Source organism: Argiope bruennichi, chromosome 11, assembly GCF_947563725.1.
Source record: "Argiope bruennichi chromosome 11, qqArgBrue1.1, whole genome shotgun sequence".
NCBI classification, from domain to species: domain Eukaryota; kingdom Metazoa; phylum Arthropoda; class Arachnida; order Araneae; family Araneidae; genus Argiope; species Argiope bruennichi.
This window is the reverse complement of record NC_079161.1, coordinates 19,923,538-20,036,478: the sequence shown is the minus strand read 5'-3', so window position 1 is coordinate 20,036,478 and position 112,941 is coordinate 19,923,538. Positions and strand designations below refer to the sequence as shown.

Genomic DNA, 112,941 nt, shown 5'->3' with positions numbered 1-112,941 from the left:
AGAGCAGTTTTTTTATTTTTGTTTTTTTGCCTCGATTTTTATATCAATAATAGAATCGAAATAGCAAATTTTCGTTAAAAGATGGCATAGAGCTTTAACAAGTATTGAAAGCTTTCGTTGCAAAGCTGGAATGAATTTTTTTTTTTATTTTTATATTCTTTTCTTTAATTTGATATATTTTATGTTAGTCAAAGATGGAATTTTTTAATCGATTTCTTACTTAATTTCTGCCTTACTAGAGCTCTAAAATATCGCACATTTGTATGTTCTCCATGATAATTCACTATTATCAATATTTAATTATTACTTAATCGATCATTATTAAATTTTGATTCCATATACTTATTTTGAGAAATGGCTGATTTGTATATTCCACCATATTTATTAGATTGAATTACAAACTGAAAATTAAAAAGAAGAAAATAATTAAAATAAAAAATTTTACTTTTTAGTACAATTATAAAAAAAAAATCTAAAAACTTTTTTATTAAATCTTTTATAGAAAAATTATAAATTCTTTTATAATGGATGGCTTCCTCTTTTTTCTTTTTTGTTGATATCTATAACTCGACTATATACAATACATTATTATAATGAGTAAAAATACATTCCGTATAATATGTAAAAAATTTATCTCAAATCTCACCAAATGATGCTCTTGAGAAATTTTATTTCTCATGAAATTTTGGTTTTCAGACAACTGGATATTGTTCATGTTGGATACATAAAAATAGCTAATAGTAGAGATATAAATTTTTATATTATTATTTGAATATCCTTCATAAAGTACAAGATTTCAAGTTAAAAAGAAAAGTTATATAACCAACAAGCTAATTTTAACAGAAATTAAAACAATATTTCTGCAAAGACAAAATAAAATTGTTATTTAAAAGTTTTAAACAATAAATTTTCCTGCAGATTGATGTTTGTAGCTGCCATTATAAAAAAAAAAAAAAAAAAAAAAAAAACGTCTTATACGAAAAATAAAACACTGGGTAATTAAAGCATTCAAACTCGCAAAAAATTAACAAAATTAAGGAATAACCATCACTATCACAGCGATCTAATCGACGTGAAATCTTCATCAACTGTACAACCGCCACCCATTGTCCTATATCCGTCTGAGTTTGACGTACTAATAGTGAAACTGAGTACTAATAGTGAAACAATCATTTATCTGATCATAAATATACTTAATAAAATTAAAAATAAAAATCAGTTTTATTGTTATTATTAGCCGCCATTGATAATCAATTGGTTAGCCGGGGATTTTGAGTATGCTTACTTACAATTAAATCTTCAATACAGAATTTAAGATAATGATTCCTTCAAAAAATTATTCTTTTTAACATCAAATTGTGACAATCGCCTTATGACATTAGCGCTCAAAAACGTAAATATCACGTTCACTTACCTTTTTACTTTCACAGTACTATAACGTCACTTTCTAATTTGTCAAGAAAACTATACAAATATTACAGAGAGTCCTTAGCTTTCAACAACGAAAAAGTTTCAATCGATTTATATTTGATGAAATAATGAAAACTGTTTGAATTTGAACAATGAAAACAGTTTGAATCGGTGCAACAATGTAATTATCGTACAAAATTAAGCAATTAAAAAAATTAAAATAATTGTCAAAATTTGGAGGGAACTTGCTATTAAACCACAATCACTAAAGGTATCATTACAAAAAAATAATTGCTTGAATTTTAAGATGCTACTTTAAAATTGCTTATTTTTTAATTTAATTAAAAATTTTAAAAGTCTCTTTGGGAGTCAAATTTCAGTTTTGAAATACTTTAGAAAAATAGAATTTTCGCTATATTTTTAGAAGTATATCTGTGCTAAATTTGATAGTTGTAGGTTTAATGATGATAGCTGTAGAAAGACAACATAAAAACTCATATGTTATTCTTTATTAGTAGCAACGATTTAGAACTGTGATTGGTTAAAATGCAACGCCAAATGCCACTATTCTAGGCCATGAATATGCAAAACAAAGAAAGAAGAAATAACGCAATGAATAAAATATCATGCTTGCTTTTATATACTGTATGCTAGTATGAATTTGAGAACTAAAAAAAAAAATACTTTTCTTTCATCTGATTCTAAAGAAAGCCGTTGTAAAATTTGGAATATCTGTTTCCTTTCATTGAATTGATTTCTCGAGCGTTTTTGCAATGTTTTATGCTTAAAAATATATTAGTGAAAAAAATAATATTATTATTATGAATATAAATAAATAAAAAAGCTGAAGGAGACTCTCACCAAAATATTATAACTTGATAAAACTTTAATTATTTTATAATTTAAAAAAATAAAATTTAAATGAAGAAAAAATGATGTTTTAACATGATAAAATTTTATTTTATTTCTATAATTTACTCTTAAATGCATATTATGACAACATGCACAAAAAAAAATACTCCAAGAAATTTATAAAAATTACAAAAAATTCTTCAAAAATTAAACTGCTGTCACTAAATAGTTTTTTCTTTAAATTAGAAAATAGCGTAAAAATTGTTTTATGCAAAATATGTTCTGAAGTCATCAGGAAAAGCTTTTAATTTTGAATTTTTTTTAATTTAGAAATCAACAAATCGATTTTCTTTCAAACAAAAAAAAAATATATAAATTTTGTAATTCCCATTATATTTAGTGATAAGAATCAAAATAATGAATTATTAAAACAAAAAAAAGTAAGATTCAGAATCTTCGTTTTAGAATGTAAATTTTGAAAAGTAAAAAAAAAAAATGTGCAATAATATAAACTAATGCGTCATTCGAGGATATTATTTTAAAAAATGAGCTAATTAGGAATTTGGAAGTGAGAAAGAAGAAAATGGAATTCCGGTAGAACGAAATCACAATATAGAATTATATTTCTTAATGTGGAATATAAATAAAATGAAACAAACTATAGGTAAATCATTAAACAAATAATCCAAAAACTTACATTTTTAAACTCAGTTTTCAGTATTATATATTTTAAATCTTGAAACAAATTTTATAAATATTTTACATTTTTAAATGCATTTTAATAAATATATAAATACTTTAATTCTTGATCAAATTTTTCATTATTGATTAAAGTCGCAGTACATATTCATGTACACATTAAAGAAAACGAAAAATGATGTATTTTTCTCTGAAGTTGCCACATAATTTTAAGAAATTCATATATTAATTCAAAGGGAAAATCAAAAGATAGGAAAAATTGCTTTAGTTATATAGATATTTTTAAAGCATTTCAAATATGTATATTATATTTTTGTCATTAAAATTTAGAATTTAGCATATTTTGTTGGGGGTTTTTTATTGAATCATCTCATTTAATTACACACAATTATATAATCAAGAATAATCATGATTATATTCACCTCTTCTGGATAATTATGTATAAATTATTTGAATATTTATAAAACACTTCATAAAAATTCTAGGAAAAATTCGAAAAATTGCCATTGGGAAAAAATGAAATAGGTTGTTTTCAATTTTTTAGTCTTCATAGATTTCTTGAATTTACTAAAAAATAATGCTAAAATGTGAAACAAATTCTACTAACTGAATTTCAAAGCCAAAATTTGTCTCATAAAATCTCAGATACATGCTATAAATTATGTTTGTTTTGCCATTTACGAATTTTACTAATGATTTGTTTAAATTCTCAACTGTAATGCAAAAATTCTTCATTGCTTCATGAAATCGTTTGCTTAAGAATTAAAATTCATGAATTGTTTGTTTTGACAAATAATAAGGTTCGTATTTATATTCGATAAAAGCTTGGATGGTTGAAAAATTTCATTTCTGTGCCATTTCACATTTCTTAAATTTTTGTCATGCATGAATTAAAAACTTTGCATAGCTAATTTTTCCGTTACTGATAACGCGAAATCCATATTTGTGTGAGCTTGACTATTGTCGTCACAAGGAAGTGACATCAATCCAATCCAACGTACTTCTGCTTCGCTGATTTACTGTGTTTCTATTTCTGGGTGTCCATTCATGACAGTTTGTTTAAAAAGAAGGGGTAAGTCGTCAAGTCAATGCAAAATTCTATTGGACATAATTCATGTTCGCGTGATATGGGTGAAAAGTGCGGCATCGATTTAATACGGAAATTATAACGGATCACAAGAAAGAAAAAGGTCACAGTCAGATGTAAAACATATATATTTGCTTAAAAGACATGTGTAGTTTCTTTTCTCATGTAACTTTTGCATCAAATAAATTGTGCTTGTCTCAATTTTTAAAAAGGATTAGTCGTTTTTCGCTCGTTAAAAGAATTAAGTTTCAACATTTCTTATATATTGTTTTCATACTCAAGATTTTCAAAAAAGAAATAAATATTTTTTAACATGTTTGATGCATAGTTGTTAATTTAATAATTTATCAATTAATAAATTAATTATTTGTTAAAATTAATTGACTCAAATTTAAAAAAAATATTAAATATAATTTAATTAAAACTTATTAAGTTAAAAGAGATTGACTATTAAAATCAATTGAACTAATTTAATTAAGTTAAGATAATTTTTATGTTAATTAATTTATTCTTAATATTAATTAATAATTAAAAACTTGTTTACATTATAATTACTTAACTATTAAAATTAGTTAACTAATTACTTAAATATCACTATTATTGCTATTAATTGGTTTTTTAAATTAATATTCAATTGCATTAACTTCTGTAAATAACTTGTGTTAATTTTAATTGCATTATAAATATCGGCGAAAAATTTTGGAATAGTCAGAAATTTTCTTTGCCATTTTACTGATTCAAAACAGAAACTAGGTATAAGATTAAATAATAATTTTAATTTTAATTGAAACATTTACGATAATAATAATAATTTAATCTTTTGATGCTGACAGAATCTACTTATGAAATAAGCTACGAATTTCTGAACAGTTTTATGGTGAACTTTTAAATAAAAAAAATGAATATTATTTATTACCGAGGAATTAGAATGCCACTTTTTATACATTTTTTAAACGAGCTCAATGCCGTTTAATTAATGTTTAAAGTGTAAAACTTATTTTTTAAATGTTTGTTCTTATAGCCTTTTTTATAGATTATAAATTTGCATAATGTTTTGTTTTTTTTCTATAATAGAAGGACTTTCTTAATATTTTCAAGAGCATCAATTTTAATTATTCCACTATTTTCTAGAGTAGTTGATCGTTTTCGCTTAAAAAAAAAAAAAAAAAAAAAAAAAAAACCTTTTTCTAACAGATTAAAGACATTACAGTTCATAGCTAAAACGTCATAGGAATATGTTGAAAATGTATAAATACAATATCTGTATTAAATATGTCTTGATGAAGTTTCACTCTTTGAAAATCACAGGGATAAAAAAATTGAATTATTTCTGTAAAAGCCGAATGTAAAACTTTCTTTTGGTTGATTTTAACATTTTTCTCCTACGCTGTTCTTATTTTTAATTTCTTATTGTGGAAAGAACTGTGATAATCAATGAACTCCTGCTGAAATTTTTTTTGTGTGTTGACAGATTTATGTATTTTTTTTTCTTTTCTTTTTTGATAATAAGTTGCCTTATTTTTGTTGCAGTCATTTAGATGACCCCATGCTTCATCAAGGGTCACAATATATATCAATTTATTTCCTGTTAAATAGTTTCCATACACGGTTCTATAAATTGTTCTACTTTGAGCTCCATGTCAAGACAAAACATTTAATCTGGTAAACTATTTTAAATTTTTTAAAGCTTTTAAGTAAATTTAAGCTTTTTAAATTTTGAAACATGGTTTATTATTTTATTGACTGTTATGACAGATGAATTTAAAGACTTCACAAGCGTTTTCTGCGTCGAAGTACTGTTTTTTGTTTCCAGCGATTTCAGTTTAGAAATATTTAAAGCATTGCGTATCTTTTTCGGATACATGTTTGGAGTCATATTTTCATGTAGAAATATTGATTGACAGTGTTAATATTATTAATTGATTTTCCAATTAATAATATTAGATAGTTTGCGCTTAAAAATTTTAATACAATGCATTTCCTTTTGTTTTGAAATAAATTAGGAATATTTCTCTTCGGAAAACGAAAAAAAAAATAGTTTTCAATCTTATTTACATATGAGATTCTGAAAGAGAAAGAAGCAAATAGTATTTTTCATTTCAAGTAATAAACTGTTGTCAAAAATTTTTTATTCCAAAACATTTCTTTGCTTAAAATTCTTAATCAAAATCGCTCTAAAAATCTACAAATATCCATTGCATACCACTTATTGATTTTAAAGAAAAGTATTATGGAATTTATTTTTTGGCTTTCAGCTTCAGATAACTTCTCCTGCTGTGTTTTGGACCTTTATATATCTTGATTTATGCTTGTCAAAATGGAATTTTCTATCGATTTTGCACTCATTAATCGATATGCTAATGTTTCCATATTTTGCTTATTTATTGTCAAGTGCTTTGCCATTAAGATAATAGTGTATTATTTTGATGCATTATAATAATAGTGTAATATTAATATTATTACAATATTTTAAGATGTTAATTAGCGAATTATCGATTAATTCAATAAAATTTTGATTCTATACACCACTTTATAATGAAATTGAGAAAAAAAATTCTATTATATTTGTGACATCGAATTATAAATTAAGGATCAAAATTTAGAAATTATACACTAGAATTTTACACACACGCAAAAAAAAAAAAAAAAAAAGAAAAAAAAAAAAAAAGAAATTTATTTATCTTTTAGGGTATTAATAAAAAATATTTTTAAAAAAATTATTTTCCCCACATTTGTTAAAAAGTAGTAACAGAAGTAAAATTATATCAATAATAATTAAATTTTCAAATCATCTACTTTTAAAAATTTCCAATAAGTTCACAATTCTAAAACTTAAATAAGAGAATTCGAAAATTGGAAATTTTTAATATTCTTATCTTAATTAAGATTTGGTAACCTGTCTGAAGCAAACAAATCTAATCATGCAAAATATTTAATTTAAATATTATTTTTATAAAAAATGACAATTTTTTGTAAGTTAAGAAATAAATAAATAATCATTTTGTATATGTCTTTCCTTTAAATTTTAAAATAAAATCCTTATTTAAGATTAAACTGATGTGTCGGGAATAACTTAACTGAATAAGATAAATTAATCATTAGATTTGAGTTAAAGCTCATATAAGGATAAATAAAAAAGAATACAGAACTTGGAACAGAACAAGACCGTTAAGAGTGGCTGCCTATCCGCACATGCGTATTCCTAACAGCTCTTACTTCCCATTTTCACCGTGAGGTTGAATGGGGTTGCACTTCGTGGTGGAACGGGCGATTCGAGTACGCTCTGCGTTGTTCTAATTGTTTTCTGGTGCAGGTAAATTATTTGGCAGTTGACTGGTTGCTACTAGATGTTGGGGGTGGAGGGAGGAAAAAATATACCTTTTATATAAAGATCTGTAATGTATAAAATCATTTTATTTTTTATATGAATTTGAATATTCGGGAACCGGTTTTCACCGGTTTCACGCTATTATTGTACCCAAAATGGGCCTCCTGCTCCTAAAGGTCAACATAACTGAAAACAGACGCACAACAGAAACAAATATATATATAAATAAATCAGAATATTGTATTTGCTGTCTCACTTTCCCTCTTTTGAGAAATGTGGCAATAGAACATATATTTTAAACAATTAAAGCTGTGAAAGCCAAAGGTTGAATTAAATTTGCAGTTAAACCTTAGCTAAAATTACAACTATACTAATTCATATAAAATATGAGCATCTTTTGAAGCAAGAATTTTTCTTCTTTCGTTTAGATAGCTTCACAATTTAATGGATTAAATAATTGAAAGTAAGAAGAGTATTTATAGAAATTTTAAAATCCCACACAGAAAATAAAATAAAACTCATAGCACTATTTGTATGGAAAAAAAATTACAATGAAAATGTATGGAAAACCGAACTATTTGTATAAAAGAAACATTCCAAATGCCATGTTACGTCAAAGTAAATATGAATGAAAATATAAAGATCATTTGTTTTATGAAAATATGATGCAAAATGCAAAGGAGATTCGGACCTTCATTCCTAACATGGTGGTAAAATAAGGTTTAGGTTTAATTCATTTATCTTATATATATTTAGAAAAAGGAAGAAAGATATTGAATGGTAATAAAATCGGTACCAACAAAAAGCTAAATTTTACTTTCTCATACAAGAGATATATAAAGAGAAAATATTGTAATCGTCATAAAAAAAAAAAAAAATTACACCTCGAGTTTTAGACAACTCTGTACATTTAAAACGAAAGACACGTTTTAACAGATATGTCTGCTAATCCGTGAGTATGATATTTCAAAACTATAAATCTTATATCAAATTTATGATCATATTTTTTATAACCACGATTATATCAAATTTTGAATGAAATCCACTCACAAGAAGTCAAGTGTTGTGTTGTTGTGACTTATGGCAGTTTACAAGTCCGCTGACAGTAATCTATCGGCGATTTAAGCCGAGTGAGCGTCTCTTGTTTTTTCAGTAGCGTCAACTAGGGCCAAGCGTACGACTTAGCTATTTCATGCGTCACATTCGCTTGCACAACCCCTTTTTTACAGGGGGCACATTCACACACTTCACAGATAGAACCCAGAAGAAGAACAACCATGCCCGAACCGGGACGCCTAGATCACAGGGAAGACGCGCTACCCCTATTCCAGGACGCCGGCGTAAACGAACACGATGACTAGGAAAAGTAGACAGCTAGATGGATGAAATTTGGCAAACAGATTTTGCATCGAAAGAGTACAACCATGTCAAATTTTGAATCAAATCTATCTTCAGATTGACTGCCTGTCGGTCCGTGCATTCGAATACATGCAAACGAGCTAATTCAAAAATGCAATAATCTAGATAAATGAATTTTAGTATATGATCGGGTTACTGTTCAAGTCAAATTTTCATTTCGGACTGTCAAAAAAAGAAAAGGCACTCAAAACGAGTATTCAGGTTTCTTCACAGTACTACGAAGCACAAAATGCTTAAGTGTGTGACTCTGAAAATAAAAATCTGAATACTTGTGACGTTCACGGCTTTGTAAGAAATTATTATATTTTTTTAAAAATGTTTATATGTTTTTATTTAAATTCATGCGTATATATATATATATATATATATATATATATATATATATATTGAAACACACAAAAAAATTCTGAAAAATGCATTAATTTTGACAGTGAAGCTTTTTAAAGAATTACTGCAAGTCTTAGAGCTAATTTCATAGCATGTTTTATAAAGCATATACTTTAGAACAATCCCCAAAAATTTCACACCACTGCTTTACTTTTTTTTAAACAGTCTTAGCTTTTCGAAAAATAGTATATAAGCAAAAACACAACATAAAGAAAAATGAGTTTAAAGTTTTCATTCATCGCCATGATATAAAATCCATCCAATTTGTCTGTAACTTTTACAAAATGTTAAATAATTTATTCTAAATTGTTTAAAATAAAAAAAAATGCAAATAATTTATTGAAATAAAATATTTTGCTTTAATGAACGCATAAAGAGAAAACCTAAGAATGATCAATATTTCAACCGTAACAACCTAAAAAAAGTTAATACATATTCCAGAATTGATTAAATGAGTGCTTCTGCTATAAACAGAAATTAACAAATACGTAAAAATATTAACACCTTTATTTTCAAGCCTTAGTTTGTCGAAAATTAACTGTAAATGAAAAAAAGAAAAATCTCTAATTTAAAACTTTTATTCTTATAAGGAAAATCGTCCATAGACCAAACTGAGTGATTTATTTCATTTCAATTTAACTATATAAGTTTGCGAGTGATAGAAAGATATAATAATTCATCATTTATCGGGCTTTGGTTTAGCAGATATTCAGAAAAGTGGGGTTGGCAATACTGTTTTCTTCCCTGTCATGCATCAAAAATTTTTCAATAACTTAACAAAAAAAAAATGGAAATATAGCTCTCATTTTTTACAGACGCATTTAGAACGATTCAATTTATCACATAAGGCTATAAAAGATTTTTCGATTTTTTTTTTTTTTATGATGATGTTTTCGGTACTGTGTCGCCTTAACGCGGATTATTTGAAAATAAGGAAATTTATATGTATTCCTTGGCTGGACAATATTAAGACTTTGAACTATTATTACTTTTTTAAATGTCGCTTTTATTTCAATACATATGTCCTTAAAATCGTTTCGAGTATTATAATATTTTTTTATAAAAGTAATTTCTATGTTAAAAATATTAATATGAAAGGGTCTTAATACCAGGGAACGCCGAGTGCATCAACTATCGTAAATAAAACTGGCACGTTACAAAAATTCGTCTGAAAATTTTGGAATAGGCGTCAATTTTCAAGTAATTGTATCTTTTGCACTCCTCTAGGTACTAGTTAACCTTATTATTTTAGTTACGGAGTTTTTTTTTTTTTTTTTGTCTCCCTCTTTTTGCGTGATTCTATGTTTCCTTAGTTGGTGAAAGAAGGAAGTGACAATGAGTTGGCCGTCTTCCCCCAAGATCATGGGACCTTCGATTTTGGTTAGGGGGAAAAAAATAACGAAGGAAAACCTCGGAATCTGACAGTAGAACTTACAAACCCGCCAACCGTGAATCAGCTGGAATGACTTCTCGGTTAGAAAGTTAAAAAATAAAACAATAAACATTAGGGTTTTTTTTTTTTCCTTAAGAAAACCTTGCAATTTACTTATATAATTTTTGCAATTGTGAACTGGATGATGTAATTGGTTTTCTGGGTGCTCAAACACATTCTGCAAATGAGCAACAACAGAAAAATGAACAAGTTTAAAGAAAAATTCAGAATACCGAGATTGAAAAAGGAAAGCGAGTGTTTTCTCCTATACTTTCTCATATATTTCTCAACTCATAATAAAAATGAATGGGTGTATAAACGTGAACGCGCATGCGTTGGCTCTCTATAGGATGAACCGTTAGGTTTAGACACGACCTTCGTTGTGTTACGAAGGTCGTGGTTTAGAGCCATCAGACATGATACTTAAGAGGGTGGAAATGTGTGCCTCGGAACGATTTTTTTTTTTAAATTTTAACTACAACTTTAATTTATGAAAAATTGTGCTAAATTTTGGCCATTTTTTTCTCGCATTATTTTTCGAAAGTATTATAGCCAAAAAATAATTTTTACGTCATTCTTAAACCACTCACACAAAAAAATTTATCTTTTCAATAATATCTATTATTTTGCAATATAATTTTTTTTCTACTTTTAAGCAATTTTTTCAAATATTTTTAGCATAATTTCCCCAACAATATATTTCACACAAAATAAAAATAAAATTCAGCCTTCACGAAAACGTTGCACATGTAGAAAAATTAGCATTTATCAACGTGTTGCCATTGCGTTGAAAAAAGCTGAAATAAAAATAATTACATTAATTACAAACATAGGAAACTATAAAATTTGTTTGCACATGTCGTTATGAAGTGAAATAAATATGAAATATCTTCCAAGAAAAATATTGCAAAAAAAAAATGCGATTTCTATGGGCTTTTAAAATATCTATAATATTGATTCAATAATTCAGTATTATTTAAGATAAACAGGATTTAGCATACTCAGGATATCCACTTTAACCAGGGCCCAGCAGCTTTTTTTTTAAATCGTTAATATTAGACGTAAACTTCTGAGAGAAAAAATGCTCTAAATAGAGTAATGAATATGACTTTATGTAGTTCGAGTCAACAATTCTCTGATGAAATACGAATTTTAAATTTTTATCCAGACCTTCTGCCTTAAGAATCAAAATTTGGTAAACTGTTGTTAAGACACTAACATTTTAAATTTAAAATAAAAAAGTTCCACTCTTCTGCAATAAATACTGATAGAATTATGAAAATTTGAATGTCACCATTTTATAAAGACACTCGATTTCAAGAAGATACGCCAACCAGCTAGCTCCCAAAGTTTCCCCAAAGCTGATTGGTTTTACATAATGGAATAGTTTATTGTCCCAAAATATAAGATACTCCATAAAAAGGTGAGATTTCGAAGCAGAAGCTTGAAATACTCTTCGATTTAAAAATTATTAACAATATTTTACAAAATGTGATTCACAAGACCAAAGAACTGTACAAAATTTAAACTTCAAATCTTTTCAGAAATACATTTATTGACTAAAACAAAGTAAAATATTATTTTTTACAGCTATTTAGAGCATTTCCTGAACTGAAAGTATACGCCTTTCTCTACTAATAATGAGGAAAGTACGTGTGTAATCTACATACAGCCCAGACCTTTAGACCGAGAACTACCAAATTTGTTACATATATAATTTGGAAGATAAGAATATGCATTTCGGCACTATTGTCTCTGAAATTATAATTAAGAATTAGATGAAATTGTGACGTTTTTTCACATAACTTAATGTTAACTTTTAATGTTATTATATATTTATATCCAAAGTCCTCCACAAATAATATATTTTTTATATATATTACATTTAAATACTGTACAAGAGATTTCATATTACAACATTCGTTAATGAATCTGTGACGATCTGATACGAGATATCATTAACAAGATAATAGTCTGCCTAGATGGGTGTATCACGTAGTATTGAAGAAAATAGTGTATGCTTATTGAATGGCTTCTTTCGGAAGAATTCAAATATAAATTTCATAAAATTAATTTGAAAACCATTTTAGCAATAAGATTATATATTAAATTTCCTTTTCCATGTCATCAAGCTTTCAATTATTGATTTTACATGCACTCCAATATGCAGCTCCACAAACGGTAAATCCATTGAAGAATTTCGTTCAAAATTTGATACATATTTGCACTTAAAATAATAAAACTGTTATCAATTTTTACCCATATTGCTTTTCATATTTGTTAACTATTATGTTCCCTTCTACACCAACAGGCATACAGACAATTTTCCTGTGGTTAGATTTCGTTCAAAACTCGACCAAAATCTTTGATTCGGTGTAAAGATTTGACATCCAATTTTGTCGTCTAACTCGAAGCATTTTTTGAGTCCTCCTGTTCACATATTGACAGACATCATTCAAATCAGCGAGAGTAGTCTTCCCGAAACTTTCTCGCATATTCTCTACTAAATGTGTATTGCAGCCATAAGCGGACACTGGTTGCAAAAGAACACATTAGCTTGCGATTAATCGCTGAGATTGCGGTTATTACATAAGTATCGGAAAACCAACTGTGTATTTTGGACACCGTTTATTCCAACGGATTAAAATCAAAATTTGAACTCAGAACTACAACTGTAATCACACGATCACTTACCGAATTTCATATATTTGAGTCATTGTATTTTTAAGTTGTCATATTCACATACTTGTGGAAGTACAGACAGAACCCCATGACGGACTTGGTTGTAAATTTGATAGATATCTACACTTTAGATGTTAAATCGGCTTACCAAATTTTATCCATCTAGCTCTCTGAGTTTTGTTGTTATCGAGTTAACTTATTACCGGACAGCTAGAAATAAACTTCCTTTGAATGAATTTCGTTCAAAATTTGATAGAAATATAAAAATTTGTAATAGATTTCATCTGACAAGTTCAAAGCATTTTTGAGTTATTTTTGTTACAGACAGACAGACAGACGGACATTTTTTAAAGATTATTTTTCAAATTCAGGGTGGTCTAAAACGTTCAAGACTGACAGACATAATAGTAATTATTTTTTTTTTTTTAACTCAGGGAGATCTGAAAAGTGGAGATTTTTCCCAAATCTCGAGGTCAAATTTTTCGGCGATTACAATGTTTTCTTTTACACAAACGCACGCAATAAAGTTAAAAAAAGAAAAGCATTTACGTCAATAGGTTTTGCAATGTAATTAATTTGTGCAATAACTAACATGGGAAATTATAAAAGAAAAAAAAACTTTCATTGATATTGACAAATACTTCAACTGACTCATAAATCTCTTTTACTTCTTTATGTTTTTTTAAGAACACAGTTTTGTTTGCGATTAAATTTTTATATAAATTGATCACGTTTTCTTCCACATTTATCTCTGAAAACTTCTAAGGAAAATTATGGCCTTATATAAATTTTTTTGTTTCTTACGAATTCAAGAATCTTCTTTTCTGATAATGCTTGTTTGACTTTTGCAACATGTATCTATCTAATTTGAGCAAATTATCAAAAATGTTTAGATTAGCATTTTCTGCCGAAACTCTTTGGTTAGAAAATATCTGCTTTGGTTTTCATAGTTTCATCATGTATGACGTCACTGATTGCTAAAGCCTATTGACTGATGGTCTGGTAATTCCTCAGTAATAAGTTTCGTAATTGAAATGGTATATGACTAACAACGTGTTCTTGCTCTATTTGTCAAAGAAAATCTATTAGTTGTGATTCTAAGAATTTATGAAGGAAGGGAAATAGATTACCTATGTATTTAAAACAACATAATTTGAATGATATCTGCAAATTTAGTTTAAAGACATGTACTAAAATTGATACATTTAGCTGAAAGCATTTTTCATCATCCACAAACAGACAAAATTCGGGGTGGGCATTGTCATCTTGGAAAACAATTTTCACATGTCTTTCGACATATTCTGAATATTTCTCCTTCAATTCTATGTTCAAAATGATCTGTTGTTGCTTCTATTGTTCCCTATTTTAAGTTTCAATGGGTAATGCTTCCAAATCTTCATCTTGATTATTTTTCTAGCTTTATCGTGCTTTTTAACATGTGTATTGACATTTACGTTTTTAAATTGCCACAACCACTCTTTGCAAGTTGCATTCAATAGCATACAGGACCGGTTTAAGTGCAGTAGGGGCCCATAGATAAGTCACTCTTCTTGGCCCCTTCTTTCTACACTCTCAGACATATTTTTGACTGTAATTTTCTTTTTATTTATTAATTTTTTAGTAAAAATGCATATTATAACTAATTACATTATCATTATTATTATCTTACTTAAACTAATAAATAATTAATTCATTTTAAACAAAAGTTTATTATTATTTGAATTTGTTAATATTAAAAATAATAATTTAAAATGCATTATTTAATTAATCATTTAAAATTATTGATTTACTTGCATATTTTTCAACAGAGAATCTTTTCAACATAGATGTCGAGCAACCGATATGTTTTTTAATGTAACATAATTTATATATAATATACTAGCTTTTACCCGCGACTTCGTTCGCGGGGAAATAGATTGGAATTTATAGCATCAATGGCTTTATCTTTTGTTACTCCTGCGCATCCGTGAATTTTCAAAGCCAAATGAGGCAACACAAATGTATGAATTTTCTACACCAGTTGGGGTAACGCAATATAGATTATAAATTTTTAATTTCCTTTATTCTGTTTTATTTTAATTCAAAAGTACTTCAGAATGAATCCGAAAGATCGATTAATTAACAATGTTTCATTTTAAATGTATCGAACACTAAGAAATTAAACAGAATTGTTTGAAATAATAGTCAAAATCATGTTAAGCCTAATATCATTGGCGTGGGGAAAAAAACCCTGAAGCTTTACTCATTTGGCGATTTTTGGCGGGAAAGTTAGTTTCTAATTAATAAACAATTAACCACTCAATTAAACGGAATAAATAGTAGCCTATGTCCTATTCCAGACTATAATCTACCTCTGTGTTAAATTTCATCTAATTCCGTTCAGCCGTTCTGGCGTGATTGACTAACAAACATCTATCCATCCAAACTTTCACATTTATAATAGTAGTATAGATGTATATATATGTGTGTGTGTGTGTGAGAGAGAGAGAGAGAGAGTAAATATATTTTAACAGTTGCGTGCCGAAAAGAAGAAACTTTGAAATTTCAGTTTCGATTTAGTTCACCACGGGAGGCATTTTATGTAAAGTAAGACGTCTCTTTATATCGCGATACAATAGCAAAGTGGTCGAAATTTTTCCCTTCAATTATTTTACAAAAATATTCTGTCAGGGATTTCTTTGCCACGCATCAATTTAGGCAAAGGAATCTTAGATATCTTTGAAAGAATGTCGTAAGTATCAGGGATTTTTTATCTCTTCTCTTGGAGCGTGTGAAAATGAGCAGTCATCAGTTTTCTAGAACATATTAATAATTAATTGAAAAGTGGAAACTGGATGAAGAAATAAGGGAACATCCTACATGAAGTTAACATGAACCAATTTAAGATAAAAATTAGAGAGTTAATTAGGATTTAAATCAGATTTAGAACGCCATTACATATGTACATTACATATGTAATGGCGTTGTTACATATGTAATGGTTGTTGTCAAACATTTTAACCTTTTAGTAAGAACTTTCCGATATGTTTTTATTTATAGCAAGCAGTACTATTAATTCTACTTATTAAAAATGGGAGGAGTTATATATATATATATATATATATATATATATATATATATATATATATATATATATATATATATATATATATATATACTAAAGTATTAGAATCAAGTGCATCAAACAACCTCCTTAAAAATTTAATTAAAAATGAATTTCCTAGAAATTACTGTAATGTCAATTTTTTAATTAAAGAAGGTATGGTTTGGGATTAATTCTTTGGCTTAAATAAAAATAGAACTTTCCTTCCATATTAGATCACTCAATAGATGGCGCTAGGAGCCTACATTTGTTTACATAATTTACTGTTAATGTTTTTAAAAAGTGGGAATCCCAATCGATAGCTTAAAATTTCCTTGACTGTTAATGGTATGTGCTGGCCTTTTCGTTTTTTCCTTTAGTGCTATTTTTTGTTTTTATTGTTATTTTTGTTATTGTATTTTTACTTTGTAGTGGTTATTTTCTTCTAATTTGTTGTTTGGTATTTTCCTTTCTGTTAAAATGGTATATCTCTTGGGCATAATTTCAGGGGATTTTCGGGTCACGAGAAATCATTATTAGACAAATGTCTGCATTTCCTCACAGAAAAAATCTCTTTCTTTGAATCCCTGCCTGAGGGTGACCCTTGAAAAAGTCTTCAGGCCGGATTCTTTTTTATATTTTTTATAATTTTTTTGGTTAAATTTTTATTTGATTTTTTTATTTTCCTATTAACTTGATTCTAATACTTTTGTATCAATTTATCTGTGCTTTAGAAGTAGCTGCAATTGCGCTCTCTAAATACTATGAAGTTCTTTTTTGCTTCCTAATATATATATATATATATATATATATATATATATATATATATATATATATATATATATATATATATATATATATATATATTTAATAACTCAGAGCATCCTAGATGTTTAAACATTGTTTTGAACAACAAAAGCTGTAATATGTTTCCTTTATCATGGACCCTTGATTCATACACTTGTTTAGATGCACTACAAAGCACAGCAAATCACAGATTTTCAGTTTAATGAATGAACCTAAAGTTCTTTTTTTATTATTATTACCCTTGCACTCAGTACAGTGGCAGAATTAGGCATTTTGAGACCCGTACAGCCTCCACGTTTATACAAAATGTCCTTTAAGTAGAAGTTTGGTACTTATGAATACTGCAATAAGTAAGGAAATGTTATCCTATTTTTTTATAATTAACATAATTTTTATTTCTTTTACAAATTTGTTAATTTAACCACTCAGAAAATAAAATTTTTTAATCGATCTGGCTGTGGTCCCTTCTCAGCGCAGCTGCTTTCCTGCTGTGTCGAAAATCTTCCACTATTGGCCTTGACAATGAATCCATGTTTGGCACTTGGATTTATTATGAGACAAATTTAGTACTTTTCAAATAAACTAAAAGTTTTACATTATTTCAAGAATGAATAAAATTTTCCTTCTTACGAGAAATCACAAAATAAACGATTTCGAGTGAAGGTATGTTCTTTCTTTTTTTTTTTTTTTTTTTCCCTGAAAGAACAGGAATAGCTCGAGAAGTAATCAACAAAACGGTAACTTGGCGGAAACAAACCGAATAAATCCGGTTTCGAAGAGTGAAGAAAAGAAGACTAATAAAGAATAAAGAAACGCCAAGAATAAATCTCTTGGTATAAAAAGAAGACTGCGACATCCTGACACGAATGAATGGTTAAAAGCGAATTTTAATTATGTTGTTAAAGCGACAGAAGAAAGAAGTTGTTTGCAAAGCTGGTTAAACAAGACTAAGATTGATGTATTAGTTTCGAAATTTCTCACCTTTCAAAACATGAATATTTGGCGAATGTCCAAAATAGTCAGTCGTTGTCAAAAGTATATAAATATTGCTCTAAATCTGTATAGACCACAGTTAAAATTAAAATGCATCTTTTTCTTGTGGAAAGTTGTGATAATAATTAAATATGATAATAGAGAAGTTCTAAAAAAAATTTTAGAAAAAATTGAAATCTGCTATTGCAAATTTCAAGCTATCATATGAGAACTTTTTATTTTTTGAAATCATTCTTTGTTTTAATTAATTTCAGTCGTTAACCAGTTTAAACCGGTTTGAAACAATCACGTGACTGTCAGATTACGCATATGTCAATATTTTGAAAAACGATAATTTTTTTTCGTCTCAAAATCGGTTGAACTCCAAAACTTTTTCCCTCGGATTTTTTTTTTTTTTTTTTTTTTTTTTTTTTTTTTTTGCGCAAATTTGGTTTAAACTGGAGTGGCATGATTACATGATTATTGTATTGCGTAATTTTTAGGAACGCTATGGGATTTTTTTTTTCATCTCAAAATCTTTCGAGCTCCAATTTTTTTTCCAGCTAGAAAAATTGTAAATGAAAGTAAAAAAAAAAATTATATTATAATTATCAGTATAATATATAGATAAATAGATCGATACATGCATTTTTCGATACCTCCCTTCGCTCTTTCGTATTGATTCCCATTTTCTTCTTTGTGCTTCGGGCGATAACTTCTTATAAAATCCCAAACCAAAACAACATCATGTTCTCACATGATAAAAATAGACACATAAGATTCAAGCACAGAATTTGCTTACCTTAGTGACTGTTACGTCAGATCTGTCTGGTTGTAGGTCGGTCTGTTTGTATTTAAGAACTTAAAAATGTAATAAACTAGACATATGAAATTTTGTATGTCGTCTGTAAACCAAATATATAAATATGTATAAAGTTTAGATAAAGTTATTCATGGGAAATTTGTCTGTCTGTCCATCTGAATGCGTATGATAGTAACAGCTAAAAATTGCGAAAAATTAATGGAATATAGCTTATAAATTCTTTACTAGAAGTGCATATGAGTGTCACAGTTGGGATCACATCCGTCTAATGATTGACCGTCTCCTTGTCTATTCTTGTGAGTGCGAATTAAAATAGCTATGACTTGAATAAATGAAATTAGACAAGTGGTAAAAAAACAAGCAAACAAACAAACCTGCGCTGTGCTGTGTCGAGACTCTCCCGTTTATGTTCATACGATACCGACACATAAATTTCTTACGATGTTTGGCAGCCTCCCCCCCCACCCTTCTCATATATCTGAATGAACACTTATATGGTGCTATTTCTATGTATACTATTAATAATGCTGAATTTGTGTGTGTGTTGACGTTCTACAGGCCAGACCTTTTGACCTACGACTACCAAATTCTGCCCATTTATATTTTGGATTTCGTAAATATGCACCTAGGAGCAATTTTTTTTAAATTTTAATTAAATAAAAATTCAGTTGAATTTTTGGAGTTTTTCCGCTATAACTTCTAAAATATTCACGCACAAAATTGAATTTTACATCGTTTCAAAATTTAACCAGCGGGAGTAAATTCTCCAAAAAACTTTCATATACTGTCGGATAATGGAGAACGCCTTGCGTGACATTTTAATAGTTACGAAATATTCACCTTTGGCGTGAATTTCGCCTTTTTTCTGAATCCGTCTTCTCAGCCTTGGCAATGTTTTGGCGATTAATCTCAGCATGCGGAAATAATATGCGAAAATAGAATTTGTGTTTTAATCCCGTTTTCTTCCAACCGAATTAAATCAAAATTTCACACAAAACTACACTTGTAGTCACAAAATTAATTACCAAATTCGATATAATTAAATCAGTCTGTTTTTGAGCAATGTCATTTGTATGCTTCTGAAAATTCAGATCGATAGACGGTCAGCTCCTAGTTGGATTTAGCGAAAAAATTGTTGTTTCTAATGGTACTTGTCATAGACAAGCCCACTGACTTTAGAAGTCAGTGATTTTAAGCCAAGGGCGCGTCTCTTATTTTTCAGTAGTGTCATCTAGGGCTAAAAGCATGACTTAGCTACACACACGTCACAACCCTTTTTACGGGGCGGACTTCATTCATACATCCACAGATCGTAATTTAGACCTGAATCGGAGAGCGATTACTTCTGATCCAGTACCCCCCGTGGTATTGCACTCACCATGGAGAACTTTGTGACCACAACAGAATTATACGTGCGCCAGCCACCACACATACGGATAGTCTTCGGCCAGCGGGGTTCGAACTCGCAACCGAAGAGACGCGAATACAACGCCCTACCAACCAGGCTATCCCAGCTTAGAGCAATATTTAATAAGTGTCTATGTAATATATTCTAAATTTGTGTACCGAATTTTATCAATCTAGCTCTCTTCATTTTTGTTATTGTCGTGTTAATGTATATTCGAATAGCCGGACAGACAGACTTTCTCTAAACGGTTTTTGTTCAAATGTTAATAGAAATCTACAAATTTGATGCAAAGATCATAAATCTAATTCATCTTTTTAGCTCAAAGCGTTTTTGAGTTATCTTTGTCACAGACAGACATTTTCCAAAAAATACGTCTTTCAAATTCAGGGAGATCTAAAATGTGGGCCAAAATAACTAGTATTGAATAAATATAAGAAGAAGTAGAGGCGAGAAGACTATGGCAGGTTATAATTCGATCTATATGTCTGTGAATATGATTGTTGTTATTTCGTATGGCACTTGCCATGGACAAGTCCGCTGTTACGAAGACAGCGATTTATGCCGGTGGGGGATCGTTTCTTGTTTTTATAGTACTGCCAACTATGGCCAAGAGTACGCCTTTGTTACTCACGCATCACTCATTCGCTTGCACAACCCCTTTTTACTGGAGGGCACATTCACACATCTCACAGATAGAACAACGAAAGCACAACCATGCCCAAACCGGGACTCGAACCCAGGATGCCCAGATCACGAGGAAGACGCTCTACCCCTATGCCAGTACGCCGGCGGGTACATAATGACTCACAAAATAGGTCAATGAAATCAGACATATTGTCTTCGAAAGCTGCCGTGGTGGTAACTTCATAAGCTAGATAACAACTTCCGGACACGAGTGTACACGTTTGTCTAGTGGCTTTGTTAATCGGCTATCAACCCTAAAGGTGCTAGTTCGAACCTCAAATAAGCGCCCTATCAAAGTATCTTTCTGAAGCTAACATCCATGTAATGTGAACGTAATGATTCAGTATCGTAATGGCCTAAAAAAAGGGAAAATTAATATATTGCATTATTATTACAATCGTAGATTTATATCAAATTTTGGACCTATTCCGTCGATTGGACGACTTTCTGACTTCCTCTCTATCTGTGTCTATGCGGACACGATAATTCAGAAACCTAGAAGAACAACCAAAGAATACCCTAGATGTATGAAATTTATCACGTGTTCTGATATCAATATTTTATATTTGATTCAAAAGTTGAACCCATCAGGTTAAAAGAAGGATATCCAAAATGCATTTTAGATACCCTGTCGTGGAAAAAGATAAAACCATCTTCTTTAATCTAATCTTACTGTCGCAATATGAATTTAAAAAAACTGTTATTTTTACGAATCTTCAATAAAAAAAAAGTGAAAATAAAATCTATGAATAAATACTTCAGTTGCTCGGATACAGCTCCAAATCATGAGCAAAATCGCCTTTGCGCAAGGAGAATTAACATATAAATAAGGAGTGATATTTTCTGGTTTGCAAAATTGATGGAGACTAAACAGAATGAATTAGTAAGAATTTTTCTCACTATATATACCAAACAAGATATTTGCATTTCTCATTTTATCGCATTTAAACAGGAAGCACAATCATTTAATTCCACACCTAGATTCATTTTCCAACGGGACAACAACCCCAAACAGAATGCACGTAACTTCAAAATGTGGTGTCTTTTTCTTTGTAAACAGCAGTTACACACACTGCCACAGTACCTCGACATCAATTCCATTGAATATCTGTGGGCCACACTCGAAATAGTGGATCAAAAACACAAAATAAGAAACAAGTTCCATTTAAAACAAGTGTTGCAAGAAGAATGGGGTAAAATATCTTCGGATACCACCAAAAATTAGACGATGTTTTTAAAAAATCGATGTTTAAAGGTCATTATAAAAGCCAAAAGACATCAAAGGACATGCAGCTAAATATTGACACTTTTTCTATGCGAAATATTACAAAAATTTCATTGGTGTATTTTGAGTTTTTTGAGACAAAAATCTGCAAATGTTTATTTTAAATTCTTCTGAAACTTTTCAATTTAGAAATTTTTCATTGATTGTTCTTTATTTTTACTTTAAATTAAACCATTTGTTATGTGTAAAAATAAAAACATGTCTGCACTTCTCGTTAAAGTGTTATGTATATTGAAAGTCGGATTTATCAAGTAAAAGTAAGGTATACTCTCAATTGTTTGAGCCACTGTACATGAATTTTAACTCATCACGAACAAGAATAGAGACAGTTGCCAGAATACATTACAAATGCTGAAAGAATTAATTCTAAATGAAAAATTTTAAAAGCAGACGAATTACATGGAATGGAATTACAATGATAGTTGAATGTCAAAAATGAAATTACAGACTTATTCGACACGAAAAGAATTCATTTTTCGGAAATATTATGGAAATTATTATTATTTTGCAAACGATTTATTTATTTTGTCAGAATCGTTTGATTGTTTCATTTTTCAAACGTGACGTGGAAAAAAAAAAAAAAAAAAAAAAGCGGGAATTGCATAATTACGGAATTACAACGCTAGTTGAATGTCAAAAGTTAAATTCGAATTTCAAATTTTTTTTCTGAAGTTACCGGTAATGTTTATTGATATTCCAATTAATGTCCGTAATTTTTAATCCTTAATTTAATTTTGACATAAATATTTAAGTTATTTTAAGAATTTTCAGTTAAAAAGTAACTTTATGTATACATAAAGTATGGGACTGATTAACTGTTTTTTTGAAATGGTTAGTTTATTTTTTGAAAAGTAAGAAAATCGTTGCCTTTTTGTGTGTGTGTGTGATTTATTGGGTGTCTAATAAAGAAGTATAAATTATATTTTAAATTTTTATGTAAACTAATGATGAAATTCATTTTATTCGAAATGCGATTTCTACATTCACTGTTTCCAATTTTAAGTTTTCCTAATTTCCAAATAGAAATGTCATGAAGTTATAATAATTTTCTGAGAACCATTTCAAATATCAAGATTTTAAATTTAAATTTCAAAATTTTAAAAAGTTTTTTAAAAGTTAGCATTTTTTTAAATATTTGCTTAGTAAATGGTATCTAATAATTACGGATAGATGCATAACTTTTAAAATGTTCATCTTTTTAGAAATATTATTTGATTCTATTCTGAGAAGTCTAGATTTATTGATCTATTTATTTACGACAGTCGATAATTAAAGCACAATAACACCAGAATATTATTAAAATTCAGTGACTGATTTAAAAACTAATAGTGATTTATGTTTTATTAACAAAAAAAAAATTAAATTCTAGAATCTAATTTCATTGATATCATTAACTGAAAATAGAATTAAAGCAGACCTACAAGTTTGATTTATTTGTGAGGTTAAAGTTTCCCTTTTTAAATATACGTGAATTATTAAAACGGATTTTGTTTGGTTTATTTATATTAACGTCCTGTTTGAAGCAACACTTGGGCTATTTTGGGACGGACCTCGTCATTTTGAACCCCGGTCAGATGACGAGGATGACACCTGAGCTGGCACTCCCCCTCTCCACAACACACCACACCAGCGGGAGGACGTTTGGGACGTTTTAACGTGCAATTGACCCCCTTACAGAACGGTTCTTCGGTGGAATCGGGTCTCGAACCTGAAACCCTGAAGCCGAGACCTTACCAGCAGACCACCGCGGCCCTATTAAAACGGAAATCAATGTAATTAGCTACTAATGATAGCACCCCACTCTCCAAACTTTCAACATTATTTGGTTTGATTTCCTTCTCTGAATTCTCTACGATGAAACAGTCTAGAATTATGCCCCTAATTCACGAGCTACCGACTTCATAATCGAGGAAGGTTCGATTATTGTGGACAAGTTCGGATTATTAAAAAACTGACAAACTGTTTTAAGACAGGAAACTCCAGAAAAATTTGTGAGGCATTTTCAAGATAATATGACTTCATAATTTTATTTGATTTACGATGATCATTTACTTGAACGAGATATGATGGTCATGTGCTGATGTTAAAATTAATGTCTAGTATTGTAATTTAAATATTCAAATTAAAATATTATTTTAAAGATATGTTCCTTTGTCTTTGATAATTTTGAGTCATGATACTTGACGTTAATTTGCAGGTCTTGTACTTGATATTCAATTTAATTTTAAGTATTGTAAAGCAAACATTCAAAATAAAATCAAATATCATATTATTTTTAAATTTCTCCTGCTTGTCTTAACCCTTTAAAGGGCCATTTTTTGTCTAGTCATAGTATGTTAAAATATTTTTAGCCTTGAAATTATAATAAGGAAAGGGATTCATTTAGCTTATTAGATAAATTTAATTTGATTAATTAATTAATTTGGTTAATTAATAATTAAGTAACAAATCAAGATACATCATTTTGTGTAAGATAAAGAACTGAAGCATCTAAATTTCTGTCTTTCTAAAATTTTTTGTCAGAACTTATGCCAACCTACATAAATTCATACAAAGATGAATAAATTTGGTGGGAAGCATACTTCCCACGGCCTTAGAAAGGGTTAACTAAAATTAAAGATAAATGTGTGTGTGTTTGTGTATGTGCGTATGCTGTGCGATGGCGTTCTATAGAGTAAACTGCTTTACTTAGAGTTATCAAATAAGGTACATATACACTTTGAAAGGTGGGAAAGTGCACTTCGGATCGATTTTTTTTTTTTTTTTTTTTTGAAATTTTGATAAGCTAAGGATTATAAAAATATTATTATTTTTTTTTTTTTGCATTAAAATCCGAAAATATTAAAGCATAAAAGTAATTTTTATGTCACCTTAAAACTTATTGAAAAATCAAATGATATCAATTTTTTGTAGTATAACGTTTTTCTATTTTTAATCAATTTTAATGAGTTAAAAGCAATATAAGGTAGCTTTTGATTTTTTTAAATTGAAATTTTGTTATATTTACAAATAAGATTTAACTTTAGAAAAAAAGTAACATTGATATTTTTTTAAGTACAGCTACTTTTTCTTTCTACTTGTGATATAATAGGCTGAATAAAGATAAAGACAGAAAATTAGGGAAGTGCACAATGTAATGAATAGATGGGTTCAAGACTTTTAAAATAGCGTGAATCGTATGTCTATCAGATTTCTATATAAATTAAATATTCTAAAAAAATCTATATAAATTATTTAATATTGAAAGTCTTTGCAACTATTAATCATAGCGAATTAGTTGATCACCAAAGGCGGCTAGTCTCTAATCAATTGGACTTCTAAAATAATGTGATTGGTATGTCTATCGAAATTGGAATATATTTTTCTGATGAAGTTAAATAATTATGCAAAATATTTAATTAAGATTTTTAGCAACCACACTCTGACGAATCAGATGGTGCCAGAGACGCCAATCCCACTAATTTAGACACATAATAATAATAACTTGAATATGATATATTTTGATATTTTAATTAATGTTAATTATTCTAAATCAAGTTCTCAAAATAGATTGAATATTGTATTATGTTTAGGGTTAAGGTGGACCCCCCCCTCCCCTTTGTGTTATTGACCAACTTACAGAACAAGTAAACAATTCTTGAAGTCTTTCCAAATTTATTTTTGGGTATTTAGAAAGAGTTAATTTTTTTAAATAATTAACTCCTTACCTTCTAACTATTCTTTGAGTTATTCTTAAATCTTTTAACTATTATGTAAAATATTTGTAAATTAAAATTTTTAATCTATTTATATTTAAATTAAATTTCCTGAAAGTCAACAACAATAACGCATTTTGTTATTTCAATTTGTTATAATGCATGTTATTTATAAACTGCTTATATAAATAACTTTAAAAACTTACATAAATGAAGTTAAAATAAATGTATGTTAGTATGAATGTGAGACCCTTAAACTAGAATTGCCCATCTCCAACAAATTTTGTTCCAAATTCTTTGTTGGGAAAAACACATTATTCTAAACTTCGGAAGCAAGCATTAATCACATTCAGTTGGTGCTTTTTGGAAGTTCACACAGGTAGATAATCGAAATTGGCGTCTAACATTGGCGTCGTATTTTAGATTACTTAAATTTACCGAATTTACAACTACATATTTACTACTATTCTGTTTAAAATTATTACTTAATATATTTTTAGCATCCAAAGCGAAATTTTTTTAACAAGTATTTCATGTGACTGATAAACATTTAAGGATAGGAGATTTTGTTTCTTATAGATAGTTTTGCAGAATACGAGATAATTTTAGTGACAAATTAAATGAATATGTTTTTAAATAGATAAAAAAAAAGAAATTATGAAGTAAATCTAATTAATAAACAATTTATAAATCTCTTTTTTGTTAGAACTTATTATCACTTCAAGGACTGTTAAATGTTGAATCGAAAAGTTCGCTTTAGAAAAACGAACATGCGCTTTGGCGCCATAAATTATGCAATAGCAGCTATCGTAAGCCACACACCTCGTGCGCCAATTACGGATTAGAACACACACCTCATGCGCGAATTGCGGATTAGAAATATTTCCTGTCTATAACGATACAAATGTTTTTATTGTTGTTGTTGTCATGGTGCTAAATAAACATTTTTTTTTACCAGATAACCAAAAGAAAAAATATAATGACGAAGTGCTTTTAATTACTGAAGAGCTTAACACTAAAGCTTAACAGCATGACTTCTGAAATAAATGAATTAGAAACTAATTTGCGCTTGATTTTACTTTCTAGTGCTTGTCCGAACATTCAGTTTTTATTAAAAAGTATCCAGAAAAATGTTAAAAGAGTTATATATACTTTTGAAAGCAGCTCTTTGGATGACATTTTATGTGAGAACATATTTTCATTCGATTGTCAATTTATATTCTTAATTCGATTGTAAAATATTTTTAATGAAAGATAACAGTTCTGTAAATTGATGGAATGCTATTTTTGCATTTTTAAAAATTAATTATTTATATGTGCAAGATATCACACTGAATGGCTTTTATTTGTTTATTCATTGTTATAATCAAATTTTAAATTTTTATAAATATACCTGTATAGTTTTTATATAATGCTTAAATAAGTTTAAAAAAACTGTTGGTATAAAATAAAAACTTTTTTCCAGTACAATGAGTTTCAAAATATAATTTGATTGTTAACATTGTCCCTTTTTCTTCGTAGTATTTTTTATTTATGGAAACTGCACCCTAATATAACTGGAAGATAATTACAGGCTATTTTAAATTGTTTGAAATAGAATTTTTTCAAAAAAATAAATATATATATTGGAAAACCAGTATTTATTTTATTCTGCTCTTAATTCTATTTTCTTTAAAACTACACTAATAATTTTTATAGTTATGTTTCTTTAAAATTTTCTTTAATCCATGTATGTGTAATCAAAGCTAAATTCTGAAGTATGGCAAACTAGTTTCTTTTTGTGAATTTTCATTTTAGATACATTTATGACATTTTTTTAGATATAAGTTTATTCTAAAGAGAAAAGGAAATTTAAACCATAAATTAAATTCAATCTTTAGTCAGATTTTTGTTCCATATTTCATTAATTGTATTTGATTTATATTGTTTGAAAGCAAAGTTTTTTAAAAAAACATTATTTTTTAAACTTATCTTATAAATTCTAGTAATTCTTATCTTATAAATTCTTTCATCTTATAAATTCTAGTAATTTCACTGAGTTTCATTTTTGACCATCGTTAACTTTCAGCATAATGCAAAAAAGAATAATATTCTTTTATTTTATACTGCATTTTCCAACAGAAGTAATGTTTTACCTATGATTACATGATTGTTTATTTGAACATTCCTGATTGTGAAGTATTGCTATAGATACATTGTATCAAATTATATAAGAAATAATAATAAAAAAATCTCCTTATATATATATATATTTCAATTTCTTTATGGCTCTGATTTTGTATTAAAAAATAATAAAAACTTCAACAAGTTAAGCACTATAGGTTACATTCTTGGAAATGATTATTATTTAACTCATTTTTAATTAATGATTCATTTGTAATTAATTGCTAATCTAATTTTTTTTTACAGCATTTGTTATTGCTGAACTTGGTGGTAGAAAAGTTCAAAGTATAGCATTTGTTCTGCATGGAAATGGTAAAGAGATATATTTAGCTGGTGTTGGCAACATGGTATGGGAATATATTTTATTTTGTTTTTATCCATACTTAAAATTTTTTCTGAATGAAATTAGAATTTTTAATTCTTTGATTATTTTATTGAGTTTTATTTGAAGAAAGTAAAGGCAAATATTAATTTTAGTGGTGCAGGTTAGAATTAATGCGGAAAAATCTTGATAATAAATAATCTAACTTACAAGAAATTTATATTTGATTAATTTAAACAACAGTATTAATTTTTGTTGAATAACAATGTGACCTTTATATATTTATTTTAATTTAATTATTTTTTTATGTCTGAGGATTTTCACATTTTTTGTTTTTTAAAAACTGTTTCTTCATCACAATAATATAATATCTGTTTCTAAAAACATATATTTTATTATTGAGAATATATTTAATTTGTTGATTAAAAATGTTCTGTCACCTTTTTTTACACATATTGTAATTATTCTTTTGGTACAACTTGATTTCAACAGCAATAAATCACCAAATCATGTAAAAAAACAGCCAGAAATAGCCAAATTAAGAGTTGTAGAAGCCAGAAACTAAATACGAGTAATTCTAGCTTGGAGTTATTCTTAGCATTGTTTTAATAGTGAAAATCAGGATGTACCATTCTTTTTTTATGCTTTATAATAATTATATTAAAAAGTCAAGAATTTCAGTGCTATTAATGTCAAATTAAGGATTAACATTTTTATTCTTATATTTGTACTCTAAACAGTTATCTAAACATTTAAAACAATTATCATGCTTTTCTTGTAATATTTTCATAAGTTTGCTGAAGGACATATTATATCTCATTCTTCAATAAATTTGAATTGCCCCATTATAATTTTTTAAATATTTAACTCAATGGATTCACTGTATTTTACTGCGACATTTGTTCTAAAAATTTAAAAACCTAAATTAATGCTTGTGTGTGCAGTATCAAATAGAAGTCAAACATACAATCAATGCAGAATACTACTTTATTGTATGGTGTTATGTTTTCTCTGAAAAAATAATTTTCTTGTCTTATCTGTCTTTCAGAAAATGTCAATCTTATTAGTTCCAAAAATATTTTTATCATATTTGTATTTAATATTACACTTTAGATTATGATCTGTTTATAAAATCTATTATGACAGTTATGAATCTCAATTTATCAGGATGACATATTTTATAAATTACCAAATTTTCATACTTCAGTATCAAAATATTATTCAGAATTTTAATATATTTTTAAGATTTCTTTCAAAATATATTTATTTGCATCAAAAAGTTCCAGATCTAGCTTTGTAAAATACCAATAATTTATAGTATTAGATTAATATGCTTACTATGATATTGACTTGCAGACTTGATAAGGTACTGCCAAAGTGACTTCACCATGTTTATATGAAAGATAATATAATAAGATTGTAATTTTGTAGTTGTATAAATTAATTGGTTTTCAATTATGTTGCTGATTGAAAATTTCTGGGACTGCATTGTTATTGCACTAGCTAAGTACAGCATATGACTATCTAAAATCCTGAAAAAGTAGTGTATATAGTGAAATTACTTTTCTAACACCAAGAACTTATTTCATCATAAGATTCATCAGAAAAATACCTGTTTCAACTTTCATCTGACACAGTTGCGACAGAGTTGGAAAATCAAGAATATCAGGGAAAGGCCAGGAAATTTGATCAATCTGGAAAAATCAGGGAAATTTTTAAAATATATAAAAATAAGAGAAAACTGCTGAGTTGTACATTTTATGCTAAATATATGTGCAATTGGCAATTTTAAGCTATCATTTCTGATCATCCGAAGTCTAATGTCGCCAAAATAATCATAGCAACAGCAATTTGGGACAACTTTCTTTCATTGATATGGCAATTTTTAAAATTTCATTACCATAAGATGATGAACGTTGTTAACAGCTACTTTAATAAAACTTTTGGGAAGATCGGTTTTCTCTTTTCAAAAAAGAAAGAGTGAATGAATTTGAGTTAGACCTTTTTGAAGTAGATTTTCAATCAATAAAGATGGTTAGAGAGAGAATGTGAAGAAACAAACACTCACTAAAAGAAGAATTATTTAAAACAGCAGTTTAGCAAATAGTGGAATAAATAATTTTTAATTGTCAAAACAATTGATTTTAAGTATAAGGAATTCACTAGCCAAATCTGAGTAGTTTAAAGAGAAGAAACAAGTTCAAAACGGAATTAAGTGAAAATTTGATGAGAAAAAAGGGAAGCAGAGCATCAGCTCAAAGTACTAAAAGCAAATAAAATAATAATAATAATTGAGGCAACTTAAAAAGAACATTTAAAAATTGAGAAAGAAATTGCAAACCTCAAAATTTTGCAAAAAGAGCTTTTAAACCTTTTTAATTCACTTAAGTTTTAAGTTCTCTAGTTATTTTAAACCCTGTATTTTTTATTTGTTTTCTAATAATTGATGTTTGAATTTAGTTATCAATTATTATTTGTCTTTTTTTCATGTAACTGTAATGGTTAAATATTTATTACTTGAGATTATTATTTTACCTCTAACGTTATTTGCAATAATAAAAATCTATTATTTATTTATAAAACACATGTTTTTTACTTGAGCAAATAATGTCCTATGATTTGTTTAAGATTTATACAAAGTAATATTTTGACAGATTTTTTTTATTTGTTTGCTGATATATATATATTATTAGGTGCTATAATCATACTATTTTTATATTTATGATGCAACATGTATTTCTGGTACTTATGAAAGAATACTAATTAATTATTGAGCACTTTTAAAATTTTCATCAAAAACCTTAATGATGTTTGCTGTTAAAATAATTGAACTTGTGTTGCAGTGCATTGTATTTATTGTATTTTTTTTTAAGTGTCCAGGAACACATTGTATTGAATGAATATGCTTTAATTTTCAGGTGCTGTCACAGAATACGCTGCAGCATGAAAGCATAAAAGATTTCTTTATTTGTCTATCATCTACTTTTTTAATCAAACACAAGGGCAATGCAAGAATAGATTTTTTAAATACCTCTTTGAAAAATGAAAATGAATGTTTGAAGTTAAGTGAAGAGCTACAAAAAATTGTTAATGTAAGACTTTATTTTAATATTCATTATTTCTATTAGAAACTACTATTTGTCTTTTTTTTAAATGTTTTTTTTTTTTTTTATGTTTAAAAATGTTTTTGTTAGAAATCTTGTTTTACTTTCAAACAAAAGCATTAACAATATAATTTTTTGAAAGAATTATTTTATAAGAAAATATAAACAAAACTAGTCTGTCTAGTCAAAATTCTTATTTTAAATTCATGTTTTTCTGCTTAAAGCACTTTGTCACACTGCAAATTGTCAAATATTATCATTTTAATAATTCTGCAACATTTTGATCTGTTTTACTACTTTCATGATAAAAATTAATAAGTTTTTGAATGTCTTGAATGAATGTATGCTTTAAAGCCTTTTGAAACGATCATAAATAGATTATTTTGAAAAATAAACCAATAAATGTAAAAGTAAAATAATTTTTTAACTTTATCATAATAGAAAAGAAAAGAAATTACTGGTAAGAATTTTATCGATAAATTTTTCCATTAATATTTTGGTATTTGAACATATTTTTATGATGTATTCTTCCTCTGCATTACATTTTATGTTTTATTAAAAAAGTTATCTGATATTTGAAAGATAAATTAACTGAAGTTCTATTCACATTTGCTGAATTTTTTTTAATTCCGTTCCTATTTACAATGTATTTTCTTTAAACTTCTAGTATCCTAATATTTTTGGGAATCATTATCATTATTATGTAATGATTTATTTACTCTCAACATTTTTATTACATATAATACTGAAGCAAACACTGAAAAACATAATATCTGGTGTGATTTAATTCATTTGTATTATTTCATTGTGGTAAGAAAATTTTATCTGTGCTATTAATATATATTTCTTTACCTTTTAGTGCACAGTAGGTATTTGTGGAGATTTCAGTCAGTGTGATGTTAAAGTTACAGCTGAGTATAAAGGAGAGCTCAGGCAAATGTAAGCATTCATTTTTTTTTAAGTTGAATTGTTAAGATTTTAATGTACTGAATATTATGGAAATAATTTTTTTAAGTAACAGTTTCTTTTACTTTTTATTGAAAATCATATATCATATTAAAGTCTTTTAAATTATTTTTTTTATTAAAATATAAATAATGATAAAGAAAATCAAAAATATTAATAAGAAAATATTGTAAAAAAATTGAATTTCATATTTTGGACTAAATTTTGTTTTGTTTTAGTCAACTTTCTGAAAATGCATTAAAAAAAATCCTTATATATATAAACATTCAAGTGGGGCTCTTGAAGCCTTTCTTTGTTTACAAGATTTATTGAATATAACATTGTACATTTTTTACTGTGGAATAATTATGCCCTCAATTTTTTTTTTTAGTATTGCATACAGCACAACTAATGCAAAAAGAAAGATTTTACATTTGATTGTTTACCAAATGGCATTAATGATTAGGAAAACATTCAATGTTTTCTTTGACTCTATGAATTCAAAATAGCCATTATTGTTCAATGTCAATTTTATAAAGGACTGAGTGTTTGTAATACATAGGAAGATACTGATACACTCAAAGTTAGGATCACATATGTTGTGTTTATTTTAACTGTCGACATGTTGGACAATACTTAACAAGAAATGATATGCTGTCACAATTTTCTTCAAACTATTTGGGGTATACATTGAATTTAACTGATGCGAGTGGTTTTATAAAAAAGTTTTATAAGCATTTTTACAATATTTTGAAACAACCATATGTCAGATTATTTTTTTAAATATTTTTTTATAATCAGAGAAAAACTTTCTGATCACCCTGTATTCCATCAGCAAAGCTAAAAATTAAAAATTCTTATATTATTCTTTTAGACCCATCACTGAATTATATTTCATTCCTGAGAAACTTGAAGAATTTTTGAATTCTTCAATGCAAAGTCATATGCAAAATCTTTCTGGATATGAAAAAATACGTACTGTTGGTAAAGGTAAGTATTTATGCATCTTTAATTCTTAAATCTTTAATATGTACCACAGCAACTATATTACTCATGAGATGGTCATAGAAACAACTTTTGTGTTAGACAGGGTACTAATATAACTGTTGATTTTAAAACAATTATAAATTTTGACCAGGCCAATTTAGGAAAAGAAAAATTTCTAAGTAATTTCACGGGCAGTAATGTTAGTACAAATTTCTTGGTTTTTCAGCATATTTACGATATGCAAGAAATTTGAACTGTCTTATGGTTAATCAACTTCATGAAAATTAATTGAGAGAGGGAAAGTGAACCTTATAATTTCTAAGTTCATTAGAATTCAGGTATCTAAGAATACAAAATGCTTGAGTCATCTTTCAAAGATAAGGAAATTCCTTAACATTCTCTCAAAAATTGAATTTTTTGATATATAAAAGAGGTCTTTATTTAGTAGTTACTTTTAATTAATTCTATGCTGCAGCATTCTTTGAGAATTCTCAAAAAATCTCACTGTCTTCTAAACCCATTTGGGGAGCATCTCTAAGGAGCAAAACACACACTAAAGGTGTTTTATCAATCACAGTTAATGAAAGAGGGGGGGGGGGATTTCACAATGATTCTAGGTTTGTGTCAAGGCCCTTGAATGGGCATATAGTCTTTTCAGAATTGATAGAATTACAGGGGTGTTTGTGCTCCGGGGAAACCCCGGAATTCCGGGGATTTTGAACTTCGATACCCGGAAATTCCGGGGATCGTCGTTCAAAAGGAAGTAGGAATAATAATGAATTATTTCTTTTGATCTGGGTAATTTTGTTTGCTTTGAAAGCAGAAAACGCAAGGTCAGTGTGTGTGGTGAAAACTTTTCCTTTCTTTCTCCAAAGGCAGTGATAATGCGTGAAAAGGGGGAAAAATCTTCTTTTTTGTTCTTTCCTTATTGCGAGTTATGACTCATTCCCCCGCTTCTCGGACATTCTCTTCTGGATTCTTTTCGGCAAGTAGGCGCGGCAGAAAAAAAAGGGAGAGACTTCGTTCGACCAGATGTGCGATCACGTGACTCTGGGTTCAAAGGTCTTATCTCTCCTGGCGTGGGGCCAATAAATAGAGAAGGGGGATTTTTCGCCGTATTAGCTATTTGTCATTGATCGCTTCGCAACTTTTTTTTCTCCGCTGTGTAAAATTTTCGTTTCATTTATTGATGCATGTGTAAATTTTTCGTTTCGTTTATTGAAATATTTTTTTATTTATGTACGCAAGAGAATTTCACTATGAAATTTCTCGATATAAATAGTGATATTATACAATTAGAAGAAGGTGTCCGGAATGCAAATGGTGCAAGAAAATAAATGTTGCTGGACAAGCATATTGTGTTTTTTGTAACTCACTGCTGAAGTATGGTGGGGAAGGATTCAAGTCTTTCACAAATCATTCTAAAACTGTGACGCACATAAAATATTCAAAGTGCATTAGACATTCAATGACTTTAAGTAATTATGCTAATTCAAAAAATACCGATGACTTACTGGAGACTGATGCTCGGCCATTGTATATAGTGACAAGAAAAGCACGCCAAGAGGTATTAATAACTTCGTTTATCGCCGAGAATTCTCTCTTTCAATGTAGCTCCCAATTTAATTGAACTCTGCAAACAGTTGAGCCGCGATCAGACGGCACTAAACTCGTTGGAAATGTCCAGGACTACTACATGTTATAAGATGAAATATGGGCTCGCAAAAACTATTAAAGAAAATATCATTAAAACTTTAAAGGAGACTCCATTTTCTCTAAATTTGGATGAAAGTACTAGCAATGCTCAAGAAAGTATACTGGCAATATTGGTGCAGTTTTATGATAACAATCAAAATGAAGTTGTACTTCATCATTTTGCATCTCTAAAGATGGAATCTTGCAATTCAGAAGCTGTTTTTAAAGCAGTTGTTAATACTATTGAAGATAATAATATTCCATGGGCAAACTTAATTAGTGTATTAATGGACTCATGTAACACCATGCGTGGAAAAAAAAAGGGTGTTGAAACCAGACTACGATCAAACAAAGCACCCCACTTATTAGATATTGATGGTGACACATGTCACACAGCTAATAACTGCAAAAAAATTTGCTTCATGTTTTGATAGATACTTAGAAGATTTGTTTGATGACATCTATTTTGATATGAAAAGCTGCAGTAAAAGAGAAATTTTTTTCAAAATCTGTGAATCCCTTGCCATTAAAAAACTTAAGCCCTTGAAGAGACCAGACCATAGGTGGGTGTACATTTTATGTGTTTTAGAAAGAATCAAAGATCTGTGGGATGCTCTTATTGCATTTTATTTTCACTACTTGGATAAAACTGATAAAGGGGATTATTTTTCTTATGTTGAAACTGTATACAATGAAAGAAATATTTCTGCAGCTCAGAAAAAAATTGTTGAATTGGTGTATTCTTGCTTGCATTCCCAACAACTCACAAAGGATACTTTAGCTCGGAAAAAAAGAATACTAAATGGGTTATTTGTTATGCAGAACAAAACTTTATTGCATATGGCATTATATTCAGCAGTATTACCAGAGCTCAACACATATATTAAATTATTTGAAACAAAAAAACCAATGCTTCATTTAATACATTCCAGTATTTATAAATTGATGGCAAAATTTTTCTCTTTTTTTTATGAAGCCAGAAAATATAGAGTGCACATCTTATAATGATTTATTAAAGGTTGATGTCACAAATCCAGAATTCCATCTACCTAGCAAAGTAATATTTACTGGTGCAGAAGCTTCCACTCTCCTGAAGAAATTATCAAAAAATCATCCAATAGCAAAAGAATTCCAAACTTCTCTGATGAAAGTTTATACTAATACAGCACAGCATATGAAACAGAAATTACCCCTTAAAAATTCATATCTAATTAGTTTTACAGCATTAGATCCAGAGCTAAGAGGTAAAACCATTACAATATTAGCTTTTGAAAAATTATCATCTTTTATGTCCATATTTTTAGTGATAATGAAAAGTCAAAAGTAGAAGCTGAAATAAGGTTATACCAGAGTGATATTGATATCACCAAAGAAATGCTCTACACGTCTGATGAAAGTGGAAATCAAGTCAAGTGTACAATTGATAAATATTGGTCTAAAGTTTTTAATTTAAAAGATGATTTCACAAATGATTGTAAGTATCCTACATTGGCTAAATTGGTCAAAGCCTGCCTTAGCTGCTTCCATGGCCCATTAGTGGAAAGTGCATTCAACTTAATGGATACACTTGTCACTGACTATAGAACCTCTCTTAAGATTGATTCCCTAGATGCAGTGCAGACTATTAAATATGATTTAATGGCTTCTAAAGAAACCTCATGTGAAAAATATGGCTCAAAAAATCCAATGACTGAGCCAATTCACAAAGATCTCTTACTGAATATGAACAGAAGTTGGAAAACATATCAAGAGGACTTAAAAACATGTATTTCAGATGAGTCACCTATAAAAGTCTCTGAAAAACCTTCTACATTAGCAGAAAAGCAAACTGCTTCTACCTCTGCATGTGCAGTTCTCGAGGAAATTTCTTCAACTGTAAATGAGGAAAATAAAAGTCAACCTTCCTGCAATTATGAAGTTCACCACAAAAGAAAGACAAGCCCACAAACATCAGAAAATAAAAAAAAAAGCAGCAGAAATTAGATAATTTTTTTTAAAGAATTAATTCAGGTAATTTAAAATATTTACATAAAATGTAGTAGTTTATATGTTTGAAAATTTATGATTATTAATTTTGCAAAAAAAAAAAAAAAAAAATTCATTGAACTTTTATAATTAGGTCATTCAATACTTCATAATTGTAATTTTTCATTTCTCTCCCCCCCCCCCCCTTCTCGAAACTCCAAAATGTCGGTAGTAAGTCCGTAAAAGTTTCAGGGGATTTTTTGGGGTCCCACAAACACCCCTGGAATTAATAAAGTTTAGATTATGATATTTTGTTTTTATTGAAATTAGATAATGGTTGGAAAAGAATTATATATTAAAAAAATTAAGTTATCTTAAACAAATTGTGGAAAGAATGATTTTTATTCTAATCCTTTATATAGAGATTTATTTGCTCATACTTGTAATTTGTAACATTTATTGAATATAGAATATGAATTAGGGAATTGAAATTTATTTTTATTTTAAATATATTGATAAATAAAAATATGTTTTATAACAAGTATTAATTGATATTTTAGGGGCCTTTGGAACTGCAGTTCTGTACAGGAAAAAATATGATGATTCTTTAGTTATTGTGAAGGAAATAAATATGCATGATTTAACAGCAAGTGAGCGACAACTAGCCATCAATGAGGTTACATTTTTCATGCAATTACAAATTGATAATTTAAATTTCAAACAAATAAATGTGTAAATTTACTTTCTTTAATAATAATAAAAATAATTTTTTTAAATCTTGCAAACTTCAGTTTAAACAATAAACTATAATCCTTAATTTTTTTAAGTAATAATGTGAATGCTGAATTTTGCTTTTGTTTGCTGTCAAAACTTTTTGTCTGAATTATTTTATGTATTTGTTTATTTGCAGATCAGTTCAAAGTCACCAATATTTTTTTTCTTAAAAGCTTATGTTTTGCTTTGCACCTGTATATCAAGTAATTTGTCACCATCACCATCTGTTCTTTCATGTTACTTCACCCTTCTGTTTTGTCTGTAAGCATTCGTCTGTTTCGTCAAATAATTTACTTTATTTTTAAATGATGTCTTGCTCCAATCTAATTGGTGTCTCGTGCTCAAAATTAAAGAAATTGTTATTATGAGTTATACTGTTAGGATTTATTACTATTATGATTCATATTTTTCAGTTGAACAAAGCAGTTAATTTATATTAAAAGTAAACTGGTTTAATTTAATTTCTCAGAAACTATAGTTGCTTATGCTGTACACAATATATAGCTAGATTTAAAAGATAAAAATAATAATAAAATGTAGAGTTCAAACAAAATTGGTAAGTGTTAATATAAATGTTGCAAGTTTATATTCAATAGTAATGTAAGTTTTTGGCATAATTACTTTAAAATATTAGATTTAAATATTGACAAATTTATTAATTATATTTTCCTTTAAAATTTATGTTTTCAATTATTTAATTTTTTTTATTTGCTGGATTTGAGCCACTTAAATATTTTCCACTCATAATTCCTTATCCTTTTTTACCAAGGAAAAAAAAAAAAAAATTCTCATTTCATCAAAATGATTATGCTATCTGAAAAATTGACAGTAAATTAGAAAAGAAACCAGTAATATACAATTGTTGCTTACTTCCCCCTGTTTTTTCCATGATAAAAATTAAGGGGTATTTTTATTGTAAAATATTACTGCATGAGTGCTATTCACATGTTTCTTCTTATACTGCATATACAGACAGGGAATTTTTTTCCCCCGGATTTGAGTGGCAGCCCTGTAAAACTAATGAGACACCATTTATCCTTTTGTTTGTTCTGTCTTAATTTCATGTGTAAAATAGTGTGTTTGGATATTAATGTGAACTAATTATAATAATTATTGAAATTACTGATTATAGAAATTATTAATTAATTATAGTTCTGGAAGTTGTTTTATTGCATTTCTATTTTGGTAATAGAATAGAACAGGAATTTTCTTTCTTTTTTTTAAAATTAAGAATAATAATTTACTGCTTTTTAATATTTAACTTTATCTATAATTTCTTTAATAATTATATTATGTATTTTTTTATAATTTCCAGATTAGTGTTTTATCATTACTTAATCATGAAAATATTGTGAGCTATTATGATAGTTTTGAAGAAGATGGTGTTTTGATGATTGAGATGGAATATGCCGATGGCGGGTATGTGTGTTTGCAGAATGTCTTTAAAGACCTTATATTAATGTAAAATCTTGCTTTTATAGAATCATGCTTTGTGAATTTATCAAAATTGAGAGAAATGAGATGTTTTTATTTTTAAAATTTTTTAATAAATTTGAAAATGCCAGGACACAAATGCATTAACAAAAAATATTTCTGTGGACATAGATATTCACATACATAAACAATATTCAAGTAAATGAGTATAATCACACACAAAGAAACTTTTATTCTTGCATCCAAATTAAACTGTGATATAATGTGCACAAATAACCATCCTTTGTCTTTTGATTTAAATTCCTCTACTGAAAATAAATATTTATTTTTCATGTAAAAGGCTATAACTTATCAATGGCTTAAAATATTTGAAATGTTGCTGAAATATTTTATTTTTGATCCAAAATTTGTCTTATCTGATTCTATGTTTTATGAAAGATTCTGTTTGTGACATGAATCAGCTCAAACCTTATAATCACCATTTATCGATGCCATGCAATGATTTCTAATCTAAAAGTAGAATTAAATCTGAATTATATGATGAAATTATATTTTTAAAATCATGATTTCTTTTGAAATAATTTTTACAAAAGTTTATTGCTTTTTAAAGAGCGAGACATGGAGATATTTTAATTGTTTCTCATACTGATTTTTTCTCTTTTAATTCTAAATTATGTTTTACATTTCAATTAATTTAGCCCCTTGAAAAATTTTAAATACTGTTTCTTTTCAACATCCTTGATAAAAATAAAAAAAAAGTTCTTGTCTGAAATTCTGAAATTGAATTTCTCTTCAAAATGTTATTATTTAACAAATTACTATATTTAATAAAAAACAATACATGATTTGCAGCTCTGTAGAGTTAGTTTATAATTTTATACTTGGAAATTAAAATAAATTAATGTATGTTTGAATTAATATTGAAGGAAACATTAATCCCCAGATACATTTAATTGAAACAATTTTTAAATTTATTTTAAAATGTCTGTACTTTGAGAAAAACTTTTTAAATTTTAAAAAATTAAATTTTTTTTTAATTTTTTAACTCAAATCCAAATGATTTTATGGGTTTTTTTTTCAGTTAATTTAAGATATTATTGCTATGTTAATAAATTTTATTACTGAATCATAGTAAGATAATTTAAATAAATTTATATATTTATCTACAGTAGTAATTTTTGTAAAATAGATTTTATTTTCATATTTAAAATTTCTGAACATTTTTTTTTCTCTTTTAGGAATTTGGCTCAATACTTGGCACAGATGAAAAATTTGATGGAGGAAAAAGATATTCTTTTGCTTTTTAAACAAATTGTTTCGGCTATAAAGCACATGCATGATCACAACATCTTACACAGGTCTTTAAATTTCATTTTTATTCATGCTTGTTATTTTTTGAAATACCCTCGATTAATGTGCTGTAAATTTTAAAAGTTTTCTAGGATAATTTTTTATTTTTATTTTTGTGTCTAATTTAGAATATAATTCTTAAATGTGAGAGAACTTTCATATTTTTTTCAATTTTAAGTTATTTACAATTTCTGAGATTTGGAGAAACTCTTAAATCTATCTCCTAATCTATTTATACTAAACTGATACTTTTAAATAATTAACGAACTAAAAACTTAATATAGAGAAACCTTGTTTAGTATATAAGTACATAATATATTCAAAATTATTTTTGTCATTTGCAATTAATTAATTAATTTAAAGAATTTCTGCATATCATGATTATAAATTCTAATACATAATGTTTTAAAATTGAACTGTAATTTTTATAGGTTCTTTTACATAAAAGAAGGTAGAAAAAGTAAAATAGCACTTTACATTTCATAGTACTATTATTTTATAAATTTCATAATCAGTATTTAAAGAAAAATCTTTGGTGATTTTAATTGTTGATATTTTGCTTTTCTCAAATTTTAAGTTATAGAGGGCGTGAAGAGTTTGATCTATTCTCAAATTAGCTTGGTTATTAGTCTGTGTTATTTTGATTCTTTTAACAAACATGCTAGTCATTGACTTTTTTAACTTAATTTATTTTTTACTTCTTCATATATAAATTGTAAAGAGAAATGTATTGCAATCAGTAAAAAATTCAGCTTCAAGATCGTGATAGCTCTTCATATTTAGACTTCTCTGAGTCAGAAAAACTCAAGGATAATTTTTCTTGATCTGTTTATTTATCTGTATGCACCCTCTGGTTATTATTAGTATTATTTTTATATTTGTTTTCTATGCAAATTTAGAAATTCTATGATATTAACCACATTCATGGAAATCTTATAATTTTTTTTTCATTTAATGCTAAAATTGGTAAGTAATTTAATCAAAAATATCAATAAAGATTATTCAGTACTATAATATTATTATGGTTTAACTGGGAAAATAATTGCCTAAGCTGATATGAAGTCGTATTGTTCACTTGAATGCAGCTAAAATTAAAGTTGATTCAGAATCATCTTTTTTGATAGAATTCATCATATATTGATGATTTTTATAAAAATATTGTGTTTGAAATAAGAATATTCTTATATTGTGTGTGTTTGTTATTAGGAGTGCTTATTTTCCTTTTATTTAATGAACTTATACAGCATAATAAGTTTTTTTTTAAAAACTGGACAAGTGGACTGGCAATAAGATGATAAATTTAAATGAAAGAAAGACTTCAGTTGTGTGCAAATTAGAAGAAATTTATGATAAAAAATTAACCAAAGTGATAAATTTTCCAAAATTTTAAATTAAAAAAAAACATTCAGTTTCTAAAAAAAAAAAAAAAAAAAAAAGGATGGAAATAGGAAAAGGTGTAAAATAATAAGTGATGATAGAATAATTGAGAAAAAGTTTTCTAGATGTATAAAAGATAAAACAAAGCAATGTAATGTAAAGAATGAGTGTAAAATCGTTTGGTTCTCATCGCAAAAATTTCATTTAAATTCCAGAATTTCACAATACAAATTTTTTATCTCTCAAATAAAGGTGAAAAAGATTTTAATGTGTTAAAACGCAACTAAAACAATCAAGTTTATAATGATAAAACAATAAAACAATCAAGTAGTAATATTTAGGTTAAAAGATCAAATCTGTCTGTTTGACAATAATAACAATAAATATAAAAGGCACATAATTTGCTTAAAAATCATATTTACCTTTAAACTTACAATACAATTATGATCAGGGTTGGGTAACATTTAAAATTCTTGGGGTAATTTATTGAGATTAATTCTTAATGGGCTGTATTAATCCCCTCAAATGTATCAAGGGTATATTGGAAACTATGTTAAAGCTTTCCAATAATAATCTTTTGTAAAATAATGAAAAATATTTGCTTCATCAGAAGTAAGATTCATTATATGTTGCAAATGTGTATAAATATGATTTCTAAATTGTCAAATTATAGTGCTTGAAAGATATGATAAAATATCCCAGTCCTTAATCTAATTAAAAATCTGTGGAATTGACTAAATGAATGTCTTTTTAAGAAACAACCATACATCCATAGGAATATATATTTCAGTCTTAACATTATATTATTTGCTGAGTCAAACATGATTAAATTTGTGTGGAATTGTTGTGATGCCTTAATTAATATTTGAGATTTCCTTACTATTAACTAATGTGAGATTGTGAATTTCATTTTATCTGTATATTTTTTCTTACTCTTTATACAAAGGCATGTTTGTAAAAGTTATTGCACTACAGTTTTAAGAAATTTTATTTACTATTTGGGTGCTAAACAGTTTTTTGTTATTTACCAAAAATACAAAATTAATTGCATATGCATGGGAAAAAAATTGAAAGAAAAAAAAATAATAATCCATTCTAAATACTGTGTTGTTAAGAAAAAAGTTGCTAGTACTAAGGGATGAGATAGCACTCAAATGGCTAATATCTAAGTTTATGGTGTAACATCAAAAGAAGTGAATTTATGAACCACCAGATGTCTGTTTTTTCTGAAAGATGCCCATAATGGAATGAATTCATAGCTTTATAGATTCATAATATTTTGATATATTTATCATTATAAATTGCATTTTGATAGGCATTATGAATCCCTAATGAATTACATTTTGTTTCAGAGATCTTAAAACTGCTAATATATTTTTGACTAAAGATGGTACTGTAAAAGTTGGAGATTTTGGAATATCAAAAATGTTGACTACAAAACAAGGTGGTGCTATAACTGTGGTTGGAACACCTTATTACATTAGCCCAGAAATGGTAATTGAGTTATGCTAATAAAAGACTTATTTCCTTTTCATCTTTATTTAAAATAATTTTGCTAGAATTTTTATTAATTATTTTTGTTAAAACTTTTCTCTCTTTAAATAGTGTGAAGGAAAATTCTACAATCAAAAGTCAGATATCTGGGCTCTTGGATGCATTTTGTATGAAATGGCATGTCAACAAAAAACATTTGAAGGATCAAATTTGCCAGCTCTTGTTAATAAAATTGTTAAGGTTTGAAATTTTATGTGTAATTTTTTTTTTGTATCTATAATGAATGAAATTTTAATTTAAGTGCTACACTGTATGCTTGCCAGAATTTTGCTTTATCCTTTTTTTTTTATTGTAAATAGGGTCAATTTGCTCCTGTTAAAGGTAACTACTCACCTGGTTTTAAACAGCTTATCAGAGATCTTTTGCAACGAGATCCAGATCTGCGTCCTACAGCTGCTGAAATTCTTCATAATCGTTTACCTCCTGTAAATATATTGTTTCATTTCATATTTAATAAGCATTTTTCATTTAAAAATTTACATATTCTAATAATGATAACTTAAATAAAGATAGTTTAATAATTTATTTAAATTTGTTGTAAATTTAGATTATCAGTTTTATTCTAAGCAAAAGTTGCATGTTTTTTTTTATATAAATTTGTTTATTTGGAAAGTTGCTTTGATTGCATTTTGTAATTTTTTTTACTTAATTCTTCTATTATCTTTTTATTGTTTTATTATCCTAACTGCTAATTGTTTCCAAATATCTTATTCTTTATATATATCAAGATTTAGAAATCCTTTATGCATTTTTTTAATTTAAATATTTAGCATTGTTAAAAATTACTTATATTATTAATCTTTATAAATTTCTTAGATTCTCAAGTTAGATGATGATTTTTATAATTCTTAATTTTACAACGCAGAATGAACTATGTTGTTATGCTTAGCTTTGGTTGTTTGACAGGTAATTGTTTGTATGCCAAAATTGATTCCTGACAAAAAAAAAAAAAAAAAAAAAAATGTTTTTGTTGAATTTTTCATTTTTTTAAAGATTTGCCTGGTGTTATTATGATATATATATTGAACATTTGATTTTATCATATGAAAATATATTTTTTGGTTAAAAATAAAAGTTACAGGTATCGTTTGCATTTTTATTTGGAAATAATTTTTTTCATTGATTTGCTTTTATTAGTTATTGAGTGTTTATGAAGATAACAGCATGAAAGAATATGATGAAGCTGAGATTTCCATGGATTTCAATTACCAAGGGCAACCAGCAACAACTAAAAGGTTTGCTTTATTTAAAATTTCATTACTGATTTTATATTCTAATATTTAATATAAACTTAAATGGCTAATATTCAAAATTCTTTACAATAAGACTTCTTAAACTATTAGTCCCAACCCTAACTAATGTATTTAAATATAGAAGTCTATACTTAGAACTTGTACTATTATTAAAGATTTATAATATTATCAGTCAAAATTCATTATAAAACCCATTTTAATATAAAAAATTTTATTAAATGCATTTTTATATAATAAATTTATTCTTCAAGTTTATTTTGTTTTCTTTCTTTTACATATACTTGATATCAAGAAAAAAAATTTCACAGTGTAAATGATTCTGGTTTTTTTCTGTGCAAATAATGTTATATTGATTATAAAAGTTTAAGAAGATCTTGTATTATAAAATTACTTCTTGTTTTAATTACTTGTCTGACTATACAACTCCATTTTGTTGCTTAATTTTAAAAAACAAGTAAGTTGAATATTTTCCATGAAATAAAATTTAAAACTTCAGAATTATTTTTAAGGTATTTAAATTTTACATTTGAACTCATCCATGCTTCATTTAAATTTCTTTTATTTCATCGATTGCTCACTTTACTCATTTAATTCTTTTCCTTTACAGTTCCAGTGCTGAACTAAGGTAAGACCAACAATTTAATTTGAATTTCTTTTTAAAACAACTTTATAAGTTAGCTTATTTATTGTATAAGTAATGATAGCAATTAATTTGTAGAATGATACACTTTTTTTATGTGCATGCACTTGTACAGTGCATAAAAATTACAATTATGTTTCCTATTTTGTTTTAATCTATTTTTTTTTTTGTCTAAATTGTGTAAGGCAAACTTTTTTTATTTTTTTTATTTACAGATCTGTTTTATATGATGTGAAAATGTATCAGGCAGATATATCTTTAGCACCAATACCTTTACCACCAAGAACCAAAATAAAAGAGGTATTTTGAAATATTTTTTCATCCATTCACACTTGTAATTCATAAAAAAATTTTCAGACTGTAATTTAATGTTTTTGATACACTTTTTTTTTGTTGATATTTTATATTTGAAAAACTATTTTTTGATGGGTAGAATCAGATTAAAAAAGTATTTTAGAAGACAGTTTAAATTTTGGTATCTTTAATTGTAAATAATAATAATAATTTCAATTACATAGTTGTTCCTTTTTACATACAACCAAAAATTTACTCTGTTCTACTTCCCCTCTAATATATTAAACTTTTATATTATAATGCTTTTTGTGAAATTTATTTTCTAAATTAAATGTGTCTTATTATATTTGTTTTATAAATTAATTGTATCTTGTTTTATTTAAATAATCTCTTTCATGTCTGAATGATGTAATTTTTGTCATTTTAAATTTTCAAATAGGTTGCTTTAAGCTCTACCCATATGATTGTTCTTACTGCTGAACTTTTAGTATATACTTGGGGTGATGGTCGCAAGGGTCAACTTGGACATGGAAAACTGGAAACTTGGAGAGAAAAGCCATTCTGTGTAGATGCTTTAAAAGGAAAGAATATCACAAGGTTTGTTTCTAATTAATAAATTTCTTTAACTTTTGCTTGTAATTGCCACTATGATGATAATATTATGCTATTAATTATATAGAGAATAAAATCTTGTGAATGAGAGAATTAAAAATTATTTATTTCAAACTATTCTTTTGTTATTTGTACATCATAATTTTCTTTAGGGTTAATTGTGCTAATAAGATTTTATTGTGTATTATTTCCCATCTATTTATAACAGTCTTAGTCAGTTATTTATAATACAATCTTGATTAATGGAATTGTCATGGACCAAAGTTGATTTGTATATGTAAAAAACTGATAATATAATAACTTGGAGAGTGATAAATTTTAAGTTTATCAACTAATATATGAACTATTGGTTTTTTATAATACAATTTAATTACATATGCTGACATATATATAAAATCTCCATTATATGTGTGCTTCAAGAACTGATCCATTGTTTGCTACAATTGTAAATGAATATTAAATTCTTAATATATATATTTATTTGAAGTATCTTGCTTCATTATATGAAAATATACTAAATTAGTTATATGTTTTGTTGTTTAAAACTCATTTTTCAACAGTTTTCTTAGTGTTATTCTGTAAGAGGAAAATTATAACTTTATTTTAATATTCATGGGAAAAAAAAGGAATTAGAAAAATATATTATGGTGTAAATGGAGTTGTATAGCTGTCAGTGGTTATAAAGGAACTAAGAGTAATGGTTCAGTTCAAAATGGTTTTTAATGATGTAAACCACTCTTTATTACATACTTTCTATAAATAGTAAGTAATTTTACTTTTACAACATTTTTTTTTTTAAATTCTGGTTTATAAGCAAAAAATTTGCATTGTTTTCTTAGATTGTTCTCAATTGTTAAATATTTTCACAGGATTTGTGCTGGTGAAGGTTTTAGCATTTTTTCCAGTGATAATGGAATTTTGATGACTTGCGGAAATGGTTCGCAAGGCTGTCTTGGCCATGGTGACTGGAATATGTGTGTTAAGCCTAAACTCATTGAAAAACTGTTAAGGTATGCTTTTTTAAAACTTACTGCAGCATATTTTAAAAAAATGTCAATATGTTGATAGATTTGATTAGTACCCTTATTTGAAACAAAATGAGGTTGTATTTATACCAGAAGATAAAAGATTAAAATAGTTCTTGTGCTACTTTAGAATCGAATACTTGAAAGAAAAAATTCTTTGTCATAATAAGTTAATAGTTTTTCATAAGGCATTAGAAAATGATTTAATAGAAATTGAAAGAAATAATATAAAAATATTATTGAACATTTCTCATGCTGTTATGAATTATGATCATGTAATTTGAACAATTTGGAATTACAGTTATCTCTGGCAATAAATATTGTATTGCACAGTAGAATTCCAAATATCCAGATTAATTGGTATCAGGAAGATTATCAGACGTAAATAATGAAATATCAGGATAATTGATGAAAGCAAAGGTTATTTCATAGAGAATGAAAAAGAAAATTTGTTTATAGTATATAAACATAATGATTATGTAAATGATATTCACTCTGCATATTCTTACATGTTATATTAAAATATCAGTGCATAAACTTTTCAATCACAATCAGTTGCTTCTCTGCTTAACTTATTTTTATCTGGAAACAATTTATTTGTGAAGGTTGTCTTTCTTTTTTCTCTCAAAATGATTGTAATAACTGTTGATCAGATAAAAATGCTTTTGTACTTGTTTTTCCTTCAAAAAAAATTGGGGGTGGGGGGAGGCTGAAACTTAACTACAAACTGTAAACATAAATTTTTAATATTGACACATGAGGTTGTTGATATCAATATTGCTGTTTCCAATACCTTCAAGTAAAATGCAAAAATATTTTTTAAACAAAAATAGGTTGGATCATAAATATGCTGTTTAGTTTTAAGCAATGCCATTTATGGTTTCTTATGATCTTTCTTAATTTTTTTAAAACAATTTATTTTCACAGTGTTGATATATCAGATGTTAGTTGTGGCCCTCATCATGTTGTTGTTGTTGGAAGAGAAGGTGATGCTTATGCATGGGGTTGTGGATCTGGAGGTAGACTTGGAACAGGTAGAGAAAACGACTGGTGAGATTTAAGGCCAAAATATCATACATTTCTTTTATTGTTGCCATTTTTATTATTAAATTTTGTTTAATTTTAAATATATATCATACAGTTGCTCACCAATGGAAATACTTCTTCCAAATGATGTTCATGTTGTGAAGTCCTTTTGTGGATATGATGGAACAATTTTTTTAACTGAACGAGGAACATTACTTGCTTGTGGTCAGAATGATTATAATAAGCTTGGTATGAATGAACAGAAAGGATTTCTCTTGCAAATGAAGCAATTTATAGCCAAAGTAGGTATACATTATAAAATTTTGTTTATGTATCTACTGTATATATGTTCCTAGAAGACACTGATTTTGTAATTGTAGATCTTATTTTCTTATATATTTTTATTATATATACTATAAAAGGACAGCAATATAAACAATACAAAAAGAAATATGATAAAATGCTAATTATGTTTCACTGAAATCCCTCTTATTTTATATATATTGTCGAAAGATAATAGTTAAATGTAAACATATTCGCTGTACTAACATATCAGACTATCTTATTGAAAAATTTTTTATAGCTGCAGATAATTCAGTGCTTTGCTAATTAAGGAAACTGTCAAATATTATTAGAAATATTCTGGATAAGACACAAAAAATTCTGTTCATTCATAGAATAAACGATGTAAAAGAAATCAAGAGATCATCAAACAAAATTTAATTAGTGGTGAAAATGGGCTTAACCCTTAGAATTTTCATATTTCGTAATTTTTGAAAAATTATAGACAGTTAAAAAGGATTTTTATAAACTACAGAAAGAACTTTTTTTAAATAAGTGATTAGTAATTTTTAAAAAATGATACAACATTTGTTTAAACATTCAGAGTGGTAACTTAATATATGAAACTTAGAATTAATTATTAATTCAGATTATTAAAGTAACCGCTTTCAACTGTGAAATTCAACTTCTACCAATGTTAAGAACAAATAATAAAATTTTGAATATGTGTGTAATAAAAGAGGTATTTTTGTCATTATATGTCAGTATCAATGAGGTAAAAAATGAATCTTATTAGATTTCTTTTTTAATGAAGTGCCAAAACACAGAAATAGTTCCCATGTTTTTGTTATTTAAATTCGTATAAACAAAATTAAATCATTTTCAATATATATATATATATATATATATATAACCAATCTAAAGTAAGAAATAGTTTGAAAACGAAACAAAACAGTTTCGAAATTGCAGCTAAAAATTATTACCTATTCAAACTAAAACTAAAAAAGGAAAAGGAAGAAACTTCATAGTATTTAGAGAGCGCAACTGCAGCTACTTCTAAAACACAGATGAATTGATACAAAAGTATTAAAATCAAGTTAAAAGGAAAATCAAATAAACCAAATAAAATTAAACTAAATAAAAAAGAATCCGGCCTGAAGACTTTTTCAAGGGTCACCCTCAGGCAGGGATTCAAAGAAAGGGATTTTTTCTGTGAGGAAATCCAGACAAAGGTCTAATAATGATTCCTCGTGACCTGAAAATCCCCTGAAATTAGGCCCAAGAGATATACCATTTTAACAGAAAGGAAAATACAAAACAACAAATTGGAAGAAAATAACCATCACAAAGTAAAAATACAATAACAAAATTAACAAATTAACAATTATTGTTAATTTTGTTATTGTATTTTTACTTTGTGATAGTTATTTTCTTCCAATTTGTTGTTTTGTATTTTCCTTTCTGTTAAAATGGTATATCTCTTGGGCCTAATTTCAAAGGATTTTCGGGTCACGAGGAATCATTATTAGACCTTTGTCTGGATTTCCTCACAGAAAAAATCCCTTTCTTTGAATCCCTGCCTGAGGGTGACCCTTGAAAAAGTCTTCAGGCCGGATTCTTTTTTATTTAGTTTAATTTTATTTGGTTTATTTGATTTTCCTTTTAACTTGATTTTAATACTTTTTTATATATATATATATATATATATATATGTATAATATTCTTTTTTAAACTACATATTTATTATTTTGATGTTCATTAAAATGTAAAAGAAGTCCTTTTTTTTTTTTTTTTTTTTTAGTGAATGCTTTGATTTTATGTGATTTCTTTTCATTTTATAAGAAAAGATATATTTCTTAGCAGAAAGTTTTATAAATATTCATTCTTTTTTTCAACTTTTTAAAAAATAATGTGTCACATTATATATTATGGATTTCTCTCATTTACTGATATAAAATGTGTCATATTTAAATTATTGTTATAAATATTTTATGTTACTTTTTCATAATTGTAGTGAAACTGTACTTCATTTATATAATGAAAACATTTCAGACTGATGTTGAAAAGCAAAACACTCCAATTAAATTGAGTTGGTTGCGGCAAAAGGTTATATCAGTTTCCATGGCTGCCATGCATACTGCTGTCTTAGTTGAACCTGGAAAAGTGATAACATTTGGATGCAATAAGAGTGGCCAACTTGGGAGAGGCAATTTGCGAAATCATTCATCCCCAGCAGTTGTTAAATCTATGGGTGACAGAACTGTAACTGTACGTAAATCTTATGTTATAGGCTACTTATTAAGTATAAATTTATTAAAAATATAAATTAATGTGGCTTTTAAACTAATGCAAAGGCTACTTAGTTAGAAATTGGTAGTGTATTTGTTATGATATTTTGTCTATCTTAGAAATTACTGTCTTAACATTTTCTTCCCTTTTTTAATATTTTAACTCCTTATTATCCTGCAAATATTATTCAAAGCATGGATGCCTTCATTGTATTTTTTAGGCAGTTAATGTTCCTTTTTTGAATTTTTTTTTTTTTATTGAAATCAATACTGTCTTACAAAATATTTAATCTGAATATTTTTTTACACTCTTGAAAGAAAAATGCTATTGGCAAAAGTTGAAATGATATTAATCTTTTATAACTCTAAACAACTGTGTTTATTTGGTTAAAATGCTAAATTTAAATTGGATTAAATTTAATAATAATATAGTTTTAAAATTTAAAAATGTTATTTTCTTAATATGACAGTAAACACATTATCCAGAAAAATTTATATTTTTTTGCAAATTTTTTCTCAACAATAATTGTTCTCTGCTTGCATTTCCCTAAAAGTTATTTTTATACTGTTCTTCATAGATGGTCCAGTGTGGTGATACGTTTACCATAGCTGGTACATCAGAGAATGCTGTGTATTTCTGGGGAAGCCGACAAGTTTTATCTCAGCAGCCATTGGAGCAATCTTTAACAAATGGCAATAGTTTGAAACCATCAAAATCCAAAATTAACACTAGAAGACTCAGTGATTCAGAATACTTATCAGAAGTCAGTGATACATCTGTGTCTGAAATCATCAAAATTGGTGAGAATGTATTAAATATTTAAATTATCTTGAATATATTTCATTAAAATTTTTAATATGCCTTAATTTAAAAAAAGATATGTGTCTTTTTTTTGTCTTAATTCTTTGAAATAACAATATTGAAACTGAATTTACGATTGAAGTAAGAGACTATGACAATAACTCTTCATAATCATGATAAATATTGCTGATGTAGCAGACTTCTTGTATCAAACAAATCATAATAGAGTAAAATACAAAATTAAGAGAATCTTCACTTTTAGTTGATTATTTCTAGAAGAATTGGATTAGTATTAAGGAAATTTGGCTATGCATAAGTTAATAAAAAGTCATTCTATTTATAATAAAAGAAGATTTAAAGATCATACTTTGTAACAGGATTCTTATTATAAACCATACTCACCTGTTGGACTTGCACTATTTTTATAAAAAATATCGGCTGCCCAGAGATTTAAAAATTCATCCCATTAAATTTCTATGAAGTGAAAGCTGAAGAACTAGACTGTTATACTTTGTTAATAATTAAGTATACATTTTGTTTTAAAAGCAGTAAAAAATTGTAAGCAAGAATTGAATTTGCATAACTAATATGTAAGTATTTTAAAGAAAATTATAGTTACGATATGATAATGAAAAAAAAATTTGTGTTATTTTTATTGCATGAATATTTTTAAAAATATATGTAGATTCCTGTTGATATTATTTCTTCTGTATTTATTTTTAAAGATAGCAGCTGAACTGTTTTTCTTTTCCATGAAATTTTTTTAAATGGATATGATTTTAATCAATTCTCAGAAATATGATTTCCTATCTGGATTAAGGTTGAATGATATTATAGATCGATCTTAATCTTAGTTTATTCATATTTTTACTGCTAAGAGCATATTGATGAATGTATTGTATTTTAATGATTCGTTAGATAATTAGAAGCAAAAGTATAAAAGTATTGTTTCCTATTTCTCCACTCCCTCATCATGTTAATGATGTTTTGAACAAGTTGATGATAGTTAATATTTCTTTAATGCACTTGTCAAAAAGTTTTTCTTCATAGGTGTTAGCAATAGTCCGTTAATGTCTGAAATTGAAAGAGTTGGGCCTGATTCTCCAATAATTCAAGTAAAAACTCCGGATGTTCTTTCTGGATCTCCAACATCATCCATTTCAAGCCGAAAGTCAACAACAACATCATATGATGGTAAATAAATATTAAAAAAAAATCTTTTTTGTAATTGATTTTATTTATGAAAAATGATCGATAAAGATACATTAAAAAGAATGTTATCCTATAAAATGCAAATAAACTTTTTTCCCCTTATTTTACTATTCTTGTTAAGTCTGTATTTTAATTAATAAAATGTTAATATAATATTGTATATAGATTTTCTATATTATTAAAAAAATATGTAATTAATTTCAAACATTTTTGGATGTTTATTCATATAGATATTTTTCATCATTTTAGAGGATCGGGACAACTTTGTAGACTCATGTAGTGGAAGGAGAGATGTAATTTTAAATCCAAAAGAAATTTTAGCGTGAGTATATTGTATTGATTTAATTATTTAATCCATTAAAATACATTTCACCGTTACATGCATATATTGCATTAGAAATACATACTGTATATTTATTATTATTTAAATTATTATGCAGTAAATGATTTGTTATTGTACACCTTCTAAAGATGGTATTTGTTATCTAATATCCAGTTTACCATAGATCTACATCATTTTAGAAATCCTGAAAAATAAATTTAAAAAATTATAACTTCTTACTTTGTTTATTGGCATATAATTACAAAAGTTTAACACAAGTTTATTGACATGTAATAACACAATTCTTGCAAAATTCTAGACTCACCATTCTTTTCAGGTCTCACATTATTATTATTTTGTTCAGAATTGCAATAAGAAAAGATAAATTATTTATATAATACCAAAAATGTTTATGTATGCACTTTTTAAATTCTTATTATGGATAGCATTTATAGGTGTATTGAAATGTATTCTTCTCACTTTTATTTTGATTTCTGTTTGCTTTGTGAGTGTACTACAAAGCACTTAATTAACTTAATTATCTATTACTTAAAACTTTATTAGTTTTAAGTAATAGATGACAGTAAGGTGCAATATAACAAATTTTATATGCAACGTCCTCTTCTTTAATTATAAGTGGATTTGTTTTGAGAATGAGGTAACATTGAAAAAATTAGTTATAAATATAAAGACCAGGGGTCATTGAAGGTTATCACATACAAAAATTGGCTTTAAATCAGGACAATAACAAGCTTAAAATATCAGAAAGCAAACTAAATTCAAAACATTTGAGTGTAGATTCTGAATTAGCACCATCTAAGAAATAACACTGAAAATATTTCTTTAAAAAATTATAATAGGAAGTTCAATGTACTTTTTTTTTTTTTTTTTCAAAATATATCAGATGATTCAATTTATCAATCTTTTTGTGTGATTAGCTATTGTTTAAAAATCAAACTCTATGCTATCAAAATTTGTATTGCAAAATAAAAATGTTCTCACATGATAATTGAAATTTGCAAAAGCAGGTTTCATTTTTTTAGTTTTGTAGTATATGTATTTGTTTTGTGAGATGACTGATTTATTTATAATTCTCCTAATAAATTTGTTTGTAAATGTCTGTTAATTACTTTTTTTTTCACTACCCTCCATTTAGGAAGTATATTGTTTAAACTTTTGTCTGCTTTTTCAAATTTAAGTAAATAATTTTTAATATTTTATTATTATTATGAAAGTAATAATATTATTTATTTGTACATTTAAAGGCTTTAATTAAGCACTAGTATTTGATAATGTTATTTAAGTAAAAAATAATCATAATTTTTTTTAGTAAAATGTGAAAAAAATATTTTTTGTAAATAGATTATTTTTCATATGATTTAAAAAGTACTTATTTGATACATCTCAATGTTTTTAGACATTTTAAAAAAAATTATTACATGCATAATGTATGTGATTTTATATTGCTTAGTTTTTCTTTTTATAAAATTTGTAATTTTAATATTTTAATAATATATATATATATATATATATATATATATATATATATATATATATATATATATATGCTCCTTTTATTGCTGATATTTAATTATAAATTATTTAAAAAAATTTTATTTACTAAGAGCCATCATAATCCAATATTGAAAATAAGAAATTGTTTCCAATACTATTCTTATTGATACTAATGACTTGTAACTCATTCAGAAGAAAGAAAAAGTTATTTATTTCTTTTCAAAAACTAATTTGGTATTCTTCAAAATTTGAAATTAAAATCTATGTATTTATTTGACAAATGCAAGATTTTTGGGTCAAATCTCAATGTTGTGTATTTCAGAACATAGTGAAACAAATGGGAAAAAAGAAAAGATGTAATTAAAATTCTATTATTATTATTATTATTTTAATTTTAGATTTTTGTCATTTCCAATAACTTCTATGCTGTAATTGCAATTGCTAGTATCTTCTGTATCTGATATATATCTGTTATTATATTATTATAATTAAATTTTGTTTATACCGAAGATAGTTTGCTTATTCCTCTTTTATGCATCATGTGTTTTTCTTGTTCTAACATGCATAATGTATGTGATTTGCTTACTCTTTACTCTTTAATGCTTTGAATCTGATTATTATAAAATTATAATCATATGGTATGTCAAAATCAAGCCAAAACTTTGTTTTTTTATCTACCATTAATTTAAAGAAATTGTTCATGATTACATACCTAAAATCTTTAATTTTTTTTATTTTTTTTTACCTCTTAGTTTATATGCATCCCCTGCTCAGATTGCTAAAGGTGAAATGGTAAGCTTAGCTAATCTATATTGCTTTGGCATGCAAGTGTATCTTGTAGTCGATACAACTGCACCCCTACCTCAAAAGTGCAACAGAAAAAACACTGTACCTGAAAGAAGAAGCCCTATTTCAGTTCCTGCACCTGTGGTTGCACCTGTTTCTGTTAAATCTCCTGCAAACTCTGAGCCAAAATCTTCATTTCCAGAAGAAGACAGTTTAGGACCTGTAATTATTATTATTATTTATTTTACTTTTTTAAGAAGGCATTGTAAATTGCTAAATAATTTGACTTCCATATTTTAATTTGTGATGATGAACTAGCACATTTAGCTCCTCCTCCCTCCCCTCTTCTTTGTTTTAGAAACACGTTTTTGAAATTAGCTCTGAAATTTGGCATGTTGTATTTGCATTAAAATTGTAAATTTGTTTTGAGTTTTGATTTGAATCCACCAATAAAAAAAAATTTTTTTTTTTCATACCCCATTTATACATTATACATTATTGTTTCCCCCATTGAGTGAAAATGTAATATCCATTTTTAATCATTGCATTTATTTGTCTGTCTTCTGTCAATCTGGTCAAGGAAAACTGGTTGAAATCAAGAATCATGTACACTAAATTTTCCATGCAATATCAAGTTACCTCATTACTAGTGCAATTACATTAGGAACCATTTTGTCTGGCTATATAATTTTTTTTTTATTTCAGATGGAAAAATGTTACAAACTTATTTAATTATTACATTAATTCATTTGAAATTTGATACTGTAATTTGGCTTGGAAAAATATCAAATAAATTTTTGCAAATTATAGGGAAAATGTGGAAATCAAACAGTTGTAGTTTGTATACATGGCATGATGCAATATTGAAATGTAAATGACTTCATTTACATTTGAATATTGCATCTGAAAGAATAAAATAGTCATAGACAGAGACACCTGACTTCCTCTTGAATTATTATATTAAGATTATTTTTGAAATTAAAAAATAATTGTATAAAAATTATAAGCTAATATGAAAAAAAGAGTAAATGCAAACAGTTGTTACAAATTATTAGCTGTCTCTGTGAAAAAATATTTGTTAGCAAATGCATGTCTTACTGACAAAGCTGCTTTGTTTAAATCAGATCCCAGAATGGCTCAAAATGGAATTGGCAAATGCTGTTTCATCCAACACTATTAGTAAAAATATAACAACTACTGGCATTGGGAATGGCAATGTTCAAGGTAAGTCTTTTGCATGCTGAAAATTTTTGATCAATAATTTATGGCTTATAAATTAAAAAATATATATTAAATTTATTTCAGAAACGAATCAAAATTCATCACAACAAGACATATCGAATCATCAGGCACCACAGCACATTAAAGTTAAGTAAGTTCAATTCTAATGACTTTCTATTCTTGACTATCATTTTAAAATGTTAAACTAATAATTATTTACAAGAATTCATACATTTTAAGATTTTAGAGTACAATATTTTATAAAATTAATATTTTCTCCTAAATTTAAATAAAGTTAAATTTATAATTTTAATTTTTTATGTTTTTAAAGCAAAAATTTTGTAATGTTTTATTTTAACCGTGTTCTATAAATTTGATCTTCATATTGATGTATAAATAAATTCAAGATATCAATACAATTATTTGATAAATACAATTTGTCAAATAAAAGAATATAAGACAGATTTATTAAAAAATTGCTCTTTTTTTTAAAAAATGTATTAGTATAACTTTTTACATCTTTTTTTTTTAATTAAATTTTATACATTTATTTCTTTGTTCAGACCATTTCCTTCTGTTGTGAAAATTGATGGAACTGCTGATGACAGGAATTTTAATAACACAAATGGGGATAATTATGCTAAATCAGAACATATTGTTGAAAGTAATAGAAATCAAGTTAAAAAGCTTGTGAGTAATATTTCATTAAACTTTGTAATTCAGTTTGAAGAGTAGTATTTGTTTATGTTTCAAAAATAATTTACTTTGAGAAGAACTAAATACTTTTTAGAATTTTAATTACATGTTACACATGCAAATGCTGCCATTAAAGCATTAGTCCATTATTTCAGGAAATACTCTTATGCTCTATAAATTTTTTTCATAAAATATTATCCTACATTCTATTTGAGATAATGATTAATTATAGCTTTTTAAATTAAGTTAGTTATGTTTTACAAATACCTTCCTTACATTAACTTAAGGAACATATTACTAATAAAATGCCCTGAATTTTATTATGAAAATTTCCATATTAATATTGAATAACTATACATATAGCATAAATTTCACAATTGTATTTAATTTTTTATGTTAATTGCAAAGTATTTAAAATATTCTGTTGTCTTATATAACCAAATTTGTATTTAAAAAAATGTTTTACTTATTTTTTTATTTTACTCTTTTATTGTTTGTCATAAATTGTTTCATAGAATTGTTAGCAAATGTATGGAGTTATTAATTTTATCAAACATTTTAATTCAATTAAATACTCCCAGGAAATTAGTGGTGCAACAACAAGCAGTGGGCAAAGGAAGGGGGGGGGGGTGTTACAGATACCCCAGACACTAGTTTTAGGGAGGCATTAAGGAGATGAAGCATCAGTGTATTAACATAGTTTTAGAGAAATTTGTGAAATTGAAAAACTAATAATATGTCCCAGTGTCCCTGCACTTGGAGAATTACTGAATATAACTAGGGATGGAAAAAAAATCATATTGTGCCCTGGAAATTACTTAACCATGTTATGCCATTGTTTAGATTAAAAATATTATTACAATAAAAGAAAATATAAATTAAAGTATAATTTGTTAGTGATGTGCTAAAATAATGTATTTCTTTGTAATCAATTTCCAATTTTTTTTAAATGCTTTACATTTCTGAAAGAAATATATTTAATGTATTTGTCTACCTGAAATCATATGCAGATAGTCTACCCAAAAGAGAAATAAAATTTTGTAATATAAATTAATAATTGTTAAATATATCTTTTACTGTAACTTGTTTAATTTAAAATACTTTCCTCTTGTATTTATATAGAGCTCCTTTTGCTAAAATAAAACAGCTCTTGGGAATTTTTAGGAAGGGTAAGGGCAGTGTACAAGTTTCATAATAAAATCCATCTGTTTTAATTGTTAATTTCAGTTGTGGAAACAAACATAGGGATTAATGTAGGAGTATGCTTTGTTTTTGTTGTATGTTCTCTTCAAGTTGAAACATCTGTAATATTCAATAATTATGGGATTAGTTAAACAGTATCTCAGTAAGCTTGTTGCAGCTTCTAAAATATTTCAATAAAGGTAAAAATTTAATACAAACGATGCTTTCCCAGTTTCAACTTGTAAGTAATTGCCAAATACACAAAACCGTGACTTATTCTATCACACACAGGATAGTGATAATATGATGTTACTTTTTTGAAAAATGGTTCAGATACAAACTCAGAAGTTAACCCTACCCAACATTATTATCAACTATTGGTTGATAGATGCATTAATCTCCCCTTTTTGACATATCTTTTGTATTAATGCAGTAATTTTTTTTTTTTTTGTTAATCCAAAGAAATATAGCTTTATTTATAAAATGTCATTTGGTTTTGCTTCAGATTTTAATTAATACAAGAATTTTTTTTTTGTTTTGTTTTGTTTTCAGGGACGAACAGCTGAGTTAGAAAATGAAATTTTAAAACTAAAAGAAGAATTGAAAAGATATCAAGAATCGAAAAATAACCAACTAAATGAGGATCTTGAAGTAAGTATATGTGAACATGTTACATAAAGTATCATACAAATTTCACTCTTGGAAAATACTAGTTAATTTTCCAGAAATTTTAAAAGCACTGTAAAATTAAAATTGAATTGCAAACCTTAGTAAATATTTTACAGCTTTCAAAATTTTTTTACTTTTTGTAAGTTTTTTCAGACTAATAAAAGAGTTAATGATTTTTTTTTCTGAACTAACCAAAATGATTGGTTACTTAAAAAATATATTATTAATTAGTTGCCTTTATTAACCAATTGTTTGTAAATAAATTAATAGTATTGATTTAGTCACCAACTTTGATGAACAATTTCTTATCTCAAGAAAAAGAAAGTTTTAGTTTAAATTAAACTTTCACTATAAACAGAGAGCATTAACTGCAAAGTAGGAAAATTTTTTAACTGATTGAAGCTGGGACTCTGCCAAATTTCTATTTTGAAATATCTCTTGTAACTTGAGAATAGTGAAATAGGTGATATACCTAAGAATCATAAACTTTCTAAAGGAATAAAAAATTGAAATTGAAAAAAATAAAAATTGAATTTATTTTAAAAATATATAAGATGCCTTTATTTTTTACTGAACTTATTTGTTCATATGTAGTAGAAAATAGATGTTTTTATTTGATGATAGAATTTCATTTTCAAATGAAAAATATTAGTTTCCTCATTGTCATGTAATGTAGTAGTATTTAAAATATATGTACATCATGTAGATGTATTAAGTGAAAATTTCAGCATAATGGTTGTATAGCAAAAAAACTTTAGAAAACTAAAAAAATACCGGATATACCCTCTTCTCGAATACTTACTCACAACAATTCTACTAATAAAAGAAATTTTAGTATGGTTCTGAAAAAAAAAAAAAAAAAAATGGAATCTTGTTCCAGCATGAATACAAAAACACTGCAGTCATTCTTCATAATAAAAATGTATATGGGAATTTCTTTTGTTTTTAAACTGAGCAATGAGGGAAAAAAAGCAAATGTTTTTGCTGTTTAATGGAAAAAAATTTTAATGTCTTAACAAGTAATATTAATTTGCTTGATCAACAAAATTGTATCGTGTGATTTAAAAAAAAATTATTCTACTTATTATTTAGTCAATAATAAACGTGTGTTAAAATAATTTTGAATAATATTTGTTTCAATTAATTAACATTCTTTAGAAAAATCTATTCTTCAATAATTTGTTGATGCAATGTTTTATGTAATATATTGGTAAGAAGTGCTACTGATGATTGGGTGACCACTGTTGGAGGGTTTTTGTAGAGTATATTTATGAATTTATTGAAAATGAAATTTATGATTTATATTTGGTAGTTCAATAAATAAAGAAAACTTTTGACTTAATAGAAATTTATATTGAATTATATATATCTATTATTAGATATATTATAAAAAAAAAGAATTATTTTTAATCTTAAAATTATTCTTTTTTTTAATTATATATATTCAACACATTATTATTTTAATTTTGCAATTAAAACATGTGAGACTTCTGACCAGGTTATTAGCTACTGCATTTTTAAATCATATCCAGAAATGATTATTAATTGTACAAATTGGAGTTTTTTTCAAAAAAATTATTATTATTATTTTAGATTATGGCCTAAAAAAATTTTGCGAGCTTTTCTCTATAAAACTTTCAGAGCAAATATTCAAAATATATCTGAAGGCCATGATAATTTTCAAAAGTTGTATAATAATTTAATATAGTGATTAAGGCCTTTTGAAATAAACCATCATACAACATGACTCCTTTTTGAAATGGTTGAAGAATTTGAGAGCCTTGATACAAAATACTATTTAAGAACATGATTTCTTTTAAAAGAAATGTAATAAAAGAAATTTATGGTATAAATTTAATGTAAAGAACACATGGAAAACATTACTCGGAGAGTAATAATACTGATAAAAATGAAAAAAACAATATATTTTAAAAAGCTTAATAAAAGGGTTAGATATAGTTGTATAGTTTAATCTATATTTATTAGATGCAGAGTATTCCATTAAAGATCTCTAAAGTGTGTAGCATCACATAATAAGATTTGTATGGTGATCTCTCAAATGAAAGCAAATAAAATAAAAATAAGACTTCCTTTTAGTAGAATGATTGAGTTGAAGTGAAGACAATGGTGATAAAACTTCAAATTAGAATTTATAAGATAATAATGCAAGTATATGCCAATTTTCATTATCAAATTATTGAAATAAAAATATATCTTTATTTATAAAGATATAATCATTTTTTTTTTAATGTTTAAAAAATTATTTCTTGTTTTCACCCTTTTTCCACATTACATGGTTTCAAATAAATCAGCATGTTTCGATGCCTAAGAATCATGTTGTATAAGGGTTATCTTACTAGTTTCAAATTTTTTCTTCTTTTGTATAATGTAATTTCCAAATTATATTGTTGCTTTCATTCTTAAATTCTTTTTAGTTGATCCCCTTAACCTTAGTATTGCACTAATATCCACTAACATATTATCATGGAGTTTATACTAGGAATTTTTTTATCTTGGAGCCGATTTTTGTGTGTATATATAATCACTATTTCTACAAAAAATTAAAGTTTGTTAGCAAGGAAATTAATTTTTGTTCTATTTACAACAAAAAAGTGCCTCTGTTTGTATTATATAACTTCTAAACACGTTTGACATTAAGATAATGTGGGGGAGGGGAGACAGATGGAGACTTTATTTTCAGTATTAAGTAGGATTTTATGAAATACTTTTCAGATATCAAGGTCAATGACTATATATAATAACTTTTCTTATTCTGATTGTAAAGAAACTTATGAAAAAAACATTTAAATGACATTCCAAGCTGTTTTAAAATATTTTATTCTCTTTTGCAGTTTTTAGAAGAAGATTATGAAGAAAGGCCTGTCTCCAAAAAAAGTTTTTGGTCAAGAAGAGGTAGTCAGGCATCAAAGTCAAAACAACGAAGCAGAATCTGTAGCATACAATGACATATTTTGTATTTTTATATATCAAACTGTATATATTTGTTAATGAATAAATTATTTTATTTTAAACTATAGAATTTTTTTTTCATTCGTTATTACTAGGCATACAAATACTTGTATATAATATTCTGATTTTCTTTTAATTACAAAATGCTTTTTTAAAATTAGACAATCATAGAAACTAGAGTTATTACTAAATAATTTTGATTAATATTTTTGCTTATTTATTTCATTTTTAAGCTCTTTATGGATAATGACTTTCAGCTATATTAACTGAAAAGCAAACTTTGTTAATATGTACTTTTTCTTTTTATAAAATGCAAACATATGTCTATATGTATGGGTCAAAAACTACTATAAAACATTGGACATTATCAATGCAAAAGGAGAAGTTTTCAGTAACATTAATAACAATATCATAACCACTGCAGAGTAACCAGAGTTAACCAAAATAATTTTCCGAAGTTCAAAACTTTTTAAAAAATGGGAACTTAGATCCAAAATAAAATTATCCAGCATATTATTCCTTTTCATTGCATGAGAAATAAAAAGTAAGGGACAAACTTATTAAAATTAAATCATAAAAAATAAAGTTATATTAATTTTCTCTTTTGCATTAATGTGTCATACAATAGCTGCCACATAACGTGATCACTTCAGAATTTTGATAATATCAACTGATTGCAATAACTAAATTTAGTAAACAATATTTTTATCATATAAAGGGATAAGAAAAAGTATTTACTTTGTGATTTATTTCAAAAATACCAATTAAAAAAAAGGTAATTTTTTTTCGACAATTATTCCTTCAGGTTTCACTTACATGTTGTTCGTACTTGTATTGTTCTTTTTTGAACAATTAGCTGAATGATGGTGCAGAGTTTCAAAATGTTAAATACTTGATACAATTCATGGTTGGTTGGAGGATTTTTTCAAAATATCCATTCCTGTTGGAATTATATTATAAACGCTTATTACGTTGTCTTCTCACAATATAAACTTGTAATTTTTTAAAAATTTTACAAAAAAGAGTTTATGAAATTTTATGAAGTGTGCTGTAATATTAACTAATTTTTAGCAAACCTTCGTAGACAAATTAAAATTTTCAATTTTGTCTTCAACGTTTTAAATAGTTATTTTTTAATTCATTTTCTTTCATCATCTTATCACAGGCAATAATTGTATATAACCATTCAAAAGATTTCAAGCCAAACCTAGCAGCATACAGTCGGTTTAAGTCAATACTGATCATTCTACAATAGACAAAAAAATATAACATTCTATTGTATTGGAAAAGTGACTCAAAGATGTTTCCTTGCATGCAATGCGAGAAATCTCCAAACAAATCACTTACGCTGGCTGAAAATGAAGTATTAGTGAATTCTCTACCTTAAAACTGATAACACTAAATGATGTAGAGATAAGAGAAAATGATTATTTTATGTATATTTGAATATCTCAGTTGAAAAACAGAGAATTTTGATAATATAAAGTGAAACATAACATTAAGTAACATCCACTGTGTGAATTATTTTTAGATATGAATAAATGTTGTACATATTTCTTGCATTCAAAAATAAAAATGTATTTATGCACAAGTCTTAAAATCTAATATTAGCACTGAATTAAATAGAGAAATATAACTTTCCTAATTTCCAAAGAGAAAGATTACAAGACCAATGTTAAAGGTTCCAATTTATAACATAAAACAAATACATATAATTGATAAGTGTTCCTTTGACATTTGCTGCCATAGTAGCTTTAAGTATTTCATGCAAATAAAAATTTTGTAGCATGATTGTATCAAAAATACTGAATAATTATAAGTTAGCAAAGGACTGTTTCAAGTTAATGCCAAAATAACTTTAAGTATTTTATGCAAATAAAAATTTTGTAGCATCATTGTATCAAAAATACTGAATAATTATAAGTTAGCAATGGACTGTTTCAAGTTAACGAAAAATTAAATTCTTTTGTATGGTTATTTCTAAGTGATTTAGACAATATTAATAAAATAAAGAAATTTTAAGTTTTGAATAAATTTCTTATTATTAACAAATAATTTAAAATGTCTACAGTTATTTTTATGGGAACATTTTTTTTAAAGTAAATATCATCCAAAAATATAAAATGTGTCTACAATACAAAAATCTGAATCCAAAATAACACATAAATCATCCATTACGTGTAGCTAATCTCTTAAAATAACGAGCTTGTGCAGCAGCAAACAGTTCCCCAACAGTTCGTTTTTCAAGCCAATTTTTTTTAGGTTTTGGTTTTTCAGTTTCATTAGCATCTTCAACTTTTTCAGTCTGAGGTGCTTGTTGGCCATTCAATGAAGTTTCATTCACAGGTGAATCATGCTTTTCTTCATTTTCTTTTGAAGATTCAGATGAATCAGAAAAGTCATCATTTGTTCTTTTACGAATGTTTTTAATACTCTTTTTATGTCTTGAATTGTCTTTCTCATTATCAATGCTAGCTTCAGAATTATTAGCTGAAATCTTATCTTTTAATATTTTTTCACTTGATTTCGAATGGTTACTTTCTTCCTCTTCTTCACAGGAAGAAACTATATCAGAATCTACATCTAAGTTCGGATCTGGTAGATTAGTAGCTTCATTAGAAGGGTTATGCGTTTCCTCGTCATCAGAATCACTACGACCTTTCTTAAACATTTTTGGACGATTGTAAGAAGTTTTTGAAGTACTTTTAGCTGTTTCATTATCTTCTTTCTTTCTTCTGGATGATACATCATTGTTCTTTTCTTCATCTGAATGAAGAGTTTTTCTTTTCTTTCCTTTAATAGAATCTGTTTTTTCCTTATCATCGTCATCACTTTTAGGTTCTTTTTTAATTGCACGCTTTTCACCAAATACAGGAATTTTTTCCTCTCCCACAGATTGCTTCAAAAAGTGCCGATAAAATCCACTCAAATCATTTTGTTTAGTTACATCCATCATGTCATTCAACATATTTTCACGACATTCTCTTTCTTCAGCTTCTTCCATTTCCTGCATTTTCTTTTTGTAAGATGATGTGACAAATGCCTCTTTATCTTGGAATTTGTCGCCTTCTTTTTCGCGTTCTACTTGTACTTTTCGTTCGATACGTCTTTCATATTCTTTTTTACGTTTATCGGCAGCTTTTAAAAGTGTATCGATATATCGAGATGGCTTGTTGTCTTTTGGACCAGCTATCTTTGCAACTTCTTGAGCTTTCATGTCATCATAAATGCTGTCATATTCGTAGATCGAAGGATCTTCGCATAATTCTTTTTGTTCTAGCTTTTTAGAAAGAGGTTTTGCCTGTGGTATAGGAGTAGGTTTTTTACTCGCGGGCTCATCATCGCTATCTGATTCAAATATGGAAGTTTTCTTAGCTTGAAATGCTTTATTTTTCTTTGGTATTACCAAACCAAATGGTTTACTTTTATCCATTACGAAGTAAATATCTAAAGTTATGCTGCAAGGTCAATATTAAATTAACAGCCAGCTTAAATTACTCAAGATGTAAACAAACCAGCATTTCTTCTGTTCATTTCACTTCATATTTGTAGCTCGATCACTTGTAAAACTAAGATACTGACGTAATGAAAATCACTTATTTCTAAATTTTCCATAAACTTAGTCAAAATTCTTTTATCAGCATCGCTATAGAATTCTGTAATTAAAAAATTTGGAATCAAATGAGTAAATATTATTCCATTACGGGGTGTGTGTCAAAAGAACTGAACTGATATGAGTTATTATTATAATGAATGTTGTCATTTTTTTGATGTCCACGCGTTTTTCTTAATTGTTTTCTTGTGTTCCGAAGATATTTCTTTTCAAAAATTTTTATTTTTTAAAAAAATTACCTGTGTTTAAAGTCTTGCTGAGTTTTTTTTTTTTTTTTTTTTTTGAAGGACATTATATAAGAAATGCTCTTGTCCTGAGATAAAATGTATATTTACTCATGCGAAACATCATATTTTCGTCTAAGCAGTATTTTTTCGTTTGCCATGCATTCTCATCAGAATGTTTCATCGGTAATCTTTGAATTTTCCTGACGTATAAAATCTTCATATCCATGTATGAATACCAAGCTGTTTGATCATTAATGCCAAGGAAGGAAAATGCTACATTTTGGAAAAAATGTGCTAATGACCTCATCTAATGTATGAAATTATTACAAAGGAAATGAATCGTATAATTTGTGGTGCCTTGTGAAGAATCAAATGTGCAAAATGAGTTCCAGTGAACCAGACGAAAATTCTTTGAAATCAACTGATATATATAATCCATACGGAGCTACTCCAGAAAAACCACATGCTTGTAATACGTGTGGCAGAGGATTCAAGCTGAAGTCCGATTTAATGAGGCATTATCTCACCCACACAAATTTACGACCTTTTGCATGTGATTTATGTAACCAAGCCTTTAATCGTAAATCTCATTTGACTCAGCATTATCTTGGTCACCAAAATGCAAAATCCTTTGTGTGTTCTGAATGCAACAAAGGTTTCAATCGTAAATCTCATTTACGTCAGCATTATCTTACCCATAGCCAAGTGAGATCCCATGTATGTGATCTGTGTAACAGAGCTTTTGCCCGTAAACCTGATTTGGTTAAGCATTATCTAATTCATACTCATGAGAAGCCTTTCATTTGTGAAGTTTGTAGTAAAGCATTCAATCAAAAATCACACTTGAGCCAACATTATTTAATTCACACTAATGAAAAGCCTCATGTGTGTGATATATGTAATAAAGCATTTAATCGGAAGTCACGTTTAACCAAACATTATCTCGTCCATACAAATATAAAGCCTTATATATGCAGTATTTGTAATAAAGGATTTGATGAAAGATATAGTTTAAATAAACACTGTGTAGTTCATACAAGTGAACGACCCCATGTTTGTGATATATGTAACAAATCATTTGCTCGGAAATCAAATTTGAATCAGCATTATAAAATCCATCTGAATCAAAGACTTCATGTTTGTAATTTTTGCAGCAAAGCATTTAATCATAAGTGTAGTTTGACCAAGCACTATCTGACCCACAGTGATGAGAAACCATTCAAATGTAATATGTGTGATAAAGCATTTAATCAAAAACATCACTTGATCCGACACTGTTTAATCCATAGCAGAGAAAAACCTTTATCAGAATTTGATGATTCAATAGAAAATGATATAAAATCAATACTACCAAATTTATAATAAAGAGATAAAGTATTTCTATTTTCTGTGTACTTAAAAATTTGTAACATTTTCTTTCTAGCCAGTGTGCATTTACATTAATTTATCTGCAATAGGACAGTGATAATCAATACTAATTACATTTTGAGAAAATTTAAATTATTATGAGCTATTTATGAATGCTTATTTGTATCATAACTGTCCTTTATTTAATTTATTATGATGTATAGAAATATAAGTTCTTTCTATCATTTTTAAAGCAACATTTGTACACTAATTTTCAATAATTTTTATTTCACATTTGATTTCCCCCCCCCCTTCAAGTTGATTATTGAATCTGCATTTTTATGATTTATTTCATACTTTTCTTTTGAAGTTAACAAAGAGGTGCATCAGATACAGACATTTTATTATAATTACATTAGATCTCTGTAAGCGGTTTCACTTATGAGCTATTTCACTGCTACCAAACTAATGGAATAATAGTCCATTTATTTTAAATTTCATTCATGGTCATGAGAATAATTGTTCTGCTTTTTTTAATTAATGAAAATTTTCAATTTTTTTTATTAGTTAATATAGTTTGTCCATCATGAGAAGATGGTTGCTAAGTAAGTATAGTATATCATATGAGCCCATTTTGATAAGTTAGGAGAAATCAACATAGTCATATTTATTTCATCTCTTATTATTTCTCCATAATTAGTACTCTGTTTTGTACTTTTGTCTCCCTCATCAAATGTACTCCTCTGTATAAGGTTTTAGCCTTCTCATACTATATGCACTCCATTACTGACAGAAAATAAGATGCCACGGTGCTAATGGAATGATATGTTCTTAATCAATTTTTGATTCAGAGAAATCAAATAGATTTTCTGTAGATTGTTTGGTATACTCACTTTGTGGAAATTCTTTTTAAAGCAATTTTTCAAAATTGATTTTGCCTTTTTTGAGAAAATTTCAAAATGAAAGATTTATGTTGTCAACAATTAAATAGAACATTTTTTTATTATTATTGAGTTAAAAATGAGTTATTTGTTTCATTATTATTGTTGATACAAGAATAGGATGCAGTGGTGCTAATGAAATAAAGCAGTTTTTGATTCAAAGAAATCAAATAGATTTTCTGTTGATTGTTCGACTTACTCACTTTATGAAAATTCTTTTTATAGCAATTTTCAAAATTGATTTTGCCACTTTTTAGAAGATTTCAAAATAAAAGATTAATTCTGTCTACACTGAAATAAAACGTTCTTACTTATTGAGTTAAAAATAAGAATTTTTTATTGGCGCAACCATTTGCTAGTCTTAAAATTATTTCTAAAGTCGTAGATTTTTTAGCTTTCTTCCTGCAAACAGTCTATTTTCTACTACGTCGATTTGTTATGTTTGGAATCTGTTTGATTTTCACAATCTTAACTTTTCCTATTTTGTGTGATTGTAAACAATGTGTTAGAGAAAAATTGTGTAGCAAAGTGTTATTTTTTTCAAATGTGTATGGGTCTTCATTTTAATGTAGTTTTAAAAAAAATTGTTAATCGATGATGAATTTTGTTGTAAGTCAATAAAATTTACGAAATTGGTACTTCCTACATTAACTGCTTGTCAATGATCTGCATGGTTAATAGACTAACATTATATATTTGGCAATTAATTATTGGTATACAGTTAATACACAAATACCATAAGAATTTACAATTAAAATCATTTTTATTTAAGGTTAAAGTATATTAATAGATTGTTTGAAAGTAATATTTTTAATAGTATTCCTTTAGTTTTACAGCAGCTGTTCCTAATCATAAATATTGACATGATATGTTATATTTCAAAGGGTTTGGTGGGTATTGTATCTTTATGCCTTGAAGTTGTAATAAAAAATGACATGTTCTGTGATATAAGGTGGCTGTAATGGTAGTGAATATGCTTGATAGTTTGGCTATTGTTTATTTAACCCCTTGAACTGCAATTTATATTTAGTCAATTTTATTCTGACAGACATGGTTGGCCTGTTTTCTATTATATTATTTGAAATTCTAAAAGGAGAAATGATAGAGGAGTTTAGTTTTTTTCATAGAAAAACAATAGGCATAGGTTTTCTGAAAAAAACTTTTTTGTGAATGAAACTCTTTATGAAGAGCATCAACCCTCAATTTCTGGCAAATACAAATCACCACTGTCAGCTTGCTCAAGAACATCCATGAGGAACTGGACTTGTCGTTTCAATTCAAGGGGTTATTTAAAGATACTGTATTTTCCTGTTATAGATCAAAAATAATGTATTTGTTTATTTTAGTGGTTCTTGAAACCACTGAATGTTCAGATTATTTAACCAAGTTTTCAAGTTTCTCTGTTTATTAAGATTTGGATTGAGTTGCCACAAAATAATATTGTTCCTAAAATGTCCATATAAAATAATGTGACTATTTTTCATAAAATAAATACAATATATTCCTTGTCAGAATATTACAGTGAACAATTTACAGAACAGTATATTTTTAATGCAGTTTATTTCAACTCCATTTAACTTTTTGTGAAAGGAATTCTTTTTAAGCACATATGTGTTATTAAAATTCTAATAAAGAAAGTAGTGAGTTAGTCTTTCATTTTTATACTGAGTTTAATATAGACTACGATTCTATATTCATTATGGAGTTAGAAACTTAAATGAATTTAGTTTAAGTTTCTAGTTCTATTGCGAATATAGAATCGTGAATTTAGTTTGTCAATGTTATTTAAGTCCAGTAAGTTTGTCAATGTTATTTAAGTCCAGTAAATTCAAAGTATATTTGAAATAGAAATAATTTGTTTAGATCTTTTAAGTTAACTTTTTGTATGATATTGTTTAACATACACAAATGTTGATTGGTCTGTTTTCTATTATATGTAAATACATACATTTCTATATTATTTATTTGAATATTTATTAAGTGTGTTACTAGTTAAATATGAAGATAACTATGAAGTTGAATGCTTATGTCTGAATATTTACTCTGTTCATTGAAAGTTCCAAAATGTTAGCGAATTTTTCTGTAAAAAAAATGTCAATATTCATTGGATACAAAAATTTAGGAGCTTTATTTGTATTGAAAGATTATTTTAATCCTTTATTGTTATAAGATTATAAAATGTTGGTCAGTAATTATTAGTATAACTATACTTAAGAAATTTTAACTGCTGTTATACAGAACATATCATGATATTGTATTTTTCTATATCTTTTGTAATTAATATTTAAATGAAGGCTAATAAAAAAATTTAATATTTAATTGCAATGGTTTGTCTTCTTTAAATTCAAGTAAAAGAATATTTTTTTTTTTTTACAGTCATGTACCTTGGACTAATGATAAACTATTATAACTAAACAATAAATTTAAAATTCAGTTGTTAGTGTAAATCTGTAATTACGTTCAAAGATGTACTTTCACATTTAAAAGTTGATACCGCAGATTATATTATTAATAGAATTTTTATTTTGGTATTGTTATGCACAATTTTTATATTCAGAAGTTGATCATTTGAAGAAAATTTAAGGAAAGAAAATAATGATTTTTTTTCCTAGTTTTTGGAATCTTAAATGTTTTGTCTAGGTTTTGGAATATTTTGGATATAAATCTATGTGTAATTTTTTTAAATTTAACTTGGAGTTGATGATGAATTTTTTCATGTCATTATTTTGTTTTAAAATAATTTGATTACAAATACAATGACAACCATTTAAAAAATATTGTAATATTTTGTTAATTATCAAATAGAATCTTATTTTTATTTCAAAATTTACTAAAACTAGATGCCTATGGCGACTAGTTATTTAGCAACCATATTAATGGCATTAATTGAATAATATTAATCAGTTTTAATGAAGTGCATCTTATCGTACCTTAAATTGTATTTGTGCTATAAATATAGAATATTATGGTTGCTATCTATGCATGTAACTATAATTGATGAATAAAATTTAGAAATTGGTCAACTGATTGGGTTAGGATTTGTGCTCTTTTTTTTTTTTAATTTCTGATATTTTTATAATTGGAGGTGAGCAATAGATCACTGGTGCAATTATTAGGGCTGATTGATTTTTCTAATTAATTTGAGCATGGATTGTGAATAACATTGTCAAAATCAGACCAATTATTAAGCCTTGGGGGCTCTACCAAAGTTTTATTTTGGGATATTTCTCATAAGTTAAGGAAGTGAGATGATGCTGTAGAAAAACATTGATGATATATATCTCAATGTACTTATACCTACTATCTTTCATACAAAATTAAAAAAATTTCAACTGTAACTGTAGTTGTAACTGGCCAATATAACCACGATGTTTCTGAAATTTCTCTTTGATCTTTAAAATGGCGTTTGAACAACTTATGATGGCATCTCTAGAGGTCATGAACTTTTTTCCATAAAAATTGTAGAAATTGAATTAGGGATTGAAACTAGGTAACTGGTTCTTTGATTTCCCTTATTATTTTAAATGTATGCTATGTTCAAATGATTAATTGATTTATTACATTGATTCACTTATACTGACATTAATTATTGTTATTAATTAATAACAGATTAATCATATTGGCTGTGACATATAAATATTAAAATTCCAAATTTATGATTGATGGACAATCATAAAAATTTTATTAAGACAGGTAGGATATTGTATAGGTTGTGTGATTGCCGTAGAAAAAAATGTAGTGATGAAAACGTGATTTATACTTCTGTTGGACATTTTAAATTCAAATGTAAATATTTGTTTTTGAAAATTTAATGATGTGATTAGTTTTATTTTTTGCTTGATTAAGAAAAGTCAACTCCAATTTTGTCAAAATATTGCTGGATATTCATATATGAATAAAAATAATTCTTCAGATCCTTTCTATTACATATATAAAAAGATTGAGTTAAAACAACATGTATAAGCTTTTACTTTTTATTGTTGTACAAACTAGAGGTATAATATTCTATGCGAAACAGAAGAATTATATTGTTGCAAATAATTCCAGCTAGTCTATTTTGTCTAAACTAAATCCATTAAACCAATGACTCATTGTGACAAAGGAAAAGTGGCAGATATTGTTGGTCAAAGCTATCTAGTTATCATCTGATGTGGAAGTCTGATTTTAATTCCAGTATATGATAGAATGAAATTTCCTTCTTGGAGAACTTTTAGAAGAAACTGACTCACATTTTGTTTTGCCTTGAGAAGCATCCTGGAGCCAGCCTGACCATGCCGAGTAACATATTTAGAAAGGAATGTACACTTAATTTGTTCTTCAATTGAGGACGAAATATACTTCCTGAAGAACTATTAGGAGAAACTGACCTATATTTTTGCTTTGCATGGAGGGAAACATCCAGGAACCAACCTGAAGAAGCTGAATTTAAATTTAAACAAGAATGTATATTTAACTTATTCTACAATTGTGGACGAATTATGGTATACAAATCTTATTAATATACATAATAATTCTTATTCTTAATAAATAAGAATAAGAAGATTACCATCTAAACTTTAGATGTGTATCAAATTTCGAATTAATCTGTCTAGGGATTGATCATCTGTAAGTCACAAACATGTAAACACGATAATTCAAAAATATAATGATTTAAATTTGATATATGATTTCTTGACTACAACTGTAGTTTTGTGTCAAAAAAAACATTTAAAATACTCATTCGATTTTCCTGTACATGTATATAAATCGTATCCCAGCGATTAATCGTTAACAAAATCGCCAACGATGGCAGGTTGTGGTGCAACGAAGAAGCAAAAACATTTTATTATTGAACTTAGAAGTTGTGTGACAATTCAACTCTACCTTGATTATTGACTTGTGTTCTAAAGATTTGAAGTACGCATTAACGTTACCTCGTTTAAAATGTAAATACAGTAGACTCCCGATTATCCGTGCCTGCCGCACAAAGTTTTTTTTTTTTTTTTTTTACTGATTTTTTTCAAAAAGGTGTAGTTTTACTGTTATGCTTTTGTAATTACATAATACATTACAGTATTAAAACAGTACATATGTATTCATTTTTCTGTGTATCCTTGATGCCTCTCGTAAATACAAAGCACTTTTCTGTTTTCATCAACAAAATGCATTTTAGATTAGTTTTGAGTGATATACTAAAATATTAAGCGTTAGTTAAACATTTCCTGCTGTTTATTTTACGTTTTATTGTACATAAAACGATTTTTCAAAGTTGGAATGACTGTTTTCTTTTTTGCAATACCGGGTTTTAGCTTTTTTCGGATTATCCGCGATTTTTGTTATCCGCGGCGGCCGCGCCACCCAATTCCGCGGATAATCGGGAGTGTACTGTATTAAATGTTTATGTCGTCTTACTTCAGATTGAATTATATTAACAAGAACACACCTAATGTATGACAGCACGACTTTTTCAGTCGTAACATATCTGGTGACCCGGACGTGATTTGAACACGCTACCTTATGATCTGGAGTCAGAACAGAACAGACTCTTATGTAACCATAATCCATCAATGGCACGCGGTTGATTAATTACCGAGTATGTGAGATAGTTTTCCTCCGTTAGTTTTTGACTGATGTTATTTTTCTATGTATTTTTGCACGCCATCTGATTATCCTTTTTACAGTTTTTTGCTAAATATTTAAACTTATAGAAAATGACACATTTTTTTTATTCCTTTCAAATACCTCACTTATTCGAAATTGATAATTTTTTTGAAATAAACATGTATACGGCCCCCTTTTACTTTTAACTTTATATTTCACGATCATTTTAAATCATAAAACAATAGAACCTTTTTACTTTCTCGTATTCCTAGTAAAGAGAAAGAATTGTAACCATCAAAAATTCCGAACTCGAGATTTTGAAAAAAATCTTCGCATTTCAAAACTCCAACTTTCCAAAAAAAAAAAAAAAAAAAAAAACCATTTTTGAAAAATGTCCGTTTGTCTCTTTGCTTGTGACAATGATAGTTAAAACATGCTTTGATCTAGTCGGATGAAATTTGGTAAGCGGTCTTTATACCAAATTTGTTTATTTCTATCAAATCTGCACAAAGGAAGTCTGTCTGTCTGTTCGAATATAATTTAACCCGATAACTAAAAAACGAAGAGAGCTAGATAGATAAAATTATGTACGCAGATTTACCTTCTGTAGTGTTGACACTTCGCAATTTTCAGTCCAGTTCAACAAAGGATTGACCATCTGTCGGTCTGTAGTTTCATAAATATGTAAACATGAAAACTCACAGACGGAATAACTTAATATATCAAATTTTGTTTGGTATTCTGTAACTACAACTGTAGTTCTATGCCAAATTTTTGTTTCAGTATATTGGGAAAAACATATCTGAAACACAAATTCGATTTTCGGATACTATTAACATCATGCGAAGAATTACTCGCCAAAGATTAAACGATCGATTCGATAAAAATGCTATATTTACGTCAAAGGTTAATATTTCGTAACTGCTGTACGCCAATGCCATGCAAGCAGTTTTATGGGATAACACCTTTATTAAAAAGCATTCGAAAAAGTTTGGGAGAGACTATTCATTCTAATTATTGTATATTGTAGAATCTGATGACTTTTTAACTAAATATGTCTAATAAGGCTGGGATATTGTATGAAAAATTGATACTTATCGGTTTTAACGGAGGCCAAAAAGCGCCAAGAAAAAATGTCGCCAATTTGGCGATTTCAGTCATCAAACTATATAGGCTTGTGATTCTGTCATTCAAAACTTTTCCTAACAAATTATAATAAACTTGAGTATATTTTATAAAATTTGACGGAATTTTTTCTTGGCGCTTTTTGGTCGCTCTTAAAACCGAATTGTACCAAAAATTAAGAGTTCGTAATTTTTCAACTTTGCTTTTACTGTCTCAAACTACATTAAGTATGCCACTTTTGAAGCATTTTTGCGATTGGAAATGTTTGGTTATCTTTAATAGTAGAAAGTAATTATTTGGTCTTGAATAAATTAGACGACCTGTAGTTCCAAAAGATAGACTATAAGATAAACAAAAGGTTTGTCAATTAATCATCCATAAAATACGCAAAATTGGTTCTCCCTGCTAGCGTGTGATTGTACGATTATCCATCTTATCAGGTTGCCAGCGATTATCCGCCTAAACAGGTTGCAGAGTTAAACTCTGATGGCATGATTAATTAATTCGCTTCACTTGCCTTTCTTTACAATTATACGCTTATCCCTTGAGGACCTAGTATCGTAAAATTTTAATTGACTGTCCCGTGACTTTAAACTTTTATTAGAATTTTACTGTTACCATAGCAACCGTGAAAACCACGCGTTTGGTTATTAGTTTGTAAGTGCGAAAAGGAGGGGTGGCCGACCCCAAGTGTAAACAATATTCCATCAAAAGCTTAATTACTGCCGACGCAGCTCTTAAGTGACATTTTCGGACCACAGAATCTAAATTTAGATTTTTTTCAAACCATGGTTTTGTATTCTAAAGGCATTCTATAATGCTGTTATCCCGTTGCACTCTGTTGCACGATATTTTAAAATTTTAACACGCAGAGTATGTTAAGCGATAACGCAGTGAATTTTAAATTGTTTACCTGAGGTCTTTTTTGGTAATGTTTATTCGTAGTACAATGAGTGAAAATATGTGCGCGTGCGACTTATAATTCGTATTTATATATTCAGATTTTATGTTATCCGTTATGTGTTTCATTTACATGATAATCTAATCAACCAATATTTATCAGGGACCAGACCAACTTAAACGTCTAGAGCAGCAATGCTTTTTAAAATGCAGAGCATTATGAAATCGAAATGAAACATGGTGTGTTATCATACTATGGTTCGTGAGCCATGTGGGTGGTTAAAAGGCTGGTACAACCGGAGTTTAACCTTCTGCTTGGCGCAATTTTCAAAAATCGCCAACTCGCCAACAACGGTCTTGCGTCGTGTTTTGCGAAATGTTCAAAAATGAGGGAGCAGATGTCCAATCATAACGCATAATAAAGGCGAAAGATAATACGTTTGCTAATCTAGAGAAAACGACGGTTTCCAGCTTTGGCGCGTTATCGCAACTTGGCGAAGAAGGGGGTTAAACTCCGGTTCACCCAAAAGGTTTGCTGCAAAGAAGGAGGTAGCTCTAATTATTCAAATTTTTGAAAAACCGTAAAAAATGCTTGAAATTTCAAATTTCTAGGTACTTTTCCGTTAGCCGGCTGCAAATAATGTAGAATTCCGCCAAATTTCTTACCACAAATTCGTGTTTGGTTCACAATCCGTTAGCCGGGCGCAAGCGAAAAATCGCCAAATGATGTAGAATTCCGCCAAATTTCTTACGCTAAATTTGCATTTGGTTCACAATCAGTTAGCCGGGCGCAAGTAAAAAATCGCCAAATAATGTAGAATTTCGCCAAATTCGCGTTTGGTTCACAATCCGTTCACTAGGAGCAAGCGAAAAATCGCCAAATAATGTAGAATTTCGCCAAATTTTTATGCCAAATTGGCATTTGGTTCACAATTGGCGACATATCCACCTGGCTAACGGAAAAGTACCAATTTCTAAGTTATATGGAAATATTCTTTTTGATTATCATTAAAGAGTGTAGGAATTTTTTGACCCTAAGAAATGCAAATTATGAGGCCCTTATTTAATAATTCTAGATAATGCTCAATTTAATTTCACACGTCATTCTTTATTATTTTAGTAATTTTAGTATTTTTATTTTATTTCAGTAATTTTGTGAAAATGTATTTGTTTTTATTTATTTATTTCTAAACGCCTTTGGCGACCAGCTGGTTCGCCGGGAATATTGCTTGCATTTATTTTATTTAAATCGTATAGACATAATTTCATGATTATGCTACAGCGAAATTTCAGTAAAAAAAACCGTGTTATTTAAGTTATATTACATATACTTTGTTTATTAAGTACATGAACCTTTAGAATGGAGATCGATCCCATGACATCATAGTACTATTAAAAAACGTAAATATCCTATTCATCTGTTTTCTAAATTTCGTTGTATAGTACCTTCAGTTTTTTTTTATCCGTCTCGTAAATTACACAGATATTATACAAAATCCCCCTTTTTACTTTTTCGTATATACAGTATAGAGAAAGTATTGTAATCGTTAAAAAAAATTCGAACTCGAAGTTTTGACAAATCTCCACATTTTAGACCTGCATGAGATCAAAAAATACATTTTTGTAGAATAATCGTTTCTCTGTCTGTGACAAATACGCTTTGAACTTGTGGTGAAAGCTTATAAGTCAGTTAACAGCTACGCTACAAGAGCAATTGCTCCTTTGTATCGTGGTCATGTTACTGGGCTGCTAACCATAAGGTTCCAGGTTCTATCCTCGCCCATTCCAATCAGCTACAAACTATGTGGATGAAATTGGGTGTATGATCTTTACACCAAATTTGTAGATTTATATTAAATTCTGAGCAAAATCCGTTGAGAGGAAGTCTGCCTGTCCGACTGTTCGAATATAAGTGAAAAAATAGTAACTACAAAATGAAGAGAACTAGATAGATAAAACTCTGCATACAGATTTAACATCTATAAAGTAGACATTTATCAAACTTTGATTCATATCTAACAAAAAGTTAATCTTTTATCGGTTTGTACTTCTAGAAACATGTAAACGCGATAATGCAAAAACGCAGAGACTTAAACGTATTCAAATTTAGAGCGAGATTTTGGCGACTACGAGTGTATTTTTGTGTCTAATTTTGGTTACAGTCGGTTGGGATAAACGCATCTAAAAGACAAATTTGATTTTTGAATACTATTAACCACATCTCTACCACTTCTTTTTTTGGCGATTATCCCTCGGGATTAATCGCCAACAAACTCGCCAAAGATAACAAGATAGATTCAGTTAAAAGCCAAATTCAGATCACGGATTTTTTTTTTCGTAAATATTGTGCACCAGTGCCATGGAAAGGGTTCTCTGAAATGACATTTTTATTAGAGGCTATATGAGAACTTTTTTTGGATACCATTCCCACTTGTTTAACTTTTAACAAAGGAAGAAAATCAGACAATTCTGTAGTTGATGAAACAATGAAAAAGGTTTGCATTTCAGGGCAGCAATGTTGGAAATTAAGGAGAAAAAAAAAAACACTTTAAAAAATTCTCAAAGTTTCAAAAAAAATTTGTATAATTATGAAATTAGTATCATTAAAAAGATAATGCTTTCAATATTGAAAATGTGTAAAAGTTATTTTTGAGTGATAATATTTGCGGAAGTAAACGCGGAAAGAATGCCAAAACTCAGCTTAATTTTTAATTCCTTAAAATTCTAATTAAAATTTCAAAAATCAGTGGAAGGTGCAGATTTATACTCTCCAGGATTTACATATGATAAATGTGGTAGCTATAGGCCAAACTCTATGGCCTGCACAGCGCCAACACACTCATTCATCTTTTTTATTATAATCGTTGTTTGATTTTAATTCATATAGATTTTGAATACACGTATTTGCAGGTAAGTTTCATTACATATTTATATTTCGCATGTAAATATTTACATTACATATATGTAAATATATTCATTACATATTATATTTCGCATGTGGTGTATAAATGGCAAAATACAGAAATGTTCTTTTTGAAGGTTGTTTAACATTAAAAGGGTATTAAGATGGAGGTAACTTCTGAAATTACCTCTGTCATGCAACAAATTAATGAGACACGCAACCCCATTTCAACAACACGAAAACTGGCGATTGAAGACCTTTTTGTTATTTAAAAATTTAAAGACACGTTTTTAAATAACAAAAATAATACATATAACCGAAAACTGCCACCCGATAGAGCAATCTTCCTTTCGTACCAAACCTTCATTTGATTGATGATCAGAATAAAAGGTTTGAAAAAAAAATTGTCATATTTAGCTAAATTTATGTTATAAAACTTTTATAGGTAATTAAGTTTTTTTCTTGTTTATAAATAAACTTTATGAAGCATTTTCATTCGTCTCTTGAGCCGCGGTTGCTGGTGGTAAGGTTCCGGCTTCGGAACCGAAGGGTTTCAGATTCATAACCCGATTTCACCGAGAACTGTAATGTAAGCGGGTCTGGTGCACTTTAAATCTGTCCGAGCCAAACGGAGAAGCGTCTAGGGGCTGCTCCGAAATTTCTGCTCCGAGGGAAAAAGAAGGGGAAAATTTGCGCGGGGAAAATCTTCAGAATATTAGCTTATTATGCCTATCTTCAATGGTCGATATGGTTGTGTCCGTTATTTATCGATAGGTATTAAGGCTAAGTATGCATGTACTCAAAACTGTAATATTATTTTACTGCAAAACAATAATATTGTTACAAAAATTTTTCTACAACAAAATACCGTCGATCAATCATAATAACTCAGCGCATTTAATCGCTAGTTTAGCAGCTCGCTTGCTGTCTAATACTCAAAAAAACTGTTATTTGTCGGCGACTCCGACTCCTCTCACACACAACTTCTGACGATCCATACATCTTCTTCCCAGCTTGATGGTTGGGTTGACGGGGCGCCTGGCTCCGGCAGGGGCTTATCCCCGGTAAGGAGAGACTTCACAGTGCTTTGCTGTCTATACTTTGCCGTGGCCGTCTTCGACGAAATTTGGAGATGACGAGTGTCAGGACTCATTGTGATGGTCTGATATTAGGGTGAGGGTGGGGGGGGGGGGAGGGGTACGTTGCCGTTGGGCTTAGTAAGTTTTTACTGCTTGTGAGCTAGAATTGGCTATTGAGATACTGTTTAATTTGAGTTTGAAAAAATAAAAGTTAGGAAGAAAAACTAAGGGGCTGAGATAAATTAAAGTAGTATATTACGGGGTCTTCTAGAGTTTGTAGATGGTTTATATTTAGGGATTTTAGCTATTGCTTCATTTTCATTCTTATCCATGTTTTTAAAGAAGTTAGTGGCTAGATTTTTAATGAATTTTTTAAGAGGGGCATAGTCTAGGCATAAGTACATATTTGTATTGGGCATGTAGTATTTCATATTGCAGAAATTTCTAATTAAGTTATTTTGCTGGCGTTCAATAAGTCTAAGATTAGTCTTGGCAGCATATCTCCACACAGGGCAGGCATAAGTTAATACTGGACGCAAGTAGGCAGAGTAAATAAGCATTTTATTTTGTCTACTCATTTTGGAGTTTCGAGAAATTAAGGGATAAAATTTACGAGTTAGGTTTCGAAACTTTTTAGCTGTGTAAATAAAGTGGAGTTTCCAAGTTAATTTACTATCTAGAATAACGCCTAAATATTTGCATTCCTTAGACCACGGGACAGTTTGATTTTTAATTTTAACTGGGGAGAAATTCTTTTTACAGTTATTTTTATTAAAAACTATAGCTTCAGTTTTACTAGCATTTATTTCAATTTTCCATTCGACGAACCAGTCCTCAAGAGATTTAATATGTCGGTTTAAAGCTATGGTAATGAAATTTTGATTTTTGTTTCTAGCTAGTATTGCAGTGTCATCAGCGTACATGCACAACATAGTGTTAAATTACAACATAGTGTTAAATTGCTTATCATTAATAAACAAGGAAAATAAAATTGGCCCTAGTTTAGATCCTTGAGGTACACCTGCAAGAATAGGTTTTACTTCCGAAAATTCATTGTTTATCTTGATTTTAAAGAATCTGTAACTGAGGTAAGAAATTATAATTTTGATAAGGTGTGGGGGTATGTTGTAATTAATTAGCTTTTGTATAAGACCATCTTGCCAAACTCTGTCAAAAGCTTTCTGAATGTCAAGGAAAACCGCTGCAGTTTTTTGTTTATTTTCAAAACCTTCCTCAATGAATTCTACAGCTCTAATTAATTGGTGGGTTGTAGATAGGTTACGGCGAAATCCAAATTGTTCAGGTGTTAGTATATTATGTTCTTCTAGGTAATTATTTAATCTATTGAGAATTATCTGTTCAGCAATTTTGCCGACAGAGGAGAGTAGGGATATGGGTCTGTAACTGCAGGGATCAGTTGGGTCTTTTCCTGGTTTTAATATGGGGATAACTGCAGCTGTTTTCCATGACATGGGAAAATATCCTAATTTGAGAATGCTATGAATTATATTAATTAAAAATTTTAGGTAATTGTCCGGAAGTGTTTTTAACATTTTGTTGTTAATACTGTCAAGGCCAGGGGCTTTTTTGATATTAAGTTTTTTAATATGATCCTTTAATTCATCAACTTCTCCGTCGCTTCAGAGTGCCCGTCTTTTATAGTTCCGAGAGGCGGGGCTAGAATATCCAGACCAATTAGAGCGTACCAGAGTGTATCTTGGTTCCTACTGGATAGATCGTGAAATTTCTCGAACTTTTTAGTATAATCCATTTTGTCGCCAAATTCATCGCCAAATCGCCAGACGCCCGCCAAGTTTGTCGCCAAGCTCTGAGGTCATTGACGCAGCACCCGCTCAGCATGCACAGGACAGATCTTACAACTTTTTTTCCCACGATGACACTATTCATGCCGGGTAGCAAAATTACAGATTTGTAACAATATAAATAACTTTTAAAAATTTAAATGTCATTTCAATAGAGTTGAATAAAATGCACTTGAATTATGAAACTGAAATGTATGCACTTTAATATATAAATTTATTTTTCATTTATGAGATCGAAATATTAGACTTATATATATTCATATTTCTTCATAATTACATTTTCAGATCTATGTATTTAATACATATAGTTGGGTATGTATTTAAAATATTCCTTAAAAATGCATATTGGCGCTGAAATATTAACAGTAAATTGATCAAATCATAATTTTCTCAAATAAATACAAAAGCTTTCAATAGTTGCTAATTGATAATATAAAACAAAAAAAATACTTGTATGTTGTCACAATAACTCCACCTAAACAAATAATATGACATTGCGTTTGGTATTCCGAGATACGTTTATAAGTAAACTGAGCTACTTTCAAATGAATTAAAGTATTTAAAAAGTAAAGGAATAAAAAATAAATCAATGATTTGGGTGACATGCAGGAGAAATCTATAATGTATTCTTTATTTGAACAATAATTCTTTGAAGCATCTTACTTTTCATATAATGTCATAACTTCTATATAAAAAAGCGTCGTTATATTTAGTTCAATAACACTATTCTAAAATCAAAGGCATCTACATTTCAGAATTCCGAAGACAAATTTCGAAACATTTTTGAACATACAGAATTATATAGTTCAGGAATCTGACGGAGAAATCACGTGTGCTGAAAAACTCCGTTTTCCCTAAACATCAGAAAATCTCTATGTTTTTTCCTAAGAGCAAAATTTTGGTGCTGTCCCTAGAGTCTAGTGCCAAACGGCCTCCCGCTGGTGTGGTGTGGAGAGGGAGGGTGCCAGCTCAGGTATCATCCTCGTTTTCTGACCGCGGTTCAAAATGACGAGGTCCCAAAATAGCCCTAGTGTAGCTTTAAAATGGGACATTAATATAACTAAACTAAACTAAACTTCATTCGTCTTTTAGTAACGGGAGTAGAGACGATAAATGACGCCAGGGGCATAAAATATTATTTCACCCCTGTTTTCATCAGTGGATAAATTGCAACTTAGAACAGATATTATTTTCCCATCCCTTCAATGTATTTGATTGTATAAAAATGCACCCATGTTTGACCATCCCAATGCCTGTTAAAATTGCAACAGGCACACATATCAACCCCCCCCCTCCTTGTTTTCCCTCCAGTTGTCACGCCACTAGTTTCTGGAGTACTAGAGATTTGAAAATTGGCGTAATTGTGCGTTCCTTATGACATTACAATATTTTGATATTTTTAATATTTATTTAACATTTAATCAAGCTGAACTTTTTGGAACTTTTAAGGCTTTAGCCCAAGCTCTGATTTTGCCATTCATTGCACTGATCTGTCCCTTATTCTCAGTTCACGAGCGATCTTTTCATGTAAACACTCGAATTTCATCAAACTCGCTTTTTGATAACCTGACGGCTATTGAAAGCGTTCACCATACGTTTTTGTTCACTTACTGGAATTTGACCATCATTGCTAAGCAATGTGCAAGTTGAGGTTCGAACTCGCAACGTTAGGGTTCATAGCCGAGTAACATAACCACTAGACAAAAGAGTACTCTCTTCTCCGGAAGTTGTTATCTGGCTTATAATATTACCACCACAACAGTCCCCCACCAGTGAGTCGGTAGAGTTTTATCGCGCTAGTTATGGCGAGCGACGAACGTGATTATCGCGCCAAGTGTTATGGCGGGCGACGGCGAGCGTGTGTGAGTGGTTGCTGCCGGTAGATGGAGCCAGGACAGCTGAATGAAGGATGCGGTTGTTCAGAACCAGGGTCACCAATGTGCAGGTTGAGGTTCGAACTCGCAACAGTAGGGTTCGTAGCCGAATAACAAAGCCACTAGACAAAAGTGTACACTCTTCTCCGGAAGTTGTTAGCTGGCTTATAATGTTACCACCACAAGCTCTTTGAAACGACAGATTGAATCAGACACTGTTTGCCGAGGCATATTAAGCAAATGAACAACTTCATACTGACGTTTTCCTTGCTTAAACAACTCTAAAATAGCATATCTTTTGCTTGGGATTGTAAAAAAGCACAAAAAAATGTAAACTAAAAGATACATTATAAAATATGTTATAATTGAAGTAGTAGATAAAAAGAAATGAAAAAAATAAAAAAGAAATGAATTCACTTCTATGATGTAATAACTTTGTCCGAGGTTGTTGTTGTTGTTTTTTTTGTCGCACCCTGTAAATACATCGTGTCATTATTGGCGAGTTATTTGGCGATTACAACATCGTGTACGAAAAATAGTATCAGAAAATCGAATTTGTTGATTAGGCACGTTTTTCTTAATAGTTTGAAATAAAGCTTTGACACAAATCTGCACTTGTAGTCACAAAATCCCATCCCTAATTTGATATATTTAAGTCTGAGTCTTTGAGTTATCGCGGTTACATGTTTCTGAAAGTACAGACCGACAGACAGTTAACCCTTTGTTGGTTTTGGTTAAAAATTTAATAGATGTCTACACTACAGATGTTAAATCTGTTTACCGAATCTTATCTATCTAGATTCTTCGTTTTGTAATTATCGTGTAAACTTGTATTCGAATAGCCGGAGAGATGGATTTCCTCTGAGCGAATATTGCTGAAAATGTGATAGAAATCTGCCAATTTGGTGTAAAGATTGTATATTAGTTTTTACCCGTCTATCTTATAGCATTTTTGAGTTACCTTTGTTACAGACAGACGGATGGACATTTCGCAAAAATGTCCCAACGAACTCAGGGAGGTCTAAAACGTGGAAATTCGACAAAATCTCGAGTTCGAATTTTTTTAACGATTGCTATAATTTCTCTATGCTTCGCATACGAGAAATAAAGGTCTGTAAACTCCATGCAGCATATTTTTGTCCAAATAGAAAGTAAGTAAAGTTTTAAAAAATGCTGTAAAACATTTAAAAAATTTGTTTAGATACATCAGCATTATATATAGATATAAATCTTATTATTTTTATTTATTCTGTCGCAATATTTCTTATTTATCTTAAAATATAATACCTCTCTGAAATGAGGGAAATCATTGTTACCTGTAATTAATATTGTATGTATCATATTAATACGAACATTGGCACAACCGGGGGTTGTGACATTGGGGTGCAATAAATGCGAACAGAACGTCAGGGTTAAAATTTTGCATAAGTACATAATTTTACAGCCCTTACCACATCAAGAAAGTGAGTGAAAAATTTCTTTCTTTGTGAAAATGAAATAAACCAAGTGAAATAAAAGCCAATAATGAAAAGTTAGCGCATCAGTGTGAGTAAAATACATGGTATTAGCATGTTACTCATATTCTCTCTACAAATAAAAAACAAATGTTGCCACCATTTTTTTTTCAAAAATATTCTCAATGTACTTCTTTTTTACTTCGATTAAAAAATGCCCCTGTGACCTTTCCCTGCATTTCTAAAAAAACAACTTTAAAAAAAGCAAAATAATAACTATTCCATATATTAAAAGGATTAAGCATAGACCAAATCGTTCTTTTTTCGATATTTACAAGACGTAAGTTAAAAGCTAGTGCACTTCCCTCTCCTCCTATGTAGTATAGAACATAAATTTCGATAAACGAGCAAAAGATTTCCAACGACTAATCCTCCCCCCCCCCTTTCCCTTATCGCAATGGTCTAAACGTGCCTCGGCAGTTATTGTAAGATATTAAGGGCATCCGGCGAACACAAAACATGAATTGTGGTCGATGCTAATCCACCTTCAAAGTAGGTAATGAGTTATGCGGGTTTTAATCCCTAACCGCTGGATGGTGGTATATTCTTACTTTTTTTTTTTTTGCAGCTTTTTTTATATTTTCTACAAAAAAAGGGGGGGAGGGGGCTTAAGATGCATTCTAACAAATTTTGAAATATTAAAACTATCTGATATACTTGACATTATCCGGGAAGTAAATATTTTTAACTTTTTTTTAATAATTTATTTATATTTAATTAATTGTCTCAGATATTCATTTTAAACATCTTCCTTCCGTTTGAAAACTGTGCTTATAACACGGCAAATACAAATGAGAGTAGAATTATAACATATCAAAACAGGCGTTGGCGCTTCTTACTCAAATCAGCTTTTGATGGTAAATCAAGAATATTCAAACCGAAAACAGAAAACATTTCTTAAAAACTGGGAATGTTCAAACCAAAAACATGAAACATTTTTTTTTTTTAAAAAAAAGGAACAAATTCAAACCAATTTTTAAGTTAAGAAGACATATTTGAATATAAATAAGGTAAACAAATGTAACTTAATCCTTAGAAGCATGATTTTCCAAATTAAATTTTAAAAAATGGCAATCCGTTCATTGTAGTACACAAAGGAAAAAATAATAATAATAAAAAAAATCACAATACATATTTTATATTTGAATGAATTCTTGGTTTTATGGGATAACGGCATTTGTTGCCAAAAATCCCATTCTCATTCCATTTCAATCAATCAATCAATATTTTATATATTTATTTCGCAAAAAACGCAGGTATCAATTTTCAAGCAGTTATACGTATATATTTAAGCAGGTATCAATTCAGCAAACAAAACAGGTCCTTGCTAAAAATAATTATATTTTAGTAAAAATAAGGTACTGAACTACTTCAAAAGCATTTTTATTTTTCCGAAAAATTAAATGCATAAAAGATTTATTTCGCTAAACTTTTTCTAAAAATATGCCACTCGTTCAATATTGTGGGGAAACAAAACATCATATTATTTGAGCAATTTTGACAGCTGGCTTTTATTTTTTTAACTTTTGTTCAAAAAACACTTTGTGCAATGGTAACAAAAATACAGCCAAATATTAAAAACGAACCAACTAACTACACGTGTGCAATTCGATTTAAAAGTTCGATATCAAATTTGAAACTTAAAGCATTTAAAGATTAAATATCTGCATTCCTCAGTTGATTTAAATTTAGTTTATTATTTAATATCTTGAGTGTCGCCATACTGAGTATATTCGTTATGGAATTAACTGTCACAAAATTTATACAAAAAAACTTTCCTTGCAGTTAAGTATTTAAGAGAAAATTTAAAGTAAGTTTGATGACAATTTGGATCTCTATTGGCGGGAAAAATCTGGCCTGGAAGTTTTATTTATGCAGATTATAAGTTTCAGATATTTTATGAACATTATTTAGAATTTAAAATTACAAATATAAAAGAAGAACTATTATTAAATAGTATTTCTAAAAACATAAAAGAGAAATTATTTCCACTTTTAAAATAATGCCAAAGGAAATTTTTAAATGTTACAAAAATAAAAATTAATGATTTTTGTGGTTTGATCTCTTGGAAGAATAATTTTACAACAACATATCTCAATAATACCAAAAATCATATTTTTAAATTCCATTACTTTCATTTCCTTAGAAATGAAATTTCACCAAGAAACTTCCATAAATTTGTTCGCATTAATCTTATTTTATTTTTTAACACACGTTCTGAAACAAACAGCAGCAAACGATAATAATAATAAAAAAAAAGAATATAAAAAGCATTCATGTTATACTGCATATGATCTTTCTCATTTATTCTCCTCCTTTCCAATGTATTTTTTTTTTTTTTTTTTTTTATCGTCCGCCATGAATTATTCTGGTTTCCAGAGTAACAAATCATGCGACAATCGGCTTTCTGCAGACATTAAGAACATTAACACTTTGTCAGCATTAGTCGTCTCTGGAACTCTTCTTTCTCCTCCTCTTCTTTTTGCCGGCCAAAGCGATATTATTTAATTTAAGTTCTTAAATAGCATTTTTTATCAATCAAAAGCACGAACGTTATCTTATTTAAAGTAATAAATATAAAAGGAAAGCTTTTGTAATTGGATGAAAAGGTTAAAAGGATCGGTTCTGTATTTAACAGTATCTATGACGAAACCTCATATTACATCATCATACTATATAATATATATATATATATATTTCTCGTAATCTACTTTTCATTTTTATTTCTCAAATCTGTTGCTTTCTAGTTTGTAGCGCATTAATTATCACGTATTTTACGAGTTTTTTTAATGGCATTTGTCATATTTAACTTACTAAAAAGTATAATCTTCTTTTTTTTTTTAAAAAAAATAATATTAACTTTCTTCCCTACAGTTGTTTAATTTTATTTTTATAAAGTTTACATGATTTGGCAACGTAAATTTCTACAGACAATTCGATTACTTAATTAATTGATAAAGATATTTATTTATTATAATTCTCTTTTTTTAAATACTAGCCGCCTTTGGCGACCAGCTAGTTCGCCAATCTTAATGCTCGTTCAAATTTTAAGAATTAACTATTTCATGTAATTCCTACTTTAATAGCTTCTTCATTAAAATATTTTAAAACTTCAAATTTCAATTCACTCAGAATATTATAAAGGTCTTCAGTCATAACGTTATCTGTATCTCTCCAATTTTCTGTTAGCTCCCGTAGAATTTATGCTTTAAATTAAAGTGGAAATGATTAATCTGCAATTAATATAATAATATTTTTTACTAAAACAAAGCATTTTTTTTTTTTTTTTTTTTTTTGTAATATGATTACTGAAAACAGAGTCACTGAGCATTTAAACCTTATGGGCACTAAAGAATATCTTTCTTAATTTATGTAATTTCTCAAGAATTTGTCAACAAAATTTTTTCAGATTCATCTTGAGCAGGTATATTAATTAACAATGTTTCATTTTAAATGCATCAAACACTAAGAAAATAAAATGAATCGTTTAAAATAATCGGTCGAAAATAGGTTAAAAAAATTACTTAAAAAACGATGAACTTAAACTAACATAAATACAATTTAATTACAAAAGCATACAACTAACCTAAAAATAATTTAAATCGAGTCCGCTTCCGTTGAAATGTAAACTATCAGAATACAATGCGCATGCGTGAATTTTCAACGCCAGTTACGGTAACGCAAATGCGTGAATTTTTCTACGCCATTTGGGGTAACGCTACGTAGATTAGACATTTTTAATTTCCTTTATTCTGTGTTATTTTAATTCAAAAGTACTTCAGAATGAATCTGAAACATGGATTAATTAACAATGTTTCATTTTAAATGCACCAAACATTAAGAAAATAAACAGATTCGTTTGAGATAATAGGCCGAAAAATGTTAGCCCTAGCATCATTGCTGTTGGGAAAAAAAAACAAAAAAAAAACTGAAGCCTTACCCATTTGGCGGTGGGGGAAATGAAAGGATTTTTTTGGCGGGAAAGTTAGTTTTTAATTAATAATTAAAATTCTAATTAAAAATTCAAAAAAGGGACCCCAGGTGCACATTCCCGACCTCCAAGGTATACATGTACCAAATACGGTAGCTCTAGGTCAAATGGTCTTTTCTGTAGAGCGCCAACACACACACACACACACATTGAGCTTTATATATAAGTATAGATTAACTTTGTTCCCTATAGCTTGTTGAATTCATGCTAACAAAGTTTACACAATTTGGCAACGGAAATTTCTGCAGACGATTCAATTACTCAATTAATTGATAAAAATAGTTATTTATTATAATTCTTTTTTTAAATATTAACTTTGTTCTATATAACTTGTTGAATTCATCTTAATAAAGTTTACATGATTTGGCAACGGAAATTTCTACAGACGATTCGATAACTTAATTAATTGATAAAGATATTTATTTATTATAATTCTCTTTTTTAAAATATTAACTTTGTTCCTTATAGCTTGTTGAATTCATCTTAATAAAGTTTACATGATTTGGCAACAGAAATTTCTGAAGACGATTCGATAACTTAATTTTGATAAAAATATTTATTTATTATAATTCTCTTTTTTTAAACAATAACTTTGTTACTTATAGCTTATTGAATTCATCTTAATAAAGTTTACATGATTTGGCAACGTAAATTTCTGCAGACGATTCGATAACTTAATTGATAAAGATATTTATTTATTTAATATCTTCAAAACATTTTCCTAATTCTATCAAAGCATTAAATAAATTGCTGATTTTATTGACAAAAGCTTTCACCATGACAGAAAAATTTCCTTTTTTTAATTTTTTAGTGTTGTTATATCAACAATAAAAAGAGTTAAAAAAATCATTTAAATTATTAATCTGCATTCGAATTCTAATTAAAAATATTATTTTAAAAATTACTGTAGTTTACTTATCAAAGTCAAACAACATTCGCGCCGTATAAATATATGCAAATCATAGAATATTTGAAAATTATGATAAAAATTGCAGAGTAAATTATCATCGTTTTGCCACTTTATTCATGTTATTTTTCAGTAAAACAAACAAATGCAATTCATGATTGCAGTAATTTCGTGCCTAATGACGTAAAACAATTGGTAAATTGCCTACCAAAGAGTAAACTCGATATACCAATTTAAATAAAATGCATTTTCAGCAGCAAAGTGTCAATAATACTGCTTAAATTCATTTAAAGGAAAATTACCAATACATGCAAAACAACTGAGTTAAAGTTCGAAAAAAGGCAGCATTTTGAAACTCAAGTACCTCTTTCGATCATAAAGCAAAAAGAACTCGAGTACTTTCTATGGCGTGCAAAACGAGACCAATAATATCGATTGACAGGTCTTAATATTAGGTATGATGTTTACAGTCCCTCCCACAGTGAACATATTCGATTTAGAAACCGCCAATTAAAACTCCCAAATCAAACTTCGATTCTCTTTTGCTTAGTCTTGCGTGCAAGTGAAACAAAAGTACACATTGAAATAAGCTGTGATATAGTCCCTCCCATTCACAAATTCATGTAAACAAATGAACTAGAAATTGGCATCTTGGACCGTGAAAGTAGCTATGACGTGTAATCGTTTTGTCGATAATGTTTACTGCAAATCCGATTTGCGGTCAGTCGCCATCTTTATAGCTTAGTCTGAAGAGGCTTATTTGTAGAATGTCTTTATTGCTGGGGAACACGTAGGACTATTGTACTTTATTTTATTGAAAACAGAAACTGGAGGATTTGGATTCTGTTTACTCAAATAAAAGCGAAGCTTTTCCCTATATTTCGTTTAGATTAATTTCTTTTTGACACGGAAAATGTATTGTATGGGATTGAAGAAAAGCGAAATCAGAGAGCGGATGGCAAATATTTTTCGGATTATATCTATCATGAGCTATATCATTAGATTAGATTCTGAAGAAAATTTGTGATTGAAAAAAAAATGAGCCAAATGAATCTTTTCACGACAGAAAGGGAACAATTCGATTGGAGCGATGACTCTTTTCACTATCAGCAACATAAAATAGAGTGAATTCATGGTCACGTAATGGCTCGACAATTTCATTTTGGTACCTGAAATTCTCTGGATCATTGTTTTCTGCTATTTTACAATGAAACAACTTGAAAGATAATCCGTCTTAAATTAAGAGCCGTCTTGAGCGACCAGTTGGTTTACGGGGATATTGTTTGTGTTTAATTTCAATTAAATTTCTTATCAATAAATTGATGTTCATGATGCTTTAAAAACATAATTTTAAGTATTAAATTGTGATATATATTAAAGTCATTTTAATAACCTTACACCTGTTCTGTAATTATATAAGCGGACATTCTTTATGAGAACAACATCATAGTATCATCCAAAATCTGATTATCTGGCTTTAACCATATTTTACTTGCACATTTTCTTTTGTGATTTTGAAGTTTCATTTTCTAATTCCACATGTAAACTACAACTTTATACATGATCAAATAATAACCAAAATCAATCATCCTCTACTTTTTTTTAACAATAGAAGAAAATTCCATCATTAACTATTTGATGATAATATGGAAACGGTTTCAATTTCATGGAAACAATGGAAACTATAGTTAAAAATTGTAATCAATTATGGTAAAAAAATAGTTGAAATTCAGGCAAAAAAGTGCAAAATAAAAGTATCATTAAAAAGATATTTTTAAAAAATTATAATATGCTAAAAAAATTGATTTTGCGTAGCAATATTATCGAATGATATTAGCTGAAAATCTTGCTTTATTTTAAACCGCAATTGGAAGTTCAAATAAATTGCTCCAAAGTATATATTCTCACCCTCCAAAGCATATTTTGCATAATTTAGTAGCCCTAGATGGAACGGTGTGGCCTGTAGAACGCTAACAGACATGCATCATTTTTTATCATTTGTAGAGAGAGGAATTGAAAATAAGTTACAAAGATATTCCGTATGCTAGTCTTGTTTTCCCCCATGTTTAAACCACGTTTATCTGGGTCCAGAGGAACTGTTGGCTTTATTCTTTCGAATATTTAAGCTCACATTATCATTTGAAACAAACGTGTCTCAAAGAAATATTTCAAAATTTTTTTCTTTAAGCCTTTTCAGTGGGAGGAAAAATAGGCAAAAATTTACCAAAACCGACTTCTGTAATTATTCTTACATTAAATTATGACATGATTTTACAAAACGAAAGACTTGATGCTTGAAAATCACAGAACCCAAATCACAATACAATATATGATATCGCGTTCCATAGTAACACGTGATTCAAAGAGCAGGTTGATTTTTGTACATTGCATTTTACTGTTACTTCTATCATAAATATTATAAATCAATGGGAGTGGTTTCCCTAAAACTTTCTCGCAAACTCTCTAATAAAGATGTTTTCTCTAATAAAGATAAAAGGATATACTTCATTACGTTCGTATAGAATATTCATAAATACCGAACCGTTGCTTCAATAATATTGTGTATAAACGGCGATGTATTCTTAATAGATTAATAGACTCAAATATATTTTTACAAAGTTATAACATCAAAATGGTTAATTTAAAGTAAATAATTAAAATGGTAAGAATGTGCTGATATGTGAAACAAAAATGATAATTTATTAAAAGAAAAACTTCATAATGTGAGACTAAATCCTATATGAAGAAATGCTATTGCTACCTTTGCAACACTATATTTTGATTATTGTCCATAATTTTCAGTGATTCTTTCGTCCTCTTGTTTCTTGGATTCTATTATTAGACTATTTTTTTCATCTTGGTTTATTAAAACCTTAGCAGAACAAAAGGAAAAGGACAGAAAACAAAAATTATAAATCAGTTAGCCATCACGTTAAAATAATTTTACAAAATCAAGGAAAATTAAATACACGTTAAAGTAACTTATTAATTTGAATGTAATAAATACCATTTATACCTTTTGAAAACGCAATCAAAATGAATGCTCTACTTACGCTATTGTATACAAACAAACTTTAAAAAAATGAAAAGTAACCCGATGAACTAAGTAAAATTAAATTAAATATATTGAAAATTTACAAAAATTAATAGGCATTAAATTAAATATACTTTAATAGCATCAGGAAACTCGAAATGATGTTATTGTAAATAAGTGATATTAACTATGCTAGATTAGTTCAAAACTGGTTTAAATAAATAAGAATAGAATATTACCAAAGAAAATGAAAATAGCAAAATAAATAATTATTTAATACAATAAAAAAAAATTGTTCTTAATGTTGGAACAGAAATAATACGATTCGTAATCGTAAAATTTGGAAGACAGATTTTATATTTATCATGTTATCGGGAATTTACTCCATTACATTTTTAATTTGTTCCGTAGTATGTGAATTTACTAACATTTGCCTCAGTCGATAATTTTATCAAATTATATTACCAGTATCAATATATCATCAATTGAAGATTCAATTAATCACAATAAAAAGAAAATTTACTTTTTTATTTAAAAAAAATACTTCGATTACAAAATTCAGAACGCTATAAATGAATTCCTCCCAACTCAAACCATAAAGCATTTTAAAGTAAATAATTAGATAGTTAAATAACGGATAAATGTTATGATCACAATTATTATAGACATATCCCGCTTAATTTAAATCAAAAACAGTTCTGAATATTAATTATTCCATTATTGAAACAAAATCGTCTGACATATTCATCATACATAAATATTAACCAAATAAGTTCGTTTGGCCATTATGAATCATTTCATAAACGACCATTTTGCATATTAAAGGAACAAAATACAAAACGGAAGTTATAAAAGAGTTTGAATTGCCACTAAAACAAAAGTGTCAGAAACGTTAATGAATATTCCATCATCCAGCGATTTAAGCTTAAATCCTTTTAAAATCCGTGAGTCTAAAACTGTACGCATTTGAGGATTAAATTTTGAATATATATATCATTGGTATAAGATCTAGCTAGATACAAAGTATAATGCGACCACAGTGCTATTCCTCTTTAAAATATAGGCCTATTCATGCGAATTTCGCTCCAAACGACAATTGCCACCCAGCTTTTAATCCCAGTATGAATTTTGAAAAGCGCCATCTATCGTCGTGGTCATTAGAAACTAAGGCTAAGATCAGTTTTATTGCATACAAAACATTTCGATAATTTCTAACAGGCAGTTAGTTTGAAATTTATGAGCATTTGCTGTGCATATCTAAAAGATGCAGATTGGTTACGGCGGTGCATTCTCATTTTCGGCGATGTTACACTAAGCGGCCATTTTTGGCCCCACAAAATTGAGATGCGATTCAATGACGAAACTGATAATGAAATATTGCTTTTTCAAAGATTATTATTTGCATTTGTTTTAGTGTCTTTATTTTCGTCTTTTTGTTTTGATTATATTATTTGAAAGATGCTTTCTTGGTCATTGTTTAAATTTTCAATTTGGTCAATTGTTGGTCAATTGTTTAAATTTTCATCAGCGTATAGATATGATGCCAATAATGTGTTCAGGGAAGTACGGAGAGGTTCTTCAGAATTACGAATTCGAATTTTTTGATGATCTAATTACTTTCTCGTATAATTCGTTTACAAGAAGAAATTAAGCGATAATCGGGCATTTTCCCACTGATATTTCGGAAAACATTACAGCCCATTATTTTACGTCACTTTAAAATCAAAACATGTTTAATGTTGTAAGTAATGTAAATAATGTAGTGTTCTAAGTGTAAACATGTTTAATGTAACATGTTCTAAGATGTTGCTGTGTAATTTTTTTCTGAATGTTGACATTTTTAAAAAAATTATTTATATAATTTTCAGCAATACTTTTTGTTGTTGCAATGAAATTGGAAATGTTTTGATTGTTTCTTCGAATATTTAATACTGTGTCTTTCTTCCATTGTAGAAAGTCAAAGAAAGATTCTGTTTATCATCCGCCTAATTTTCATGCAGGATAGAAAATGAAGTTCCAGCTGCAGTTCCAACATGCATTTAGAAAATAATTACCGAATAGTTTCGTTTATAACGGGACTGTGATGTCATGTGATTCGATTCCATTAGAAAATGTTTGTAAAAGGTTATTAAAATAGAATAACTTAATGTCTATCATGTTTAATAGTACTTTGTTAAGATAAAAATGAACTTCAAGTTTTATTTAAGTGATTAAATTGAAGTTAAATGGAATTAATATTTCTATCATCATTACAAAGTAACAGGCAATAAAACAAATTTATTTCAGTCCCTTTTTTAATGCAAGAATTAATAATTTTTTTTAAAGAAATTTATACGGCCAAGAATGGCGGCCATCAGTAGCTCAACATACGAGTCATCTCTTGGACTAACCCCTTCTTTCCTAAGTGAAGAGCGATATATAAAGCATTATCTAAATGGCTTTTCCGTTTCTCGGCTTTAATATCGTCAGGCGCTTCTGACTGGCAAACCCTTTCGTCCCTTCATGCTGCCCCCTACAATTCATAAAGGCAGACGATTTTGTGGTGTTATATAAATCAGCATTTGTCAAGAGGGGGAAAAAACGCGATACATATTAATGGATTGAAAGGGTTAGATTTTTAATGATTTTTATGGCCTTATCGCCCATACAGGATAGGTCTGATTAAACAGAATTTCGAGATTAGAACTATCACACTCGAAGATTTTAAGAATTTTTTTAAAAATATATATTCATTCTTGAAAATTATTTGAGTAATATATTACTTCTTTTACAAAAAGAAATGATGTGACTAAATAATATCAATAGGGTTGGCATATAAAAGTGTTAAAAATAAGACAAAAAATACAACCAGAAATAAAATAAAAAGGTTTGAAGAGCTTTTTTCCCCCTTAATTATTCAGCTCATCAGCTGGTTAGCCGTAAAGGTAAAAGTGAATTTTAGTGTGCCCCTTGCTGCGCCAACAATGCCAAGTCGCCAATAAAGATGGCGGACAAAATAAACAAATACTTCCACGGGACAGTTACGGTTACCATTTTCCGCCCTATAATTAGGACTTTTTACTGATAAATATTTTTTTTTTTTTCAGAAGACATCGATCAGAATTTTTTAACTTTAAAAAAAAAAAAAAAAAAAAACAAAAAAAAAAACATCCTACGGCTTTGCTAGCAGCGTGAGCAGGAACCTAATAGCTTCGCTAGCACATTGAACATAAGGACTGTGTGGATAACAGAAACAGTACATAACCAAAAGAAAAGAAAGAACGGAAAAAGAAGCAATCGGAACATTCTCCATACAAAATTTCAAACAAACATCCCTTTCCCAACTTCATCAACTTGTAAAAAAATATATACTATATACATATTTAACTCACCCTTCATCGATTCTACAGGTTCGAAATACTGCCGACATAACAAATTATGAAAGAAACCAACCATTAGAACACTAAAAGAATTACGAGAACAGCGAAGAATTCCATTGCAGCTGTCTTTTAAAGTGAGAATGCAGACGATTTTTTAAAGCGCATACTGACAGTTAAAAATTACAAAAGAATAAATATTTTCTGTTCGTATTCACATTAAAAAAAAGAAAGAAGAAAATAACTTTTAATTATAAGCTGAACTTTTTTTATTTAATAAACTTTTAATTATAATATAGAACAAAATTAAAATCTTTACTCGATATTTTTTTAATATTTTTAATTTAACATTTTTCATAATATAGTTGTAGTTCATGTACAACTCAACCAATGCAAAAAGTAGTAAACAAAACAGCATTAGGGTTGTTAGAAGAGCTTTCCGATGGGTTGTCATACTGGCGACAAATTCGGGGGCACACTATTCTTCACTTGATCCGCCGTAAATATTGATACTGTTTTGTCTCAGATTAATTTGCCAAATATTTTTAAGTATCAAATTGTGATGGATGTGTTATTAAAATAGTCTTTTACTTTTTCTGTTTATTGTGTATATGAACATTCCGAATGATATTCAACGCTCAATGATAATAAAAAAAAAAGTAAATTGCTTTGATTATCTATATTCTAACAGTTCTGACATAAAATTATCAATCTAACAGCACTGATAACAAATAAAAATGTGAAAATAATGATCTACGAGTAGTTCAAGCGAGTTCACAAATTGTACAGACTAAGTCTATGGCAAGGGATATCGACGTGCTCTGATTGGTTTAAGCCTTGGCATCTTTTTGGCAATGTTTTGCACTCATAATAGTGTAGTTTTCGCTTATTTCGCTCAAACCTTGTACCTTTCATTAGTTTTATGGAACATACGAGAGAATATCAACACGATCTAATTATTATTAATATGATTGTTTTCTCTGAATATTACTAGTAATACTACTAATACTAATTATTATTATTAATAATAAATATTACTAATAATACTAGTAATACAAGTAACTAATTTGTTTACGCACAGAAGTATAAAAACTATATGAAAGTAATGACTCAACATATGATGCAGCAATTAAATAATTCTTATTTTTCTATGATTTTCGTGCCTTTATTAGATAATTTATGCAGTCATTGAAACTTGTTGCTGAATGTTTGTTACTTTCCCATCCACTACATATGGGGATATGATTACTTAATGCCCAAAACGTATAAATATGTCAGCTTTAACGAAATATGCGATTTCGTAGATATTTTTTTTAATTATATCAAAATAATATTAAGAAGAAACACACACAAAAAATATTTTCAGTAAATTGTAATTTTTATATTTCCTGAATTTAGGTTTCAGGATTTGGTCTTTCCTGCTGTATATGTGTTCCAGATTAATATTACATAAAAACCGTAAAAAAAAGGGAGGGATTCACATATTTTATTTATTTTTATAAAAATATATTGCCAAAGATGCCAAGGCAAAACATTGCCAAAAAGATGCCAAGGCTTAAACCAATCAGAGCACGTCGGTATCCTTTGCCATAGACTTAGTCTGTACAATTTGCGAACTCGCGTAGTTCAAGAAAGCTCACAGCTCACACAGTTGATTGATTGATTTTTAAGACAAAAAGACTTTATTTTCTTTTGAATTTAAAGGCGCTAGAGCTGCAATCAAACTAGCTTCCGCTTGAAAAGCAGCATCCTGTTTCTCTTCTTATTGTTTTATTATTATCTTTATCAATAATTCACCCTCTTACGCTGATTCGCTATTTTTACTTTCTCGCTATTTTTCACCCTCTTACACTATTTTTATTTTCCAGTATACGTAGTATGGAGAAAGTATAGTAATCTTCAAAAAATTGGAACTCGAGAATTTGACGAATTTCCATGTTTTAGACCTACCTGTGTTCTAAAAACACATTTTTGAAAAATGTCTGTCTGTCTGTGATAAAAATAATTCAAGAACGCTTTTGGTATATGGTCTTTACACTAAATTTGTAGTTTAGACCCCCTAGAGTTCGAAAAACACATTTTTGGAAAATGCCATCTTTATGCCAAATTTATAGATTTCTATCAAATTTTGAGCAAAATCGGATCAGAAGAAGTCTGTTTGTCCGGCTGTATGAATATAAAACGAGCACGATAACTAGAAAACCAAGAGAGCTAGATAGATAAAATTTGGTGCACATATTTTATTTCTATAGTGTAAACACTTATCAAATTTTGAGCCAAATCCAACTTGAAGTTGATCGTTTGTCGGTCTGTATTTCCAGAAACATATAAAGACGACAGATCAAAAATTAAATAACTTAAATATATTAGTTTTACTATGGTATGTTGTGGCTGTAATTAATTTTGGGTCAAATTTTTTCTTCAATCGGTTCTGAAAAATGCTTATAAAACAAATTCGATTTTCGGAGACTATTAACTGCATGCCAAGGATTCATCGCCAAATAGCTAACTAAGTATCACACGATAGATATAGTAAAAATGCCAAATTCACGCCAAAAAATATTTCGAAACTACGCCAGTTTTGTAGGCCAATTTCATGCAAGGTGCTCTCTGACATGATAAATTTATTAACATACACAATTCACAAAATATATCAAAATCATGAAATGTGAAAATTTACCAAAAAAGCACTAAAATTTCATATAGCATCCTTTGTTATTCAATTTATAAAACTTATATTTTCCAAGCAAGTAGTTCCATCTTTAAAAAAAAAGCCATTGTCACGAGTGCGAAATCTATTTCACGCCACCCTATGTTCGCGCCAAAAAGTCATTACGAACTGAAATCAAGCCGAGATGCTTGAAATATAGTTCCAATGCATGCACAAATGCCACGGAAATGCACGAGCATTAACGCTAACAATCAGCTTTCCTATATTCATTGCTCCCAAAATGTCCTCATTAATCAAACCCTAAAACCTAGCCCGCGCACGGATTCATTAATAATTTGTGTCGCCTGGTACTCGCCGAAAAACGACACAATTCCCCCCCCCCCTCCACCCCCGATCCATTCGATTTCTCAGAGAAACAACAAACAAACGACATCATTTTCTTCTTCACGAAGAAGCCTGGAGCGTGAGTATGGCACGTAATATAAGATCCGGGGCTTTTCGTGATTATTCTTTTTTTATTTACTCGCCTCTCCCCCTCACTGATATGGGGTTTGATACGAGCATGTACGAAAAGGAATGAGGTTCGAGTCAACAAAAGAAAATGGTAAAGGGTGAGAGTGAGAGGGGATATAGGGACGGATCATCCCTTGGTGGAATATTAGTGGGGTATGATCCAAATTGGAAACCATACGTATTTTGTTACAGGGGGTGAGGATCTGAGCCTGTATGAAAAGAGGATATGGGTCAAATGAGATTTTTTGTGCCCAGGTACAATAAAATCTCATTTTATCAATATGCCAAAAGCACAATCAAAAAGTTAAAAATTTTAAAGTAAAAATTTAAGTTTCTGGCAAAAATTAATTTTGAAAATTTGATTGATAGACTGGTTGATTTTTCTAACGATTACGTAATCCTCAATAGTTCAAATGTCTACGTTAAGGAAAGAAGATGACAGTTTCTACTTAATCATATCATTGAAAGGGTAAATGACATGTTGGGCTTGCTGTTTATTAATATAATTATATTTATAGAATCAATGCAATTTAAAAATTTCTTTAGAATAATGCTACATGTATGATGCAAAATACAATCATAATGCACCACAGGGCACAGCATTGGATCTTGAGATATCAAAAATGACAAGTAGTTATTACTCCTTGGATACTAGGTATCAGTAAGAAAAGTCACAACTGATTCGTGTGCTGCTGCCATATGAGAAAGCGCAGCAGACAAAGTCCGCTTAGCACGTTTTTCGTTTTATTGTCCACAATTTAATAAATATATCAAATAATCGGATATGTTACTTAAAATAAAAACACATTCGTGTAAAACTGACTCACAATAATTCGGCCTGTAATAATCCAATCCAAGGAACAAATAGGTAACATTAAAAGAAAAATAAGTTTCTGCATGCGAATTTCAGTAGCCTTGACATAATGTAAACAATAAGAATTTTGAATTGCATTTGTAATATTCATTATATATATTGTTACAGATTACTTCAATACCACTACTAAGTCCATAAAGTCACTGGGTTCGCTTGTGGTAGGAAACAGTAGGGAACAACGACGACGTTTATTAAACAGGAAGACACTGACACAAAGACGACAAATATATATCCGAGACGTACACAGGACGACAAACAGCATCACACTACAACAAATAGTAATCAGTAGCGATAGCAACCACAGTACACAAAGCGGACAGACAGAATTCAGCAGAAGGAGGGAATTCACGTAGCCTCTCCAAACGTCTGCGAATCTCCACTGTCTCCTCGCTTTAGCTGTATCCAATTGCCGACTCACTATTACACGACTGGCTACTCCACACCCGACACGATGCTTCTTCTACAATGAACAACAGGACTCGGCACCCGAGCAGCATCCAATATAGCTGATAGTAAAACAGTCTTTCCAGTGATCGAACAAACCGTGCTCGGAAGCAACATTACAGATATGTGACAATATAATACATGTATCTTTATAATTTGGTATATTTCTAATATATTGCCCAATAAGCATTGATAATAACGTGTGTTTTTGAAATGAACCCGACAGTCCTGTGGTCTGATATATGCCAGGTATTGGTGAGCCCATTGTAACATTGATATTCAAAATTTTTTTATCTTATCACGTGACAATTATGCATTAGTCGTTGTGATGGAGATTTAAAAATTTACATCATGTACTGATTTTGATAACATTTGCTAGATATATTTGATGGAAATCTGAAATCATTTTTCTGTTAACTTCCACAGGGTTTTCTTAACTTTTTATGTCAACTTCTTTTTTTTTTTTTTTTTTTTGCTTTTTATCAACATCTTTTTTTTTCAGTATATATTACTACTTTTTTATCATAAGTAGAATAATAAGGGAAGATAGTACATCCATAAAAGCCTGTATCTTCTCTTTAAAAATTAAAAATAAAAGCACATGCATCTATATACAGATGCATATATACAAATATATAAAAATATTGACATTTTTCAGTCAATTCAAAACATTTGAAATAACTGATATCGTTTATAAACCAAATTTATTTCTTGCCGTTTATTTTAAAATGCTATATTAATGAAGAAGAAAAAAAAATAATTCCAAAGTCCTCACTTTGATTATATAAAAAGATTTCAACTACAATAGAAGTGTGTAACGCTGATTTGGAATAACTGAATTATAATGCCACTAAATATTATATTTAACTCGACCATTTGCCTGTTTATTCTATTGGTTAAAGAAAACAATAAATGGAAAGAATAAGTGAAGTCATAAACATATTTTTTTTATTTACATCTACTTAATATAAAAAAAAAGTAAAAAAGAAATCTTTACGAACAATTACGTCATGGCTGGATGCCCCCCCCCTGCTGAACAAAACTTCCACATTTGCACCTGCACATTGCTGCTTTTTCTAAACACTCTCCCTTCTACTAAACACGTCGTTTTCTAAAGCTCAACACGTCCTATTCCATCGCTGACAAACATTTTATTCCAAATCCTCTCACGCAAAGCTAGAGAGAACTGAGATTATAAAAGGGGGAAAAAAAATCGACAACCCGTACTTACTACACGAGAAGACTGAGATGCTACACAGACTGGCTAAACAGTAAAGACACAGTCGTCCCTTTAATAATAGATTGCGTGATTTATAGGTAACGATTTTCCTAGATCTGTTTGTAGAAATAGTGTGGAAATTAATAAAACGTGTCTAGCATGTTAAATTGTTTTAGTTCTGCTGTTTATGTTTGGGGAGGCGAATTTTTGGAAGCACGCGAGTTCTATTACGTGGTCCTCGGTCGGTCTTTTTCAATATTTGAGGCAGCCATTTTTAGCTTTGGCGTGTTCGATTCGTTCCATTATTCATTATGAGGGGACTTCTAGGGTTAGGTTTGTTTGGACATTCGCTTAAAAGAGGTAATCGGAAGCTGGAACGACCGCGTTAATAGTTGTATCTTGCTATAAATCTAGTTGATGTATTGAGTGGGTGAATTCTTAGAACAGAAATGAATGCTGTAGAAAAGTGATTTAATTTTCAGTTGCTGTTTCAAAACGTTTCTGCTATTCCAAAGAATATTATTCTATTGGATTTTATGCACAGTTTGGGTTCGAAAGTATAAAAAAATTAACTGTTGAAAAGTCAACAAAGTGAGAGTGTATTCTTCAGTATGTAAAATCATAGTATACATTTTTTTTTCTTGAAAATTAAAAATTTTCATTTCCATATGATAATATTTATCATATGGAAATTTCAATCATATTTCCATATGATAATATTATCATATGAGTTGTTGTTAATATTTTATGATTATTATCTATAAATTTAAATTATGAAGATAAAGATAAAAGGAAATTAGTTATTGTACCTAACATTTCTAGGCTGATTTTTTGTTGAAAATTGAAATATCGTTTGCAATTTCGATGGTGAAATATTTTGGCAAAAAATTTCAGCTTAAAAAATTATTTATCTACTTAGAACTATTTGTTAAAATCTTTAGCTCTGTGGAAACACTATTTTGATTTTCTCGTAAGGATGCATACTTGAGACATGCAGTTTTGACATGCATGATACATCAAATAAATTACTGCCTATGAATCCTTTTGTATTTTCTCGTACACATAGTATAGGCAAAGTAAAATAATCGTAAAGTAAAATTGGAACTCGAGATTTTGACGAATCTTTACGTTTCAGACACTCAGAATTCGAAAAACACGTTGTTGAAAAATGTCTTTCCATCTCTCTATCTGTGAAAAAGATAACCCAAAAACACTTTGAGCTAGACAGATGAAGTTTGGTATATTACGGTCTTTACACCAATATTGTATACTTCTAACTAATGTTGAGCATATTCTGTTCAGAGCAAGTCGGTCTGTTAGAATATAAGTTAACACAACAACTACAAAACGAAGAGAGCTAGATGAATAAAATTTGGTACACAGATGTAACATCTATAGATGTAGATCTACATTTTGATAGATGTAGACATCTATGAAATTTTGAGCCAAATATAACAAAGTGTTGACCGTCTATATGTCTGTACTTTCAGAAACATGAAAACGCGATGATGTAAAAACAGACTGATTTAATTTTATAAAATATGGAATGGGATTTTCTGACTGCAACTGTAGTTCTGCGTCAACTTTTAATTTCAGTCAGTTGGGAAAAAACGGGGCTAAAACGAAAATTCAATTTTTAGATACTATTAACGCATGCCAGAGATTAATCGCCAAATAATTAACGCCAGAGATTAATCGCCAGAATGACTCAATGGATTGAGCAAAGATTCTAAACTCATGGAAAGATTAATATTTCTTAACTATTGTGCGCCAATGCTAGCAAGGCGTTCTCTGGAATAACTCATTTATGCACTATGCAAGAAAAGTTTGGGAAAACCACTCTTGGTGGTTTTTAACTCTTACGCTATCAGGATTTTTCTGAGCAATATATTTATCATTTATTGAATACTAGCCGCCTTTGGCGACCAGCCGGTTCGCCAATCTTAATGTTCGTTAAAATTTTAATAATTAAATATTTTATGTAATTCCTACTTTAATAGCTTCTTCATCAAAATATTTTAAAACTTCAAATTTTGATTGTCATATAATTTATTCATAATATTATAAAGGCCTTCAGTCATAACGTAATATGTATCTCTCTAATTTTCTGTTAGCACCCGTAGAATTTATGCTTTAAATTAAAGTGGAAAGAATTAATCTGCAATTAATATAATAATATTTTTTACTGAAACAAAGCATTTTTTTATAATCTGATTACTGAAAATAGAGTCACTCAGCGTTTAAACTTTATGGGCCCTAAAGAATATCTTTTTTTAATTTATGTAATATCTCAAGAATTTGTCAACAAAATTTTCTTAGATTCATCATGAGCAGATCGATTCATTAACAATATTTAATTTTAAAGGCATCAAACATTAAGAAAATAAAATGGATCGTTTAAAATAAACGGTTGAAAACAGGTTTTAAAAAAACTACTTAAAAAACGATGTACTTAAAACTATACGCATATACAAAAAATATATAACTAACATAAATACATTTTAATTACAAAAGCAGACAACGAACTTAAAAATAATTTAAATCCAGTCCGCATCCGTATATAATAATTGTCAACACAATGCGGAATTCAGAACACAATGAGAATGTGTGAATTTTCAACGCCAATTACGGTAACGCAAATACGTGAATTTTTCTACGCCAGTTGGGGTGCTATGCGGATTAGAAATTTTTAATTTCCTTTATTTTGTTTTATTTTAGTTCAAAAGTACTTCAGAATGAATCTGAAAGATCGATTAATTAACAATGTCTAATTTTAAATGCATCAAACATTAAGAAAATAAACAGAATCGTTTGAAATAATCGGCTGAAAAATGTTAAGCCTAGCCTGATTACTGTTGGGGGAAAAAAAACGGAAGCCTTACTCATTTGGTAGTATGGAAAATGAAAAGACTTTTTGGCGGGAAAGTTATTTTTAATTAATAATTAAAATTCTAATTAAAAATTCAAAAAAAGGAACCCCAGGTGCACATTCCTAGCCTCCAAGGTATACATGTACCAAATTTGGTAGCTGTAGGTCAAACGGTCTGGCCTGTAGAGCGCCAACACACATACACACACACACATTGAGCTTTATTAGAAGTATATAGATATATTTTAAAAGGTTATGTATTTGCTAACCGTCATTGTTTAAAAATAAAATGGTAATATGACATGCTATGCATTCCCATTATAATTGTTTCTGGCATTACATGATTTTTGCTTTGCATCGAAATAGTAGATCAGCTGTTTTAAATTCAGCAATTTACATATTTTACCCAATCACAAATAACAATTTTCAGTATCATATAAATAATAAAAATAAACATAAACTAAAAAATAATTCGTTTGTTATAAATTCCAATTTGTTCTTTTGCCCAAGTAGCATCATTTATTAGGAATACCTAATTATCTACACGCATCTAATGTTATAGAATTTATTTGTATTTTTTATGATATCTATATTAAATTTGAAAAAGCTATATAATTAATTTATTAAAGATTTATTAACCTATTTATTTACTAAAGCATAAATATATCATTTCAGAAAGTGCTTAGATATATGTTAAGCCTAATTAAGCTGATGATCTATTTAACAAGTTTTTAAATTAATAATTATAAATATTATCAAAATTAAATATGCAAACTTTAAAGAAAAAGTTTTACTTACATCATTACTTTTTATATCAATAGATATTTCGACGTTAAAAAGTAATTTTCTGATACTCGATACCAAACTTATTAATTCTATTATTCAACTTCGAATGCTTTCCGAGAAAGTCATTGAGCTTACGGAATTTTTTCCAAAGCATTTTAATTCCAGCAATGCTACATTTTAAACACGAAGATGGTCTATTATTTTCATTTAAATTGTTAGTTTTCAACATATATTCAGATATACGTTGCTATGAAAATCATCTGAAAAATATTGGTCTATTAAAAATTGTACACGACATGATGGCAGCATATGTGAAGAATTTCCTTTAACTCTGATCAGTTGTTTTGGCTACCTTCCATCACGTGACTATGAAAAAACATGAATAATCTATCATATTGAGATATAAGTAAATAAAAATTGTCAGTGTATTATTTTACAATTCTTAAAATATTTTTAATGTGTCAAAAAATTTAATAAAAAGTTGGAAAATAATATTGTTTGTTACAGTTTGAAACCAACTTTTATCCTCCAAAACTTAACTAACGTATTATAAACGAAGTATTATCAGCAATAAATTGTGATAGATTTAATGTTACAAATAAAAAGGAGCACAGATAAAAAAAAACAGATGCATAACTTATCAAATTCGAAAAACGATTCTATAAATAATTTAATAGGAACAATTCTGAAATATATTCGTTGAACGATACGAAAACAGGCAATACAAGTCTTAATGTCACGAATTTCACAAAATATGACAAATAAATTCAATCATTTATTTGCAAACTATTTACTTGCAATTTTAGTTTTAAACAGCATTCCATAGAAAACTGTGCTTGGCCTATGTATTTTTTATTAGAAATGTGTCCTCTTTTGCTTCAAATTACAATTTGAGCGAATGGAATTCAGAATTATAAAATAACACTATTTCACAACAATGTTATGAAATAAAATACTCCATTTTGTTCTATTTGTGAATTTAAAGGCGATTTGTACCTTTTACAAATTCAAATGGCATTATGGAGTTTGGTATTTATGATCTCCATATTAAATAATAAACATATAATTCCATATTGAAACTTCTTAAAATGTAGTTCACAATGAAGGAACTTAATGAAGGAAATTGCGTTTCCATCATTTTAATTACAAAAATATTTAAAATCAATCAAAAGTATTGTTAATCAATTCCTAAGAACATTGATCGCATAAGAATACCACAGAGAATAAGAATAAAATACAGGCAAAGCGGGAGAAAGTGAAAATGTTCTGCGTCACAGTTACAGTTATTCTGACACTTAAGTAGAAATGATAATAATGGAATTAACAATAAAAAAAATACGTAAAATAAAGATTAGACTGTCAAACAAACAGTTAATACATTAAAAAGAGTTTTTCAGTTTTGTTGACCACTGCAATATTATTATTGTCATTAATATCGCATTGTGGATATTAATGTTATTGTAATCCATCAATTATCGTTTGCGAAAGATAATTTCAGGAAGTATACGAGTTCTGTTATATTTGCCTAGATTGTAATATCAGTATTATTGCTGCTTTAATTCGGTATTATCGTTTTAGGAGCTTAATTTTTAGAAGTACGAGAATTCTATTATATTTACGTGGTTTGGTTAACTACTATTTATATCCGCCATTTTAAGTATAGCACATTATTCGTATTAAGAAAGATCTCAATTTTTTCTAGAAATCTATACTTATAATAAAGCTCAATGTGTGTGTGTGTGTGTGTTGGCGCTCTACAGGCCAGACCGTTTGACATACAGCTACCAAATTTGGTACATGTATACCTTGGAGGTTGGGAATGTGCACCTGGGGTTTCTTTTTTCGAATTTTTAATTAGAATTTTAATTATTAATTAAAAACTAACTTTCCCGCCAAAAAAATCTTCCATTTTCCCCACCGCCAACTTTTCCGCCAAAAAAATCTTCCATTATCCCCAGCGCCAAACGAGAAAGGCTTCAGTTTTTTTTTCTCCCAACAGTAATGAGGCTAGGGTTAAAATTTTTCGGCGGATTATTTCAATCGGTTCTGTTTATTTTCTTAATGTTTGATGCATTTAAAATTAAACATTGTTAATGAATCAATCTTTCAGATTCATTCTGAAGTACTTTTGAATTAAAATAAAACAGAATAAAGGAAATTAAAAATTTCTAATCCGCATAGCGTTACCCCAACTGGCGTAGAAAAAATCACGTATTTGCGTTACGTAACCGGCGAAGAAAATTCACGCATGCGCATTCTGTTCTGATTGTTGCCATGACAACGTTATCAATGGAGGATTTAAATTATTTTTGGGTTAGTTGCATGCTTTTGTAAGTAAATTGTATTTATGTTAGTTATATATTTTTTGTATATGCTTATAGTTTTAAGTACATCGTTTTTTAAGTAGTTTTTTTAAAACCTGTTTTCAACCGTTTATTTTAAACGATTCGTTTTATTTTCTTAGTGTTTGATGCATTTAAATTTAAACATTGTTAATGAATCGATCTGCTCATAATGAATCTAAGAAAATTTTGTTGACCAACTCTTGAGATATTACATAAGTTTAAAAAGATATTCTTTAGTGCCCATAAAGTTTAAACGCTGAGTGACTCTATTTTCAGTAATCAGATTATAAAAAAATGCTTTGTTTCAGTAAAAAATATTATTATATTAATTGAAGATAAATTCTTTCCACTTTAATTTAAAGCATAAATTTTACGGGTGCTAATAGAAAATGAGAGAGATACATATTACGTTATGACTGAAGGCCTTTATAATATTATGAATGAATTATATGATAATCAAAATTTGAAGTTTTAAAATATTTTGATGAAGAAGCTATTAAAGTAGAAATTGCATAAAATATTTAATTATTAAAATTTTAACGAACATTAAGATTGGCGAACCGGCTGGTTGCCAAAGGCGGCTAGTAAAAAATAAATTCGACGAATAAAGCAATTTAAATTAAGATCGAAGAACGATAAATTAATAAAAATATTCAAAGAAATAAATAAAATGAAAGTCATTCTGCTTTTCTAATTCACAATTATATTAATGAATAAAATTAGTAAAAAAGCTCATAAAATTCATCAAGAATGTGATTTCATGTAAAATAAATATAAAAATCATTTAAAAAATTTCCACATATTGTATTTTACCGATATCCACTAACAGTATGACGATACATGTCCTGGAAGTTGGTCTTATGGGATGCCAAGGAGAAAAAATATTAGCGTAATTATATCCTTTTTGAAATGCTACTGTGATGAGGGGTATTAATGTGATATAATGCCCCGGAACAATTCATTCTTGCCATTGAGAAAGATAAAAGGGTTCGAAAAGAATAATATTTTTGAGGAGTCACTTGCCCTCTCTATGGATCTGCAATCGACGTGACAATTTGATTTGTTATCACGTCAGCTCATTGAATCTTAGAATAAAAAAAATTAAGAATATAATGAAAAAAAAAAGAAGAAAAGACAATTTTCTTAAAGATTTGGTAGTCTATTGTATCTCCAATAGAGAAGCCGCCACAGTTCCTTGGGGGTCGCGACCCACAATTTAAGTAGCCTTGTAACACAAGTTTAGTATTATTATTTTAATTTCTGCTTCATAGAAGAGGTTTAAAAAAATGAAGACGCCCATCATCATATCTAACATCAGAAACGAATTTTCTTTTTCGGAACAAGTATTGTTTCTTGCGTCTTTGAACTTTATTAATAAATAAATAAACTAACAAATTCACCTGGACAAACTTCATCATTATTCTGAAACGATCGGCTTCTATGGTTGAAAACATCTCATTATGATTTACTTTATTACAGTCTGACAGTTTAATCCAGCAGTCCTGCGGAACAATGAAAGAAAAGGTCCGGCTAAGACCATAATCAGGAACTGAAATATAAAAACCAGTATCTGAAACTTGGTGTTCAGCGATGCGTAAAGAAGTGTAGCTTCTTCAATTAGCCTTGCACTTTGCGTGTCTGTCCTTTTATGCAGAAGTGGCCACACTCTGAACTAAAACAATAGTTCGCTTCATTTTGTTGCTGTAATAAAAAACTAAAGCTATCGGCGTTCGGAAGGCTGATGACTCGACTTTTACTATCAAATAAAAGAGTGATAAGAAACCAAGGAGCTTACGGAAGGGTAAACGAAATAAAGCGTATTTTACTGCAATTTATATCTGCAAAACATAGTAATACGACTGGTGATATTCATTAACAGTGAAACTCTCGACGAATTTGGTTCAAAATTCGATTGGTATCTATGTTTCAGGTGTTAAATCTGTAATACCAAAATTTAACAATCAACCTATCTTCGTTTCGTAGTTATAGTATTAACTAACATTCGAACAGAAGACAGACAGACTTCCACTGAATTGATTTCGCTTAAAATTTGATGGAAAAAACCACACATAAAGTTTCATTCGTTTAGGTCAAAGCAATTTTGAGTTTGTCACAGATAAACAGACATAGTATCAAAAATGAGCTTTTTTTCTTTCTTTTAAATTAGAGGAGGTCTAAAACGTGAAGATGCGTCAAAATCCCCGAATTCTTTCACGATTACAACGCTTCCATACAATACAGAGCATTTTTGCATAAAGTACTAGAAGTTAAAAGCGCTTTAAAGAAGACACATGAAGAAGAAAAAAAATGGCAGTTTTGTTGGGTTAGGACAGTAATGTACAGGACTGTACAATGTACAACGAAATAACTATTAAGAGAAACAAAACAACTGTGCACAAAAAAATAACTGCTATCTGTTATTTGCGCCTATGAAAGATCCCAGGCACAAATATTTCTTTTGTTTAAACAGTGATCCGGAAATGAATATTTTATTACGATAGATTTTCCTATTTTTTCTGTCGTCTTCGACAACTGAACTTATAAAAAGCTTCTAAGAGCCACGGGGGATTACCGACTCTTCCCTAATAAAATTCACACGACTCATGAGTTTCATTTCCCGATTGCCGCATTAACTAGATATCTTAAGGATTGCTAAAAAGGAGCCCATCGTTTATTTAAGACAGAGGTCAGTGGCCTCTGACATTAACAGGGAATGTTCGCTGCCATTCGCAGAAAGAAACTAGATTTGTCTTCTTTTTTTTATTGGAAGATTTTTGACTCTTTTTAGTCTTGACGCTGCATTTCTTCTAAGTCCCATGAGGACTATGAATAAGATAAGTTACCTTGGATTGAGTTTGCGCAAACGAACCTCTGAGTCCTCACTGAATAGTATGTTTGTAACTTGTGTTCTATTCAGGAATTCAGCTACGCTTGACAACTTCTATCTTACAATGAGAAACAGTGTAACTTATTGAACACTAGCCGCCTTTGGCGGCCAGCCGGTTCGCTAGTATTACCACTCGCAACAATTTTCAATTAAATATTTTAAGTAACTGGTCTCTTAATAGATTCTCAAACAAAACATTTTTAATCTTCAAATTTTGATAGTCATACCAAACTTATACTGTTGTTTAGATCGTTTCGTTCAATTTACTACATATATTTTCCTAATGTGTTGTCATTTCCGATAAAACTTCAACTTTAATTTAAAGTGGAAATGCTGAAATTGAAATTAGTATAAAGATATTTTTTTAATGAAACCAAGCTTTTTATTTTATTTATCATTTTTATTGTTATTTTTTTTTTATTATTATTATTGAATATGAGTACTGCAAACAGAATCACTCGGTATTTAAGTCTTATGTGAACTACAAAATATTTTTCATAATTTATGTAATATCTCAAACAATAATTCAACAAAAAATTTTCAGATTCAGCATAAAATTCAGTTTTTAGTTTTGCTTTCAAAAGGATTGAAATGAAATCAATAAAAATATTTTGTTCCGGCCTATAAATATATTTCAAAAATTATGAAGTCTAAATTTAATGCAGTAAGGTATCATATTCTGAGAAATATTCTGGACACACCAAATTTTAAATAAATGAATGAATGTTTCTATTTTCCACGATCAACTAAGACTTTTTTATGAAATTTTGAATGTTAAAAATTTAGAAAAACTCAACATTTTCATAATCTTAGGCCAATTAATCTTGAGAAACCTGCGCGTGGATTGTATTTTCTTTTGAAACGATCGATGGAAAATCTAAAATTATCCTTTTTTTTTATTGAATAGTGATATTCAAATTTTCATAAATCAGTCAGTCTAAGTGATTGATTTAGTTGATTGGAAATTAACTCTGTTTATTTAAAACATTAGTGTTTCAATAACATTTTGTTATTCGTGATTTCCACAGCAGAAGTTTTATGTATAATCAAAAATTCGTTATTTATTAGAGCATTTATTGGATCAAGTTACATAAAATATAATCATTTTCCATTTAGACCATTTTAGCAGATCTGTGTCTATTACTAAGGGTTTGCAAATTAGATATGTGGCCCTGATTTGAATGGATATCCTGTTCATATTAAACAAAACTTGCCTTAAAATAAAACTGATTTATTGGATTAATAATATAGAGAGTGTAAAAGATCATAAAATAATTTTCCTTAAATTTATTTTTTTTTAAAAAATATTTCATATTTGTTTCATTTCCTACAGACACGTGCCGAAAATTATATTTTTGCAGAATTAACATGATGGTAATTTTGGAATAGATCTCGTAATCTTGTATCGTGATCAATCGATGAGGAAGAGACCTGATCTTGTCTCTGATAATAAAATAAGCAACTTTAACAAAGAAATATGGGATTCGTTCATGTCCAGCAAAACAATTGAAAATGGTTTAAAAAATCTGTTTGATTTGAAATTGGGTCATCAAAATTATCAATTATATTTATTAATATCAATCATGTTTCATTGAAGTATCCA

At 28.3% G+C, this 112,941-nt stretch overlaps 3 protein-coding genes across 4 annotated transcripts; 2 read left to right on the top strand and 1 right to left on the bottom strand.

Annotated features, from left to right (window-relative positions):
• The first annotated feature begins 26,933 nt into the window (after window positions 1–26,933).
• On the top strand, window positions 26,934–62,583 carry LOC129957001 (serine/threonine-protein kinase Nek8-like). 2 transcript variants are annotated; one of them, XM_056069100.1, is made up of 28 exons: window positions 26,934–27,236; window positions 28,462–28,562; window positions 31,456–31,629; window positions 32,501–32,580; window positions 33,461–33,576; window positions 37,794–37,909; window positions 39,323–39,426; window positions 40,680–40,799; window positions 43,521–43,662; window positions 43,774–43,902; window positions 44,022–44,147; window positions 44,860–44,957; window positions 45,583–45,600; window positions 45,831–45,915; window positions 46,349–46,506; window positions 47,391–47,531; window positions 48,474–48,596; window positions 48,688–48,874; window positions 50,907–51,122; window positions 51,721–51,943; window positions 52,995–53,138; window positions 53,406–53,478; window positions 55,746–56,001; window positions 56,904–57,003; window positions 57,085–57,151; window positions 57,564–57,690; window positions 59,431–59,529; window positions 62,400–62,583. In XM_056069100.1, exons 1-28 carry the CDS (start codon window positions 27,083–27,085, stop codon window positions 62,511–62,513), a joined length of 3,591 nt encoding a protein of 1,196 aa, XP_055925075.1. In that variant the 5' UTR covers window positions 26,934–27,082; the 3' UTR covers window positions 62,514–62,583. The 2 variants fall into 2 exon arrangements, with proteins under 2 accessions (XP_055925075.1, XP_055925076.1); XM_056069101.1 differs by lacking the exons at window positions 26,934–27,236; window positions 28,462–28,562; window positions 31,456–31,629; window positions 32,501–32,580; window positions 33,461–33,576 and adding an exon at window positions 38,144–38,268 and having other exon boundaries at window positions 37,795–37,909.
• Window positions 62,584–64,192: 1,609 nt separating this feature from the next.
• LOC129957002 (nuclear speckle splicing regulatory protein 1-like) lies at window positions 64,193–66,031 on the bottom strand. The gene has a single exon (XM_056069102.1). The coding sequence runs from the start codon at window positions 65,948–65,950 to the stop codon at window positions 64,685–64,687; it is 1,266 nt and encodes a 421-aa protein (XP_055925077.1). The 5' UTR covers window positions 65,951–66,031; the 3' UTR covers window positions 64,193–64,684.
• A 402-nt stretch (window positions 66,032–66,433) lies between these two features.
• Window positions 66,434–70,882, top strand: LOC129957554 (gastrula zinc finger protein XlCGF7.1-like). Its single transcript, XM_056069913.1, has one exon. It carries the CDS (start codon window positions 66,730–66,732, stop codon window positions 67,717–67,719), a length of 990 nt encoding a protein of 329 aa, XP_055925888.1. The 5' UTR covers window positions 66,434–66,729; the 3' UTR covers window positions 67,720–70,882.
• The last annotated feature ends 42,059 nt before the right edge of the window (window positions 70,883–112,941 follow it).

Coding starts and splice junctions, on each gene's coding strand:
- LOC129957002 (XM_056069102.1), bottom strand. CDS start 65,950: ATGGATAAAAGTAAACCATTTGGTTTGGTAATACCAAAGAAAAATAAA.
- LOC129957001 (XM_056069100.1), top strand. CDS start 27,083: ATGACTTCTGAAATAAATGAATTAGAAACTAATTTGCGCTTGATTTTA. Junction 43,903..44,021: donor TTGTTAATAAAATTGTTAAG/GTTTGAAATTTT, acceptor TATTGTAAATAG/GGTCAATTTGCTCCTGTTAA. Junction 48,597..48,687: donor ACAGGTAGAGAAAACGACTG/GTGAGATTTAAG, acceptor TATATCATACAG/TTGCTCACCAATGGAAATAC.
- LOC129957554 (XM_056069913.1), top strand. CDS start 66,730: ATGTGCAAAATGAGTTCCAGTGAACCAGACGAAAATTCTTTGAAATCA.